The 144,179-nt window shown below is 42.8% G+C and overlaps 6 protein-coding genes across 10 annotated transcripts; 2 read left to right on the top strand and 4 right to left on the bottom strand.

Moving 5' to 3' along the window:
- Positions 1–27,865: 27,865 nt before the first annotated feature.
- On the bottom strand, positions 27,866–45,671 carry GPBAR1 (G protein-coupled bile acid receptor 1). The gene is made up of 3 exons (XM_061555654.1): positions 45,070–45,671; positions 32,273–32,683; positions 27,866–29,959 (listed from the first exon to the last, which is right to left on the bottom strand). Exons 1-3 carry the CDS (start codon positions 45,540–45,542, stop codon positions 29,581–29,583), a joined length of 1,263 nt encoding a protein of 420 aa, XP_061411638.1. The 5' UTR covers positions 45,543–45,671; the 3' UTR covers positions 27,866–29,580.
- Positions 45,672–50,080: 4,409 nt separating this feature from the next.
- KLHL18 (kelch like family member 18) lies at positions 50,081–64,839 on the top strand. 3 transcript variants are annotated; one of them, XM_061555653.1, is made up of 10 exons: positions 50,081–50,379; positions 53,716–53,846; positions 54,378–54,518; positions 54,879–55,077; positions 55,682–55,842; positions 57,453–57,589; positions 58,568–58,790; positions 60,291–60,395; positions 60,828–60,939; positions 61,756–64,839. In XM_061555653.1, the coding sequence occupies exons 2-10, from the start codon at positions 53,782–53,784 to the stop codon at positions 62,140–62,142; spliced, it is 1,530 nt and encodes a 509-aa protein (XP_061411637.1). In that variant the 5' UTR covers positions 50,081–50,379; positions 53,716–53,781; the 3' UTR covers positions 62,143–64,839. The 3 variants fall into 3 exon arrangements, with proteins under 3 accessions (XP_061411637.1, XP_061411636.1, XP_061411634.1); XM_061555652.1 differs by having other exon boundaries at positions 50,237–50,611; positions 54,445–54,518; XM_061555650.1 differs by having other exon boundaries at positions 50,237–50,611.
- Positions 64,840–64,991: 152 nt separating this feature from the next.
- LOC133345148 (protein lifeguard 2-like) lies at positions 64,992–79,029 on the bottom strand. Its single transcript, XM_061555655.1, has 12 exons — positions 78,968–79,029; positions 74,278–74,728; positions 73,856–73,944; positions 73,635–73,699; positions 72,703–72,756; positions 72,133–72,183; positions 71,575–71,614; positions 70,788–70,825; positions 70,485–70,572; positions 69,948–70,043; positions 68,983–69,036; positions 64,992–67,572 (listed from the first exon to the last, which is right to left on the bottom strand). Exons 2-12 carry the CDS (start codon positions 74,681–74,683, stop codon positions 67,426–67,428), a joined length of 1,128 nt encoding a protein of 375 aa, XP_061411639.1. The 5' UTR covers positions 74,684–74,728; positions 78,968–79,029; the 3' UTR covers positions 64,992–67,425.
- Positions 79,030–84,464: 5,435 nt separating this feature from the next.
- Positions 84,465–106,127, bottom strand: LOC133345143 (anion exchange protein 2-like). The gene is made up of 19 exons (XM_061555645.1): positions 105,990–106,127; positions 105,170–105,321; positions 97,534–97,661; positions 96,293–96,476; positions 95,827–95,962; positions 95,538–95,730; positions 94,835–94,958; positions 94,134–94,318; positions 93,531–93,753; positions 92,991–93,203; positions 92,328–92,476; positions 91,733–91,927; positions 90,775–90,999; positions 90,116–90,205; positions 89,535–89,701; positions 88,380–88,633; positions 87,711–87,880; positions 87,210–87,383; positions 84,465–86,456 (listed from the first exon to the last, which is right to left on the bottom strand). The coding sequence occupies exons 1-19, from the start codon at positions 106,049–106,051 to the stop codon at positions 86,376–86,378; spliced, it is 3,105 nt and encodes a 1,034-aa protein (XP_061411629.1). The 5' UTR covers positions 106,052–106,127; the 3' UTR covers positions 84,465–86,375.
- Positions 106,128–106,168: 41 nt separating this feature from the next.
- LOC133345145 (anion exchange protein 3-like) lies at positions 106,169–116,658 on the bottom strand. Its single transcript, XM_061555649.1, has 4 exons — positions 116,537–116,658; positions 112,163–112,329; positions 106,938–107,121; positions 106,169–106,420 (listed from the first exon to the last, which is right to left on the bottom strand). The coding sequence occupies exons 2-4, from the start codon at positions 112,199–112,201 to the stop codon at positions 106,209–106,211; spliced, it is 435 nt and encodes a 144-aa protein (XP_061411633.1). The 5' UTR covers positions 112,202–112,329; positions 116,537–116,658; the 3' UTR covers positions 106,169–106,208.
- Positions 112,196–138,365, top strand: GMPPA (GDP-mannose pyrophosphorylase A). Of its 3 annotated transcripts, XM_061555646.1 has the most exons (13): positions 122,623–122,945; positions 123,481–123,578; positions 123,766–123,869; positions 125,328–125,514; positions 127,186–127,245; positions 127,478–127,608; positions 129,030–129,044; positions 130,267–130,407; positions 131,602–131,699; positions 132,645–132,691; positions 134,894–134,986; positions 135,812–135,983; positions 136,882–138,365. In XM_061555646.1, the coding sequence occupies exons 1-13, from the start codon at positions 122,906–122,908 to the stop codon at positions 136,980–136,982; spliced, it is 1,287 nt and encodes a 428-aa protein (XP_061411630.1). In that variant the 5' UTR covers positions 122,623–122,905; the 3' UTR covers positions 136,983–138,365. The 3 variants fall into 3 exon arrangements, with proteins under 3 accessions (XP_061411632.1, XP_061411630.1, XP_061411631.1); XM_061555648.1 differs by lacking the exons at positions 122,623–122,945; positions 123,481–123,578 and adding an exon at positions 112,196–112,342 and having other exon boundaries at positions 123,633–123,869; XM_061555647.1 differs by lacking the exon at positions 129,030–129,044.
- Positions 138,366–144,179: the final 5,814 nt, after the last annotated feature.

The raw sequence follows: 144,179 nt of genomic DNA, 5'->3' as shown, positions 1-144,179 counted from the left end.
AATGTGCGTACGCATAGGAAACGGGGGGGGGGATGAAGCCTCGAAAATAATGTGTCTACATTGGCGTTACAATGAGTTATCGGCGGTGGACTATCTGTTTGCTTAAAAACGTTCATATTATTAATCCTTGATTGTCTCTGCGTGGATTAAATATCGGCCGTTCTTTAGGATTCGGGGGGTGGGGGGGAGTGCGTCAATCGTCCGTACGCAGGTGGGGGTAAAAAGTACACGTGCGTACAGGGAGGGGGAGAGGGGTCAAGTTTTGACAGATTTTTGCGTACGTACTCAACGGATGATCCCTAATAGCGTCGGTGCGTGTTGCAGTGGCTACAGCACCACGTCCAGCTGCCATTGTCACGTCTCTCTCTGATTCAACGAAAATGTACAGCGTATTCCCAATCATGCATGAATACAAATATCCCACCCGCATATCCTTAGCAGACTGTTGCGGTAAGAGCCATGAGCAAGCACCTGTGAAGGTCCACCCAGTAAGGCACACGATAGGCAGTAGTGTTGACACCAGAACCACGCACAGCCGCCTTTGTCTTCCCAATGCGGATGTTTACACTCTGCACCAGGAACGTCGCGCACACATATATACTCACGTGCGCATACACACAACGTTATAAAACCCAGAATATCCCTAGTCTGGGTTTTTAACGTTGTGTGACCTCTCGAGGCTCAACCGAGCTCGGCACTATTAGCGAGCACCTATTGAGGCCGCCACAGCGCGTAGGCTGGGTGGTGTGGCCAGTACCACGCCTGTTTGCCTTTGTCTCCTTAGTGCTGATGTTTATACAATGTACCAGGTAATTATTTGCAGTTTTGTCGACACGGGTTAGACCTGGAATCAGATTATGACGTTATCCGTGGCCCGGAATCGAGCTCAGGTCGCATGGTTCATTGCACATTGGGTGTCCCACTTAATGCACGGCAGCTCCCCCACATTCAGTATACGTGCAAGGGTGCTGCAAACCCTCACATGCACCCTTGACAGACTGTTGGGGCAAGTGCTGTGAACAACCACCTATGAAGGTCGGCAAGCCACATGAGCAGATGAGTGGTCAGCACCACGCCCCTACGTATTTGTCTCCCAAGTGGCGATGTTTACACAACGCACCAGGTACTCGTTTTTAGGCTGAGTCGACCTGGATGAAGCCCATGACCGGTTCAGATAATCGCCACTCATGTTGGTGGCTTGAGTGCGACTCGAACTCGAGTCACCCGAGTTTATAGCACAGATACACGAGTGTGCATACATACATGCATACATGCACACGGGTGTGTGCGCCGTGCAGACACCCAAGGGCACCGCACATCGACCGCATGCCTCTCTCGGACCCACCCTGAAATAAAGGCATTCTTGTAAAACCACACACATACACCCATAGGCACATGCAGCGGCATGCATTGCAGACCCTGGTACAGCAAACGTGGACTTGCAGCACCTGCACACAACGTCAATCAATGTCTTCACCATCATCATCAACCATCATCAATCAATCCACTGATGGTTGCAAGTATCCTTAAGCTGCCGCCACCCCTCACGACTCCGCGATGTAATAATCCCCCCTAGCACCGTGCACACGAGTGTATTTAATCGCTCCATCTCCTCGGTGGAACATCTCGGACGCGCCACATTCTTTGGCTGCCACTCCATTATTATTCTTGAACATCGGCCAACGCCATCGCTTCTAGCGACGCGTCGTGCCCTAGCCGCTTTTATTTGGTTTACAGTATTTTTTCTATGACGCCCTTTAACATTCGCATGATCTGATCCAAGTGCTCGTGTTTGTGTCTCCCAATGTAATGCCAAGCATGAACGCCGATGTATGGAGGATGATATAACAGCTCCACCCGTTCAGCTCGCCCACACCGGCTCATCGTCCACTGCACAAAGTCTGACGACGACGACGAATATGAAGAATTACACTATAGCAGCCGCAACGCCGAATCGTCGAGGGACTGTATCAGAAATTGAATATCTATTTACACTGGAGGAATCCGACGAGCTTTCAAGCTCTTTTTCACAGATGCCCAGTAGGGCCGGGTAAGAACATTACAACAATAAAACAGTACAAAAACATGATAGTTGTACAAAGTACAATAAAGATAAACAAATCACCCAATCACAAATACAGCTAAACTATCTCCGCCCTACCAGGCAAAGCCCACTGAGGTATTAGCTTATTATTCCAAAGCGACCTGGCCACAAATGACAGCTCAAAAAAGTATCCCATCAATTGGGCATTTATAGCACGTAAATAATCTAAAACATCTCAATGCATGTTTCTAAATGTAGAGGGGAGAACCGGAGGACCCGGAGAAAAAATCCACACGACCACGGGGAGAAGCATGCAAACTCCAAATATGCAACTAGGCGTCAGGGTCGGGATGGAACCCCCGACCTCCTGCATACCAGGCGAGGAAGATAACATCTCGCCACCGTGGGGCTGCCTTTAATAAATAGATAAAGTGTATAAGTTCAAATTGCATCGTCAAATGAGCCACGTACGACCAAGGTATGGAACGCGTCCGAGAGTCCGTATACAATACCGAGAAGATGGGGGTGGTGAGATCAGCTCATGTATAATAAGGTGCTAGAGGGAATTATTAAAGTCGCAGGATCGTGAGAGATGGCGCCAGCCTTGGGGTGACCTTCATCTAGTAGTGGAGTGATCCTGGCCGATGGTGATTCTGCGTGCTCAAAATTCGTTCGCAATTTATCGTTGACTGCATTTGCACACGGCGGCCAATAGCCACATGCACTGCACAACACCCACACGTTTAAGATATAAAACGCACACGAGAAGACACAATAACACCGGCACACCACTACAACATGTAGATGTACAGTGCAAGCCTTTTGGTCGATCCACTGCTGGATGAGAGCCTCGCCACACCGTGCAGGTCATGGAGGTACATTTGACCATACTTTATAACGCTCGTCAGTGCGGGCCGGTGAATGTGGGGAGCATAGACGTAGTGAGCATAGAAAGCACATTACTGTACAGTACAACGATTTATTTTGCTGCACTTGTCCCCTGCTGGCTACCACGTAGCAGCAGCAGACATACACAACAACCTGACGGTGACAACCCATCATCCGAGACCTCTCGAGGCTCAACCGAGCTTAGTACAACACCTCTATCCAGACATACACCACCCCTCACCTTCAGACACACTAAGTACATTTAGATTTAAAGCTTTCGTGACTGCAGGGATTCTTCTTCTTGGTTCTTTCTACGTGACTTTACCGAAAGAACCAAGAAGATGAACACTAAGTACACTTTACGACACAAAACCCGAACCCTGACACACCCAAAACCACGGAATTAATAGCCAACGCCTTTACTATCCACCAACCACAGCACATTTCAAGCGCGGCATGAAACCACATGGACAGCGCTACCCTCTTTTTCTCTCTCTCTCTCGCCACACGTCTCACGCCCATCTCTCTCCCACAAAAAGGGCCCCATTGTGAGCCCTCCTTGCCCCGAGGGTGGTGACCGTGTGGGTGCAGGAGTGACTAGGCTGTCATGCCGAGACGTCTCCAGACACGCACGGTGCGAAAATATGCCTCTGAAGACGAAGCATCATTATCACCGTCAAAAGCCTCGAAGCGACACGTTCCGAGCCCAGCTTTGTTTGGCGTGCGTGCAAGTCTGTAGGACAGTGGTTCTTAACCTTTACTGCAGCCTTTTAATCCTTTCGGTTCTCAATCGTTAAAAATGTACAATGTTAATATATACATAGGTTTGATGAAACCAAGGAGTTGTACTAATTTGTATTTTCGATTATTTACCTTCTAAACAAATCTGGCCATGTCTCGCACCCCCAGAAAGGGCATCTCGCACCCCCAGGGGTGCGTGCATCCCGGGTTAAGAACCACTTCTGTAGGAGGTGGTGGAGGAGCGGGTGAGAGACGCGAGGCACAGAGGCGTAGCTAGGAATTTTTGCGCCCGGGGACGAACTATAAAATTGGCGCCCCCCCCCCGTTTAATCAAATATTCCTATTACATCGAATAAGGAATAACAATTTTAATGAAACATTGTATTTAAAGAAGCAAATTTATATAAATTATATTACATGGCTCACTCAGTCACTGTCGTAGACTGGTTGACATAGTCTACAAAATATACATTTTTCTTGATTTCACTGTCGCAAACTGGTCAATCATGTAATCAAAATCAGTTTTTTCCAATGTTTCTCTTTCAACGCTAAGAAGAGCAAGATCGCTGAGACGATCTTGTCCCATTGAAGCACGCAAATACGACAAAATAAGTTTCAATTTGCTGAACGACCGCTCACAGCTTGCAATTGAAACTGCTATTGTTCATCAAATTTGCAGTAAAATTCGCAAATTCGGAAATATGTCGTCTCCATAAAACACAATAAAACCAAGAAGATCCAAAGGAGTTTCTGGAAGAACTTCATTCCGGTTACTGAGCAGCATTTATGCAATCTCCAATTTCTGTGAAAAGTTCGTGGCCATTGATGTCGGTGTCATAGGAATTTCCAAAATCTGTGCAATTTCGACGAATTGCATCGACATCTGTGTCGGATAGAAGAGTTTTGACGTCCAGCAGAAATCCAAATTTTGTGTTCAGGTCTTTTAGTCGTAAAAACCGTGTTGACATCTCCTGTGGAAGTCGATAAAATACGCTCTTCATAACGCGCCCAATTTCTTCTTCTGCTGAAAGTCCTGCATCTCTTGCCAGTTCTCCTGGCATCTTCCAACGTCGCCTAATTCTTTTGTCCACATCGATCCCCCAGGCTGTGCATCTTGTTTTGGCGTTTTCTACAGCAACTTGGCTCAAATAATCACGAAGCTTGACAAATTCATGCTCCAAAGATTCAAGATCAGTTGCTGCTTCCTTGAAATTCATAGTAGGATCCTGTAAGCGCTTCTGAACACGATCAATTTTTCCAAGAATGACATTCCAGAAATGTAATAAAACTATGAAGTTAAAATTTAATGCGCATGCCTGTAACTGTTCTGCATCACTTCTGGTTTCAGGCGTCATAGTTATGTCCTCCGATAATTGTCTAGCAGCCCTACTAGTTCATCCAGTCCTTCATAGATAGCTTTAACAGCTTCTGATCGTGCACTCCAGCGTGTTTCAGGCCGTCGTAGTTTCCTGCCACCAAAAAACAGGCCAGTGACTAAGGCTGAAAGACTGCGCCTGTCTGTTGTTTGGGACGTTCTTCCATGTAAGTTCTTAATAGGCGCGCGTACCAAAATGTAATTACATGACATGTAGGCTGTGTGTGGCGGGATATATAAACTTTAAGGTTGAGGTGTAGATGTGTGCACTAGTTTCAGGCTGCAGCGCCCGCCGCAATAAGTTATAATGTAACGTTGTAAGCCTCATTTTGGCGCCCCTTTACCTTGGCGCCCGGAGACATATGTACTCCCCTGCCCCCCCCTAGCTACGCCTCTGTTACGCGATCTAACCCAAAAACCCATATTATGGATGATATTGGTCGCGAAAGCCTACGTGTTGAACTAACATAACAGAAGTGAAGCATTGTTTCGCTGAAGGACTACTAAACCCAACTTTATTATAATACCTTCTCCTAGATCAAGTTGACATCATGGCCAAAGCCACTGGTGCTGCTGCCATAATTTCGTCATCGCTTTCTGCCCTTTGCAAGATCCCGCCAGCTGCAATGTTATACAAACCCATACATATATTTCTGTAGAAGACTAGTAATCAAATTCAACAATTACCATCTTATATAAACTGCAGCTCACGTGTTGATACTCGTTTGTGCAATTATAAATACACACTTTATGATACGAAAATTATCCGTGATTCAAATTTAATGGGCTGTCATTAAATCGTAACATTGATTTATGATATCAATCTTACGTCGCCCGATAGCGTATAATTAGCAGGCATATTGATGAATAAGGACGTTTGTTCTTTGCAAAGCCATCAGCTGCGATCACCCGGTGGCGATATTGCAGCTATTGCGGGGTTTGGCTCGCAATAGCCACATCCCGCAATGAGTTACGTTAAAATGTACCTCTCGACTTAAAGCTTTCGTGACTGCAGGAATTCATATTCTTTGGGTCTTTCGGTAAAGTCACGTTGATAGAAAAACTAATAACAATAAAATAATAAAAATAAAGTTAATAAAAATAATAAAAATATCACGACGTTTCGATCGCAACACAAGCAATCATCATCAGGAGAAAAAAGAGGGGGAAAGCTGCTGAGGCAGGCTGTTTTAAAGGTTTGAAATGGGTGTAGCCCAAGGGTCATAAATGAAGTGGGCGGGGTTAGTGATGTTAAAGTGAGAAATAAATCACGATGTTTCGATCGCCACACAAGCGACCGTCATTAAGTGGAACAGATACAGCAGGAGAACTGCTGACATAGGAGAAAGAGCTGCTGCAACAAGAGTCTATATAGGATTTGGTGGGCTCAACCCAAGGGTAAGTGGGCGGAGCTAGAGACGGAACTTGCACGTAAATGTAAATGTGAGACATTAGCATGTCAATGTTGGACGGTCCCAGCCACCGGAGGTGGCGGGGATCATCCTATGGCTGGGCCGCCTCACAGATATTTAACCTGGTGATGTACTCAGAGAGTCGGAAATAACAGCTGACATAGGCAGGTAGGATGGAAACATCATAGTCAGTTAAGAGTTTATCTGGTTAATAACGTCCTTCCAATGATTGCTCAGTTTGTACCCATCTTCTCTGTTGAAGTTGTGTCTGTGTTTATATATCTGGATGGCTTCATGAACAAATCTCTGCAAGTAGCCAGTAGGTTTGCAGAGTACCTCCGTCTTGGAAAAATATATTTCATGTGATATAAAACATCACACGATGACGGAAGCTTGTGTTGCGCCCGAAACGTCGTGATTTAATTTATTTTGTTTTATATCTACGTGACTTTTCCGAAAGAACCAAAGAGGATAAATAACATAAATAAGCTAACAATATCGCTCTTTCATATATCTGTCTCTCTATATGAAAAAAACAAAGAACATATTATCCACAATAGAGGTTTTTTTGGGTTAGATCGCGTAAATATAAATGTGTCATTAAACCCGCCTCTACCCGACACAGACAATTAGTAAGGTTTGTCACGTAAACAAAACATGCCAATTCGTTATGCGTACATCACACCGGTGTGTTGGAGCATAAACCCACAACATTTCAATTCGAGTATTGTACTACATTACTCAATTAATTACAACTAGTATCATCAGCCGACAGCCAGATTTGTGGAGAAATCCTCCTGTTTCGTTCTTAAATAGAGGGATAAATGTGATGTCGTCACTTGTGAGCCAATCTGGTGCGTAGGCCAGACGGGGGGCGGGGGTTAATGAATGCAAAAAAAATACAATGGATATCATTACCGGTCGGGTTATTCATAGGGTAATCAACATACATTGTGCATACACAATATGCGAAGTTTTATTTTATTTTACAAGATAGCGATGTACAAATCATTATTTTAGGCTAATATGACCAAAGTACACAATCTTCCATGGGACAGCGCCACCTCGTGGTAGCGTGTGAGTGCACAACACCAGCGCGGCAAGACATGCGCTTGCCTATAACCCATCAATTCCACCACTCATATCATTCATAATATATAATAACTAGATTAATAAAACGATGAAAATCAACGTCAGCGTATTTCAGAACCGTGAGTCGCTAAGCCGCCCATACTGGACATCTCTGAAAAGTTTCATAGTTCATCGGAGTCTTCCAGAATAAATAAAGATTCTGATTCTGAAGTTGCCCAAGTCACACTAGAGCATGTTTAGGGATGCTGCTAAATCAGTGTAAACGCTAAACGCCCCACAAGCCAAACTGTCGTAACTCATATAAGTTCCTAAGTTCTCTGGGAGCTACCCACAACTTATCTCTGTCACAAAGCTTGATAATCCACTCCCGCTGACGTCGCCGTGAGCACTCTCAAAAGTACAGCATATTTATCCAAGTACCACTGCCATGTATATACAATGCGCATAAAGTCAACATTGTAATTGAATCCATCGTCAATCCATTTGTCTTGAGTTTAAAAATACTCCTTCCAGACTAGTATATCTCTTCCTTGGAAAGATAGTATTAAATTAATCTCTTTGTACAAAACTCTTTATCCATTTCATAAACAATCATTATATGAAACTACCATTCGCGCCTCATGACCTTGCCTACCAGTCTGACACCGACTCGGTGTTTATTGAATGTGTCGGTGCTGTTCGTGTATGCACCTATGCCGGTGTATGTACTCTTACATCAATCAACTTCATGATACATACCTGCTCAAAGCTTCCAGAAAATAAAAGAAAAAGTTATTTACAAATAAAAATACCTTTCCAATAAGAATGCGATTTACTTAATTTGAGACTGTAAGATTCAGGTGAACTAAGGTTATGCAATAACTCTGTGTCATCAGCTCACTCTGCTATACCATATTGCCTGACTTAATGGCCTTGGTAATGGCCTCCAAGCCTGACGGATATTCTGTTTCAGATATTCACACACATTGTACATCTGGTCTTGCGGATCGAAAACCTGGATCGTGACAAATTCGCGGGCCGTCTCCGCACGGCTTTTTTATTTTATTTAATCACTTATGGAACCCTAAAAGTACCTGACATAGTAAAATACACGGCATGTATTCATGCAGACCAGGGTGTTTCATACTTAAGAATCTAAAAGTAAACAGTTTGTATATTGTAGATTCGTACCCAGGATATGTTCCTAGTTGCTGAACACAAATATGAAACTTTGTTATGGGAAATATATATAAGGTGACTCTAATCACTATGATTGCACTCCTGTGACTTAAATTCGAGGTAACATTGCAATGGGTGACTGTAGGCACGAAACTCGAGCTGTGACAGCACGCCTGACTGATATTAAAATCTGTGTTCTCACTAATGAAGCTTCACACTCGTGTCGGACATCCCGCGATGGCACAGCCCATGTGTGTTATCTACAAGATAATAATAACTGTTGGTTTGGGGTCTTCCTTTACAGGTTCCAGTAGGAACATGCAGTAATGCATTGTACCTGCGATATGTGGTGATGTCACGAGACATGCAGGACATGGTAGGACACACACGTGTCTTTTGTTGTCGATAATTCACTCTTGGCATGGTCACAATCTGCACGCACTCTTATGATGCATTATTGATTTTCTTTTGGGTCAGATCGCGTAAATCAAATGTGATGTTAACATTGAACTGTGTCGTATTACCTTTGAATCCCTATATCTCTTGAGGAATGCCAATGAAGACATTCGTTTCACGTTTTATTCCAATTTTCTGGCTTTGAGAAAAGTAACCTCCCCATAGAGGTTTGTAAATTCAACACGTTAATTAAATCGCGCGTGTAAATTTATACTCACGGGATTTGTGTGATCCAAATATCAATTACCATAGTAATGGTCAAGAAAGTTTGCGTGTTAAATGTAGGCTCTCTTCCGTGTGATTAATGTATTAATTCTAAAGGGTTAGAATTGGTTTATCAGCTTCATCAACCAAATTGTCATGGCTGGACGTTTACCCCGAGCGATGCAATGAATTGTCACGATTAATGTTATCAATTTCATTCAATGATATACAGTATTTTATTGATTTTGTTTTACTCATCTCATTTGTAATTGTCTCGTATGTTTTTTCTAGTGCTGTTTAGTTTAATCATGAGCATGGATTTCAGCGTATAATTATCATGAAGCTGGCGTACACTGTAAATAGTTTATTTTGGACGCATGCTTCCATGAATAAGTGGATATGGTGTGAGTGTGAAGACGTTTTCGATTGATTACAGTATTGGTAGTTAGGTGCATAGCAATGCCGACCCGGGAGTGGAGACCAGACTGAGCTGGGTGGTCACGCGTTGCAGCACCACGGATAGCGCTGACACACAATAAACACAAACTCAACACAGGAAAAACAAAACACATTACAGGAAACGTTTCGGGCAATGACCCTTCTTAATAGCACATAGATGTGTACGATGTAGAAAGGTCACTTCCCGAAAGGTCGAATGCTATTTCTTTTTATTTTTATGCAATCTTATTAACGAACGTTGAGTATTCATTTATTACTAGCCTTTTGCCCGTCCTAGAACGGAAGCTGTAATATTTACGGAAAAATTGAGCAGAGTATAATTGCATCTTGTGTAAATTTAATGGCAGTGAATCTTACACAAAATAATGTCATCAAACACTACACTGCATTTCACTGTATTAATGGCAGTGATGCTTGCGCAAAACGATATCAAACACCTCACTTCATGTAACTGTAGCACTGCATTTAACTCACCTTTAATTAGTTCGAAATCACTGCTCTGATACTTTATTTTCTTATGCTTTCGCTCGCTGAGGTTGTAATCAATTTGAATTCGATACAATGTCTGGAAATCACGGAGAAATGGAAACATTTTATAACAATTTAGAAGCAAAATTTTGATTTACCTTTTGTTTCAAGTGCTGAAGAAATTAATAAAGACACCAAATACACTTTGTTGCTGCGTATAACTATTTATTTGATTAGCTTTCAATAAAGAAACGTCAAATTTAAAGCGAATTTGCGTAAAAAATGTCTTTCCGCTTGACCTGCGGGAGTGTAAAAATACACCTGCTCATGATTATTAATGAAGGGGGGGGGGGGCTCATTTCCAGTGACGTCACGTACGAATGTAGCACTGTGCTGTGTAGATTGATTTTTAACCGTCACTTTCTGTAAAAGAAACGTTGTGTATAATAATGTATTTGATTAACTTTCAATAAAGAAACGTCAAATTTAAAGCGAATTTGCGTTTTTTTTTATTTCCGCTCGACCTTGCGGGAGTGTTAAAATCCACCCGCTCATGATTAATAATGAGGGTGGGGGGGGGGCTCTTTTGCAGTGACGTCACGTACGGATGAAGCACTGTGCTGCGTAGCTTTATTTTTGACCGTCACTTTCTGTAAAGAAACGCTCATGATTATTTTAGTATTAATGACGGGGGGGGGGGGGTGCGGCATGTGGAGTGACGTCACGCGCGTTACACACATTTCTGGGCTATTATAGTAGTAATTAATTGGACGTATGCGCCACTGCCTACGCAGTATAATGCAAAATAGCTCCGATGCAACGTAACGATTTTACGCTCACGGTATATGCATTGCACCGTTGATATGAATATATAATTTTCGATGCGTAAAAAAACGTATTTTCCCGCATATAGCCCGCATACGCATATAACCCACAGACGCATATACCCCGCACAAATTGCGTTTTCTGTAAAACAAATTGCAGATAGCCCGCACCTCCATATACCCCGCATGCATTAATATCTTTAACGTCGTTACCGCAGCTTAATTCCATCATATTAATACAAAGTTTACATTTGTAATACATTCCACTATCAATTGTTAACATTTAAATCATAACGTGCACAAAGAAAACAAACTACCGTAACCGGAAACGAGTGAACTTAAAACAGTAAATAAGTAACAAAAGTAAATATCCAATAAATAAGTAACACATAACTGGTAGATAAGTAAGTAAGTGTACTGTTAGACTTACCAGCATTCGACCTCATCATATTACAGCTACTAGACCGGTAGTTACCCCTGTACAGTTATAGCACTGCTAGATTGCGCACTGCGCAGACAATAGCGGCACTACGGTGACGCCATTGCCTCCTGGCAACAAAGCCATTGGAAGTTTGAAACAAAGCTCATGGTCGCGACTGTATAGTGCTCAGCCAAAAGCAGCGGCCTAAGGGACTCAGCAATTATGATTCCGCGTCTGGTAGACGCTTGTTAAGGCCCTTCCCATTGTGCAATCCATAGCCTCAAGTGAAACTTTCGCACCCCCCTACAGCCACTGAAAGTATTAAGGTAAACAAAGTGCGCCCACTTCAAACATTGTCGTTTCGTTGTACAAACAATTCGAATCATTTAAAACGTGATAACATGTGCAATTTGTGTGAGTGGTTTATTAAGCAGTGCTTTAGTCAAAGGTAAGTGTTGCAGAGTGGATAGTCCTACCATGAAAAAATTTAACGAGTTATGACATGTCTTGTTTTGTTTGTAAAAAGTGGTCTTACCCGTGGGTTATATGCGGGAAAATACGGTAGTTGTAATTGGTCTGCATAAACCCTAGGGCCTCTACATCGACCACAATGGTAACACAATGTTCAGCGAATCGTTCCGTGCCTGTTTACTTTGTGAATTTTTATACAGACTGATTGATTTTGACGGGTCAGATTGCCCACTAGGTGCGCAGAGGGGGGCAGAGGGGGGCAGAGCAGGAGGAGATGGGTGAGGAAAGGAAGACGGAAGAGGAAGATAATACTGGTAGGAACCCACTGGTTCCACCAGCCCACAGGGGATTATTGTGTCCGTCCGTCTGTCGTGCAGGGAGGGGCTGGTGGGGAGGGGAGGGTGGGGAGGGACTGGGTGGGGAGGGTGGGGCTGGGTGGGGAGGGGAGAGTGGGGAAGGGATGGGTGGGGAGGGTGGGGAGGAGCTGGGTGGGGAGGGTGGGGAGGGGCTTGGTGGGGGGTGGGAGGGGTGGGGCTGGGTGGGGAGGGGCTGGTCACCCCGTGGTGCCCTTATAAAACTCAACGTTTAACCTACTCACGTCGGCTTGTGCCCGCCCTCACAGTCGGGCATATTTGCGGAATACACCACGCCGCCGTTGACCCTGGCCATTGACCGAGCAACCCGACGTTCCTACCAGCTCCCTCCGTAGGAATGTGTTGTGGTGGTGGGGATGGTGGTGCAGGGGAAGCAGACAAAGGAGAAGCGAGGGTGCATGACTCACGTGGGGAAAAGCAATCCGCTCGATACTCCTCCGCATGCTGCTGTGTGGTGGCTGGTAGTGTGCGAGTTGTGGATTCGAGAGTTTCGCATATTCAAGAGTTACTAAATGTACACTAATTCCCTATTCGCGACCAGCCGGACTCCAGTATTCGCGAGTGTATGTGCCAGACCACCGACACAGGGGAGGTGCGCTCATAATTTTAATTTTGAAGCCGTTTGTGGAGATTAGGCACGTATTGTCATCAAATCATCATTGTTCTTTATGTATTTTTATTGCAGTAATTGTTATTAAACATGTACCAATTACCACCATATGTTCACTCGAAAAGGAACGTAGCCCCATTTTACCTTTTGGAACAAGGTTTCTGCAATTCGCGATTTCTGTATTCGTGAGCGGTTTAAAGAATGTAACCCTAGCGGATAGAGCGTTTAGTGTCCAGGAGACCCGTTCCTGGAAAATGCCGCGAAATCCAAAATCGCAATATTCAATACTTAAGCCTTATCTAAATAATGGGGTTAGGTACACGACAATAAAAATTATACAAATGACAATTGCAATAATTACTGTATGCGAAATAAACTAAAAACTAAACAATTGAAATAAACGTTCAAAAACCCTATACAAAACACATTCCTGGACAATAAATAGTAGCAATAATACCGTTGATAATCCAAAGCGGGTGGGGATATCTTTATCTTTGCCCGTGAGTGGAGAGCGGTAGTGTAGAGGTCAGCGCGCTGCGCTACGAACCCAGCGACCCGAGTTCGATTCCCGTTCACGGCCAACACCAGTGACTGGTCATTAGCCTCCCCTAGGTCAACTTGGCCTAAAATGAGTACCTGGTGCGAAATGTAAATGTCGCCACTAGGGAGGCAAATGCGGCCTGGCGCGGTGCTGCAAATAGCACTTGCCCCAACGGTCTGTTAAAGCTATACGGGGGGTCTTTGTCTTTGTTCGTGAGATACTTGCACGGTTGAGGTGTCACTTTTAGGGTACGTTTTACCTGCGAAAGGTCACGATAGCTAAATTGGTATACAAAGAGGTTGCCCGCGATATGTCAAACCGCGATATTGAAGGGTCTCCCGTACTGTACAGTACAATATAATCTACGAGTTTCACCAAAATGTCATAAATTTTCGATTACAACAGAATATTATGCCCCACGGTAGAGCGTTGAATCACGCGACAAGAATGCATTATGATCCTTTCCACGTGTATTTTATGTGAATAGTTTACACCTACAAGTATACATTCGTGCATTCACATTTTTTTTTATCTCTACTGTAATCGGCTCGTGACCTCGGTTCGTTATAGTTCATTGAATCTAGTAAAATAATACCGTGAACAAATAATAGGGCTTAGACAGGAGTCGGCAACCAAAATAATGCGACATTTTTTTCGGTAAAAAAACTATATTTAAAATCCGCAATGCATGTGAATACGAGATGGTCCTTAATAAATAAAGTCCTTAATGAGCCGCATTCAGCTACGGAACCACAGGTTCCCGAGCCCTACCCATGGTGAACTGGATTTCAATGGTGCAAGCATCGCGTCGTTATATGCTGTATGGTCTGTTCTGGATGAACACGGTCGCACACTGGACAGTTTTTATTTTTATTTTTCATTTGTGCATCAGGTATCCACATCTATTGCCATGGTTTGTGCGGAAGCGGTTTAGGATGGACGGTGATGATAGATCGTGAATAATCATGTTGATGGTTCTTGCACTGCGCAGCAGATTTCCACGTCAGGGTCCAGGGACGATGACAAGCAATCTTCATCCGTGGGTAATTTGTCGATGCAGTAAGTACCAGAGGTGGGACAAAGTCATTGTTATGCAAGTCCAAGTCAAGTCTGAAGTCATCAAATTCATGACTCGAGTCTGACTCGAGTCCAAGTCACATGACTCGAGTCCACACCTCAGAGGTGGGACAAAGTCATTGTTATGCAAGTCCAAGTCGAGTCTGAAGTCATCAAATTCATGACTCGAGTCTGACTCGAGTCCAAGTCACATGACTCGAGTCCACACCTCTGGTAAGTACTGTAGTGACCCATCGAGTTAGAGACTAAACCCACTATTTTCACGCTCACGTTACATGCGTCGGATCGCTCGGGTGAAAATCTATTCCAGATACTGTTAATTTGCCATTTGTATATACTCAACAGCACTGGATTATCTTCTTGGTTCTTTCGGTAAAGTCACGTAGAAGGGAAGTAATACAATAATAAAAATAAAACATAATAAAACAATTCTCACGACGTTTCGGCCACAACGCAAGCCGCCGTCCTCAGGTGAAAACCAGGTCTGTCGAGGCGACAGCGTCTGAATGAAACAGCACACGTGCTTGGAGCATATATATATAAGCTGGGTTGGAAGGGGGGAAAAGAGCACATTGACAAAAGAATATGCATATCAAGAGGCATGTTTTATTATGTTTTATTTTTATTATTTTATTACTTCCCTTCTATGTGACTTTACCGAAAGAACCAAGAAGATGTATCCCTGCAGTCACGAAAGCTTTAAATCGAAAAGCACTGGATTAATTGCTTAATATGACCCATGCAGCCACTAGAGGCGCTAGATGCCCCAAATGAACAGATAACACTGTAACACATGTTTTTGTTCCTGGGTAGTAAATGTTATTTCCGAATTGCTTATGCCTCAAAAGTACATCAAATGGCTATTATTCCCCACAAACTTTGCTTTTGTGACCAGGACAGTGATATTTTGAAATTTACCTATTTTCCAGAACATTTCAGATAGATTCAGTGCTAAGTAAACTTGGAGTAACTTCTAGAACATTCAATAACTTTCCAGTAATATAAATAGTATAAATACAGGGGCCTTAAGCCCACCAGTTCAGTTTAGTTCCAGCTGCCTCAGTGGATACATATCTGCATTTTTCTGAAATGGCATCAAGAGGCTGCAAGCATCCGGCAGACGCATTTTTCTATGTCTGCGGCCAATTTATCAAGACAAGAGCGAAAAAGTACTCTGTGGAAGCATCTGCTAAGATGTGTGAGGCCTACAAAGCATATTTCGGCATGCCTGTCGGGGGTCAATACAAACCCTGGGAACCTCATTTCACCTGCGAGCAATGCAAAAAAACTCTGGAAGATAAGATGTACAATTGTTGCTCAGAATTTTATGTTATAAAATTTGTTTCAATTTTTTAATTGTTTGATGTTTTACATTTTTTTATGTTATTGAAAAAATATATCATACGTGAAAAATGTTGCGAGAATCTCTTACACATTAGTCATGGGTGAAATACATGTATTTTTGTAGGATGGTACAGAGGGGAAAAGAGAGCCATGAAGGTTGCTATCCCAAGAATTTGGCAGGAACCCACTGACCACTCAAGCAACTGCTACTTCTGCATGGTGGACCCTTCCAAACGTCGGACTGGCAAGAATGCACCTGCTATCACGTATCTGGACCTTCTTTATTCATCGCCCCGGTGCCACACTGCCATGAGCTCCCCGTACCCACTCCTCCGGAGAGAGAGCAGCCAACGTAAGAAGAGAGTATCAAGTCCGAGCGAGGAAGATGTTGTAGATCCAGATGACAATTTCAAAGGTGGAGCTGAGGAGAGAAACCCATACTACCCCAACCAAAAAGACCTCAACGACTTGATCATAGATCTTGGTCTCACCAAGTCCAATGCCGAGCTTTTTACGTCCAGGCTCAAGCAGTGGAACTTGTTGGATTAAAGTGTGCAAGTCGCAGATCAGAGGAAGCATCTCCAACCTTTTTGCAGCTTCTTCACCCATCAAGATGGGCTCTGCTTCTGCCACAATATGACCAGTCTGTTCGAGGCAATCGGAATCGCCTGTAACCAGAATGAGTGGCGCCTCTTCATTGAAAGCTCATCCAGGAGCCTCAAAGCCGTGATGCTCCATAATGGTAACAAGTACCTGTCTCTTCCCCTGGCTCACTCGGTGCACCTCAAAGAGGATTACAACAGCATCAATACCTTGCTGGACGCCTTTAAGTATGATTAGTATGGTTGGGAGGTAATCGGAGACTTCAAAATTGTGGCATTCGTGATGGGTCTCCAAGGTGGTTTTACCAAATTTTCCTGCTATATTTGCCTTTGGGACAGCAGGGACACCAAGGCGCACTACCACAGGCAGGAATGGCCACAGCGGACAAGAAGCTCACTAGTAATGAGAAAGCGGCTTGGAACAGCTTTGTCGCAGTGGTTCGTGGCTTCCTGGGTAATCACAAGGTCGAAAACTATGTGGAGAACATGGGAGCGTACTCGGAGGAGCAAGGCGAGCGCTTCCACCAGGATATACTGGACTTTGAACGCTGCTACCAAGGACAGCATAACAATAACATGATGGGAGACTACATTTGGGTGCTGATTCGTGAAAGTGATTTACAGTATCATCGTAAATCTCGAAAAACTACTCACTTCTAATTATTTAGTAGTCATTTTGGAGTACTTTAGTATAAATACATGTTAATTTTGATTCATATGTTTTTTTCTGACTTTATGTGAACGAAAATACAAAAATTCGCCTGTTTTCTCATTTAAAATAGTTAAATTTAAAAATATCACTGTCCTGGTCGAAAAAGCAAAGTTTGTGGGGAATAATAGCCATTTTCTATGCTGTTTAGGCATAAGCAATTACGAAATAACACTACCCAGGAACAAAAATTGTCTTACATAGTGTAATCAAATGTTAGATCAAATCGGGACTCCAATCGTGTTCATTCATCGAATAAGACGGTGGAAGGATGGGATGACGATGATTCTTCATCTTGATCAAGCAGCTATGATCGAATCAACCGCTGGATGAACGCCTACTCCAGCTGCCGACATCTCTAACGATCTTGCTGTGATGCACCGATGTGTCCAGAAGGCGAAACACGGTGAATAATTTACAGACGGTACAACCCATAGACAGCCGTACCGAATGCTGTGAGCGTTCGGTATAAATAACAGCTGCCACCGATCTGAACACTCACAATATATGGAATGTGTGTAAAGCCGCTCCCACATCTGGATTTACTCGCCCAATGAATGCAATTTACGTTCAACACACGTCGGCTCTCCTCCGGTGCACAGCTCGCGTCAGCGGAGCAGCCAATGCAAGAACGTGCACACGCACAGTCATTGCGTTTCCGGTGCTGTCACACATCTGATCTCTCTCCCACACATCCGCCGCATATGCTGCAAGCCTCCGGGAAGTCGTGCCTTCTCATTGATCCGGACCTCGGTAACGTCCCTCGTCATCGCTTGAAGTCACGCAAGTCCTTCTGGACCCATGCGCGTAACCTTAAACAATGGAAATTCAACCGCGACGAAGCTTGGAGTGCTGTATGGAGTTAAAAGAACTCATAAACAAACACCTTGTGAAAGACCCAACGCATAAAATCCCTGGGTTTGAATTTTCACGAAACCGGCCCGGAGTTTGTTATTTTTTTGTTATTTTCTTTGAACCTATCTACGTGACGTTACCGAAAGACCCGAATAATATTAATTCCTGCAGTCACGAAAGCTTTAAGTCAAGATTTAAGCGCATGGTCCTTCATAAATTGCATCCACACAAACCATAGCAAATGCGGATACATGAGGCACAAATGGAAAATATAAAATTCTCCGGTGTGCGACTGTGGTCATCTAAAACAGACCGTACAACGTATAACGACGCGTTGCCCGTTCCACAAAATAAGCTGCTCCTGACACGGTTGTCTGCATTGACCACCTGAATGTGAAATTGTAGTTGCTGCTCTGCATCCACATCAGCCGTACGAAAGAGGAAGGTTAGGCGTTAGGAAACCGGCCCAGAGGTTGCTTACTGGCTTACTTGTATAAGCATATGCTGCTGGACAATATTGGTATGGAGAGCCAATAAGCAAATGGATTAAAAACAGCATTGTATACGTATGTGGAGTCAGAACGGAGGGAGGTCTGCCTGCATTTGTAAATGCATGAGGCGACTAACAGTTCACCAAACCCCATCGATCATTTGTCACGATTATGGGAATTATAAAGAATGTATGTTTTTTTTCTTGTAGACATTGCATCTATTGTATTTAGTTTGGTCTGTCTCATTTCTACTTTTATTGGCACCGTTATTACCTTTACATAACACATATAAGTGACTTAAACGAATCGTAAAATAATCAATTACACTATGTAACACAATTTTTGTTCCTGGGTAGTGTTATTTCCTAATTGCTTATGCCTAAAAATATAGAAAATGGCTATTATTCCCCACAAACTTTGCTTTTGTGACCAGGACTGCGATATTTTGAAATTTATCATATTTTCAATGAGAAAACAGGCGAATTTGTGTATTTTCTTTCACATAAAGTCAGAAAAACAACAACATATTAATGTAAATTAACATGCATTTATATTAAAGTAATACAAAAATGACTACAAAAGATTTAGAAGTGAGTAGTTTTTCGAGATTTACGATTATACTGTAAATCACTTTCACGAATCAGCCCCCAAATGTAGTCTCCCATCAAGTTCTCGTTATACTGTCCTTGGTAGCGGCGTTCAAAGTTCAGTATATCCTGGTGGAAGCGCTCGCCTTGCTCCTCCAAGTAAGCTCCCATGTTCTCCTTGAATTTATCAAGATGTTACACAGTGTAATTATTACAAGCATGGTTATAAATGCATGCATCGTGAGAGGGGGAGGTCTATTTTAATGAATACATCGTTACATGCCCACTAAGTAACACTGTGTAACTGGAAGTAGGCTGTATGTCCCAAGTAACGCATTAATTCAACGATTAAAATAGATTTTTCATGCTCACAGTGCACCAGATAATGCATACATCGGATAGTCTAACAATATTATTTCACCAGCCTATGCCAAGAATACACTGCGAGGTGAAGGCCTCCCCATGCAGTGTCAGCGTGAGGGCTATCTGATTGGTGGTCATACTTCATCACCCTTCTCGGGAATCAAACTCAGGTGGCTAGGTTTATATAGCACAGGGGGCTAACCACTGTGCTACCATTACACACTCATACAAACACACACTAAACAACTCCAAGTATTCAATAACCTGGGCGTGTTCTGAGCGCTTGTTTAATACGCTTTCATTTGCGATACATACAAAAAATGGGGTGGAGTGGTGGTGCAATGGTTTTCGCACTGCGCTACGAAAATATTATGTTGGCTCAGGGGACATCCATTTAGTACGCACGCATGGAGGGGGGAGGGGGGTTAACCCAAATGCATATGCTTGCATTTGAGGGGTCTACTGACAATGTACTTATGCATAGGAAGCGGGTGGGGGGGGTGAAACCTCGATAATAATTTGTCTACATTGGCCTTCAAATGAGTTAAGATAGTGCGGCGGTGGACTATCTGTTTGCTTAAACATGTTAATATTATTAATTCTTGATTGTTTCTGCGTGGATTAAATATCGACCGTTCTATAGGATTCGGGGGGCAGGTGCGTCAAGCATACGGACTTAGGTGGGGGGGGGGGGTGTAAAAAGTACGCGTGCGTACAGGGAGGGTGCCACGACCACGGAGCAACTCCGTAAATGCCGCGATCCCCTCCCGGCCCCCGCACTAAACACACGCCCGCACACAGCGCACCCATGTAGTGTCCTGGCGGGGAATTGCCTGGCATATCAGGTTTTAATCCGAAGGGCCCCTAGAGGGAGAGTCCCATGGTTTCCCGGTACCAGGAAATTGGCCGACCCTCACAGGACAGGTTACATTGCGGTACCCCTAAATTGGCTTAAAAATGTATGGGCACAGGAAGGTTCCCTGGGCCAACAGCAATGAGGTACAACTCGGAGGGGAAAACGGAGGACGGAACATTGAGCGGGAAAAAAGCGGGAGCCCTTCCAGATAAAGGGGCAACGGGGGGTCGTTGCCGCCCGCCGGCCGCAGCCGCCTCCGCAGCACTCGAAGGGGGACAGCGGGCTGGCACGTAGACAATGGGTCGAGGCGTAATGGCAAATAACGCTCCAGGTGAGGGCGGGGCATCAGTTTAAAATCGAAAGGTAGGCGCGTGATTGGCTGCGTGGCGTGACGTCCCCCTGGGCCTTTGAAGTTTAGAGCATAAAAAGAGGAGCCAGGGAACGATTTAGTCAGTTGGCTACAACCTCCGGGCCATCACGAGCCACTCCCTGCCATCCGGCCTCTTCAAGCCGCTCTCAGCATCCGTGGGACGCCGCGAGTCCAGCTTCGAGGTACGTGGTAGGACATTTGTGTAACTGGGTTCATAGGCAGCGTTAGGCTAGCTCTCCTCGCAAAATATTCCTCCTCCAGGTAGTGTGTATTGGCGCCATTAATAAACTTTAGTTCAGAATATCGGTGCAGTGTGATTTCTGTGTGTGTGGGTAGAACCTCGACGTGGTTTCTGCGATTTGTGTGTGGTGCGACTGCGCCGGGGAGACGGTGTGCGCGAGAGAGCGAGCGCTGGGCCCCAGCGTCGGCGCGTTGTTGATAATTTGAGAGTGTGTGTGGGGGCGCGTGTATTGCAACAAATACGGCCACCGTCGTGTTTATGCGCGCGTGTGTGTGGAAAACGCGCGCCTGCAGCGCCGCGTGAGTAATTGGGGCAGGGTGCGATCAACCCGTTCGCCAGCGGTCACGCGCGTTTACACAGCGTGTTTGCACAGCGAATTAAGGCTTAACCACGGGGGGTATGCGTGCATATTCATATCTGACGCTGCTTCTTTCTCTTTAGCGCAGGTACGCACATATTTATACTGCAGCCATTTCTTTTGTTCAGCGCCAGCCTTTGTGAAGGAAATACGTTCCTGCAGGGGCGCGCGCGTACACCCCTCCGCGTTCGTTTTTGTGGTGGTGTTATTTGAGCGCGTGTGAGATATCCTTGATGTACAGTACTTCATTTGGCCACACGTTTCGGACTGTGAGCAAAGACTTAATGAAACATTGTGTTTATCTATTTTGGGCCATGGAGGGTCATCTGGATTAATGCGCCCTCCCGTGTACATTCATCGGAGCAACACCATTAGTATAAGACAGCTGGTGGCTTAATACCACACACATTGTGGGGAAACAGGGGTGGAAGTGTTTTCTGTTAACATGCCATCCAAAAAATGTGAACTATGGTAAATTATTACTTTCCGAGAGGTGTTTTAAATTCCTTCTGCTGTAATAATTCCTGCTGTGCATCTGCAGATCGTCAAATGGTCCCCTCCTGTGTTGGTGATAGCGTGAGCAGCATTTTCAAATTTAAGCCACACAGTTACTCACATATAAGTCACTCTTTAAACTGTCAGAGCATTGGTCATTCACTCTGAACAATACAAATGCTAAATCTGGTTTAATGCAGCTCTCGGAGTTACCCCAAACGTCGGTTCGACTTTCTTTAGGTCAAATGTAAAAATTTTACTTTCTCTTTCACCCATGTAAAACGCTCTAGTGACCGCATACTCCTTGAGTTCGCAGTCCAAACACATTCGGGTGCGTTTCAGGATCTTGTTGCTAAGTAACTGGACAATGTCGCATAACTTTACATGCGAATATAAATAACCGCTCACGTCTGCTTACTCGATAGAAAATTGTGATTTTGTCCCCGGTTTAAAATATTCTGGCCACATACTCGACCCAACATTCTAGCAAAGGGTGGGGCTACCCAAGCAGTAGGCGGTGCTGGCAGATGAGTAGGCGGGTGCCTATGAGCAGTTGCGGGGCCGAATTCATCAAGAGCCAATCAACTCACTGTGAGCGGAGATAGTAGTTCAGTAGGTGTGCCGATGTTACTCACAATTACACTCATAAATATTATCATACAATAACAAATATTCTACATATAGCATTTTACAAACATTTGGGGGAAGTGCTGTTAACAAGCAGTTATTCAGCTGGCACAGTGACCGAAGTTACTGTGGTGGGTTAGCCAACACGATGCTCAACCGCCTTTGTGTCTTCCACACTGTTCTTCACACATGGCACCAGGCACCTAAGGCTGAACTGACCTAAGGGAGGCCCAGCACAGGTTCAGATACTGCTTGCTGCTGATTTTAGTAATGGCTGTCACAATCACACATGTACATGCATCAGTCACGCAAGTGTTTACATCACGGTGTCCCTTCCTTCTTCTGCCTGGAAAAATATTCACCATATCCTTCAGGCGTGGGAGAGTTTACAGAACAAAGAACGGATTGTAGAACAGATGTATTCGACCAGACTCCTATTCTCATGGCCCACAATGGCGCACTTCCACCATTAATCAATATTGTAGACATTTCAAAAGCGTTTACAGTCAAAGATGTTTTTATGGTGACCGGAAATATTTTTTTTATGTTTAGCTTCTGTCATTTTGATTGACATCCACATGCACAAATATTTTTTTCTAACAAGTTAGGCAATTACAATGTTCATTAAATAAGCACCAGAGCCAGAGGACATACAGAACATCATCACCATCCCCGAGTCTTCCGATTACCTAATGCATCCTGCTCAGACCAGTGGTGGTTCCAGTGGGGTGGGGGCGATGGGCGCAATGAGATTCCGAAAATTCGTATATTTTTTATATTCATTTATGTTCACCGATCAATATTGTTTTGATAAATCGATAATTCTCTGCGAAAACAATAATATATGACGTTATATAATATATTACCAGAGATTATAAATTGAATGTTTTATTTTCATGTTAGGTCTTTTTAAAGAGCTTGACATTTGGGAACAGCCCCTACTCCCTTTGGCAAAGTTTCTAGATCCTCTTCTGGCTCCGACACATGAACAGATTTCATAACGCCATCTCCGTAGTGGTCATTCTCTTGGAGGTGTTGTAAACACTTAACAGTCAACACTGTTTCTAATTTGCATTGATTTGCCAATGTGCTCCTCCTGTCTCTTCAAGTAATTCCAAACATGCACGCTTCAGACACGCATGGTTATATAAACTTTTGCGAAGATCATAGAGAACTGTATGATGTGCAGTGTAGGGACAAACCAACCACGTGAGAAAACTGGATTTAGAAAAAGTTTTTCCACAGTGGACCACATACCGACAATCAATTTTTCGGATAAAACACAAATGGGTGTCAAGATACCATGGAAGCAGTTATCAAAGCTCTCAGAAACCTGAATAATACAAAGACGGCCTTGGACGGGACACAACACAAGCAGGGACGAGATTACTAACGGAAGGGAAGCCAAAGGAGACAACGTGTTTGAGAGAACACCGAGAGAACGGTGACTACAGAAGGCATATTCAAGCGCTCGTAGAAATAATACATTCCCAAGCCCATTTAAATGCTGGGACATTACTCTCCAACAGGCAGGTGGTGCTGTCAAAGCAGTCGTAAATTTGGCCAAGTTTTATCCACACAACACTTTTATTTATTGCCTGTGACGGATGGGGCAGGGTTTACTACACATTTGTATGCAATATAACCAAAAATAAACTAATTACGACTCAATATTGGTTGTGAAAACCTATGCATAAATTTAGCATGACTATTTACAAAGGTGCAAGAGTTGCCCTGATATTACATAAAGTAACAAACTACAAAACATAAGTCCGTATAGAATATACAAGGGAAACATACAGTGAAGTAAGCTTTTATTTTCATCTCATATAGCGTAATGATTCAGCCTTTTCCATATCTTCTGCAGTAATCCCTCGCTAACCACGAATTTACTGACCACGAGACGCGAGCCACATCTGGGTCTCTCAGCTGCCCCCAGTCCTCTTCTCCACGTTGCTCTACCTCCGCGATCGGTCAGACTCACGCTCTGTCTCACGAAAAAAAATTATGGTTTTGATTTGCGTATTACCGTTTTGTGCTTAAATATCACATACCGTACTAATATTGCATGCCACTCAGTGATATAATTTACCCCCGTAAATATGTTGTTTTTAATAAATTAATATACATTTCAAGTATAGCCCCTAAGCGTATGAGCAAGAGTGTTGGTGATGGAAGTGCCTCATCATCATCATCAAAGGTAAATGCGATTTTATTTGCTGTACTTTTCTTAATTAAACGTGTCTTAAATGTCACTGAAATTATCTTTATTTAGTGTGCTTTGTTCATTTGTTAATTTTATTGAACGTAAAAAACATTTATACGGGATTTCATAGGTTCACTCGCGAACTCGGTCCTCCTAACCCTCTTTTCCCCCATACGGTATTTAAGCTTACCAATCATGAATTTACCAACCTGAGGGTTTGCTAGGAACCTAACCCTCGCAGTTGGCAAGGGATCACTGTACACAGCGGCTGTCAAAAAATGGAAAAACAAGAACTGCACGCGCTTGCCAACTGGTAAACAAGGCGAGTCAGATCACCGAGGAAGTGGCCATAACTCGGAGGCATTTTTTAAAATATAAATAATTTGATATCCTAAGCTGCCAAAGAAAAGGGTTGCTCACGAGGTCACATCTTAATTTCCATAGCATATTTTTAAAAATTTTAATTGTGCGAGGAAACAGCAATACACGTTGTCGAGGACATGTCGTCATGCAACTGCGCTTCGAATCTATGACGAATTAACGCTGGATGAAGGCCCCCCCACACCATTTCGGTCATGGCTGTTTTACTGTACTTCAATACACTCGTCAGTGTGTGTTGGTGAAGAGGAGGGGAGGCGTTGGGCAGGACTGATTCAGATATCACTAATTACTGACGTCAGCCATGCTCTGGGAATCTGTCCATCTTCCTGTGACATTTAAAGTCCTGGTGTTTGCCAGTTGGGTAATAATGCACCACTCAATGCAGTTTCTCAAAGCATGCAATTCTATTCTATTTCCTTTATTGTCAGATATTCTCCTTTCCATTATATGTCCCGTCGGTGTTTTTTTTACCTCACAGGTGGCAACCCAGCGACCATGGCTGGGAATGAACCTCGGATCTCTGGGTTTGGAGCACAGAGCATGAAGCATTGCACAGACCTACACCCCTTTCGATGACATGGATATATTCATTGTATGGAAAATTATAAACAATTTTTGAGGAGAAACATTAATCAAATCCTCACTTCACTCTTGATGCCTTGCTCAGTGGATATCTACGGGGCCACCATAACCCATACATGCAGACAGGGGGCTTTTGTGACAAGCTAAGTGCTCATAAATCATCCCAAAACAAACAAACCTTCCTATATCAAAAGCTGCTTCTTTTGAAGTAAGAGGGTAAACACAGCCTTGCTGAACCATCTTGCCCCAAAAGTAGTTTACGAATGTCTAGTAAACAACTGTATTTTAGAAATATACGACCTATCTTCTCTGCAGCTAAGAAAATAACAAATGATGATGCTAACGTTTTTGCCAAGGGACAAATTTTTCAAAATTAGGTCAGCTGACTGCCAAATTAATTGTGTGTCATGCTAGGCCACTTTAACAGGGACTATAATAGTGCACCTAGCCTAGCGCGATGACCACAGGCAAATGACTTCCACTTATTCGTGAATTGTGGCTATTGTTATTGTGGCTCTCCGATGTGTTTTCGGGCTGAACCACGTTGTTGTTCGCTAGGCTGTCTGACGTTTAGTGTTGCTTCCTCGTTGAACTTGATTTAAGTTATTCCTATTGTTATTTTGGTGACCCAGGTTACTCTTTCCAACTAAGACTATTCGTGTCTTTTGGGTTCTCACCACCTGGTTAAACAAACTTGAACTTTTCCTTGCTGGTAGTTTCTTCAGGAGCTAAGTTATTCAGTTTCGAACATATCAGAAAGCTATGCAGCACAAACCACGGTTCAGATGTTGTGTCGAGAGAATTGGTTAACACCAAGCACATGCCAACCATTTATCTGCAACATACTCTCATTCTTTGGCGTGTGACCCACTGTGGACATATGATCTGCAAGATATATGGATTTCCCACAATCTAAGCCACCACTCGCAACACGTTGGTTAATTAACTGTAACATACCATTTTGCTGCTGGGTTGAGCAGTAGAATGCATGGTCAGCGCATTACTCTATGAGCCCAATGAGCGAAGTTTGATATTCTGCCACACGACTAACACCAGTGTCAAGCAGAGGTGTGGACTCGAGTCATGTGACTTGGACTCGAGTCAGACTCGAGTCATGAATTTGATGACTTCAGACTCGACTTGGACTTGCATAACAATGACTTTGTCCCACCTCTGAGGTGTGGACTCGAGTCATGTGACTTGGACTCGAGTCAGACTCGAGTCATGAATTTGATGACTTCAGACTCGACTTGGACTTGCATAACAATGACTTTGTCCCACCTCTGAGGTGTGGACTCGAGTCATGTGACTTGGACTCGAGTCAGACTCGAGTCATGAATTTGATGACTTCAGACTCGACTTGGACTTGCATAACAATGACTTTGTCCCACCTCTGAGGTGTGGACTCGAGTCATGTGACTTGGACTCGAGTCAGACTCGAGTCATGAATTTGATGACTTCAGACTCGACTTGGACTTGCATAACAATGACTTTGTCCCACCTCTGAGGTGTGGACTCGAGTCATGTGACTTGGACTCGAGTCAGACTCGAGTCATGAATTTGATGACTTCAGACTCGACTTGGACTTGCATAACAATGACTTTGTCCCACCTCTGGTGTCAAGTAATATCTGAACTGGTTTAAGGCACCCCATTCACTAACTTACGCTGATCAGCATGGTGAAGTTTGCTCAAACAACCTCCAAAACCAAACATGTATGTGGGAAGGCCTTCCTCCATCTATCCAGCAGTGGATTGAATAAAGGGCTGTTTTACATTACTTTACTTGTGTTACCTCTGGGTGGAGGCAGGGAAGCAATGGTGCAAGCTATTAACATAGTCACAGCTCCCAGTCCTCATTTCTCGTTTTTTGTTTCCTGTACGATCTTTAACGCCACTCTCTCCGGATTCTGAAACGAGAATTTGAGGTTGAGAGCAGAGCGCTGGGCGCAGCTGACTGTGTTTACACGTGCTACAGGTTTGTTTAGACAGGCACTATACGAGTGCTGTCAAACGGCTAAAGCTACGCTATTCATTTTGGGTGGACATGTATTGTGGGGTCAGGCTCTTGAGCAGCACGGGTCAGTAGAATAACCGACTGCGTGAAATGGTACAACACCGCGGTTGAGCTCCCACCGTAATATGGAGAGATGCACAGACGAACAGATTAATTTGGCGCAGCAGTTTACTGTATATCAATAATACCAATAAGTACACTTTACAAATACAATGTATTGTATGCAATAAATAAAAACCGATTCATATCAAAAAGCAAAAATAAAATATTGATATATACAAAGCATATATTTCTATCTCTGATAGGTTAAAACACATACATCAAAGTCCTAATGAAAAGGAGTACAGAACAGCTCCCTTTGATATGTGTGTATGAGACATACATAGAAGTGACAGCCAACACATGAATGATGATGAGGTAGGGAATAAGCCAATACAAAACACAAACAGATGAGTGCGAGAGGGTTATTAAACATCGTAAAGATGTAAATGTTTGTAAGGAACATACAGTACTGTGCATACATAACACATCACCAGGCCGGGCGGCATTGTGCAGGTTCGTAACAAAAAGGATGCAATTGAAATCCCAGTCAGTGGCTGATTGAACAAATCCTTACTCTGTGGTCGACAGTGATTGTTTTCTGCAAATAATGGGACATTTCCATGTCTGCCTCATGGCCTTTCACTGAAGACGGGTGCTGCCAAAATGCGAAAATAAGGACATAGACACCCTGACTTTGACTTAGAATATATACAGATATACGCATACATTCACACATGGGTGGAGTAATATATAAATAATATGTACTCCAAAATAAATACATACATTCTTAAATACATTTATGGATAACAACAGCTGTCATTCACGACTAAGTGGCGGTGACGTTACCACATCGCTTGTGCCAGGTTAGGTGCTCTTTGAGGCCATGTAACGTGTCAAAGGCTTTCTGGAAGGAGGTCAGGAGACAGACCCAAGTGTTACGGGTGAAATAAGATATCTAGCATATTCACCACCTGTGCTCCACACTGCGCCAACTTGTTTAGCTTCCCAGCGCTCTGCTTGTTGTTCTGAACGTCGCACTTGCACCGTCATTTGTAACTGGAGGGCAGCTGCCTCCAATTGTCCACTAGCATCTTTATCCAGCCTCCTCCACACAGTCCGATCTTGGCATCGCTGCTACCATCAACGGCACCTATGTCAATATGTATATATGCACAAATACATACATGGGCCCAACCACACAAAATAATCCCCCATTTAGCACATCGGAGACCGGCACGGCACATCAGAAGTGGGTGAGGCCTGCACCACGCTTGGCCGGTTTTGTCCTCCCAATGTTGATGTTGACACACTGCAATAGGTACTCGGTTATCGTTGAGTCAACCTAGGGGAGGCCCAGAACCCGCTCAACTAATTTCCACTGAAGCTAGCTTTAGCCGGGAATTGAATTTAGGTTGTCGGGTTCGTAGTGTAGTGTTCTCACTACGACGTCACCACTCAAAGACAAAGATTCACCCTCTAGCCGTAACAGACTGTTGGGGCAAGTGCTGTTAAAGAGCACCTATGTATGCCAACGCAGCGCATAATGGTGTGGCCAGCACCACGCCTGGTTGCCTTTGTCTCTCCAATGTTTATATATACACACCAGGTACAGATTTAAGGAATGAATTGATCTAGGGGATGCCCAGGACCGGTTCAGATATTCATCAGCGAGGTAATCTGTGAACTTGAATTGAATTCAGGTCATCGGGTTTGTAGCGCAGTGCGCTCACCAATACACTTCTGCTCCCCACTAATACACAGAAGTGACAGTCAAATACACACACACACACGTACTCGACACAGCCACGCTAACCCTGATCTAATCACACGCACTACAGGTTTAATCTGCACCCTCCATCTCCTCCACACACTGCTGGGCACCACTGCTGTTGGTGGATGGCGTTGATCTGGCCTTCGCGCTGTCCTCAAGCTGGCCTCGACAGAAAGGGCAGCACGAACCCCACGGCATTGCAGAGGAAGAGGAGAAGGTGGTGGCAGCGGTGGCGTCCGCAACATCAGGTGGTGCAGAGGCAGTGGATGGCACCACCGGGCGGGCACAACGGCGGATGCCGCACGAGAGCAGACGAAGCAACGACCGCTTGTACCTCCGGCGGCCTGAGATGAGGATGAGTGGCACCAGTGCCGAGGCCGTGTACGCCAGGCTCATGAGGATGATGAGCACCTCGGTGTGACGCTCCACGCCCTCCTCCTTGCCAGACCTAAAAGGTCAAGTCCAGTTTATTTGTTTAACCAGGTAAGAGCTCAAGAGACCAAGATAGTCTCATTTGCAAGTGACCTGGATCACCAAAACGACAAAAGCTAAATAAATACATCCCACTACATGATTGAAACAGATAGAAATAAGTGCAAAAATAACTGTGTCACATGGGAAATATTGTACAAACAAATGTAAGTAAAATTAAAATTCCCTGTAGCGTGAGTCAATTCAAGTGAAGTCCTGCAATCGCTTGCTTAACCCACTGGTGGCAGAGGGTTTCCACAAGGGTGATTTCAAGAGAACCCCTCTAAGGGGTGATTGGCCTACTCTTCCACGAATAACTTCCTGGAAGATGTGGGAGTATCAACAGACAGTATCTCATCCCAACACTCGCAACCTGCTAATCAACTCATTGTCCTAAACCCATTTTGCTAAAATTATGCAGTTTTCAGCAACCTGTGATTAAACTAGGCATTCAAGTCTAGCGAGCTGATGACGATAGCCTGGTCATACATATGTAGGCCATTGTATTAAATATGGATCTTCACTTGCAATTGTGAACATTAAAATATTAGTTTGACTGCCATACGATGAACATATATCTTTGCTAGGGTGGCTGGAAAAATACAGCAGCTGTCGTGTTTAGTTTCCCAAGTAAAAAATACGTGGTCACATCTGGCTGTATAAAGGACATACAGTATAAGGCAAACACAACTCAACAAGAGGCTTGTATTGACGGTTGTGTATAAACATATCCTGAAAACACTAAATCACCACTGCTATTAACAGCTAAAACGTTAGACTTAAAAAAAACCACAAGATAATGTCTCTGTCACTGACCCTCCTCTATACTCTGAATAGAAGGTATTTTCCCATGATATTCAAAGTAATAATAGTTACTGCGTTATGTAGGGTTGTCTACACAAATGTACAAAGAACTGGGGTATCATTGTAAAATGAATACAGTATCTCCCAATGCCCGAAGAGGGGAGAGCTACGTGTAACAGGATTGTCATGAGTGGTGTATTATTATGTAACTGACAACATCAGACACTTTTAATGTATTAGGAAGACTTCGAAACTTTGACCTCAAACATAGACGTGACCTCATACATAGGATGAGCCTGGGAAATTCAGGAGATGGGGCAACCTTAGTTTTACATGCCAAACGAGAGTGGTGCAACACTCATTTTAAATAAGGCTTCTGAGTCAGTCGTGGGAATTCTATATTCCTATGATGAGGGCTGACATAATCCACTGGACAGCCATTGCTGACATGATACCCATTTTTTTACCACAGCGATAACTGGCTAGGCCAATCCCTAACCAATATTTAACTTTGCAATGCTCATATTGTGAGCTGAGCACTGTCAACCACAATGCAACCAAAAACTGAACCCGAAACATTCGCAAATTATGAAAGGTGAAATAATCTTATCCAGCCCTGTTATCTGCTACTCCTCGTGTCAACTCTGACATTTATTCATACATCCCCAGCTCCACCTCTGATCTCGAATCCTGATGGGGTTCAACAATGATGACGTTATCCTGCACTATTTAAGACCGGAAGCAGGTGGATGGCTTCACTATTCAGGCAAATCGCCCGAAGATGCTGGATGTAATTTCCAGCGAAACGTCGCACTACTCAAATTGTAATTGTTGTGGATCTACTCTTCGACACACCGGTGGGCTAAAGTAGTGAACTATTTGTCTTTTGTCAACGTGACACATTTTTTACTGATTGGCCATGTCGGGTGGTGGAGGGTTGCGACACATTTATAAATAACTCGATCTAACCCAAAAAACCATTATGATGAATAATACTGGTCTCGAAAGCCTACATGTTAATCTGACATTTATTGTTACGTGCGGATTGATTCCATCATCTGTACTTTTCACGGATAACAACAATCGCCTGGATATGGACTCAAGGAAGTGCAAAATTAATGCTATTATCCGTGTGTTTTGTTCTGGATAAGAGGAGAGATCTAGAAATGGCTGCAGATTTATCCCATTATCCACATTTATCTTTGTGCGAGTCTCTCTGAGTCGACCACCCAGACTAATATGTCCATAATATGTCCACGCACACCACATCCCATTATAGAGGTGTTTTGGGTTAGATCGCGTAATATAAAAGTTTCATTAAACCGGCCACCATCCGACACAGCCAATTAGTAAGGTTTGTAACATAAACAAAACATGCCAATTCGTTACTAGTTCAGCACACCGTTGTGCTTGGAGAGTTAACCCACAACATTAACAGCTCGAGGGGGAAAAAATCCCATTGTCGTTTGGTAATTTAATCTCTGACCTTGCACTCAGGCTCATGAAGAAGGAAGTCTGCACGAACACCAGGTAGGGCAGCCAGCATGCGCAGAACGCAGTCGAGGACAACACGAGGCTGCGAATCTGTCGCGCCCGCATACGCCGCGCGCCCTCGGGCAGCTGCCCCGCGTTGGCCGAGCGCTGCAGGCGGCCGATGTTGCGGACGTGGTGCCGAGCGATGCACAGGACCCGGGCCGACAGGACCGCCATGGCCAGCACGCCAGGCACGATGAGCCCGTATATCTCCAGGTAGATGTAGGCGGGCGGGAAATGAAGCTTGAAGCAGCATATGTGCTCGCTGCCATTCCCGGGTGGCCAGTTGTTCCAGCCCAGGGCCGGGAGAGAAGCGTACGTTAGTGGCACCACCCAAGCCGTGACGATCAGCAGTGGGCAGAGCCTGGCATGCCACGCACAGAGATTTGCAGTGGGTTTGAGAGGGCAGTGCGCAGCCATGGTGTCCAGTGCTTTGTGGGTCAATCTGCCGAACTTGTGTTTTTGTTAAAATGTATTGTTTACTGGACAAATAGATTATAGCATAGGGCTTGCGGGCAGTGGAGGGCAGTGCAGCAAAATTAAGTGTTGTACGATACATCTATGCTTGTACGTCTATGCCCCCCGCCTTCAACTAACACTGACCAGCGTATAGCATCCACACTTTTGACATGACGTGGGGCTGAGGGCCTCTCCATGCCGTGTTTATGTACAAGGTGATTATGTTGGAAGTTCTACAAATGAGGTAATATCAAAATAAAAATTTCCAACTCATACTAATAATGGGGTGTACTTTTTGCATCGTTTTTGTGCTGTTTTTAGAAAATGTGGCATAAGTAAATCTTTCACGCACACGGACCCGAGCGTGGCACGGCCCATTCGGTACACAGGCCTCGCTGACGCACAGGTCATTATGTGTGTGCTGATGAATGATGATTATAATAATTACTATTATAATGATGGTCACCACTATAATGACAAGGCTGATCATGGTGACAACCATGCTGACCACATGATCATCATCACGCTGATCGTCACACACCTGCGCATGCGGGAGATTCTATTGGGCATGATATGGTGATCATGATTGTCATAATGATGAAAATCTAGACCGTGTTGACTATAATGATGTGTTATGCTGACAACTCCATAGGTTACACATAAGAATGCCGTTTCGCTCATGATGATAATTAATAATCATGACGAATATTGTTAATACAGATGACAGAGAGATCAGAGCGCTTTTGGAAAGCAAAACTTGGTCATGAAAAGTAGCATATCGATACAGCAAAATAATAAATTATTAAATCAGTGCGTACTACCTGAACACGGTTCAGAAACGTGGTTATTAACAAGGGAGCAACAACTAAAAAGTGCAAAGCATGGGAAGCATGCTTGGAATCGCAGGTCGCGCTTCCAAAAGCAGCAATGTTTCATGAGTTTCAATGGATTGATTTAATCTTCCGGTTAAAAATGAACGCATGGATTAGAGAACATGTGTCGTATAATCGCATTATTCAGTCCATTCAGGAAAGTAAGTGGGCTTGGACGGGACACGCCGCGAGCAGGCAAGATAGTACATGGCTGATAGCAAGGCCGTAATTATAATATATATTGGGGGGGACACATCCCCCCCAATATTCAAATATGCTCAAAACGTTCGCCCCAATATATTGCTATAAAATAGATTTCTGTTTATATGATTGTGGTTATGGTTGTACTTTATACATCCCTAATCTCTGCCATTACATACAATGAAACAAGAATAGGTAAAAAAGAAAAAAACAGAGCAATGTAATACAATACACTCTTAGACATTATTGTAAAAAAATAAATAAAAGCCCATCCTACGTGTTATTGAATTTTTTAATATTTTAGGCAGGAAATTCGTTTTCAAATTTAGATTTTTTTTTCTGGAAGGGGACCCCAGACCCCCTGGAAGATTTTGTCCCCCCCAATGTTGACTCCATGGCTACGGCCTTGGCTGATAGTACAATAATGAAGGTAGTGGCAATGATTGGAACACATCCGAGAGTACGACCACCAGGGAAACAGCTGTGAATTAATCTCCTGTGATAGGTGGACTATTATATCGCAGGATCGTGAGAGATGGCGGCGGTTTGGATAAGCCTTCATCCAGCAGTGAATTGTCCATCGCTGATAATGATCATGATCACAAGAAGAACGATGATGATCACGCTGATGTAGCTACTACTGATAATGATGATGACAGTGATGATGCAAATCACAATGGGCATGGCAATAATGCTAAATTACCCAAAAATTGCTCAAATTAAATTTATATGCAGCAATCATTGCTCCCCACTAAGATAACGTGGCATGACCATTATCGAAAAAGTGTTATGAGATTTCGATTTAAAGCTTTCGTGACTGCAGGGATTCATCTTCTTGGTTCTTTCGGTAAAGTCACGTACAAGGGAAAATATAAAATAATAAAAATAAAACATAATAAAATAATTCTCACGACGTTTCGACCACAACGCAAGCAGCCGTCCTCAGGTGAAGACCAGGTCTGTCGGGGAGACAGCGTCTGAATGAAACACCACCACGCTTGGAGCGTATATTTAAGCTGGGTTGGAAGGGGAAAAGCGCCTTGACAAACGAATTTGCATATCAAGAGGAATTTAGCATATTTATGGGAAATGCAGATATGTGATTAGTACTACTTGTGAAATGCGTAGGAGGTGGGTTTAAAAGTCATATTATGCCCGTGTATTATGCAGGATTAGCAGCATCAAAGGGAGAGGATAGGGGTAGCATTAATAAAGGGAAGGAATGTTAATAGTATGTAGCTGCAGTAACTAAACAACCATGTAAAAAACTAAAGTATAAACTGCATAGTATCATCAGTATACTAAATATACTCTCCAATAAGCTGAGCTACTAACAGTAAGTAATACATTACAATTCTATGTCGCAAAAACTTTTTTCCCTTACATCACACGGGTCTACCCCGTACTATATACTGCCATAGACAAACCCAACATTAAATTATATACTGTATTACTATACACCACCTTATACCTTAGAATAATACATAGTGTAATATTACACTATGTATTATTCTATCCACCCTACTGTATATCACACTGCTGTATATTCACTATACAATTACAATACTATATATTACCTTATACATTGTATTAAACATTACAATTTTATACTATTTATTATTATACAATCTGCTATACACTATACCATTGACCGTCGCGTGAAAGATACTAAGAAGAACCAACAAAATATGTCAATGGGAGAGTGGTTGTAGGAGACTTGCAGCGGAGCAAAGAATCCATTCCCTGATATATATTCAATGCCAGTGAGTGGACTGCGGTCTGAAGGTCACCGTAAACGTGAACACAATCAATTAAGTTCCGAAATGGTTTATTACGTCCTTCCAATGATTGCTGAGCCAGAATCCATCTTCTCGGTTGAAATTGTCTCTGTGTTTGTATATGTGGATCGCCTCATGAACGAATCTCTCATGGTAGCCAGATGGCTTGCAGAGAACCTCTGTCTTGGAGAAGTCAATGTCATGTGAGCCCACTGAATCGTAACAGTGATCTGCCACGGCTGAGGTGTTTGTCCTAGCGTGTTTCAGGTCTGCTTTATGTTCACAGATGCGGTCCGAGACATGTCGTTTGGTTTCTCCAATGTAACTGCTACCACAGAGGCAACTTAGTTTGTAGACGCCAGGGTACTGTATGTCTGTGTAGGGGTTATTACGGGGAGAAAAGGCGGACGGGAAACACAAGGGTGTCTGCACCCACACACACGGGTGGCTACACCTACGTCCGCATCCGTTAACCACTGGGGGGCCATGGGGGCTCTGTGATCCCCCATAACCCTGCCCCTCCGAGGGGATCCCTATAAAAGGCGGGGAGCCAGAGAGCTCGTGGCCAGTTTCAAGAAGAAGCTTACCAGTTAAGTCTGAAGACCGGCAGAATATGCCCTGGGACTCCCCTGTCTCGCTGCCCTTGTCAGGGCCGAGCTGGGTAAGCCAGCGGCGCGGCCCAAGAGCTTCCGGACCTCTGCTCTTGTAAGGGCAAGGCCGGCTTAGCTGGGTGCCGGGATCCGTGCTTACCAGGGTCGGATCAGACAGCCTCCCGTAGCCCATTAGAGGAGGACTGGGAACAGGACAGGGGAATTAGTACTAGAGGTGGTTTCCCAGCTAGTACAGGTGAAGGGGCCGTTACCCCTTCAACTATTGTATCTGTCCTTGAGTTAATAAAAGAGTGTGCCTCGACCCTGTCGTCAGTCTCCCTGGAACTCACTACATCTGGAACCACATCTTTTACAGACGGGACCAGATCACGGATTTTATGTACTGTGTTGAATCGGACCTGGATCTTGTGTTTAATCAGGATTTTGGAGATATTTTTGTGACCCCAGCAATGTAGGGTAAGGTAATGGTTTTGAAAGGCTCCTCAACAGGATCCTTCTTGATGGTTGGAGTGATGGCTTTGCGGATTGTGTAGTCGGAGTGACCATTAGCCTTAAGAGCTTGGCGTACGTGTTTGAGTTCACTGGCAATGTGTTCCTGGTCGGAGATGCATTGGGCTCTATGGTATAGAGTCTTGATGAGGGAATTTTTCTGGGATGGATGGTGGTGGGAATCCGGTTTTAAGTAAGCATCCGTATGGGTGGCTTTCTTGTAGACAGAGTGGCTCATTGAGCCATCAGGTCTCCTTTTAATTAGGACATCCAAAAAGGGTAGCTTGCCATCTTTTTCGACTTCCATGGTGAATCTGATGGCTGGGTGTATGGAATTGATGTGGTCGAGGAATTGGTCTAGAGCAGGCCGGCCATGTGGCCAGATGACAAAAGTGTCATCTACGTACCTCTTCCATAAGGTCGGGCGTAGAGTGGCAGTCTGGATGGCGTCAGTCTCAAATTTCTCCATCAACACGTTGGCTACAGCCGGAGATAGGGGGGAGCCCATTGGGATGCCCTCAGTTAGTTTGTAGAAAGTTCCATTCCAGGTGAAATATGTATTGGTTAAGCAGTGTCTCACCAGGGGGGGTACCCCAGTATTCAGTTCTTGATGAACCAAGTTCCTGTACCTGACACCATCGCAAACATTGAAGACTGTATTATTCTAAGGTATAGGGTGGTGTATAGTAATACAGTATATAATTTAATGTTGGGTTTGTCTATGGCAGTATATAGTACGGTAGACCCGTCTTATGTAAGGGAAAAAAAGTTTAGCTGGAAGCATATTATATTTTTTGCGACATAGAATTGTAATGTATTACTTACTGTTCATAGCTCAGCTTATTTGAGAGTATATTTAGTATACTGATGATACTATGTAGTTTATACTTTAGTTTTTTACGTGGTTGTTTAGTTACTGCAGCTACATACTATTAACATTCCTTCCCTTTATTAATGCTACCCCTATCCCCTCCCTTTGATGCTGATAATCCTGCATAATGCACGGGCATAATATGACTTTGAAACCCCCTGCCCACCTCCTACGCATTTCACAAGTAGTACTAATCACATATCTGCATTTCCCATAAATATGCTAAATTCCTTTTGATATGCAAATTATTTTGTCAAGGCGCTCTTCCCCTTCCAACCCAGCTTATATATACGCTCCAAGCGTGGTGGTGTTTCATTCAAACGCTGTCTCCCCGACAGACCTGGTCTTCACCTGAGGACGGCTGCTTGCGTTGTGGCCGAAACGTCGTGAGAATTATTTTATTATGTTTCGATTTAAAGCTTTCGTGACTGCAGGGATTCATCTTCTTGGTTCTTTCGGTAAAGTCACGTAGAAGGGAAGTAATAAAATAATAAAAATAAAACATAATAAAACAATTCTCACGACGTTTCGGCCACAACGCAAGCAGCCGTCCTCAGGTGAAAACCAGGTCGGTCGAGGCGACAGAGTCTGAATGAAACAGCACACGAGCTTGGAGCATATATATAAGCTGGGCGCATTGACAAAGGAATTTGCATATCAAAAGGAATTTAGCATATTTATGGGAAATGCAGGAATGTGATTAGTACTGCATATGCATGTGCATTATGCAGGATTAACAGCATCAAAGGGAGCTGCAGTTACTGCTGCTGCAGCAGTTGCTGCTGCTGCTGCAGTTTCTGCTGCTGCTGCAGTTGCTGCTGCTGCAGTTGCTGCTGCTGCAGTTGCTGCTGCTGCACTTGCTGCTGCTGCTGCACTTGCTGCTGCTGCAGTTGCTGCCTTATCCATTTTAATATAACACTATGTATTATTCTACCCACCCTAATGTGTATCATACTGCTATATGTTTACTGTACAATTACGACACCATACATTACTCTGCACACTGCACCATGCCAGTGAGTGGAACGCGGTCTGAAAGTCACCGTAAACGTGAACACAATCAGTTAAGATTCGAAATGGTTTATTACGTCCTTCCAATGATTGCTAAGCCAGAATCCATCTTCTCGGTTGAAATTGTCTCTGTGTTTGTATATGTGGATCGCCTCATGAACGAATCTCTCATGATAGCCAGATGGCTTGCAGAGAACCTCTGTCTTGGAGAAGTCAATGTCATGTGAGCCCACTGAATTGTAACAGTGATCTGCCACGGCTGAGGTGTTTGTCCTACCGTGTTTCAGGTCTGCCTTATGTTCACGGATGCGGTCCGAGACATGTCGTTTGGTTTCTCCAATGTAACTGCTACCACAGAGGCAACTTAGTTTGTAGACGCCAGGGTACTGTATGTCTGGAACCACATCTTTTACAGACGGGACCAGATCACGGATTTTATGTACTGTGTTGAATCGGACCTGGATCTTGTGTTTAATCAGGATTTTGGAGATCTTTTTTGTGACCCCAGCAATGTAGGGTAAGGTGATGGTCTTGAAAGGCTCCTCAACAGGATCCTTCTTGATGGTTGGAGTGATGGCTTTGCGGATTGTGTAGTCGGAGTAACCATTAGCCTTAAGAGCTTGGCGTACGTGTTTGAGTTCACTGGAAATGTGTTCATGGTCGGAGATGCATTGGGCTCTATGATATAGAGTCTTGATGAGGGAATTCTTCTGGGATGGATGGTGGTGGGAATCCGGTTTTAGATAAGCATCCGTGTGGGTGGCTTTCCTGTAGACAGAGTGGCTCATTGAACCATCAGGTCTCCTTTTGATTAGGACATCCAAAAAGGGTAGCTTGCCATCATTTTCGACTTGGGCTCCCCCCTATCTCCGGTTGTAGCCAACATCTTCATGGAGAAATTTGAGACGGACGCCATCCAGACTGCCACTCTACGCCCGACCTTATGGAAGAGGTACGTAGACGACACTTTTGTCATCTGGCCACATGGCCGGCCTGCTCTAGACCAATTTCTCGACCACATCAATTCCATACACCCAGCCATCAGATTCACCATGGAAGTCGAAAATGATGGCAAGCTACCCTTTTTGGATGTCCTAATCAAAAGGAGACCTGATGGTTCAATGAGCCACTCTGTCTACAGGAAAGCCACCCACACGGATGCTTATCTAAAACCGGATTCCCACCACCATCCATCCCAGAAGAATTCCCTCATCAAGACTCTATATCATAGAGCCCAATGCATCTCCGACCATGAACACATTTCCAGTGAACTCAAACACGTACGCCAAGCTCTTAAGGCTAATGGTTACTCCGACTACACAATCCGCAAAGCCATCACTCCAACCATCAAGAAGGATCCTGTTGAGGAGCCTTTCAAGACCATCACCTTACCCTACATTGCTGGGGTCACAAAAAAGATCTCCAAAATCCTGATTAAACACAAGATCCAGGTCCGATTCAACACAGTACATAAAATCCGTGATCTGGTCCCGTCTGTAAAAGATGTGGTTCCAGACATACAGTACCCTGGCGTCTACAAACTAAGTTGCCTCTGTGGTAGCAGTTACATTGGAGAAACCAAACGACATGTCTCGGACCGCATCCGTGAACATAAGGCAGACCTGAAACACGGTAGGACAAACACCTCAGCCGTGGCAGATCACTGTTACAATTCAGTGGGCTCACATGACATTGACTTCTCCAAGACAGAGGTTCTCTGCAAGCCATCTGGCTATCATGAGAGATTCGTTCATGAGGCGATCCACATATACAAACACAGAGACAATTTCAACCGAGAAGATGGATTCTGGCTTAGCAATCATTGGAAGGACGAAATAAACCATTTCGGATCTTAACTGATTGTGTTCACGTTTACGGTGACTTTCAGACCGCGTTCCACTCACTGGCATGGTGCAGTGTGCAGAGTAATGTATGGTGTCGTAATTGTACAGTAAACATATAGCAGTATGATACACATTAGGGTGGGTAGAATAATACATAGTGTTATATTAAAATGGATAAGGCAGCAACTGCAGCAGCAGCAAGTGCAGCAGCAGCAGCAAGTGCAGCAGCAGCAACTGCAGCAGCAGCAACTGCAGCAGCAGCAGAAACTGCAGCAGCAGCAGCAACTGCTGCAGCAGCAGTAACTGCAGCTCCCTTTGATGCTGTTAATCCTGCATAATGCACATGCATATGCAGTACTAATCACATTCCTGCATTTCCCATAAATATGCTAAATTCCTTTTGATATGCAAATTCCTTTGTCAATGCGCCCAGCTTATATATATGCTCCAAGCTCGTGTGCTGTTTCATTCAGACTCTGTCGCCTCGACCGACCTGGTTTTCACCTGAGGACGGCTGCTTGCGTTGTGGCCGAAACGTCGTGAGAATTGTTTTATTTCGATTTAAAGCTTTCGTGACTGCAGGGATTCATCTTCTTGTTTCTTTCGGTAAAGTCACGTAGAAGGGAAGTAATAAAATAATAAAAATAAAACATAATAAAACAATTCTCACGACGTTTCGGCTACAACGCAAGCAGCCGTCTTCAGGTGAAGAATGAGACACTACCAAACTAGGAGCTTATATATAAGCTGCATTGGGGGTTGAAGAGCGCCTTAACAAAAAGAATGTGCATGTGAAGAGGGATTTAGCATATTCATGGAAAATGCGTAGGCGTTGGGCGGGGGGGTGTCAAAGTCATATTATGCCCATGCATTATGCAGGATCAGCAGCAACCAAGGGGGGTGCAAGGATTAGCAGTAACAAAGGAAAGGAATGTTAATGATATGTAGCTGCAGTTACTCAACAACCACGTAGAAAACTAAAGTATAAACTACATAAAAAACTAAAGTATAAACTGCATCGCACCATCAGTATACTTACTATACTCTATAATAAGCTGAGTTACTAACAGCAAGTAATACATTACAATTTTACCTCGTAAAAATTCTATAATATGCTTCCATCTAAACCTTATTCTCTTACATCACACGAGCATATACCGTACTATATACTGCCATAGATAAACCCAACATTAAATTATATACTGTATTGCTGTAAACCAACCTATATCTTATACATTTAATATCACACTATGTATTATTCTACACACCCTAATGTGTATCGAAATGGTTTATTACGTCCTTCCAATGATTGCTGAGCCAGAATCCATCTTCTCGGTTAAAGTTGTCTCTGTGTTTGTATATGTGGATCGCCTCATGAACGAATCTCTCATGATAGCCAGATGGCTTGCAGAGAACCTCTGTCTTGGAGAAGTCAATATCATGTGAGCCCACTGAGTTGTAACAGTGATCTGCCACGGCTGAGGTGTTAGTCCTACCGTGTTTCAGGTCAGCTTTATGTTCACGGATGCGGTCCGAGACATGTCGTTTGGTTTCCCCAATGTAACTGCTACCACAGAGGCAACTTAGTTTGTAGACGCCAGGGTACTGTATGTCTGGAACCACATCTTTTACAGACGGTACCAGATCACGGATTTTATGTACTGTGTTGAATCGGACCTGGATCTTGTGTTTAATCAGGATTTTGGAGATCTTTTTTGTGACCCCAGCAATGTAGGGTAAGGTGATGGTCTTGAAAGGCTCCTCAACAGGATCCTTCTTGATGGTTGGAGTGATGGCTTTGCGGATTGTATAGTCGGAGTAACCATTTGCCTTAAGAGCTTGGCGTACGTGTTTGAGTTCACTGGAAATGTGTTCATGGTCGGAGATGCATTGGGCTCTATGATATAGAGTCTTGATGAGGGAATTCTTCTGAGATGGATGGTGGTGGGAATCCGGTTTTAGATAAGCATCCGTGTGGGTGGCTTTCCTGTAGACAGAGTGGCTCATTGAACCATCAGGTCTCCTTTTGATTAGGACATCCAAAAAGGGTAGCTTGCCATCATTTTCGACTTCCATGGTGAATCTGATGGCTGGGTGTATGGAATTGATGTGGTCGAGAAATTGGTCTAGAGCAGGCCGGCCATGTGGCCAGATGACAAAAGTGTCGTCTACGTACCTCTTCCATAAGGTCGGGCGTAGAGTGGCAGTCTGGATGGCGAGACGGACGCCATCCAGACTGCCACTCTACGCCCGACCTTATGGAAGAGGTACGTAGACGACACTTTTGTCATCTGGCCACATGGCCGGCCTGCTCTAGACCAATTTCTCGACCACATCAATTCCATACACCCAGCCATCAGATTCACCATGGAAGTCGAAAATGATGGCAAGCTACCCTTTTTGGATGTCCTAATCAAAAGGAGACCTGATGGTTCAATGAGCCACTCTGTCTACAGGAAAGCCACCCACACGGATGCTTATCTAAAACCGGATTCCCACCACCATCCATCTCAGAAGAATTCCCTCATCAAGACTCTATATCATAGAGCCCAATGCATCTCCGACCATGAACACATTTCCAGTGAACTCAAACACGTACGCCAAGCTCTTAAGGCAAATGGTTACTCCGACTATACAATCCGCAAAGCCATCACTCCAACCATCAAGAAGGATCCTGTTGAGGAGCCTTTCAAGACCATCACCTTACCCTACATTGCTGGGGTCACAAAAAAGATCTCCAAAATCCTGATTAAACACAAGATCCAGGTCCGATTCAACACAGTACATAAAATCCGTGATCTGGTACCGTCTGTAAAAGATGTGGTTCCAGACATACAGTACCCTGGCGTCTACAAACTAAGTTGCCTCTGTGGTAGCAGTTACATTGGGGAAACCAAACGACATGTCTCGGACCGCATCCGTGAACATAAAGCTGACCTGAAACACGGTAGGACTAATACCTCAGCCGTGGCAGATCACTGTTACAACTCAGTGGGCTCACATGATATTGACTTCTCCAAGACAGAGGTTCTCTGCAAGCCATCTGGCTATCATGAGAGATTCGTTCATGAGGCGATCCACATATACAAACACAGAGACAACTTTAACCGAGAAGATGGATTCTGGCTCAGCAATCATTGGAAGGACGTAATAAACCATTTCGATACACATTAGGGTGTGTAGAATAATACATAGTGTGATATTAAATGTATAAGATATAGGTTGGTTTACAGCAATACAGTATATAATTTAATGTTGGGTTTATCTATGGCAGTATATAGTACGGTATATGCTCGTGTGATGTAAGAGAATAAGGTTTAGATGGAAGCATATTATAGAATTTTTACGAGGTAAAATTGTAATGTATTACTTGCTGTTAGTAACTCAGCTTATTATAGAGTATAGTAAGTATACTGATGGTGCGATGCAGTTTATACTTTAGTTTTTTATGTAGTTTATACTTTAGTTTTCTACGTGGTTGTTGAGTAACTGCAGCTACATATCATTAACATTCCTTTCCTTTGTTACTGCTAATCCTTGCACCCCCCTTGGTTGCTGCTGATCCTGCATAATGCATGGGCATAATATGACTTTGACACCCCCCCGCCCAACGCCTACGCATTTTCCATGAATATGCTAAATCCCTCTTCACATGCACATTCTTTTTGTTAAGGCGCTCTTCAACCCCCAATGCAGCTTATATATAAGCTCCTAGTTTGGTAGTGTCTCATTCTTCACCTGAAGACGGCTGCTTGCGTTGTAGCCGAAACGTCGTGAGAATTGTTTTATTATGTTTTATTTTTATTATTTTATTACTTCCCTTCTACGTGACTTTACCGAAAGAAACAAGAAGAAAAAAGAATTGTTTTATTATGTTTTATTTTTTATTATTTTATTACTTCCCTTCTACGTGACTTTACCGAAAGAACCAAGAAGATATTTTATTATGTTTTATTTTTTATTATTTTATTATATCCATTCTACGTGACTTTACCGAAAGAACCAAGAAGATGAGTGTTATGAGACTTAGTGAAGATTTCCTGGTTAAACAAGCATAATTTTACAATAAATGCTGCTGATGATAACTTTCATCACCTATTAAGGCTGACACTGCATTCGACGGGGTGGGTGGCCGCCACCTTTGCTTCCCCGTGACATCTGTGAAAAGGAACTTCATGGCTCATCGGATTCCCCCAGGTTCAGATAATCCTCACTGGTGTTGGCGAAACAACAAACAACTACCGTTCACCACGAAGTGACGGCGACGTCACCATAACGCTTGTGCCAGGCCAGGTGCACTTTCAGGCCACGTGAGGTGTCGAAGGCTCGCTGCTGGCAGGAGGTCACGGGACAGACCCAGGTGCCATGGGTCGACTGAGATGACTGGCAGATGGATGCACCCACACATGCCTCACTTGATGCAGCTAATCCGGCTGTGACGGTCCCACCTGATGACGGAGACTTGTGTTGCCTCCGAAACGTCGTGATTTTTTGTTTTATTTTATTTTTTATTAATTTGATGTTTTACCTACGTGACTTTACCGAAAAAACCTAAGAATGTGAATCCTTGCAGTCACGAAAGCTTCAAATCTAGAATGCCACACACCGACTGACCTGCGGATGCGCGAGTTGCCCTGGCGGAACGGCCTCGCCACGCTCAGGAACCTCTCGGCGTGCACCGCCACGAGGTTCGCGAGCAGGGACAGCGCCGCGAAGTTGGGCAGCAGCTGCTGCAGCACGCACAGCGTGCGCTCGCTGCGACCGACACCCATGCGGGGAAACGTGGACAGGGTGCCGCCAAGCATCAGATCGGCCACGGCCAGGCTCAGCAGGAGCAGGGAGCTGGGAGCCGGCGAAGAGCGTGAGCGACGGAGGGACGCGGCGATGCCGACCACCGTCACCAAGTTGCCGAGGAGGATGAGCGCGCTGAGCGGAGCGCAGAGCGCAACCGTGAGCACGAGGAGCCGTCGCGGGTCCCGCGTGCGGCATGGGCTCGTGTCGTCGGTCTCTGGCTGGTCCTCCTGCTGCTGCTGCTGTTGTGGTTGCCAAAAGAGAGATGTTGCGTTGTCTGCGAGCCAGCTGTACATGGTTCTGTGGAGTTGACGGTGGTGGCGGTGGAGGCACCGTCGGGTTCTTGTTATGATGATGGTGGTGGTTGGTTGTGATGATGAAGCCGTGGGTGGGTGGGGTGAAGTCTGCTACTTTTTTTATTATATGAACACGTGGAGAATTCGTCGGTGAGAAGTGGCTGCCGCCGCCAGATGAAAACGTTCAAATGTAACTTTTCTACACCGTGCGTTTAGATGTGTATTTGAAGGTAACCAGTGTTTAACTTGTGACGTTGTCTGTGCATCCATACTCGAGACTTTCCTCATTTCCTCCTTTGCCTATGTATGACTTGTCATGCTTCTCCGTACAGTATCGAAACATTCACATCCGCCGTTTCTGTACAGGGTGCTCACGGGGCACCTTTGGTGAAAGATGATGTCTGTCGGGGTACGAAGGGGATATCTGTGGGGATGCGAAGGGAATACCCATGGAGGCAGTCAGAGCATACCTGTGCGGTCACAAGAAGACAAATGAATCAAATTCGTTTATTTGTATTTTATTGTATGTTCGATGCGCACAAATGTATTGTGTGTGAGCGGTGTTTCTCGCTCTTCGGAATAACAAAGCTTAGTCATCTAGAGGAGGTGGGGGGGGCGCAGTGGTTAGCGCACTGCGATATGAAGCCACCCGAGGTCGATTACAGGTCACGGCGAACATCATTGGCGATTCGAACTCGTTGCGGTTGCACGTGCACACCGGGTATGGGCAGTTGCGTGTTGAGCATTTATTCCCTTTAGATTCAGTCACGCATTTCAGTGCCGAGAAGTGTGGTTTTTTTTTGTCAACTTCTGAAGATGCCCGCAGGAAGAAAGCTTGAGAGAAAAGATTCTCAAAACTCCTCCGAGCCCGGAGTGATGGCGAGTGGTCATTCTCCCACCCACACTGACCAGCGTGGTGAAGTATGGTCAAACCCCCATGATCAGGGGCTAATCTTTACACGAATATGGGGCCGTCCATAAATGACGTCACGCGATTTTGGACGAATTTTGACCCCCAACCCCCTTCGTCATACGGCGTCGCAAAATGTCAGACCCCTCCCTTAAATATGACGTCACAAAGCTCTGCCCCCCCCCCAAATAAAACATGCTTCAAATCGCTTCAAACTATTGTCATTTTAGTGCGTATTTTATGTAGCGCTACACTCTGATGTTGTAGGGAAAAAAACATTTATTAAAAAGTCTATTTAATTAAGTAGACTGTGTTGTCTATATTTATTTAAAGTTGCGCATTTTGATGTGACGTCACATTTCTCAAACCCCCCCCCCCCCCCAATCATTAAATGTCTGACCCCCCCTAAGTACGTGATGTCATTTATGGACGGCCCCTATTAACTAAATTAATACTAACTACATTATCTGATTACGACCTCCGAAGTGGTCTGAATCGGCGCTACATCAACTGCTTGATGCGATGTAGCCTAGCGGTAGCGCGCTCACCAGCTTGTTGCAAAAGTTCACGGTTCCACACCGCCCTGAATAATACTGCGTCTTTCGCATGAGCAAGCCATTGCGTTCTGGCGTCATGGTCCAAATAAATAAATAAAAAACCGACCCATGAACTACTCAATTGGGATAGCCCCACCTACTGGTTGACCAAAGAAACTTGGGTAATTGGACATGACACACTTACTTCACATTCTCATAATGTATCGCTCCATAATTCAAGGACTCATTCTAGCGCCTTCCAGCTTGTCTATAGTTTCTTGCCCAAAGGACTTAAGCGGACCGAATGGCCCCCTCTCGTAAGGAACCTTCCTGAAAATTATGATGAACATTTTATGGGTTTTATTTATTTTAAGTCATTTTGCTTAAACCTTATTTCCCCATATTTTAAATCGAGTGCCAGTGTATATGGGAGTACATCGTTGAAAAATAAATGTCAGCACATTTTAATCACTGGGATTTACAGTATAACAATTTGTCAGAAAATTCCAGAGCCAGATATTTTAGGTTCTGGGAAATGCAACTGCAAAAAGCAGTGAGGCGCAGTGGGTTTGATCCCGACCCTGATGCCTGCTGTATATTTGGTGTTTGCATGGCTCTCTCCCCGTGGCCGTGTGGATTTTCCTCCGCTCCTCCCGTTTTTCCTTCCACATTTAGAGTATTTAGCTGCTATAACTGACTACATGATACGCCACATCGTTGAACTATCATTTGTGGCCAGGTTGCTTCTGAAAAAGAGCTATATAGCTAAGTGGGCTTTACTGGTAAACTAAAAAGTTTCGTTTTAGTTCTATTGAGGTGTAATGTTGCGTACAAAATTGCATAGAACACGACAAAAGCACCACTATCGAGTGGTTCTAACATGCAATTTATAGTTTAATGTACGATATACATTTAATTACGTGTCTAAAGTGTATAATCAACCATTAATAATCCACTGCTGGATAAAGGCATCCCGAGCCACTGCCACTTCTAATGATCATGTGATGTAATGAGCCACATAGCACAGGACACACGAGCTCATTCCATTGATCCATCTCCTTGGTGAATGGATGTCGTGTGTGTAAACAAACATACTTTATTCGAAGTACTGGTATGAGATTGAACCTCTTTGAATTTTTCCTTTAGCCTTAGGGTAAAATTAAATGATTAAAAGATCCCATAACGTTATTCGAATAATAGTTATACATTTCGATTTAAAGCTTTAGTGACTGCATGGATTCATATTCTTGGTTCTTTCGGTAAAGTCGTGTAGAAGGGAAATAATAAAATAAATAAAAATAAAACATAAGATAAAATTCTCACGACGTTTCAGCCACAACGCAAGCAGTCGTCCTCAGGTGAAGAACATAGCTGTCGGAAAGACAGCGTCCTAATGAACACTGCTAAGCTTGGTAGCGTATTTTTAAGCTGGGTCGGAGGAGAGAGCCTTGACAAAGGAGTTTACATATCAACAGAGGAATTTAGCATATTGTTGACATGCAGATGTGGGATTAGTCACTACTTGTGGAATGTGTAGGTGGTGGGGGATTTCAAAGTCATATTATGTAGGATTAGCAGTAATAAAGGGAGGGAAATATGATTAGCATTAATAAAGGGAGGGAAATTTTTATAGTAAAGAGCTGCAGCAGCCAAACCACCACAAGTAGTGACTAATCCCATATTTGCATTTGTCATTAATATCAATAACGTCGTGAGAATTTTTCCTTATGTTTATTTTATTTTATTATTTCCCTTCTACGTGACTTTACCGAAAGAACCAAGAATATGAATAGTTATACAAGTGTGCTGGCGTACGGTGCAAAGGTGAACAATAAATGTACTTGCAATCTACTAAATTGGGGAAACAAAACATCAACATCGCATCCCTACTGATCAACTTAACAGAGCAACCTCATAAAATGAGTCAAGCTTCCGTGGGTTAAGCCTTGCTCCCTTACAATAACCCCCACTCCTAACCAGGGGCAATTTATTCATTAGGGCGATTGGGCGACGCACCACCAATGTCATTCAACCACAGAGTCACGCTAGCCGTCACTGTGCCTCTGGATATAGTCCAATCAGCGTCATGTCACGTTCTGTGGAGTACCGCCTCTTTTTGGGCGATTTCACTCCGGCTGAGAATCGCCCCGAGTGGTCCCATAGAATTACATTCAAAGATGTTTTTTTTCGAACGGCGGGCGCTCCAATGCATTCTCTATGGCTTCCGGGAGGGCTCGCCCTAACGTGCTTACGTCATCATACGTAAGCACGTTTCAGTCAACAATATTATTTGTCGCCACCTAGTGGAATCTTTAATAAAATAAACTTGAGTGGTTTGTTTTAATAGTGAGTATAGAAACAAACAAAATGTATTGTAAGAGTCACTTTAATTTTCATTAATATTAAAGAAGTGAAGTTGCCTTTACATGCTTAAGCTGTTAATTTATCCATTGCATGGGTGGACCTTATCCTTATCAATCATCCAGACATTTGCCCCCCCCTGAGAGATTTTGCAGGAGCCGCCACTGCTCCTAACACTTAACTAAACTCCTAACCCTGGCACTGGCTCCGTTCCTTCTAACGTTGACGCCGCAGTCAATGGAGACACTGCCCGGGCGCGCAGGCGAAACCACGTTGCGGGCAGCTCCCGAGACCGGAACCAAATCCCTGGGTGCGGAACGCGAACGCCGCGTTTCCTCCCGGAAGCCACGAAACGCGGGACCGGAAGAGTGGCGCGCGCGCGCGGGCCGCGATCAGCTGAGCGGCGCGTGGAACCGCTGCTCCGGTCAACAGCAACAACAACAACAGCAACACAACAACAACAGCAACAACAACAACAGCAGCAACAACAACAACAACAACAACAACAGCAGCAACAGCAACAACAACAACAGCAACACAACAACAACAACAACAGCAGCACAACTCCTGTCACTACCAAAGTAATAGAACCGTGGGGAAATCAGCAGCAGCTAAGGCAACATCAGCGGCTAAATAGTAACAATACGAATTATCGGCTACAGCGGCATCAGCAAACAATCACGGCGACTATAACAGCTGCTTCTATTGCAGCAGCAAGGGCAACCGATGAAATAGCCGCAGCAATAGCAACGGCGGCGGATATAGCATCAGCGCAGATAGCTGCAATAGCAGCTACACCACATACAACCGCGGTAGCGGCTGTCAGATCAACACAGCAGCATTAACATTTAAGACGTCAGAAGCTGCTGCATCAGCGGCACTGCTGTCAGCTGTTGCAGCGATTCGCAGCGTTCATTTGACGCCGCCGGGGTGTCTTGTCTCTCGACTCGAGTCGCCGTCTCGCTGCTCAGTCAACCCCTGCTGCTGCCGCTCTGCTGTCGTCGCTGCGAACGAGGCCGCGGTTAAAAAGGTGGACGAGTCGGTCGCGTGCTTGCTATTTTGTAATCGCAGAAGAGGCCGAGCTTCGTGCCCGGGACGCCCCTTTCATGCGTGGTCGGGCGAGAACGCGGGGCAGGTTCACAATGGCCGACGATTTCGAGGACGACATTGTGCACTTCAGCGTGGACGACCTCGCTGTCAAGGGCTTCGGCGTCATGGAAGAGATCCGGCGGCAGGGGAAGCTATGCGACGTCACCCTCAGGGTGAGGTGACCGGGGCGAGTGGTGCGGGTGTTTAAAGAGTGTCACACGTGGTGACGGGTGGGGGGTGTGTGTGTGTTACGCGAAATGAGGTGTGCCTGTGCCAAACGGGGTCAGGTATGTGTGTGTTTCACCTGGACCAAGGTGTGTATTTCAGATACTAATTTACATTCATTTGTAAGGCGCCTTCCACTAATGTCTCCCAAGGGGTTGAGGTATGTGTATGTGCCACGCGGGTGGGATGCGCCCGGGACGAGGTGTCTGTGGCACACGGGGTGAGGTTCGTGTCAATGTCACCCAAAGTGTGTATTAATAAGTCATAATGTCCACTGTTTATCTAGCAACCTCTCATTGGGTATTAAGACACAGGAGGGTCCTCCAATGGGATATTTGGCCCATTATATTAATTCGCGCTTTTGTTCGTGTGGGAGGAAATTATCAGTCATATGGTGCAGTGTGTGTCACTGCTACACGTGAGGGGTGTCACTGGCATAGTGGGTCAGATGTATACATCACGCTGAGTTAGGTGTGTCACATGGGGTGATATATCATTGTCACCCAGGGTGAGGTGTTTTAGTGGTTGAGGTGTGGGCATCATTCACGGTAAGGGAAATGTGCTTGTGTATTTTGTAGTGAAGGGTTTTCTCAGGCGGGTGTGTGTGCACTGGAGGGTTGAGGGGTGTTTCTTGTCAGGCCCGTGCCTGTCCATCGCAAGTGATGCCAGTGACTTACTGGTACCATGCCACTTGTGATGAGCGTGTTTAGTTGGGTCATTCCACTCAGTAGGGGACGTGAAGGGGAGGGTGGATTAGCCTTGAGAAACAACAGTGAATGGTGCACGAAGAAGGTCAAATGGAGAGGATAATGGTTGCAAATACTGCACCAGTATTTTACCCTCATCCCGCAACCCTCCTTTGTAAAACAAAAACATCGTGTGTGCAAGATATTTGCTGGATATCTTCTGGATCTAATGGGATGGATTAACTCACACATACACTTCTCACTTACAACCCACATATTTTACAGTCTAAAAACGGTAATGCCTGTTCCCTTACCAATTAGACCAAGTATTCCAGCTCCTAATTTGGGTAATTTATTGCTATCGGATAATAATTGCGGCGGATAAAGCAAACACTGATCTGTTTTTAGTGTTGATATTGATCCAAATGCTCACGTTTTTTTCCCTTTCACAACTGGTCAATCAACCACTTATACTGGATATACGACACCGCTACCTGTTTCGCGATCACCATTAGAGCTTCTCAAAATCTGCGATGGGAATGTTTAGTAGTTATGTGCTCATAGAGCCAGTTCGTGGCCAGTGTGGTTAGGTTTGGACCCGATTGAACAGCGGTCATAATAAGACAGCTCTCGCCGTAGCGAGCTGGCTGTTGAGATGGAAAAAACTTTGTGGAAAATTTTACAGCTAAGCTTCTTAACCCTGAATGGCAACCAAAAACATGCCCTGAATCATGACCCTTTGTTTACAGCAAAAACAAACTGAAGGGGTGATGTAAAGCAGATTACTTTTACGGTAGCTGACAGTGAAAATAATTATGAGATAGAGAACTAGTGCATTGATGGCCTTGTACGACGTTAGCAGGTGCTTCCACTTGCCACTTGAGTTATTTCTTTAAGCTTATAAAGTTTTGCAGGCATTGACATCAATGCCAATTAACATTTACTATAATTAAATTATAACTTACGTTTTCTCTTGCAAAATCATGTCTATATGTTCACACTTATGTAGCTTAACCATCACATGGTGGCATTTGTTTTTCTGAATTCAAGTGTTTTTTTTGTATATTAAGGAGTTCATAAATGTTTTTTTGGGTTAGATCGGGTAATTATAAATGTGTTGTAACCCTCCACCACCCGACACAGCCAGTAAGGTTTGTTATGTAAACAACTCGCCAATTAGTTACTACGTCAGCCCACCGGTGTGTTGTAAATGTGGATTTACTCTCCAACACACAGGTGGGCTGAAGTAGTAACTAATTGGCGAGTTGTTTACATAACAAACCTTACTGGCTGTGTCGGGTGGTGGAGGGTTACGACACATTTATACTTACGCGATCTAATCCAAAAACCTTTATTATGAATAATATAGGTCACGAAAGCCTACGTGTTAAACTGATATTAAAGAGTTGTTTATTTCTCTTGAAAGCGTTAGTTTTAAATCATATTGGAATTTAGAAAAAAAAGACTTGCACAGTAGACCAGATGTGATTGTTTTTGCAAAAGGTTTTATGTCAATTAAAAGCATTTAAACGTGCGTTTTAAAATAACTGCAGATGTGCTGGAGAAATTGGACTTCAAAAGAACAAATACAAATTAAACTGATACTATTTTACAAAAATAGACCTTGCAGAGCACCGATAATTATGTAGAGCCCATGTCTTCCAGTCTATCCATATATTGTATGCTTGTACATACATCTTCAGTGTAAAATACACACTTTAATCCAGCACTGCAGCAGTACGTGTGACTGGGTATTTATTCTACAATGTTTAAAACCATAGATGTTTAAATTCAACCCTTATATCAAGGCAGGGTCTGAAATAGTACTATAATTGAGATATATGTTTCCAACATAACCTGTATGTGGCATTGTCTTGGAACGTTATTAAATATTTTAAAGTTAGTCAGCTTTTATTAAGACAACGTATGTGATGCATCAAAGATATGCCAAGTGGTTCCAGTCATGGAACGAATAAACTGGCTCAGGGAAAGTTTGAATGACTCGCAGCATTCTATGCAGTTTTGTTATTATAGTGTAATTTATAATCTTCCAACCCCGCATAGATGTATCATCTGCTTCACAGGGAGAAGTTAATAAAAATGCAAATACTCTCTTTAACATTCAACCAAGTGGCTTTCAAAACAATACACAACAGTTTGTATATTCACAGGTCGTGTTTTGTGGGGCAGCGTTCGGGTACTCATCTCTATCGAGACGTCTGGCCAGTGTGGAGGAATATACTAAAACACTCTCCAGAGGAGCTCTCTAGAGCTTTCTCTAGTGGAGGCCCTTCCAACAGCAATGGTGTGAGCCATAAATTGCAGGGCTGCACCTTTATCTACTGCGTGTGCCCTGCCGCTTGCAGGTTGGGGAGCACAAGTACAGCGCTCACCGCGTGGTTCTGGCTGCCTCCATCCCCTACTTCCATGCGATGTTCACCACTGACATGGCTGAAAGCAAGCGCGAAGAGATCGTCATGCAGGGCACGGACCCCAGGTGCGGGGGCTCACGTGCCCCATCATATTACCCCACACACAGCCCATGTTCACAATCAGTATTTAACTGCAATCGTTAAGCATGTCGACATTAGGGCTGCCACGATAGAATTTTTCACGATATAATATATTTAATTTCCACAATGATTGTCATTATATCAGTATTTCATAACATTGTAACCAAATGTCACAACTGTATCATTTCGTTTTAGTGCTTTGCTCTACTGCCAGTATAAATAATGGTTCCTTAAATGCTCAACTTCAGTCAACATAAGCCTGCCATAAGTCTTTAGTAATTGCAGCCTTAAAATTTACATTGTTTATAACACAATGTCATCAGGTACACAATATGTAATTGCAGTAAATAATTAACAAAACTACTGAAGAGGCAGGCAGGAGTGAGTCCACAAAGGATCTTAAAGATGGTGAGTGCGATGAGCATATATTGCAGGAGCAGTGGTTGACACCGACTAATGGGATAAGTGCACGTCGGTGGAGCTGGGCTGAATCTGTGCCATTGTGTGGACTGCAGTGCACTCGAAGCCCTGATTAACTTCGCTTACAATGGGCGTTTGGCCATCGACCAACACAATGTGCAGGCCCTGCTGATGGCGGCCTCCTTCCTGCAACTTCATGCCGTAAAGGATGCTTGCTGTCACTTCCTAAAGGAGAGGTGAGGGGTGCTGAGGAACGGGGAAGCTATGGGGATCTGGTCCGGGACACAGTATGGGCGAGTTTGGTGTGGCACAGGTGTTCGGCAAGTGTGTGAAAGCAGTATGGTGGTAGATTGCTCTCAGTTGGTAATGATCTCCTAGCCGAGTTGTGGAGGACGTTATGACTGAGTTTAAATTGTTGTATGCATGGCCATGTGGCGAGAGCGCCACAAGTATGCAGATCCCAATACACTGAGGGAATTTAGCGGGGTCGTACAGATTGAATGTCGCTTTTAGAGGGAGTAAGGTCAACAGGGTTCTACGCTTTTTAGATACAGAGGACTGGCTGTTTATTTCGCTGCTGCCATCTCCTGCTGCAGGTTGCACCCAAAGAACGTGCTGGGCGTGCGCTCGTTCGCGGAGGCCATGATGTGTCCTGCGCTCTACGACACGGCCAACTCGTTCCTGCAGCAGCACTTTGTGGAGGCGTCCACGGGCGAGGAGTTCCTGGGCCTCCCTGGGGAGGAGCTGCTGGAGCTGGCGGCGCGAGACGAGCTGCACGTAGAGGGAGAGGAACAGGTGGGGGGTGCGCGCGCGCATGGTACCTGATGGTTCCGTGTGCAGGGGAAAAGAGGATGAGCGGGAGGTGGCGATGGTGGGGTGTGGGTCCGGCAGACCTTGCCACGGTCAAACTGTGCAATCTGACCTGTCGTAGTTTACTCAAGCTCATGTCGTGTGCATCTCGTGGGTTTGTGTTTGTGTGTAACTTATTTATACGCATCATGTTTCTCAGAAGAGCCTTTTGCCAATCCAATTTTGGATAAAGGCCTACCCATGGCATGGGAGTCATGCGGGTGTTTGACCATGCTTTTCCATATCGGTCAGTGAAGGTTGTTGAAGCCAGGGAGCATAGGTGTGGGAGAATTCAATTAAAGTGCAACAATGGTTATTGATGTACTACACTGCTGTCCACAACGCAGCCACCTATAACAACCAGGCATGTATGTTGGTCAGTTAACTGGGCTCTTGCTTATAGCTTCTGAGATTTGCCGAGTTGGGGTGCATTCCAGGTGATTTGGTCAAAGGTATTTGTACACACACACCGATGCATGATTGACTCTGTGTGTGTATGTGGTTCATGGGTGTGTGCGCCGTGCATGTTGTTTGCTGCTGGTGCGCGCAGGTGTTCGAGGCGATGCTGGCGTGGGTGCGGAGGGACCGCGAGGGCCGTGCGCCGCTACTCCCGGACCTGCTCACATGCGTGCGCCTCCCGTTGTGCCGCCCCCACTTTCTGACCGACCGTGTGCAGCAGGACGAGCTCATACGTGCCTGCCACAAGTGCAGGTACCGTGACCTTCTGCCCCCATCCCCCCGCGCTCGCTAAATCAGGCAACATTGCACTGTAGTACAGCAGTGGGTCTGGGTGTTATCGCTTTACTGGCCCTCAAATCCCTTTTTTTAAGAATAAGAATGGAGAATCAATACCTTTCAAATTAAAGCCATCCCGAGAATTATTAATATTTCTCATGAAGGGAAAACAATTATAAGCCTGGAAACATTTACACAGAGAATCGGGGGTTCTTAGGCAGGTTAAGTACAGGAACCTACAGTATATTCAGAAACATGACCAGGATAAATGGTCACTGACTGCAAAGGGTAGTGACTTGAAGGTATTAGGTGAAAAAACAGGACCCTGCGGGGTGGGCTGGTAGGAACGAATAACCAAAGAATATTAACATAATGTATTATTATACTTGTTTAGCCAGGAAAGCCCCACTGAGTCTAAAGGTGTTTCTAGGGTCCTGCCAAGTGTTTGCAGTAGGGGGCGATGTTGCTACACCAAATCGGACGATACGAAGGGAGAGTTTGAGGCCTAGTTCTAGGCTTTAGGCCTAGCTGTAGGCTTTAGGGCGCTGTGAGTTAATTTTTATATTAAATATTTTAATTATTTATGTAAAAGCTTTAAATGTAAATGTTTCTATTTAAAAACATCAGGGAATGTAACATTGTTAAACATTAACTCCCTTTCACACACGCGGGGGTATGATACGAAGGGAGAGTTTGAGGCCTAGTTCTAGGCTTTAGGCCTAGCTGTAGGCTTTAGGCCGCCGTGAGTTAATTTTTAATTTAAATGTTTTATTATTTATGTTAAAGCTTTCAATTTAAATGTTTCTATTTAAAAGCATCAGGGAATGTAACATTGTTAAACATTAACTCCCTTTCACACACGCGGGGGTACGATACGAAGGGAGAGTTTGAGGCCTAGTTCTAGGCTTTAGGCCTAGCTGTAGGCTTTAGGATGCTGTGAGTTAAATTTTAATTTAAAAGTTTTAATTAAAAGCTATCTCAGGGAATTATAAGGGAATGTTGCACTTGTTTAGCCAGGAAAGCCTCATTAATTTAAATATTTTAATTAAAAGCTATCTGAGGGAATTATAAGGGAATGTTACACTTGTTTAGCCAGGAAAGCCTCACTGAGTCTAAAGGTTCTAAAGGTAGGGTCATGCCAAGTGTTTGCAGTAGGGGGCGATGTTGCTACACGGACGGACGGACGATATAATCTATTGTAGGCTGGTCCACTTCGTTCCTACCAGTATAACACCACAGTGATTGGATGCCAAAGTGTGAATGGGTTGGAATCTGTCTTCACTTGCAAATCGCAGGAATGGACGGAGAGAAGTGGAAAGACCACTGCAAGGAGATATCGGTCAAGTTAACAGCCATGCTCCAAAGGCCACAAGACAAAGGGAATAAAATAAAAAGACTCAGGTTACAAGCCAAATGACCTTGCTGTAGCTCCAGCTTAATTTCTTACTGAATCTTTTCCGGGTCGCTGTTAGACCGGAGTAGGCATGTGACAAGTAACCACATCTATTTAACAAGAGGTGGGTCCAGAAATATCTCCTTGTTTTCTGACTCTGACTAAAATGAAGCCCTATATATACATGTTCTAGGGACCTATTGGATGAAGCGAAGGACTATCACCTGATGCCGGACCGGCGGCCAGTTCTTCCGGCGTACAAGACCCGGCCGCGCTGCTGCACCTCCCTGGCTGGCCGCGTTTACGCTGTCGGGGGCCTCAACTCTGCCGGTAGAGTTAACAGCGGGCGGAGGAATGGGCAGGGAGGCTGAGATAGCTGACAAAATGCAAAGAACCTTGTTTATTCTTGGGTGAGAGTCAGCGATTGGCATCCACTATCCCAGCAGTGTCACCAGCTGCCTGCTTTTAACATTTTATAACATTTTATAATATGTTGCACTTTGACCGATTTACACGGAAAGTGCACAATATTGTCAGACCTCGGAGGCTAAGAATCGAGCATGGATATGGCGTGGGTGGGTGACCATCATGCACACTCAGGTTGGGCAGCATATAGTGCAGAAAAATCCATTGTTGTACTGCACTTCTATGCTGTAAGCTTCCACATCCATCCCTCCCACCTTAATTAATCCAAGCGGATCATTGTAGTGAACCATAGTCAAATAACATCCATGATCCACATGGTGTGGAGAGGCCCTCATCCAGCAGTGGATTAACAAAATAGCTGTACATGTATACGTCTCGTATCACTGTGAATCTTACAGATGGGGTCTACATACGATCCCATCTCAAGACGAGAGAAATATGACTGCACCTCAACTCTAAAAGAACATTCTGTATGCACCGGCAGTGAGATGTTCATATATAAATGTTTTTGACCTTGTATAAACGTGTACTGTATGAGTTGTATATTTTATAATGTGTGTTTACGTTTTTGGTATACACGTGTCACTTGACACCCTGGACACTCTTGCAAATGAGATGTTCCATCGCAAGGGATTTTCCTGGAAAAATATTGCAATTAATAAAGCATTGCTGCAACTCACATCACATTGAATCCGACATCACGCTTACGCACGTTGCAGTGCATCGCACTCCGCTGCTCCTTGCGCGGTTATCTGACTTGACCACCTGAATGAAAAATTGTAGATGTTGCTCTGCATCTACATCAGCCGTGCGACAGAAGAAGACTTCATAACAGTCGCTATAATTTATCCCTTGAAGTCCCCCTCTCGTGTATTTGCTCAGGGGATGCGGTGACCATGGTGGAGGTTTACGACCCGCTGACCAACCGCTGGGAGGCATGCTGCCCAATGGGGTCACCGCGTAGCCGTGTGGGGGTGGCTGTGCTGGGCGGACGGCTGTACGCGGTGGGGGGCTCGGATGGGCAGGAGCGGCTGTCCAGCGTGGAGGTGTACGATCCCGACACAAATACCTGGACCAAGGTCGCCAGTATGAATAGCAAGCGCAGGTGACCATGGTTTTTGTGGGAAGCGGTAATCGGTGGCGAATATCAGAATTGGTCCCGAACCTCCCCTTGGTCGACTGGGTCTCAAACGAGTAGAGTATCTGGTGTTTTGTGTAAACATGGGCACAGGGGAGACAAAGGCGGCTGGGCATGATGCTGGACACACAAACCCCCTTCATGCACTGTGCTGACCTTCATAGGTGCTCGCTAACAGCACTCGCTCTAACGGCCAGTTTAAAGATCACTCGGGATCACTGTTTTTTTGTGGCAGACTATTCACAGCCAATGCATGAACATTTTCCGTTTGCAGCAGTGTCTACTATGGCCTTTCTAATGTTACATATACTAGTTATGAGATGACTATTAATATAGCTGTTAGCAGCAACATTGATTACATTATGCAACAGTACAGTTGAAACTGCATATAAGTACACCCTTGGGAGTAAGTACTTATATCCAAAGTAGTATGCTTGGATCAGACATTACCTATCGCCTTCCCCCCCATCAGTATAATAAAAGGATCTGTTTCTTTATCAGAATTGTGATTATATAAGGTGTGTTTACATCCAGTTTCTACTGTATTGACAAGGTAATTGAGGTATACAAGAGACCCTTGAATATTGCGAGGGGTTACATTCTTGGAAAGTGCTGCGAAGGCCAAAACCGCGAAATTCAATACTTACCTAAATAATGGGGTTAGGTACACGGCAACCAAAAATAGACACATGACAATTGAAATAAGTACTGTACTGTATGCCAAATAAACTAAAAACAAAAAAATTCAAATAACCATTTAAATACCCTATACAAAGCACATTCCTGGACAATAAGTTGTATAAATACTGAATAATTTACTGTACTTACTGATGATGATCCAAAGCGGGTGTGTGTGTGTTTGTCTACGAGAAGGGAGCGGTAGTGCTGCGGTAGTGCTACGGTTAGCACGCTGTGTTACGAACCCGGAGACCCAAGTTAAATTCTTGCTCACGCTAAATGCCATTGACGATCTGAATTGATCCTGGGCCTCCCCTAGGACTCAGCCCTAAATGAATACATGTTGTGGTGTGTAAACATCGCCACTGGAGAGACAAAGGCAGCCAGGCATGGTGCTGATTATCCACCCTCTTGTATGCCGTGCCAGCCTTCATAGGCGCTTGCTAACGGCACTTGCCCCAACAGTCTTTTAATAGGCTCTACGGGGGTGGGTCTTTGTCCGCGAGATGCGAGCATGGCAAAGGATGAGGTGACTGCCTCACGTCCAGCCCGCACTGCACCACTTCCATTATAGCATACCCGCAAAAGGCCAAAACTAACCCCTGCGATAGCTAAATTGGTATCCAAAGATGTTGCCCGCGATAGGTTAAAACCCCGAATGATAAACCCGCAATATTCAAGAGTCTCCTGTATTTACAAGAACAGCCTTTAGCGTTACAGAACATTACTTTTAAACAATAGTGAAAGCTGCCCCAACGATCGTCATGCTTCCCCCATTTGTCTTCCCAGCGCGATGGGAGTGGCCGTGCTGGACGGGCAGATCTATGTGTGCGGGGGCTACGATGGGGTGTCGTCGCTCAGCTCCGTGGAGTGCTACTCCTCCGAGGCTGACAAGTGCGTGATGAGCACACACACACACATCCATGTATTCAGAGCGGGAGAAAAGCAAGTACTGGCGCGTTGTTTGCGCTTCTTAGTGCGATGGCTGGCCCATGAACATGCATCGAGGCCAGAGCGGGCATGTCAATAGAGATACGAGTAGTGTCTGAATAACATGTAATTGAAATAGGTAATTTCATTACTTTTATGTTTTATTGGTATCTCATTTGCACAGATAAAAGTAATTGGTAATTAGAAACAATTTCACAAGACCGTTAATTGGTCACTTCCATCCATCTACATTACTCCATTAATTTGTAAATTTATTGTAATTTGCCCTTCTCTGTGGCACGTGTCTCAAAGCCAGACATTCATCCCATGTGAGTGAGGATGAGCATGCCCTCCCGCACAGCTCAGATGTTAATGCCTGTGTGCTCGCACATTCAGGTGGACCATGGTGACGGCCATGAACTCGCCACGGAGTGCGACGGGCGTGGCATTCTTTGAGGGCCGGGTGTACGTCACGGGTGGGCACGACGGCCTGCAGATATTCAGCACGGTTTGTGACGCACGCACGTACGCACGTACGCAGAAAGCAGATAGCACACACTCGGTTCGTCTTAATTAAATCGTTTTTTTTTAAATATATAACCATTAATTCAGAATCTAACATCTGCATGTGCTGAGGGCTTACTCAAAAGAAGTGGATAATTAAGGACTTTTTCAGAGTGAAACGGTTTTGCATTTACATGTATGTCGTTGGTGTGTAGGCCTGTGTGAATGGTTCATGTGTGTGGGTTTGTGTATATAGGCCCATGTCTATGGATTCATGTGCATGGGTTGGTGTGCAGGGATGGGTTTGTATGTAAAATGTATGCGAGTCCATAATAATTTATTGAAATAGCCCTCTATATTCTGGGGTCTCAGATTGCTGCACATCTCATCTCTAACATTTGAAAGGGCACGTCCAGTAGCAGCTATTCCTGTAGGCTCAAGTTGACTCTGTGGGCATTAGTCTGCCACTGGGCATTAGTCTGTCAGTAGGGGACAAAGATTGGTATGTATAATGTCAATCGAGTAATTTCTGGGTAATTTTCTAAATCGGCAAATTCGAACCTGGACGCCAGCACACAATGACCTACTTTTGTGAATTACATCAGGGGATCTTTAAATTCTTCGCTGTGAAACAGACAATGCAAATTATTATATGTGGAAACATTGTTTATATATCCATGTACACGTCTGGATTCCTGCATATTGATTTACGACTATGGGGTTGATATGTGTTCTCATATGAGCAGATGAGGGATCCTACCTACTGCCACACTAACATTACGGTTGTGCTTGCGTGGGTGTGTGCGGTGGCGCCATGCAGGTGGAGTACTACAACCCACACACTGGCAGCTGGCACAAAGCGGCGCCCATGCAGCAGAGGCGTTGCCGACATGGCGCGGCCGCCCTCTCGGGCCGCCTGTACGCCGTGGGCGGCTACACGGGCTCGGCGTTCCTCTCGTCGGTCGAGACCTATGACACGGCGTCTGACCAGTGGTCTGCACTCACGCCAATGCTGGCACGCCGCAGCCGCGTGGCCCTTGCAGCCTGCTCGGGGCGGCTCTATGCACTGGGCGGCTACGACGGCTACGCCAACCTCGGCACGGTTGAGTGCTTCACGCCTGAGAGCAACACATGGCGGCAGGCTGCCCAAATGAGCTGGCACACGGGCGGCGTTGGGGCAGGCTGCCTTCCCTTTCTCACTATGTGACCTGCAGGCCTGCTCTCTCCCTCATCGATGTCTACTCCCTATCTGTGTGTGTGGGGAGAGGTGGTGCATTAGTGGTGCCACGACACCTTGGTCATGGATAAAATTTGTGGCAATTGGTGTCTGACCTGCCCTGGGCCCTCCCCCCCCACCCTGGTTGATTTAGCCTTATATGCGAGTACTTGGTGAAGTGTACGAACATCACCATTGGCCATACCACCCCTTATGCTGTGCTGGCTGTAGTTTGTACTTGCTAACAGCAATTACCCCATCAGTATAAGGCTATATTGAACATTTTTTTGAGTGTGCACATATGCGGAAACATACATGCGTTGTAAAACTTTGCTGAGAGCAATACTGCACCTGACTTAAGATGGTGCGCGTATAGTTGTCTTGCAGCATATAGTGTACATGTGGATGTTTACAATCGTTGAAACTCATTCCAAACACTTTCAACTGCATTACATATTTAATGCTTGCATGAGTGTGCGTTGTGCATGGTCCAGTGTGATAGATTAAAACCAAAAACTGCTTGAATAGGTGAAGGCTCTACAAACCATCTGAAAATATATATATCCTGTTTCTGTTCGTGCTTAACTGCAATGTAAAAGAAAACCAGATGTTCTGTTGTGTGCTGCTTTGGCAGCAGTCTCAAAAGTTGCCAACGATGTGTTCTAGGATTTATAAGAAACAGTACAATTGATTAGGTCCCAGCTAGTACATTGCATCTATGACAAATGAGTGTCCATTCGAAATTATTCAATTGGACATGACAATTTACAAGTACACAGCAAAATACACCAATTTTGATTAATTACCCCAAGTAAATGCGTTCGTATCTAAAAGCCTCTTTGGAAAACTATAGCCACTAAAATGTGAAAGTAAACTTCTGGCACATACACCTGTTGGAGACCACACAGTTGGTAACTATGACTTGAACTGACCACTGATTTATATTGTTTTGCCAAACTAAATTTGCCAGTCCATCTGACAGGTGTAACACCTGACAGATTACAAGGAGGCAAGGCATTTTTGTGTAGTCTCCATGTAATCATTGTATTTGGACTCGAGAGTATAACTGCATCGTAAATAATTTCCAATGAAACTCGTTACCGACAATGGTTCTGTTTGTTAGTTAATTATGTTTTCTACAGGCTTTTGGAAGAAAAATAATCAAACATGAATAAATCGGTGTCGAATTGACTGTTAAAACTGCCAAACAATAATAGAGCCAATATTTGAATTGTTTATATAGTCTGCCTACAGAGTCGCTGAAACACAATAGTCAACCCTGTTGGCTTACTGTTATCGAAGGCAATACCATATTGTGAAATAGATCTTTAGTTTTTGCATGACACTTCACCATAGTTCAGTGTAATTATTTAATTGCGATGTATACGCGTGTGATTAACACTTTACTTATAATTGAACTGCAATGCATGATACTTATCTGCTGAAGCAGATACAGGTACGAGCAAGCAGTCAGAGCACATGTGTGCCTTAGCACACATGAGAGGTTCAGATGGACGTAACCATTGCAAACTATAGAGATAGATAAGTCCAAGTGATGGATCATCTTTCTGGGAGATGCTGAGGAGGGCAGGTTCCTCGAAATTGACCATTACTAATGTTTAAAACAAAAGTCCAGAGTTGATGAGCACTTGTCAATGTGTATCTGTGGGAAACTACACTGCTGCCTGTAACTACTCTACATTAATTGGAGGTTCTCTATGCATAATGTACATTTGGGAAGTTTGATGTCATCAAACACCTTCACATAGAGGGACCAGCAACATGGTGGGCATGTAGAAATTAGTTGTATTCGACATTGTCTGAATTGCCAACTGTGCACAATACCTGGCTACCTGACACATGCACCATGGCAAATGCCCAAAGGATGACACCGTGAAATGCTAACGGCAGTAGTGGAAGATGATTTTATGTTGCCGTTCCTTTTTACAGTTCCGAAAAAGAAGTTTGAAGCAGTTTCACATGACTCCGGTTTTTCCGCATCTATGATTAGTATTGTTGGCTATGTACGGTGCAAAAGAAGTTCAACATATGTGACTCGTGTCTATAAACATGAATTCCTGGCAGCTTGTCAGTGGTTCAGACCGAGCAATTATCAGGTTATATTAACAATGGACAAATAAAGTATTTTCTTCCAAGCTATTTCAATATTACAGCAGAAAACGGTGCAAAGCAACAGGCTTGCAGCACTGCCAGCTGTGCATATATTTCACATGCAGCTACATGTAAAATGTTCAAGTAGGTACAGCTATTGTTAAAAATAAGTCAATAAAATTGTTCATCATAAAGCTGCATAACTTGCATGACAATATTTGCGTTTTGTACAAATACTTGTATTATTTTACTTGACAGGAGTGCTGCTCAAAGATATAAGATTTGCTCAGCACAAGTGCAATGTGACAGCATCCTGTTTTTGCAATGGATTCTTAAGTTCTTGCTTGTCATGTTAGTTGAGATTGTATACCGTATGTACGAATTATGCATTGAATGTTGAAAAGTCCACATGGTTGTAGGTTAAATGGACCAAACTTTGTGTAAAATTCAAGAAAGTGTAAAGTGCAAGGTACAAGTCGTGTGTAATGATTCATACTTGGATGTATTGAACTTAAGAGGCTCTGTTCAAGTATAATTTAGCAATAGGAAAAAATATAGGCTTTAAAAATTAAAATATTGATCAAACCGTGTTTCTATATTTGAATAACCCTTTAGTTGAATTATTGTAACGGGTTATAATTCCATATAATGGGTTTCATTTCAGCTTCTTAATATATGCCGTGAACACACATTCTTTGGAAGTAAAAACATCTCAGAATCAAAATTGAGTCAAATGACAAGTTATTCGCGATGAAGTCATCCAACAGTTTAATACACAGCATCAGTTTTGAAATAACAGTGACTATTTACATTGACTCATTATTTTCATATGAGCACAGCCAATGTAAATGCAACAAGCTGCATCATTCAGTCTCAATATAGACCCCACAACATGTATAATGGTGTGACGACTACAACAGATAACAGTTGGGCAGATCTGTCGATTGATATTCTTGAAGCCAAGTGACTGATTAAAAAATGCAGCTGCTACATTTAATTTCTACCACCAAGAATAATTTACCTTTAAAGTCATACTATACGGCAAGAAAAAAATCTCAAGTAAAATTTCACATCTGTAACAGGGCTCTGTTATATTAAATTGGCAAAAGCAACCCCATGCCTACTGATCCACACATCACTTCACATTCAACCACCTATTCATTGGGTCTTTTTGGTAAAGTCACGTAGATGGTTTATAGAAAATAACAAAAAACTATGACATCAGGAGGATGACGATCATTTGTGTTTGGATCGAAACTTAGTTTTTTGTTATACTCTTTGAACCATCTACGTGACTTTACCGAAAGACCCAATGAATATGAATTCCTGCAGTCACGAAAGCTTTATGCCATTATTCAACCACCTGTTCATTGATGTTAAAAGTGGGACTGTGGCTCATAAGGGCCTGGAGTTGCTCATCACTGAACCTATGCCATATCTACACCAGGAACACTTTCATAATGCATTGCACAGTTTACATAGCTTATCTCGGTCTTGAGACTGGCTTTTCTGTATCAGCATGCAGTACCTGTAGAAGTGTAAATCTATCCTCTACTGACAAAAAAAGTGCATCACGATATAAGGAAGTTATGCATGTCTAATATCGGGTTGTGCACCCCAAACACTGGCGCGTGTGGGTGACGATCTAAGCTGAGAAGCATAATAGCATTAAGTGGTCTGTTCAAACGTGTTTGTTGTCTACTGCACACGCATGCTATACCTAAACTTGCGAAGCCATTCACAGCAGGAAACGCTCTGCCTTAAATGCGATGGCAAAATGCCATCTCAAAAGAAATGATGCCTTTGGGTTGACTAGACTGCTTCTTCTGGGTGTTTAAATTACTTCTCATCATGCTAGAGACTGGGGAGGAATGGGCAAGGGGATTTAAGATAGGTATCGGCCATGACAAGTGTACAAGATTTGTACCATAAAGTTAGAAGCGTGTATTTCATCTGGCTGCAAAACAGATTGAGTCACACAACACTCTTGCTTTCTACGAGTCACGTGATAAAAGCTTGTCCCACCCCAGCATCTTGTTAACATCCACCCACCACCAGCACATACTAGTTAACCCGTTGTGCTCATTCGTCAATTAAAACCTCCGAAAAAAATCACTGGGACTTTGGATGAGCAGAGAACCCCAATATACATAAGATTCATTATTACACTGCACAGCTGCTTATCTGCAGAAGTCCATGCCAAAATTACATTTGACTAGGAAAAAGTGACAGGGTATGGATCTGACGGGGTTGTCCCGAGATCACAGATGCTAAATGAATCTTGCACAAACTTAAACAAACGTCACCTGCTTCATTGCAGTGGTCTTTCGATATGGGGCGAATGAGCATATTTCTCTAAATTGACTATAAACACCACAGGAGCAACATCAGTGATCGGAAAGATTTCTGAATTTGTTCCAAGCAACCAAAATGTTTGATCAGGCTAAGATTTGTTTTTTTATTTTGTGAGCACACTTCAAAGCTCAAGGGTATACTTCAGTTTGCATGTGTATATATGAATTTTAAGTAAACTTAATCAATGGCACTACTACCCTCTCGACATATACGTTCTTCAGTAAGTCAAACAAATAAATTAATATAAACTAAATGTAACCAAGTGGACAACTGCATAAAACACAAAGCCTACAGTACCAATTCATGTCTTAAGCTACTACAAGTAGGATTTTTGAAATTATAAACATCGATAAACACACTGCATGTTTTACAAATGCTGTAATGACAATGCTGGTATGTTGGAGATATATATACTTGCTTATTCCAGTTGCACGAATGATAAGCATTGCATCAATTCGCTGAACAATAATATCTCTAGAGTATAAACACTGAGACTTAAACATTAGCACTACATCCTTCAAACTACACATGTGGCTCACCACAACTCCCATCGGACAATCCCATATACTAACAGATACATTTTACTACCACATCCGAATGAGGACAATTTTATACACAAGCTCCCCTCTGGTGGTCGAAAGTACTGGCCAGGAACAACTGGAGTGGGTGAATGAGGGGTAGTAAGTACCGGAAATTGCTACTTATGCTTGCACATGACAACACCTGATCAACTGATGGACTGACCAGCAGGCATGCACCTTGCACGCAGGTAGCAGGGCATGGCAAGTGGAGGAGTTAAGATGACGGTCAATCGCGGGTACCGAAGAGCTGCAGCATGAAGGTGAAGATGTACACAATGTCCATGTAGAGGCTGAGCGCGCCATAAACATGCTCCTCGGGGCTGATCGAGTGTCGCCGGTTGCCCAGCAACAGCTGTGTGTCGAAGGCCAGGAACTGCAAAGGCGTGTGGAAGAAAAGTAAGGAAGAGGTGACCAGCAAGAACATTTGCTGTGAATTCAATTAAGAGCTTACTGCAAAAAAAAAAGTTGGGAGTAAAGAATTATTGATGAATGTGTGCCATAGCTTGTTAGAGGGAGCAACGGAAAGGAGACGGCTCATTAAGATGCATAGCAGTTGATTGGTTGGCTGCAAATGTAGGTGCGGAACAGACGCCAGGCAGACCGGAGATTGAGACGATGAGGAGGGGGTTATATACGGGAGCGCGAGAGAAAGTGGAGTTGGTCGCAGTGAAGAGAAGAGGAAAGATAGAGAAGCTAGCAGAGCGTATAGTTACCAGTAGAGAAGCTAGCAAAGTAGTATATAGTGGAAGGTTAGCAGTAGAGAAGCTAGCAGAAGATATAGTGAGATGCTCGCAGTGGAGAAGCTATCCGAGTGTATAGTAATAGGCTAGCAGTGGAGAGGCTAGCGGAGTGTACGGTGGGAAGTTATCAGTGTGTAGTGGTAGGCCAGCAGCAGAGAGAGCAAAGTGAGCAGAGCGTGACAGGCAGGCTAGCAGTGGAGAGGCTAGGAGAGTGAGAGAGAGAACAGGCTAGCAGTGGAGAGACTAGGAAAGTGAGAGAGAGAACAGGCTAGCAGTGGAGAGGCTAGGAGAGTGAGAGAGAGAACAGGCTAGCAGTGGAGAGACTAGGAGAGAGAGAGGAAGCAAGCCGTGGAGAGTCTGAGAGAGAGAGGAAGCGGAGCGAAGCAGGTGAGCAGCGCAAGCGGGAAAAACACGACGGAGTTACGGGGTGTCGAACACGAAGAGATCTGTTAAATAAAAGTGACACAGGAGAAAAAGAACAAGTGGTCTGCATGAAATAAAAACACTGCACTTGTAATCGGTAACCTTCAACATCAATGGCTCGCATGAAATGGCACAACATGCAGTCCATGTAGCAGGTGTAAATATGCTCTCAAAACTAAAAAAGTGCACCCCGATGCCATGAAGTTACAACGTTACACAACGTTCTACTCCAGCCCAAAGGTATGCACGTCTATTATCACATTCTATTCCCCAACACTTGTACGTGTAAGTGGCTCTCATGAAATTTTATTTTTAGTTTTCATGCGGCACAACAATAACCAATATCAATACAAAAAATAAAAGCAATGCAACGTAATATAATTGATGACCGAACACTTTTTTGAGAACCTCTCCATCTCTGGAGATATTTAATGGGCACATTCACAACGCAATCACCGTGCAAAATCTGCAGATTAGTAATTTTGCATATCAAGTTCGACAAGAAAGTATTATGAGAAGATAGGTCTTTGCATATTTGGCGAAGCTGGAACAGATTATAAACATAATATTTTATTTTCTGCCTCTAGGGATATGGTAGGACATGAGGATCAAAAGCTCACCAAAGTGAAAACCACAGCGCCCAGGCCTGCATATACCGTCTGTATCCAGGGGATCTGCGGACACACGTGGCTCATCCCTTACAACAACTCCTGGTTTACGATATATAACACATTCAGCAGTTACGGCATATGCTGGTTCTGGCTGTGTGATGGGCTCTGTGTCTCACTGGCGCGACCACCATTGCGATGGTTCTCGTGTGTGCACGCGCTTGCCTCACAGCGCAGTTGGCAGCGTCGCAGCTTGTGTTACACATAGACATAACATTAACTTAATAAGCCCCCATTAACATAATGTTAATCTTCAATGTACTCTGCTGTTGTGCGCATATGCGGGGATGATACTCTTATGTGGCTACGGAAGCTCATTTCATGCTAAACTCTCTCCCTAATCTCTCTCCGTAATCTCCCCCATTAACGCAACTGACATGCTTGCGTCTGGGGATGGAATACCTTTCCAGCTCAGACCCCGCTTGCTTGCCCAACGCCACATAAATAACCTCTTGTTGTAACAGCTCTCTCGCTAGTTCAGCAGTTCCACTGCTGGATAATTTTTTCCGCCTGAGGACGACTGCTTCTGTTGCAATCGAAACGTCGTGATATATTAATTGTAATTTTTATTTTATTTTTTTACCTACGAGACTTTACCGAAAGAACCTAAGAGTATGTAATTACCTGCATAGTTTTGCTACACTTTTAAATGTTATTCATAATAAAAGTGATATTTAATATCAACTATTGTTTGAGTTAGGAATAATGTCAATATTTCTATGAAAACAGCATTTTTATTATATGAATGACACTAAGACAGGCTAACCTTGAAATGGAATGACAAGCCTACCATTAGAGATAACTTCTTGTTTGACATTGTTCTCGAAACTAGACTACGTGTAGATGTGTAAGAGGACAATATTGGCCACATCAGTCAGTCCCTATGGTATAGAATGCATGCTATGTGTTGGACTCACGTATCCAAATGGCACAGTGAAGACAGCCACCAGCCCAGTCAGGAGGAGAGCCATGGACAATACGAACATGAGGCCGTGGCATGATGTGAAGTCAAACTGTGGAAACGCATGCACACACGCACAATCTCAAACCAATGTGCTGCGATGCAGTGACAAGATTTCAGATGCGTATCAACATCTAATAAACTGTATATCAATCTTAACCTACAACTTGGAGATATCTAGAATTAAAATATTCTCAGAATTGAATGCTGTGGACTTAATTTTCAGCCCTTTGCCAAGGCAATGCTGGATGCAGACCTCCCCATGTCATGGGTGTTGTTTGACTATATTTCACCTACGTTGGTCAGTGCAGGGTTGGTAAAGGGGGCACCTCGAGACTGGTTCAGATATCACTTTCCACTGATGACAGCCACGGTCGGGAATAGAAATTCAAGTTGCCAGGTTCATAGCACATTGTGTGAACCACCGTGCAACTGTTCAATCCCAGTTGCGAACTTATGGGAACAGGAATTTTAGAAAAAGGCCAAACTGTACCTTGGTCTGGAAGCAGAAGAGGGTGACTGCTGCACACACCATTGCCGTGATGCCCAGACACATGAGAACCGACTTGGTACTGTAGTAACTGCTCACACCCAGCATGACAGATTTACAACATCAGTACCTTTGTCTTCAAAAATAGGGCTTGTGATAAAAGCTAAGCGTCTGTAGTACATCATACAATGTTGACAATAATTGATATTTAGTCTTTTTTTTTTATGAGAATAACGCTGCAAGAGTGTGAGGATACAGCAATGCAATTTAATTGTGGGCATGCATGAGTGTTCAGATTCTGAGCACCTGGCTAGCATCCCCGTCATGTAAGCCATGGCCAGCGTCTGTCAAGGGGTAGGGGGAGGTACATTGATACAGGCCTCTTTAATACGTTCAACAAAAGCCTTGGTCTCTCAGGGCCCACTGTGGTCATCTGGATATGCATCCAGTCATCACAGTGTGCTATTCAGCAGACATAAACAGTATATGTAATACATTTTCAATACACAAATTTGATTATTACGCTTATTTACCCAGGAAAACCTCACCGAGTCTCAAAATATTTTTCAGGAGGGTCCTACTAAGTAGGAGGTGATATTACAATTTAATTAGTAAAAAGTATCATCTTTATAAACCATGAAGATTGCTTGTGTTGCGATCGAAACGTCGTGATTTGTTTTATATTATTTCTTTACCGAAAGAACCGAAGAGTATGGATTCCTGGAGTCACGAAAGCTTCAAATCAAGATTTATAAACCAAATTTTTTTCCCAAATGAATAAAGCAGCATATAAACAAATGCAAAGTCAACTATTAACGTTATGTAAACACTTTCTCAAATACTTATTAAATATTCACAACACATTCAGGCCAATTTGTATAACAAACAATATTTTCACACGAAATTTGTAATCTTGGTTTATAAATTAACTAGATCATATAACTGACATTTTTGCAACCATTTTTCATGACCTGGTGTTTGATATAACAGATGTTTAAATAAAATAATACACTTAATTAATTAACTGTCTTGATAAATAATCTCAAAGTATCCCGAATATCGTGAATTAAAATAATAAAACCAAAGTACTTACAAACACAGACAGCAAGATGTAGTTGAGAGGAAACATTCTCCTGTCAAAATATAAAACGATCATATATTTTAATGCTTTATAAATATAGTTTTTGTATATTTTCTCCATACTTTATTCCAACTGTGCTTTTAGAATTATGTAATGAGACAAAGACTGCATGCAGAGCAGAACATAGTGTGCGTCAGAGTACACGTGTGGAAAACGTTAACAGGACTTTGCCAGAAATGCCTTTAATTGGCCATATCAGAAGGGGTTACACTTTCCCATACAACCTGAGGTTACTTGTCACTTGTCAGTCAATCTCATATTGTTCTCACAGCCAGAATAACCAAAATTTATTTTTCTCAAGAGCTGCGATTTCACCAAATTAAGGGCAAAACATTTTACATGGCATTTTTGTGCAGTCATTGGTGACGATGCTGAGCCTACACTTGAGAACCCAGTTTAACCACTGGTGGCTGCCTATAATTCAAACCCAGAACCTCAGCAGCATCCAGCATATTTTTACACGTTCAAATTATGAAACGCTCCCAGAATATGCAAAATCTAAATTCTAACCTTGCCTTGGTACAGCAAATGAGCACCAGGTACGTGACGAAGAACACGCCACTAGGGAGAAGACACGGGGAACAGTCATTGACACACGCTGATCGCGCGAACATAAATTAACCTCCCAGACTGCTTGATAGCGAGTGCTAGTGACATGAGGCAATGACAAAAGATGATCTCACCGACACTTTGTTAACCTTTTTTACTTAGCTATGTTCAAATTTGTATTCATATATTAAATTTAGTCTACATTTGTTCTTATAATTTTATTTAGTTATATTCGACATCACCTGATGTAATCCAGGTCTCCTTTGCTAAAAGAGGAAATTTATCACGTCTCAACAGACCGAAATTTCATCCGATTAAATAAAGGAAATGCATGATACAATACATGATGGTAAATTGCAGACACAATAATTATGATTATTAAAAGTATCCTCTCAATATTCACACCGTTTCTCAGCTAAATTTTCATAGCATCAGTGTTCACTCTCTTACTTAAACATAATAACATTTTAAAACATACCTGTGTATAAAATGTCAGTGTATGTTATTAGCTCACTGAAAATAGCAACTTACTATGAGGTCCAGTAAATGGCTGGTGTCCGTCTCACAAACCTCTCCACTGATTCACTGGAGAAAAGCACAGTAGATTCTATCAGGTTAATGTCTCAGACAATGTAAATATATTTTTTATCACACAACAACGCAAAGTGTGCTTTGTTCGCAATTGTTTCAATGTCAACTGGAATGTGTATATTGTCTACGCTTATGAGCAGTGATTTCAACTAAATACATTTGTTTACGTAATGTTTATGTTAATTGCAGGTACATTATAGTAGTTGCAACATGTGTTCCTCAACATTATTTGATATGTATTAACAAGGCATGAAATTAGTTTGAAATTTTCATAATGTTCAATGCTTTTGTCAAGCCACTGGTGGAACTTCACTCCACACTCTGTACCAGTCCTGGGGGGTTGTTTGACCCCACTTTACAGATAATTTTATAAAACTGCAAATGCAATGTTTTGCTATTAAATTAACTTTACGAGTAACATTAATGTTGGAACCGATATATAAACCACACATATGAGATCAAAGAGTATTTAAGTGACATTTTAAGCATATGAACAAGGGACGATAACATATTTGAATATTAACTTATATCACCATAATAGTGAATGGCATATGATACGTGAAAAAATGTTGGTTAGATCATGTGAATAAAATGTAAATCAGAGCTCTAACTCGACCAACTAACATAGCCAAACAAATCAAGTTGTCACGTGCACAAATGTGCCATATGAATTAGTTTTTTTAACAAAAAAACACGATGTTAAAATAAAGTTTGACAATGGCATATACTGATCACTTGGGAAACGATGCATCAGTCTAGACCTAATGGGGGCAAGCAACTGTCAGCGGCTGCTTAAGACAAAACTGTCAAACAAAGGAAGCACCTCCTGCCACCAGGGCAGAGATACAGGTGATTGCTATGCAAAGGCTCACTTGAAAGTGAACACAGCCACGATGCCAAAAGTGACCAGCAGCTGTAGCATCAGGATGGTGTACACCTGCACACATGCACACAAATGTTTTTTTTTACGACTTAAGCACAATACGAAAATGTAAACATAAATCCTGCCAGCATGAATACACGCGAGTACTTAGCGACACATTTGTGGGAAGTGTGTTGCGTTATACAAGTGTACACACGCAAACATACATACCTTACGGACGAACACACGGCGCACATTACGATCATCCCAGGTGCCCATATCCCCATCCTCCTCACCCTCAATGGTAACCCCACCATACCCTAATGGGGTGTTTTTGAATAAGGGATGTAGGGTTGGGGTAAGGTAGACATATAACAGAGAATTGTAGATATAATTCGATATTAAGAGAGGACTCATTGAGGACTAACTTACATTTCTCTCACAATCCAATCTTTAAAGTACATTAGAGCATGGGCACTTATGCCACTATTATAACATATATACACTATACCAAATTAAAAGTGATAAAGCATATGATAAAAAATAAGAACATGTCATAAACACATATTTTTCCACTTTTTTCCAAATACAAGCAGTGTAAAAAAAAAAAATGACAGTTTGGCTGGTTCAACTAACAGGGGCTCCACACTCACCAGGACTCTGCATGCCTCCAAAGGACGGGTGCAGTGGTATGGTGGGGGGTACGAACGGTGGCTGCGGCTGTCCAGGATACCCTCCCTGCTGCTGTGGTGATGGCAGGAAGAACCCAGGGTAGACCCCCTGCTGGGGTGGTGGATAACCTCCTCCCTGGGGGGACGACAACCCTTCAGGCTGCGATTGATGGTATCCCCCAGACTGTGGTGGTGGGTATCCCCCCGGCTGGGGGGAAGGATATCCCCCGGGCTGTGGGACCGGGTACACCCATGGCTGGCCTGCTGGTGGCTGAAAGTTTCCAGGCTGGACGCCAGGGTTGGAGTACGCGCCCGGCTGATAAGGAGGAGGGTATCCCGGCTGGTTGTTGCCGTAATATTCGGGTGGAGGTGCACTGGGTGTGGCCATTGCTAGGTAACAATGGTTTGAATGTGCAGAAACCAGCAACACTATCTGCAGAGACCAACACACAAACAAAAACACATTAATAGGTCGCACGGTGGTGGTAAGAATGTACATTTCATGGTGGTCAAAGTGGCCCTCACCTCCTTACTCCCTGTAAAAGTCAATACAATGGGAGTTGAGTAGTACCCTCTCCATATACAAAGATAGTGTCATGCTATATTCTCAAACAAAAATTCTGGCTGGCATGCGGCTGATGTCACCGAGGACATCTCTGAGATTGAGATGTTACCCACATCCTACAGCGTTGAGCCTCCCCCTCCTAACATAAAAACCAAGAGAGACTTATAAACACATAGAACTTTTAGAGGAACACTATCATTCACTGCCAGTCAATTAAATAAAAAATCAAGGGTCTTATGTGTTAAGTTGAGGAGCAAATAAACTCAATTTCTGAGGGTATGTGTGATGAATATATTTCTGAGGGCATGCCTGATGGATATCCAACTTGATGATAAAAGCTTGCCCTCTAATGGACTGATACATGCACCATGGGACAAACTATGACATCAGCCATCATGCAGCATTGCTCTCTTCCAGTTCAATAACTTTCATGGGTTAGCAAGTGCAATAATACAATAACCAGCAGAGCGTGTGATTCACTTTCCCTGGCACTCCTCTGCATGCTAGGTCAGCCAATGGAAACATTTTTAATCGGTTAATTGCTAAACCTCCTCCTGAAGAGCAGGCGCACATTGCGGGATACCTAAACAGGCAGCTGGAGGTACCACTAAGTCCGAAGCTCAAACTGTTTTCATGACTCATCATCAGTAGGGCATGTGTGTAATGAGCTTCATGCCCTCGTATCACGGTAAGAGACTTTACTGGAACTTACAAACACGTAAAGGCCTTGGATAGATAAATGCCACGTATACAACTCGTGAGATTAGTCTCTATCTAGATATTAAGTTTTCGTGACTGCAGGAATCCATACTCTGACGAGGCGCAAGTAAAAAAATATTTGCCTACATGCTAACATTAAACTAACAATGTCACCAAGCCAATAAATGTAGGTATTTATGAGTGCAACAGCAAATGAGATTTTAAAAATAAAAATCATATGTAGTACCCCACATCTCGTCGATTCACACGTGTTTGCTTACACTGAGTTCTGTCAATTTACATTCGAGGCATATCCTGGAAAAACCAGATACCCATATTTAGAACATGGTGTACATCATATTTATTTTCAGTAACCCATGCTTGTTTCACATTGATACAATTGGTAACGCACTTTTGATAGTGGTTTCTGTATCATCTGCACAGATGGCCACTCACAATCATACATAATTCCAACATTATCCTCATAATCCCCCAGACTCGTGACAAAAACGAACATTCTGGACAATGGAGCTTTTGTGTCTTATCACGTTTACCACTGACCCAACCCCAAGACATTCCTCATTTGTAACACAGAAATATAGCAAGTATTCCACGTAATTAGATGGGTTGTACACAACGTTCCCAGCAGATATTTGCTGGCATACACATGTTGTAGTAAATTAAATGATGTCCCCATGGTGACATTTCACTTCAGCGTATTACATTAAACGAGTGCCCACTGAGACACGTTGTGGTCTCTGAAATGGCGATACAGTACAGTACTCTATAAATATTACATTACGAACGACTATAACCAACAAGTAAATAACAATTATGCACTAAACTAATGAAATAGAATGCTCAAACATACAAATGCAGTACACCTATTAAAAATAGTACTTATACTAAGTTTATTATGAATCATTATAAATCATGAACATTATAAACAATGCCAATTCAGCTCTTACATTACAATACCAGCGGATACAATGCAAGTGAATACGACAATCAACCCACGTCAATAATATGGCCGATTTCCCTGCCAGAAAACATATTGGGACCAAACTGCAATGAATCCTGATTCGGACGAAACTGGTCCAAAGTTGTCAATAACTGCATCACTGCTGCTGTAAATTAGTCACATTCGCCAAATTTATTTTTATAATGCAAAACAAGAGGAAGACAATGCACTTCTGCACGAAATGCTAATGTTTTGCATAAGCACATTGGCTACTGGGTAGCTTTTGACAAATATTGTCTTGTTTTAAACAAAACACATTGTAACTGAGGTTATATTAAACAAATAGTTCACCCTTTAACGTGCCTTGCTTCACAAGTCATTCTTGACGAGGATTCCCTGGTAATACAGATGTCCTCCTCAGGCGCTATTATCTAGTTTAAATGACTCGCATTAACTACTGAAATCAACGTATGCTGCATGTTTCGGGGCTACGTGGTGAGCAGTGAGTATGCATTGTGAACAAGAACACATTCCTGCGGAGGGAGCTGGTAGGAACGTTGGGTTGCTCGGTCAATGGCCAGGGTCAACGTCGGCGTGGTGTATTCCGCAGATATGGCCCCACCTTCCCTCCTCACCCTCCCTCCCCACCCTCCCAGCCCACCCTCCCTCCCCACCCTACCAGCCCCACCCTCCCATCCCCACCCTCCCTCCCCACCCAGCCCCACCCTCCCTCCACCACCCAGCCCCACCCTCCCTCCCCACCCAGCCCCACCCTTCCTCCCCACCCAGCCCCACCCTACCTCTCCACCCAGCCCCACTCTCTCCCCCTACCCAACCCCACCTCCCCACCCAGCCCCACCCTCCCTCCCCACCCAGCCCCACCCTCCCTCCCCACCCAGCCCCACCCTCCCTCCCCACCCAGCCCCACCCTCCCTCCCCACCCAGCCCCACCCTCCCTCCCCACCCAGCCCCACCCTCCCTCCCCACCCAGCCCCACCCTCCCTCCCCACCCAGCCCCACCCTTCCTCCCCACCCAGCCCCACCCTACCTCTCCACCCAGCCCCACTCTCCCTCCCTACCCAACCCCACCTCCCCACCCAGCCCCACCCTCCCTCCCCACCCAGCCCCACCCTCCCTCCCCACCCAGCCCCACCCTCCCTCCCTCCCCACCCAGCCCCACCCTCCCTCCCCACCCAGCCCCATCCTCCCTCTCCACCCAGCCCCACTCTCCCTCCCTACCCAACCCCACCTCCCCACCCAGCCCTACCCAGCCCCTCCCTCCCCACCCAGCCCCTCCCTGCACGACGGACGGACACAATAATCCCCTGTGGGCTGGTGTAACCAGGAGGTTCCTACCAGTATAATGCGTTTAGTATGTATCTGACTGGGTACAATGTTCATTGCATAAACGCATACAATCCATGGATTTTAAATGTTTGTGTCATGGCGTATGTATGTTGAACTTCTTTCTCACCGCACGTAGCCAAACGTGCTAATGGCTGTGTGTAAAATTGACACCCTGGACACCCTTGCAAATTAGAACCATCTCAAGGTATTATCCAGGTGAAATTTTGAATACAAACAAAAAAAATGCGGATTGACCAACGTGGCAAGTCAAACCAGGTGACCGATACGGTGCGGAGAGGCCCTCACCCGCCAACAGTGGCTTTACAAAAAAGGGCTGGACGTGTACTTCTCATTAACCCACTGAATTACATCACACGAATGCATGGTAGAGAGATGGCTTCTCTGCTACATGACGGTCAATGCGTGTCACATTTGCAAATTTGATTTGTAACGTTGATAATTACCTGCGTATCGATAGTTACATTTTAATGTGCCGTTTTATTGAGGTACTGTGTGTCGTCTTGGTGTGGTCTGGGACGGGTTTGCTGCTGTTTTTACTGCCTTGCCCAATCTTGCTCAATCAGGCTCAGCTCATAACTTAATTGTATTTAGTGACTTGCTTACCATTCTCTAAATTGTGCACTCCTATCGTTGTTTCTCTATCCTTAGCTGTTGTAACCTGCTCACCCGTCCATACTGGACATGAGAGCGTCATGCCTCATCGGATTCCTCCTCCAGCCGCAGCGTTGCTCTATGAGCCCCGTGCAGTTTCGTGTCGAACCCTACTAATCCTCGCGAGCACTAATCAAATCAAAACAACCCACGGAATAGTTAGAAATGTCTTTTAAAATAATACCGGAGGCATATTCAACCCCAACGCCGACCTTCCACAACATTCCGCAACGCGCCAGTAACGCCGCTCCCCATTGGTCCGCGGGATAAACAACACAACATTCACGCGTCCGGTGAACTACTAAAAAAAACCGCGCAACGACATCAGCTCAGTATGTATTTAACGTGTCTTTAAAATGTGAGGTTATGTATGTATATTTTGTTTTTATCGAGTTTGAAGGGGGGAGGAGGGGGGGAGTTAATCTTACCGCGCGCGTGCGGGCTCGAGTCTGCAGTGACGGGACACCGCGCGGTGGGCGCGTACAGCGCGCGCGTCACTTCCGGAAGACTTCCGGCTCCGCCCCCCCCCCACGTGTTTTTTTCTCTTTCGACACGTGGAGTGGTGCTCGGGGGAGCGGTGGCGTAGCGGTTAGCGCGATGTGCGACGAGCCCTATAACACATTCCTGCGGAGGGAGCTGGTAGGAACGTTGGGTTGCTCGGTCAATGGCCAGGGTCAACGGCGGCGTGGTGTATTCCGCAAATATGCCCGACTGTGAGGGTGGGCACAAGCCGGCGTGAGTAGTTTAAACGTTGAGGTTTATAAGGGCACCACGGGGTGACCAGCCCCTCCCCACCCCTCCCACCCAGCCCCTCCCCACCCCTCCCACCCAGCCCCTCCCCACCCTCCCCACCCAGCCCCTCCCCACCCTCCCCACCCAGCCCCTCCCCATCCTCCCCTCCCCACCCAGCCCTTCCCGGCACGACGGACGGACACAATAATCCCCTGTGGGTGTAACCAGGAGGTTCCTACCAGTATTATGGGCTAGCTTTACTAACCGGCTTCGCCTGGGACTTGGATTCATCACGCCCGGCCGCCTTTGTCTCCCCAGTGGCGATGTTCACACACCAGTTACTCGTTTGAGGCTGAGTCGATCTAGGGGAGGCTCAGGACCGGTTCGAATAATCGTCACCGGTGGTGGCCGTGAGCAGGAATCAAACTCTGGTCGCCGGGTTCGTATCGTAGCGCGCTAAGCACGACACTACCGCTCCCCACACGCAAACGCACGCGCGTCCATAGGTACACATACACGCGCTTGCTGCTGACACAACTTTCAGGGTGCGTACGGCAGTAAACGACTGAAATAATAAACCAATGCTGAACGCCTTAGACCTGCAACACATTTGTATTTCACTTTAGCCGCGGACGGTTGGGGGGGGGTGACAGCAGGCATATGGGTCACATGACAGATGTGACGTCACAACTCACTTGCCGTGCAAAATCAATGCATAATTGCACACCCCCCCCCCCCCAAATATATATACAAAAGTCTATTTTTATAATTTTTGCATGGTGTACAGTCTGGAAAGTACCCACATGACAAATTTCAAGTTTGTTGCATGACGGGAAGTACGCTAAACATTTTGAACAGACACATTAACAAATTTCACTTTTATATAGATTAACGGTACTGTTATTGTGCGTTGTTTTTGTCGTGAGATCACACTTTGCCCAACAGGTTCAACCGCCGAACGGCAAGCAACAAAACGGCACCATTAAACGTGTTCAAGTTAAAAGTTGATGTTTCTTTAATTTTGCAAGGTTATGCCAAAATAAGCTTGGGGAAATAGAACGTGGGAGGGACATTCCATCGTGATTTATTGATTCCGACTCCGTTGCTTCCTGCTTGTACCTTTTTTTTGCACACTACATATGTAATTCACGTAAATCTGAGGTGCTACATTCACCACAATGGGAAATTGAGTTGGTGAAATCAATTGCATTACTGTATAACAATTCACAGAATCGCTACATGATTACTATTGTACAATACGCTGTAATGTAGACAAGCTATTCGTAAAGCGATTCAACATTCCCATACATCTAAAAGGGCATGATATTTTATGATTTATTCAAATTGTATGCAGATATCAACTTAAGGTGGTCAGTGGAACGAAGACGACTGCAAAAGGACAATACGAAAGAAACGGTAAAAGACAAAGTAGATTCAAGAATCGAATGACAACAATTACGTTCTGCAGTTTTTATTTAAAAGAAGCAATGCATGTGTGGTGCCACGGCTGCGGAACAACTCCGCAAGTGCCGCGATTCCCCCCTGGCCCCCACCCTGAGCACGCACCCTGGCGGGGGATCGCCTGGCGCAACGGGTTTTCATCCGAAGGGTCCCTAGCAGGAAAGTCCCACGGTTTCCCGGTGCCAAGAAATTGGCCGACCCTCGTAGGACAAGTCACATTGCGGTGCCCCTAAATTGGCTTAAAATTGTATGGGCGCAGAAAGAAAAGGTTCACTGGGCTAACCGCAATAAGTTATTCACGACATTGGGGGGGGGGGGACTGAGGGTGGAATATTAAGCAAGAAGAGCATGAGGTCAGGAGAATCACAGCGTCACTGCCGCCCCCCATACCGAATACACACTCGCAGGGTGTGTGTTCACCAGCCGGGCGCCCTTCCAGACAGAGCAACGAGGGACAATGAATGGCCTGCACCGCCACCGTGGCACTCGACGGAGGACACGGTAACAGGGGGGCGGTAACCACAGGTAGGTGCACGATTTATCGCGCAGTACAAACGCCATCCCGACCATTTGAAGTGAGGGGATTAGGCCATGGAAGAGAGGGTCAAAAGGAGCGACGGCGCAGGTAAGCGCACGATTGGCTTCGCGATTTTCGCTCTTTCCTTCGCCCTCAACGTCTTGGCCGCCAAGACCCACTCCTTGCTCTCTCGAGCCGCTCGCAGCATCCGTGTGACGCCAGCGAGTGCAGCTTCGAGGCACGTGGTAGGACGTGTGAGCAACTGGGTACGTAGGCAGAGTTCGGCTAGGCTCTTCCCGCGAAATATTCCCCCAGGTAGCGTTTATTTGCGCCGCAAATAAACGCTAGTTCAGAACATCGGTGTGGTGTCTGCGATTTGCGTGTGGTGCGACTGCGAGGGGAGACGGTGTGCGCGGAAGAGCGACCGCAGAACCGCAACGTGTGTGCGCGTGCTGAGAGGAGATCGCCACAGGCGTGGGTGCGGTCATGCCGCGGAGCGCCACATTAGTGTGACGGTATACGCGGGAGAGCGAGCGCAGAGCTGCAGTGTGTCCGCGCGTGCCGGGGGATAATGAATCTGCAACTTTAGAATAGACATAAGCAGACAAGTGTTCTCAAAGGATATTGCATATCGTTCAAGATATCAAATCTGTAAATGACAAAATAGAATACTAATGCAGGCTGAAAACCCATAACTTTCAAACAGGACACGTGTAAAAAACACAGCAATGTGTGCGTATGCACATAACCATCCTTATTTCTTGAAGTGCATTGTGGCCAGGGCTCGGCTTCGATCACCGTCAAACTAAATTTGAGCAAATGTGACAAACTGACAGCAGTAATTATGCGATGATAGATTACTTTGGATGAGCCTGCACTATTATGAAAGGTTCACGTCATTTACAGATTTCATTTTTGTTAGCATGAGCACCCATGGTGCTGATGTGGCCACTTCACATATTTACACTGAACTTCTTTCGCACCGTACTTAGCCAACCGTACTATTCGGAGGAGCGGTTCCCAGAGCAGACTGTAAGAGTGAGCATTGGAGACTACTATGGTAATGAGTCCTAATTAGGATAAAACCTTCCAGGAGTATATCACTACATCACTGATACTGTCAGTTTGCCACATTTGCTCATTTAATTTGGTGTTCTTGAAAAGAAGACCAGAATGCCCTTCAGCAGGAAATGACTATTTTTAGCATATACACGTCTTAAAACTCATGTTGAAAGTATTTTAACGATATATTTAGGTGTCGATACATAAATGTACTCATTCGTGGCTTTCATGTCATTCAAGTCACTACAGACATGCTGTCATAAGCACCTATAAATCACGTTTTGTTTAAATTATTTAATGACAGAAATACCAGTTTACGTCGGGGATGCGTTCCTGAAAGTTGCAACGAATATCTGTTGCATTTTCCTCCCCCTGCATCTCTGATGAGCACGTTTGGTTATGTACGGTGGCAAGGCAGTTCAACATACCGTGCATAAAAAAACACGCGGATTATGGAAACTCGATTGTAAAAATCGTTGCACGTTAACCAGTCAGTTGCACTTGTGCTGGATGACATTTGAAGCTGTCGGGTCTGCGTTTCCTATTCGCATCCAAAGTTTCTGTGACTATTGTGACGTTTTATGTGTACCGAGTATTAAATTAATCATCTGTTGTGAAAGAATCACAAATACTGTATAAAGAAAATGCTTCGTAGCCATCACTGTGCCGAAAAGCTCTGGCAGCATGACTTGCGTCGGTCTGTTGAATAAATAAAAGCTGATGAACGTAAATTTGCTTTTCACTACCGTAAATGTAAAAGTATGCCACCCATAATTTCTTCACACAGATATCCTGAATCAAAAACATTGAAAGGCCTAATTTATTGGACGAGTCACATGCCAGTAGTGTGCTTCACTTGAACATTAAACAAACACAAGAAATGTATTACAAGCGCAGCTTCTGTGCATATGACAAAAGAAAACCAGCGTTTCCTTAAGTACATTCGGTCACCATCAAAATAAATTTGGGTAAATGTGACCGACTGACAGACCTGATGCAGTGGACAATTGTGGACAAGTTCTTGCTCAAATGTATTTTGATTGTGACCTAAGAGGACCAGTATACTTGAAAATATGCTGATGCAAAGGTTCTTTTTTGCGTGGTTTGAAACGCATGGTTTTCCAGCCTGCACTATTTCTGATGGGAAGTTATTATTTAAATGTCATGGTTTGTACTGCTCTTGTTTGCCTTTACGCTCAAATAAATTGAAATGGAAACAAATGATTGCGTGTACAAATGTATGCATGTTCGTCAGGACGATGGAAACACGAGTTTGTCAGTGGTGTAACAGGTTATGTAATTATTGTCGTCTTCTGGGCAATTGATACACTACTAAAATTAACCTTTGACCCTTGTTTCTCAAAGTTAAACTCAAGGGGATACCCACTACAGCTATGAGTGAATATTCAATATAAGTATCCTACTGCAGAGCTACATAATGTGCGCATATGGCAACATAGTAAATACGAGGTAAAGAGAGACAATGGAGTGATGACGCAGGACAAGAGGCAGAAAGAGATGATCATTAGATAAATATTTAAATTTCGTTCTATTAATACATTTGAAGACCGACATTGCTCCAAATACATCACTCAAATGAGGAAGCAGTACTCAATTAAGGTGAACCAATGAACTGCTGTTTTCAAAGCTGCTTACGAAAAGTGTGCACATCACGAGCGTGATTCCAATGTTTTGTTTATGAACGTTAAATACCTCGTTTGTGCTATATTGTTTAAAGACCCAGAACTTGTTCACTGCAAGTGATGCTTGTCTTCATTTTGTTATTTCTGTGCTCATCAGACGGATCTCCCTTGTAAAATATCAAGGAAACTGTATAAACTGGATCATCCATCTAACAAATAAAATGAATCTTGATTTGAAGATTTCGTGACTGCAGGAATCCATATTGTTTGGTTGTTTCGGTAAAGTCACGTAGGTATAAAATAAAATAAATCACGACGTTTCGATCGTAACACAAGCGGTTATCCTCAGGTGGAAAAAATATAACCTTGTTGTAGCTGCTCTCGCTAGTTCAGCAGTTCCACTGACGGATTATATTTTCTCCGCCTAAGGACGACCGCTTGTGTTGCGATCGAAACGTCGTGATATATTATTTTAATTTATTTGTATTTTTCCATCTACGTGACTTTACCGAAATAACCAAGAGTAAATAAAATGAACGTTTACTATGAAAATGGTCCTTTACAATACTGCATTACAATTGTGCATTTGTGTAATTTTGTAAAAGTGTAAAAAATGAATCTCCACAATGTTATAATTTTTTTTAAATGTACTTTTAGCCACCACCAAATATTCCATGTTAACAGTTTCCAATATGTAATGTACAGCATTTCACGCTTACACGTTGTTCCATCGCTTGGACAGGCTTAGAATACAAATCAAAATGCACCCCACCCAAATTAACCAAATACACTACACACACAGCATAAATCATGTTGATGCGCACGTCACCGTAATGTATACATTTCTACTTTCAGTGTTGCACATCTAGTATTCCATTTTACTCGATGAAAATAGAACATGAAACCTTATACTGATTCAGTGGCATTCAAGTATCTATTCTAAAGCGTTTGGTATCGTTTCCAGTTCATAATAAAAAGCTTTAACGCAAATTAGATTAACTGTTAAACGAGGGAAACTTATTTGATGACAAAGGACAGTATTAAGAACCACTGTAAATTAATGTCAAATGGTAATTGGAAAAATACACAAGTCTACATAATTACTCTTTTAAAGCAAATCTGTTACAAGGTTGTTCATTACCAAAACGACCAGTAAAGAGAAAACAGTAGAAAGGACACAATGTTCAAAATGCTCATATTTAACAGTTTGGCCTCACTTTTGGAATACCACATAATGAAATACCATATAGTATGGCTTTCAATGTAAACGAGATCAATATCCATTAAATAGCTGACAAATGCTTATCCAGGGCAACCAAGCAGGGATAACTTATTTTTTTTTGTTATAAGGACCCCTGGAGCAGTATTGAAGCTGCAACTACTGTAACAATGCAGGAGTTATTATTGTATGCAAAGGAGGCATTATAAGTGGGTAGACTGGTATAGAATGGAGCCATCATCACGTGGAGTTTCAGCTGAAAGGGGGGGACTGAATCACCAAATAAAGTATTAAACAGGAAATATAATTCCCAAGGTACCATAACTTAAACAAGATTTCTTTCAAATTAAGCAATACTGTTGTTCTAGGAGTTTGGCTGTTGATGGGTGCCCGATGACAATAAATCAAACCCAGCAACCCACACATCTCGCAAAAAGCTGTGATAGGTCGAAAACAATGGGACATTTTTTTTATCTATTTCGTTACTAAAATCCATCACGGAAAGAGTAGGTAAAAATAGAATGTATCTTACTTCAACTCCACGATGAATATTGCTACAAGGCCACATTTAATTAAGCAATAATAAATCTCCAATACACAAGTTAAGCAATGTACTCCAATTAAATGAATGGCACGGTTGTTGATGCTTGAAGACGAGAGCCACAATTAACAATTTCCATTTTAGTGAAATGCTTTATCTTGAAATGTACATGTGGATGTATTTTGCATCACTTTAGCGATTCTAACATCTATAAGGTAAATGAACCGTCACCTTACGAAAAGCTAAGATGTCTTAAGAGGCACCTATGCAATGTAAAAAGATTCCCAAAGGTATTTAAATGAACGTAAGCAAGAAAATACCCTAAATAAAACACTTAAAATCTAATCCCACATAATAAACATTACATATTCACGTCAAGTGCAACTATTAAAACAGTGCCATGATTGTTTACATCCCCTTGGCTATCGGTAACCTTGTCTTTGTTTCCTTCATCACGAATGACAGGTTGTTCCACTGCAGCTTCCTGCAAAAACGTCTTGAGGCAAGACCATAACATAACCCATTATCTTTCACCAATGTCCACACAAATGTGTGGGTAATGTTGAGACATTATTGGCCCCAGTTTGCTGACGTGTTTGGTTTGTGAGTTCAAGTGGTGTGCAGATTTAGGGCTAGATTTCAGGGCCACAGGCTCTTGGGCCTACACAGGCATGAGCACCTCACCATACACATCTTGCCCATCAGCCTCATCAAATGTAGGCTCTGCGTCCTTGGCATCCAGCTACAGCCGTCACACATGACAAAAGCATGCAATACACATACAAATCAGGACAATTAAACAACACACGTAATCCTGGCAATACATGTGCATTGAATCTCATTGGAGTTTCCTTAACTACATTCAAAACACTTGTCACATAAGAATATTATGGGATACAAATGAGCCATTACTTATAGTGCACCAAAAAGGCTTATGAATAAAATACAAAAAATGTTAACACTTTGTTCAACCACAAATATCCACAGAAATAATGTACTCTACCTGCCTTCACAATGCATATATCATCAAGGCTTAATTTCAGTTTCCATACCAAAGTTTATCGTTTCAAGTTTAATTTATTTAACCAGGTGGGAACTCAAGAGACCAGGATAGTCTAATTTGCAAAACTGACCCAGGGCATTAGTCTGCCACGAGGGGATGATAACTGCTACATGATCTCAATTGAGTAATTTGAGTGTCATTTTAAAATTTAGTCAATTTTAACCCTTGCAAATGAGGGATTTTAACGTCCACTGTGAAGCAGAGGGTATTTTTTACAGTTATTACACGCAGTAATAATCAGATTTTAATTGTTAACCTCCGCAACAACCATGTCACCACCCTGGATTTGATTGTGCAACAAGCACACACCATAGTATACAACTCAATATTCAAGTCTACCATCGAAACTGAAACATCGAGAAATTAAGCACTGAAAATAATTACTCGCTGGCAGTGCACCTATGTGTTTTGGTGTCTGCAAAAGAAACTTACACATTTGAGTTCTCGGTCAGTGAAGATGCGGGAGAGCAAGAAGCGTCGCAGTGGCACAGTGAGGATGAGCACGAAAGGGAAGGCGAGAGAAGCGGCTGTTGACATGACAGCCCAAAGCCCCCCGAGGCACACGAATTGGATCCCTGTATACAGGTTCATGCGCAGCGTGCGCACCTGCAGGACACGTAAAGCACACAAGTGTCATTTAGATAAGCAATGCAAACAATGAACTGCATATATAACTTTGGACTGGAATCACACCAAAAGATGACTTGCAGTCTGATATTATTCAAAATACAGATGCATGTGCCGATAACATGAACTGCCCTTATTTAATCCACTGCTGGGTAAGGGCCTCCCCCCAAACCGGGCAAGCATATACAATCTACAAAATAGAATTTTAATTAATGTCAAGGTAATAACAGGACCATTCATTAATGGTGAGAGCATGCTTATGATATACATCTATAATGGTTGGGTATAAACCTGAGCTGTTCCTACCTTAGTGGCATAAGCAGTGTCCGGATGGTATTTGGCAGGCATGAACACCAACATGAGACGATCGTAAAACTGGATTCCATTGAGGGACGTGACACCCATGTAAAGGAAGATGCCAAACAGCACAGCGATGGGAATCTGTCGCAACACCTGACCCAACACCATGGAGAGGCCTGGTGGGTTTGAGTATTTGGGAAGAAGGCAAGCATTTTTTAGAGAGAAGTGCAAAGACAAACTGTAAAATATACATGTAAAATATTTATTTTAATGTTCTGTAATTTCTGGGTAAAGTAGTATTACCAATCACTTGTTATGTCAAGCAACAAAAAGGGTGGTTTTGGACTGAATGCAAAACCAATATTGTTTCTCCTGCACTGGTGCTGACATTCCTATTGTGCACTCATTGTGAACAGTTGTCTTATTTGAAGACTTACTCATTCCAAACACAACTGCTATGAATCCATTCAAAATAGTAAGACTGCAGTGATGTGGAGCTCATCTCATCATACTTTAATGCTATGCATGGACCTAATCACTGCAGCATATAAACATTTACACCACAAAGTAATAAACGCAATTATCTAGACAAGAGCATGAACACATTTTAGTTGGTGATGAGGCGGGCGTAATGTCTTGCACACGCATACACCCAATAGCAGATGAAGCACGCACCGACGATGACGGCCACAAGCAGCCCTGTGATGCGCTGCTCTTTCACGCATTCAATGCGAGGCTTATCGCCAGGCGCTGTCGCCTTGCTCATAACGGTGAGAGCGTTGACGTGTGTGACGGAGCGCACAGTCGCGGCCGTGAGCCACGGCAGGCCGAAGATGGTGCAGATGGCGCCCATCACCACGATAAGCAGCAGGTCCAAGTGGAAGCCCGACCCCTTCAACAGCATGCGCTCCTTCTTGCTCACAATAAGTCTGATAGCCACAAAGCAGGCACAAAATACAGTGAGGGAAATAAGTATTTGATCCCCTGCTGATTTTGTACATTTGCCCACTGACAAAGAAATTATCAGTCTATAATTTTTTTATACAGGTAACAAGCTGAGATTAGGAGCACTCCCTTTAAGAATGTGCTCCTAATCTCAGCTCGTTACCTGTATAAAAGACACCTGGCAGCCAGAAATCTTTCTGATTGAGAGGGGGTCAAATACTTATTTCCCTCATCAAATGCAAATCAATTTATAACATTTTTGACATGCGTTTTTCTGGATTTTGTTGTTGTTATTGTGTCTCTCACTGTTCAAATAAACCTCCCATTAGAATTATAGACAGATCATTTCTTTGTCAGTGGGCAAACGTACGAAATCAGCAGGGGATCAAATACTTTTTTCCCTCACTGTATGGGTGCACACAGATTACATAGATGCCATGTAGACATGAACCCAAACTGATTCGCATGCCTCAACTCTTTTGAAGTATTAGTAATGTGTTACTTTCACTAGAAATATATATTTCACAAAAAACTAGACGAAGAATATGAAAACGTTGCCATCTGCTGGAGAAGACAGATGCTGATTTAAACCAAATTTCTTAGATTGACATCTAATATTCAACCCATATTAAAAAATTTCCAATCACTTGTTAATCAGCAAGATGATCACCTGAGGTATGCAATCCCATCCTATACATGCGAAACAAGTATTGCATGTTCATTAACATTTACAAATGAGTTATATCACCGTTATACTTTCAGCAGGGTTTAATGTTTTGTTGTGCATTAAAAATCAAACCAGTACATCTCCTCATTTTAGTTGTGATATGTGGAACGTTTATGTTGCAATGATTTAAAAATGCAAAGATTGGCTTTGTCACTCACGTGGTGATCTGGGACTCCATGAAGATGAGGATAAAGACAAGCATGCCGGGAACGACACATGCAAACATCATCCACACAGGAAAGGTTCCTTCTGCTCCTAGGGGATTTATCACCCATCCGCGCTTGCTTGGAGAAGTCACCGAAAACCCATCCGGCACATTAAGTTTCTGTCAGATAAACATGAGGGTAGAAAAAAATCATTTCAATATTAACAAGGGGATGGAAAAGTACCGTAGATTTGACTTGCACAATATAATTCATTACCATTTTGAAAAATTCCCACCTCCCACCTCCCTCAAAGTCACCACTGCTGTTTTCATTGATGCAATTGTTTCGGAAGCACCTTATAAGTACAACTTTCATAAATCTCTATATAACATTTATTTGTTATCAGCAAAGCAGTGCAGTAAAATACACGGTTGTATTTTGCTATGCTTCAAAGCAAAAGCCCCCCACCAACAACCTGGAATGATGAAGTATGGTCAAATAACCGCAACAACTCGGATGGCGTGTACTGTGCATAAAACCAATGTTTATTCACTGAGAATGGTGGCATTTTCAGTGTGGTGTGACCAGCTGACCTGCGTGTAGGTGTTCGGCACGCCAAAGTCAACAAGCACCATCACCAGGATTGCAATGGGGACTCCGAAGTCCCCGATCACACGCCGTACCTGCTCACAAGGACAAACAAACCAAACAGTTCACACTCCTGCTTGACATTTTATGTACAAAGCATGCTCCCAGTGCATACATGAGTGTCAACTCGCATTCATCTTTCTCTTATCAGATTATACATGTGCTGCTAAATACCATATCCACAATCCCAAGACTCACGAAAATGAATTTACAAATTAGAGCATTTTATTAACATGTTCAGAAAACAAAAGTGTATAATACATGGTACCTCTGTATATACTTAATTCTCAAGTATCAGCCTTTTAATTTATTTTTATAGGAAGTCATATAATTGATATCTGAAATTTTACACCCAGACTACAACTTATCACAGCTAAACAATTAATAGATAATTTAATAATTATACCAACTCGATGTTATGTAAGCTGTAACTCCAATCTATAAATTAAATACTAGATTTTTGGTGATGTACATTTTAAATGCATTATATACTTGAATATCTCAATGAATGGTTAAACACAAAAAAAATCTTAAGAACTATATTTTACCTGCTATACCAAAAAAGGTAGTGACATTCAAATGCATTCCAAGATGCCAAACCCACCTTGCCACCGAGGAAACGGCCGTTCTTAAACTTGCGCAGGAAGAAGGCTATGAAGAAGGTGCCGGACATTAGCAGAAGGGAAAGCAGAGCTGTGTTGGGTTGGTTCAGCACTTTTGTTGTCGCTGCTGTTGTGCCATTTACAATGCTACTGTTACTGGTTTCTGAATTAGTTGTCATGTTACTTCTCACAGGATAGGTAGCAAGCAGGGGGTGATCTTGGAACACCTACATAAACGAACGCATGAAAACACACAATCATTTTGTTCTAGACATGTTTCCAACAATTGTGTTATTTTTATATATTAGCAGGCAATACCGGGCGATGCCCGAGTACTTGCAGCTATAGTTTGTGATTATTGAGTGGCTGAATCACTGTATTCAGAAGGGGGTCACCGGCGTTACAGCAACTGTTAAGATTTTGCTGTTCCATGGGGCTGGAAAAAATGTAGTGTAACGTGTCACAATGGGGTACGAAATTATATAGGCAAGTTTTTTTTTTTTTAAGCGTGAATGCCGTTTGTCTCGCACAGAAAAAATATAAGGTGGTGGTACAGTTCTGATACAATATTGGATTAGCCCCCCTCAACCATTCTTCCCCTCCCGCATAAATACTGCTTCCGATCGCTACCTCTATCCACGGTAGGGCAAGCGAGCCCAGACGCCCCCAGTCGGTCCCTATTTTTGAGGGTGTATCGCTCCGGGTTTTTTACACGCTGTTTTTCCACCTCTTCGGAATCTACTTTGTATTCTGGGTTCTTGAATGATAATATATATTTGAAAAATTAATTACTGACCATATGTTCTGCATACCATATTCACAATTATAGGGTCATATCTGCCATCTCTGTTGACTTCTAAAATAGCGGGTATCTATTACGAGGTTAAGCCTTACTGTATAGCGATGGTGGTAACGTTATGGTAATAAAGAAACAAATTCATTGAAAAAGTAAATTGGCACCTTATAAAGCTTGGAGAAGGTCTCGTAGATGAAGATGAGGGAAATTAGTATGGAGAAGATCTCCTGTGTAAAGCGCGAGATGAAGCGCACCATGAAACTGCCTTCAAATGCTACAAGGAGGAGCACGATGATGACCATCCAGAACCCAATCCACACCCGGCCGGTCAGATATTCCACACCCTGGGATGTGCAGAACTGAACAGAAGAAATGCAAATCCACATGGAAACACACAACACATTAAACATCCCCTGATATTTCAGACAATTACCGAGTACTGATAATGGAATGGTGCAGAAGATGCCAGCCAGCACAACAGTCCGTTTTTGGTTACAGGTCCTCATATGCAAAATTAGAAAATTTCCAATCATTTAGATGTACCCATTGCCACTAACAGTGGGACAGAAGCTGTGTCAAGTGGATTGTATAGAAGTATGCTGTTTATCAGACCATCACCTTCACTTGCCCGATCCCAAACACACTTCCCTTCATATATGGAGATACACGATGTGAAAGCCAAAGCAAAAGAAAATCGATAAAAAAATTATAAACACAAACACCATCTCTTCAACATGAACTTCATACAAGAGTACTTACAGTAAAAAATGCTTCTTCAAAGACAAGTAGGGGCCCTGAGAAGCCAATAATGAGAAGCGGTTGGGCGCCTAGCAATGCGAAGAGGATTCCTTGCAGACAAGTGGAGATAATGAGCTCCGACACTCCCATCAGGCCTTGGGACTTTTCACCTGTTGAGAAGACCACACGGAATGCAGATGAGCAAAAGAAAAAAACACCAAAATAATTCTAAACAAATAATGTCTACAAGCACACAGGGGCACCCCACCACACTGAACCCTACAAACCTGAACAACAAATGCACGATACAAAAATAACAATTTCAGTGATTTTGAGTGACGAGGAGAGTCAGGAATGTAAGCACGAGGTTGCCGACATCCATTGTGGAAGGTGAGGTATGGGAAATATGCTGTCACACTCGTGGGATATCAAGGGTTTCGTTGAGCTATGCGTTTGATGGGTTTAGTTAAACCACAAATAATTGTACAAAAAAGCCACACTTAAACCACAATTTGATTACGCTGCATCCATCTCTTGGGGTATACATTTAGGAGACACCAAAACAATTGCTTCAACATTAACAAGCAGTATTTTTCAAAACAAAGAGTCTCCTTTTACCAAGAGGCTGGGAAAGGTCTCACTGTATCTTCAACCATTAACCTTAGCTCCAAACCACATACTCACTCAACAAGCCCCCAAAGGTGATAGCCGGAGACAGTGCGGCAAAGTAGATGAAGATGACAGCGGCAAGGCATTGTGGGTTGAGGGCATCGCGGAGGTCACTCAGGTAGAGTGGGTAGCGGCGGCGCGCATCCCGTACCAGCCCTCCAAACAAGCGACCCGACCTCCTCAGGGGGTCGTCTGGATCGTCATCTTTCCGCTGGCTGGGCACAGCCGCTGATGGAAAGAACACAGTAAAGTATTGCATTTCAGGAAATAAGAGCTCACGACTTTAATGGAGGACTTAGGAGGGAGCTCGGGTGGACCCCTGAAGGTATAATTTCAGTTTACTCTCTGCATTAGCATGGCCAGAAATATTGCACTTCCAATGGCTGTAAAACAAAGTCCTAGCCCATTTCCTTAGGGACCCTGTGCTCATTCTTTGTTTTGCCGTTGCTGTGCTCACGCACCATGGACGTATCTTGTAAAATAGCCAGGTAACTGGCTAAATGGATCATCCGTGGAACAAATAATATAAACTTAAAAACAAACGCAAGCACGCACTTTGTTTTAGCTCAGCTGAGGTGGGAACGATGTTCAGCTTCTTGCTCTCATCCTCTTGTCGCCGCTTTTGCAGCATGTCGCGCTGGAATGCGGCTACCGAGCGCAGTAGGCCATCGTCCGTGAGCTCCGAGGGAGGCAGCACGATGCTGACGTCCAGGAACTCGGTCATGGCATTCAGCAGGTCTTGGCGCTCGTCTGCCACATAAGCAGCCTCATGGAAATCCTGCCCAGAAAGAGAGGTGGGGAAAGTTGGATTTAAGAAGCACCTCGAAATGATGCGAGACATATATAGGCAGACAGCAAGGGGAATGCAAACAGATGCGATTGTAAAACACATACAAGTTTGTTTAGATATATAAAGTGGTTGCACAGTGAAAATGTGAAGAACTTAAAAGGTAATGTGCATCTTGTCAGGTGCATCTTGACACTCAACAGTTATAAGATTAATAAAATGCACATGGGTACTACAAAATAAGAGTTAAATATGACAAACTTCAATCTCTTTCATAAACCACGTTTGGAAACTCAAAATGAAATGAGCTCAGAGGCTGCATTAACCACTGATCGATTAGGTAAACAGTGCATGTGTGGGGACATACGCACCTTGTCGGACATGAGTGTGGAGATGGAGCGTCCAATTTCATGGTAGTCCATGTGAGCCTCGCTGGGGCCCAGCAATACAAAGAGGAACCGTACGGGCACTGGCACCTCCAGCACAGACTCGAGTAGCACGCCCTCACTGAGTCGAACAAATGCCATCGCCGGCTGCTCCAGAAAATCCACGCAACCTTTTAAAAGCACACAAATGAGTATAGTCACACATAAAGCTTCTTCAATAAATGAACGTATGCAAAAATATGGATGTTTTCCAGTCTTTAGCAAAACATAGGCCTTCAGGTTTACACCAACATAAATTAGTGTACGCTATATTTTGGATGACAATAGTTCAAAAGTTGCTTCAATCTAAGAACATTATGTTTGAGGAAAGAAAATTATTGGGAAATCAAAACATTAATTGGTGAAGCTACAATCGGCCGTGGTACACACACATAAATAAAAGAACCAATACATGCACCAAAAACACTGCCTTAAAATAAATATATACAGGGAAATCTATCTGCATGTAATTAACCAAAGCTATAATCAGCAATTTAGAATCTACAAAACTAAGCATGGCAATCCTTTAACAGATAAGCCTCCAATAACTAATTAAAATAAAAGCAATTCTTTCAATATCCATCATCATAATTATTAGCAATGAGTGAATATCAACCACATTAGACTTCCACAAGAAGGTTTTATACCGACAAGCACCACGGTGGCCTCTGCTCCCTGTGGGATCTTCCCAAGTAGCTTGCCCTCCTTCTTAGGCTTGATGCGATGGGAGTCACCAGTCAGAGAGTTGTCTCTTGTCAGAGAATGGGCATGCTGGAGAGAAGTGGGTGAGGAGGGTAAATAATGGGCTCCATAATTGCATTCTCATTGTGTGAGCAGTATATGCCAATGTTTTTGTGTATACAGGCATGAAGGCATATTAAGTGTAAATTCTGACATTTTCCGGAATTAAACAAAAAACATTTAAACAAAGAAGCACCTATGTCTCTTGCATTTTTGAAAGCTTAAGCACTTTGACCAGAGATCCATGCCTGCCATTGCCAAATAAGCTTGTCAAGTCAATGAGTTCTTACCTGGTTTAACAAAATGGTATTAATTTACCATCTACATAAAAAACTATTAGCATATTGTGTGATGTCGTGAGTGAGAACGGTTTATTAATAGTACGTTCCCCTACAATCTTGGCGAACCAAAAGGTACAAAAACATTGCATATTGTAGGAATCTAGCTCAACAATAACCAACTCGAGTATTTTGTATCAAATTCTAAGATGGGCTTTCGTTTGTAAAGTTGCTTCAGTTTATTTTTGTAATAAAGATTTGACCATTAAAGTTATCGCAGCCTCCACATCTAGTCCTTGAATAAATAGCCTGGATGTTTACATACTCTCACCTCTGGTGTTTCGTGGTCACCCGCTTCCCCCATCTCGATTAGCACATTATCCACGAGAGGCTGGCTGGAGGCTGGATCCCCTGCTGCCCCTCCATTTCCTCCACTTCCAGCCAGCAGGGAGCCCAAGCTTGTCGCAGAGATGTTGCGTGGTAAAAAGGAACCCACTGGCACCTCCTTCATGTCATTTGGATGCCTGTGCAAATTCAGAAAAAACAATCTCGCTTCAGGCAAAACAAAACAACAAAAACGTTCCTGGCCACAGATTTATAGTACCATCTTTATCACATACCTGTGCCGCAACAGTAGGGCTCGAAGTACGTTCGCACGGTCCTCCTCACGGATCTGATCCGAGATGATCAGCTGTTCCACCACCTGGTGCGCTATGGTGGGTAGCGTCTTTTGCTCCAGGTCAAGAAGTACGGTGCCTGTAAAAGGTCATGTAAATACGTGAGAGTGTTTGATCATTCTTATATGATATGGGCGTGTGTTCATGAGCATTCCCACAGGTTAACTGGTCAGAGAATAGTTGGAATGGTGGGGGCTACATACATTTGAAAAGTGGTGATTGAGGAAACAGAAGAGAGGGCACCGATTGTGTGTTTGTAAACAATGGTCAAGTCGCTGATTAAGCCATAAATTATCTGCAGTACACATTACATAGAGTATAAAAAAACATGAAATATGGTTGTTGAAGGTAGGCTGATTTTCAGTGATTAGCAATGCATTATAAAATATGCTTTTAGTGGATCTTTTACCTTGTGAAATGGCCTTGCGTAGTTCAAGCAGCGAACGGAACGTCAGCGAAGCGACATGTGGCTTGCCCCATCGGTCTGTCTCAGCTTCCACGTCCTCTTCAAACTTTATCCACCGTGCGGTCTCCTTCCACTGTCGCTCTTGACGTGCCGGGTCCATTACCAGCTCATTCAGCTCCACAAACACCTGCATGAATGCAAAAGACCATATTCAGCACACACATGCAAAATGTGCAAAAATTCTATATTTGAACACAATCAACTCCACCTAAACCAGTCATAATACTGAATCCATGAGAAAACATTTCAAAACGAACAATATTCTTTGATATAAGTAATAAATTAACAATATTTTACCAGCTTTAAAATGTAACATTTCTCACAAAAAAGTGATGCCATAATTTATCTCAAAGCACATCATACCATAAAAATCATGCTGTAAGGTTAGCATATCTTGAGGGATCGATTGGGAAGGATGCATTTTCAAGCAACAGAAAAAGAAGGACTTACAGGAATGTGACGAACAGGGAGCGTCAGGAAGAAGGGAGGAGAGCCACTGAGAGGGTAGCAGAACTGGGAGCGAGGAAACCTTCGGCAGGAGAAACCTCTCGCTTTACAGCGAGTGGAAAGCTTTTTGGCAAGGAATTGAGGTAGCAAGCCGCAAATAAGAACACAAAAACATCATGAAAAATAAACAAGAAAATAATAGATGGAAGCAGAAAACTTCAAAATTGTCAATGTAAAATGTTTTTTATCCTAAATTATTTTTATGAAACACCTTTTTTCTTCATATTAAAGTAATTGGATAAGAGCACAATTATTTATAATATAGTAATATGTATACTGTATATTAGATCTATGTATATACCAGCTGAAGGACAAGTTTGGTATTGAAGATAGTATCTGTCCTCCAAATTGTTGATACCTACTACATTAGTGGCATACCGTTCTAATGTAAGAGGGCACCGCCCAGCTTGCTCCCTGCTGTTTAGTAAGCATCTCCAAATGATGGGTGTGTTTGGATACAAAATACCTATCGAATCCTGAAAAATAGTTCGTACATTGTGAATGAAAATAGTCGAAAGGTTGTAGTTTGATAACTTGATCGAATAATCTATGAAGGGGAAACAATGTGAAGACAACTAATAAGCATGCCCTGAACATAGTAAAAGCAGTAAGTCAGAGAGAAAATATTCTAGACGTTAACTTCAGGAGTCAAAAGGGACATTTATCGCAAAAGTTACCTCGTGGGGACGGCGGTCGTGCAGCTTTTTACGTCCTGACAGCTTATGAACTCCCTTCCCACGCGAAGAGTGAACAGACTTCCTGACGAGGTGGCGTCGCACGCCTGGAACGTCTTCCAAACGATGGCCTGCAGGACAGGGGGAAGATCATTAACACTAGATTTGAAGCTTTCGTGACTGCAAGGATTCATACTCTTTGGTTTTTTTGGTAAAGTCACGTAGGTAAAAAATAAATGAAAACAAATAAATTAAATCACGACGTTTCGGGTGCAACAAGTGTCCTTCAGGTGGGGACAACGTAGCGAAAGCACACACGCTTAAGTGTGTCTGACACAAGTAGCGCTTAAGTGTGTCTGACACACTTGTGTCTGACACACTTAAGTGGTTGTGCTTTCGCTACGTTGTCCCCACCTGAAGGACGCTTGTGTTGCGCCTGAAACGTCGTGATTAAATTAATTTGTTTTGATTTATTTAATAAAAAATTTTTACCTACGTGACTTCACCAAAAAAAAACAAAGATTAAGATCATTAACACTACATATTTCACACGTCAGTCAATGTCAAATGCCATAATCCAGTCCTTTGTAATTGTGTAAACAATGTATACAAATGAAATTCATACTGTAGTAAATTTCAGAATTACCAAAACCTTCATGCTATTTAAATTAGATTTTCAGGAATTAATGGTCAGCATTCCACATGATCATTCAATGATTCAGACAATAAGCTCCTGACACAAAACTGCACTGGACTATTTCAGTGCAGAGCATTTGAGATTTTGTTGTTCATATTAAATTAATGCAATACGCAAACTTTTAAATGACACAAATGATTTTTCTATTAAAAAGGATAACCAAAGTTATTTAAAGAATTACACTCATTACTTTTTCCACACACGTACAAATTGTCCAAGACAATAGATGAAGGAATAACAGACAATTTGAAGCTCAACCAGGTGAGAAAGCTATGTTCAGGAAAGTGTATTTTTTTACCTACCATTCACCACAAACCAACCATCAACTAGGTTTGAGAATACAATTAAGGTAGTCATCCAAACTTAAACACTTAAAAAAATAACTACGTAAAGAATCACCCAAAATGGATTCGCTACATTGAAATTGTATGATGTACAAATACAGAAGAATCCAGCAATGATATACACACGGAGAAAAACGATTCCAATTAAAGATATGTTGCTTACATTGTGAAAGTAAAACCATATCAGGATTTGAAGACAGTTATTATCACAATGGAAATTACTTATTATAAATTATTGAAAAAACAAAGATGGCTGTGCATTGTTGTACTTAATAAAAAAATGAAATAAATTCATGCACAAGTTCAATCAACAAAACATAATTTAAGCGAACTGGAAACCACAAGAAGATATTCAAGGTGGACTGGAAATACATTAATGAAATAAAAAGGTGAGAGCAGGTTAATTTTTTCTAAACTTTGAATTTTATCATTAAAATAACATAACAGTGTCTGTAATGAAATTTGTCAATGATGATATGTGTTACCTGATATGATATATGGAACTGAAATATGGACACTGACATAGAAAGTGGAACAAATGCTGAAAAGTGTGCTTTAAATAGTAACAAATGGAGCAGAAAACAAACCCAAAATAAAGACATATTGACTGTTAATGATTAAGCTTTGGCAGAACACATCCCTGAAAGGGATGATGGCTGACCAATGAGATTAGTGATGGACCATCGCAGGTAAAACGTCCCCCATACGACTATCACCAGGAGATGGAGCAATGAGATTATCTCATTTATAGTAGAAAAGTGGATTATGGAACATGGGACCATAAGGGACAGCGATGAAGTGGGGAGATGTTCATCCAGCAGTGGACAGAACATGGTGAATGATATATAAAATGCATTTTTTTTTATTTGTTCATGCAATAAAACAGGACGTGAATACTGATGGAGAGAGCAGAGGAGCTAATTTGCAAAAATACAGTGTAATTACTACAGAATAGCAATATAAAAAAACAATGCAGATGCAATTTTTCACACTGAAACATTGTACATACCGTTGACTGATTGTCATATACACACAGGCCACAGACATTTCAGTTACCTGCTACAGCTCCTGCTTGAGGTTCTACCAATTTGGATAGCGCATCTCTCTTTTATAGAGCTCTAAAACACATACACACAGCCAACCCTATCCTGCTTTATCCTGTAGACATCTATTTTGAATACATTGTTCGTAAAACTGCTACGTTTACTAGCAAACTTATTTGAGCGTACAAAACATGCCTGTAAACATCACAAGTTTACAGTAAATTAGACTCTAAATGAAGGGAGTTCAGTCTAAGTCTAACAAATATAACTACTGATATTGTTGTTTTTACAACTAGTTATGCATATTTCATGTTAGCTTATCTAATGTATAGTATAATGTATAGATAAAACATTGATGTGTAAATCAAAAGAAAATGGTTGCTATCTAACAATGACAGGATGTTTTTATGAATAATATGCAATTTGCCCATCAGTGTCATGGCTATTGATATCCACAACTCGTACACATACAATGTAGCCCTCAAGTAAATGTAACCATAACTGTTGTGTCTGGCATGTCTCACCTGAATTTTAGATGCAATGTGAAAAAACAATTGCTTACTAACATACACCTTTCCATCTCTGGCCTCTAAAATAATTGTAAACACTGCTATTTAGACACCTTTCCATGGTCTCTATTGGCAAAACCCAGCTGTTTTTATGAATAAAGCCTACTTAAAATAATGACATTGCAGGTTTTAAATTGTACTTATTATTAACATGTAACATTCTGAACAATAAAATCCACTTCTTATAGTGGAGGGAGCAGCGGTCCAGTGGTTCGTACAAGCAATGTGCTACGAACCCACCGATGTCAGTTTCATTCCTTGCTAATAGGCTAACATAAGGCGAGGGACATCTCAACCAAACCGACAATGACCAACCCCTATGATTGACACAGATGGGGGAGATCTTCATTTAGCAATGGATTAACAAAGGGCTATACATTATTTCGAAAAAAACAAATCCTCCATCATAACAAAATAATGTCTTAATGAATAGTTCACTAGTTTATATCACTATTTGGACCCACAATTCTGAGGAACAGCAGCATACAAGTAAAAGACGTAACATTACACACTCTACACAATTTTTAGGCTAATGAGTTTAATCAATAATCAAATAGAAACAAATGTATTTAAAATGTTAATTACTCAAAATCACAAGTAATCACTCACATGATGGATTGGGCCCCAGATACTCCTTGAAAACTTCCCAGAGATCATTGACCTCAAAGTCCATGACAATCTCGTCAAAGTCTTCATTCATGGCTCCAAACACGCTGTCTGAATCTCCATCTTCGACGACCTGGCGCGTAAATGTTCTTCCTTCTGCCCTTGTACCGTCACCCTCTGGCACCATTGTAACCAGGTTGCTTTCCTCTGTCCCTCTCACAGCTTTTTCAAGTTTACACCCTTCATTTTCCTTGTACCCATGTCGTTCTTTTCGTTTAACCTTGCCGCTGTTTTTACTTGTCCCTATGCATCCGCCTATGTTCTTGTATCGGTCTTTATCCTGGCCTGTGTCTAAATGTGTGTTTGAGTTTGTATCTGTGTCAATGCCGGCATTAGTTTGTCCGTACTCCATGACCTCTAGCTCATCAGCAGTCTCCTCTCCCTCTGCTATCACTCCCATGTCTGACGGCACCGAAAGCCGGTGACGCAAAGACATGTCCTGAGGGACCACTCACTACCCGGGTGCCACCCGAACAATGAACGAAATTGCAATGTTGCTTTTTCTTTCCCAAAAGAAAACTGCTGTCTTCTACTCAACTTTTATCTCCTTAAATGAATGATGAAATTTAAATGATCCTGATAATCAAAATAGATTGTATTTTTAAAGCCCCACAGCAGAGTTTGTAGTAATCTCTTTATTGGTAATATATAATTGTATTACTTATCTATTTTTCTAGCATTTCCCAATAGCTTTTTCATTTGTTTAATGAATAATCTTATATTCATGTCCACAGCTGCCACTCCGCATCAGAAAAACATGAATGTAGCTCAATCACCAAATCTAACTGTCCTTTGCCTGAAATTGTATCTCTGCAAGCCTCTGAGTTGGAATGTGTTTTTCCAACTCCCATGCTCCAAATGCTGAAAAATCTTGTCAATTTTCATCCAAAACAACCCTACAACCTCTTGCTGCAAAATACTCCATGTGTCTAAACTGCACTCACAGCGACCTATACGAACTACCAAGCCATCCTAACTCCCTGGACCACCCGTCTGGACATTGGGCATCGCTTTTATTGATCAAACCCATTTTCCATGACGTGTACCTCATGACCACTAGGGTTTGCAATGCTTCCATCGCCCCTAGCTTACTATCGTTACAGACTGATCAAGCCGCACATGCATTAAAATAAGAATGGAACCATATTAATACATGCAAGTGAATGCAGTCATATGGTGCTGCTGCACATCTGTAATCCATCAGCATTTGCGGAGCCAAGGTTTGGTGGATTACACAAATGTTGTGAAAATTCTTTCCTGTGGGTGTCGAGTTCCCATAACCTGGCTCACCAGGAAAAGACTAATCGCCATGTATTTCCATCTGTACAGTGTTGCCACCCTACGGGTGTAGGTTTTCTCCAGGCGATGCAGTTTCTTGCCACACGTATGAACACTCATTTATTGGCCGAATACATCTGAAAATAAAAGCCCAATGCAGAACCCTCCCAAAAAAGCAATATGACCCAGTCTGGCTTTCCTGGATAATTAAGTAACTAATTACTATTATATATAAGTTGACATCTTGATTGGAGGGGATGGTAGATGAGCAGTGTAGGGAAAACATGCAGACATGTATCAAGCTTTTATTCATGGCACACTCACCTTGGCAACAGGCAAAGTTCAGGATTTGAGCAAGATAAAACAAGTAGACAGAAAAGTATTTTCAAAATGCGCTATTCCTTTGCAAATATTACCAATCAGCTGGAAGCCTTATTTTAAGTGCATTATCAAATTCGATTATCCAGTTTTCTAAATGTATATTGGAATGCATATTCTTGGTTCTTTCGGTAAAGTCACGTAAATGTCAAAAAATTTTTTTTAAATAAAAGCAAAAAACCCACAACGTTTTGATCGCAACACAAGCGGTGTTCATCAGGCGGAGAGAAGACTGCTTGTGTTGTGATCGAAACGTCATGGGTTTTATTAGATTTTTTGTTTTCCATTTATGTGACTTTACCGAAAGAACCAAGAATATGAATTCCTGTAGTCGCGAAAGTTTTAAGTCTAAATATATTGAAATGGCAGCATCCAAATGCAATGGATTGCCAAACTATATAACAGGACTTAAAGCTTTCGTGACTGCAGGAATTCATATTCTTTGGGTCTTTCGGTAAAGCCACGTAGATAGAAAAAAATAATACAAATATCAGGACGTTTCAATCCCAACGCAAGCAATCGTCATCAGGTGGCTTTACCGAAAGACCCGAAAAAATATATAACAGGACTAAATGTTGCTATTTGTCGACAGACGTGTGCACATAGTCTGCTGTGCATTCACTTTACTGTTAACCTTCATTAGGGATGTGAAGGGCTTCCCCCTGAGGGCCAACAAACCCCTACCCACCATTCTGTGAATATCTGCCATCAATACCAGAAATCCATGTATGCCTATCCATGCATCAAAGCTTAATGAGGACACTCCTATGAAAAGCCAAGTTACTGGAAGAATGTAAATTACTGTATTTTAGAATTCAGAAATTGGCTTCCACACACAAATAGGTCCACTGGGGAAAATGTTAAAGTTACAAGGGATTACATGTATCATTAAAATTGCCAGTGATATCACTGTCAATTATTTTGTTCAGAATCCAGATAGTCTACTAAACTCTTTCAAGTGTTTAAATTGGTGTCTGCACACACTTCAAAATAGACTCAATCACCCTTGATAACCATTATTTCAAGCTGCAGCGTGTAAAGAATTATTTGGCACGTGTCGTGATGGGTACTGCAAGATTCGACCATCTCTGTCCAGTGTTCGCCAAGCTGCATTAGCTTCCGGTTGCCGAATTAATACATTATCAGGTTGCATTCATTACGCACAAAGTTCTTGCCGCAAATGAACAATACCTTGCTGATTTCTTAAAGAAGCATAAACCATCACGTGAACTCTGGTCATCCTCGCAGCAACTTCTAGCTAGCCATCGAACAAAGATGGTCACTGCATCGCGCGCTTTCAGATGCGCTTCTGTGGCCATCTGGAACGTTCATCCTTCCGATATTGGGATGCAACTGGAGCTATGCTCTTTTAAATCTAACTCATTAAATTATAACTGCTTTTTGTTTTTAGTTGTCCTTTCCCACACCTGATTAGCATGGTTGGCTACGTATGGTGCGAAAGAAGTTTAACATACATAACGGTACAGCTAAAAGGGAATCATTAAAGAAGGCATGGTAGTCAATTGTGACTCGTGCATTATAAAGATGACTGACAATGATGGTGTTGGAATTTAGTAACACACAATCACAAAGCATAAAGATAGAATTTATATTAAAAAACTAGATATTCTATGAGCTACCTACATAACAAAAACAGCTTGGCTTATAGGGGGTGAATTTTTGTTGCATTAAAACAAAAATTCCCTTGCATGTGGGGTCAGCTCATGGTGATGGCAATGAAATTCTAGTTCTCATCAATACTTAACCACATCAAACACCTAATATAACCAATACTGGCAATTAGTTCATGCTTTAATGAAATGTATTGTTGCAAGAGCAGCACCAACATCTGCTTTCCTGCAGCAAATCCCATGTTTGATTTATAATGCAGCTGTAATTGTTGAACATACAACCAAATAATCAAGACAGACATCAATTCATCGGCATTCCAACTACAGGAATATTATATTATACGTTGAAATTAAAGTCAAAGTGTTCTCCAACTCAATGGACAAGGAGAGGTGTTTTCCTCTTCCTGGCAGCCCTTAACCAGTGCTGGAATTTCCACATCTCTGGTCGGGCAGCATTAAAACATGAAATTACAAATATTACAATTCGCATCAAATTCATGTTCCTGTACTAGCATATTAACATCTGCATTTGTGCATATTTCAATGTTGCTTATGGTAAAACGTTATCATTTACAGCTATGTAAATTGTATTGACAGTAACACAACTTATGGGGATTTTTATACAAGTGGATTTTTTTTATCCAAGTGAGCAAACATTTTCTTTGCATTATTATTTCTGTACAGCCTCATTCATCCAAAAATGTGTTCCCTACTCAGAGACCAATGACCTGCATTTATTCGAAAACCTACGACTGCAAGTTAACCAGGATATCCTATTCAATCAAGTCATTCTATACAATAAAGTATTCGTACTAAATAATGGCATCTTGAATTACAACGGCACAATAGCGCCGTTGACTCAACGGGTTAGCTCTTAAAACATGGGCTTAAAAAGCGAGTGTTAGAGGCTCACTATGTGCTATACCTAGATTGAGTGCCAGAGACTAGGATCAATAACTCGTGAAAACAAGTTTTCATTCAGGGTTTTTACACCTTGGGACAAAGAACTGAGCTCTGGGCTAGGGTGACTTACTCTTCATGTCGTCCAGGTCGTAGTTGCCAAGTGTGCTCGCCTCGACTTCATCCGTGGGGACATGTGCATAGCGATCGTCCTTTCCAGTTGTCATGCTACCGATGCGTCGCCGCTCCCTCAAGTCATAACTGCAGCTCGGTGTACCATATGTGCTAATGGGATTCCAAGCATCAAACACACACACAAAATACAACAACAACAACCGCCATTCGCCACTAAGTGGCGGTGACATCACCACGACGTTTGTGCCAGGCCAAGTGCACCTTGAGGCCACGTGAAGTGTCGAACGCCCGCTGGCAGGTCACGGGGCAGACCCACACAAAATACAAAGATAAAGATCCCTCGTATAGCCTTAACAGACTGTAGGGGCAAGTGCTGTTAGCGAGCACCTATGAAGGCCAGAACAGTACACGAGGGGGTGGGTGGCCAGCACCACGCCCCACCGCCTTTGTCTCCCCAGTGGCTATGTTTACACACCGCACCAGGTACTCATTTAAAGCTGAGTCGACCTAGGGGAGGCCCAGAACCGGTTCAGATAATCGTCACTGGTGTTAGCCGTGAGCGGGAATCGAACCCGGGTCGCCAGGTTCATAGCGCAGTGCGCTAACCGCTACACCACCGCTTAATACAAGCACATATACACACACCAAGAAAGCTCAAAAGATTAAGATACAAATAACGGATGAAAGTTTAGACTGCTTGATTTTTATTTGAAATGTTAATAAATGCTTAAATGATTGGGCAAAGATGTTAGTATGGTGATGTTTGTACTGTATAGTAAAGCATAGCAAAGTTGAGGTTAAGTTGTAATGGTGCTCACTCATTGGCACTTTCCACCGAAGTCCCAGTTGTTGCAGGTGGAGGGTCACCATCGCCAGCCATCGGGGAGCTATGCACGGCATCCTCGAACGCATCTTCCTCGCCAATGCTAAACTACACAACAACTGCAAGTCACTGGGTTGCATGCATAAACAAGGATCGATCCTCTAATCACTAAAATTCAAATAAACCCATGGTGCACACAATATGCATAATATAGTCACACGTCTTCAAAATAAGTAAGCATGCAGAGTGCACAAAACCCACCATAGTTCTGTAAGTTCTTTGCACTATTCGGGACCAAAGGTTTGCCCTCAGGCAATTCAGAGCTGGTCGATGTGCGGGCCGAGGAGCGCTTGCGGCGTTGCGATGAGCGGTTGGAATGCAGCGAGGACAGCGGATGGTGAATGTGGTGTGAAGAGTGGCGACGAACTGCAGGAAAAACACAACGTTTTGAACTGACGAACATCATTTCATTCATGACATGACTAACATGTGTGAATAGGCACCTAAGTCAACTATTATGCACATAAATGTTCAACAACAGGGGCAAGACATTAAAATATACCAAGAACGTAGGCTGTGAGAGCAAGTTAAATGTCCTATCAAAAAGGCTGAAAATGCAAAAAAGCATAAGGTGATTAAGCCTGCACATTTAAGCCAAAACAACTCCGTAAACATTTCTGACATTTATATGCTGTGTGCAAATACTGAAAGAATGTATTAATAATTTTGTGTACAGTCAAGGTCAGTGTCTCCCTGAGAATTGCTGACTTATACTTACAGCCCTGAACAGAGACAAATATTCTACATGTGTTTTATACTTTAAAGCATTAAACTAGCATTACAACTCATGTGAATGCATATATGGAATGCACATGAGCTGCAAGTGTAATATGGGGTTTTTTTCCCTTCCCTAACATATCTAAATGTGGGAGGGGTGACATACACTCAAAGTCTGCCTCATCATATGTGCCAAGCCGTTCCGAGACGGGGCACTCATGCGCCGTGCGCACTATCGTGTCGAAGGAGCGGTCCCGGGACAGCACCCGACCAAGGTCCTCCTCATCCACAGCCCTCATGGTGTTGCTGGCGGCCCGTGGAGAAAGCTGAGACACCATGCCCTCCACCGTCTGAAAGTGCATGCTTCAATTACTTGATTGCGAAAATACATGAAAGGTAGTGTAAGCAAACTTTGATGAAACGGTTAACATTTTTTATGAATTATTTATGTTAAAATTAAAATCTCATCACCTCCAATGAGTGCATGGCAAACTTAAAAACTTGGTCTTCATTCTAAAAGAATTCAAAAAATTCCATGACGCAATAAGAGTAAAACATTAAACAGTCTGCACAATCCAGAAAAGATGGTATGTCAGCATGTTGAGTCAACATTACACTCCCGTTGACACCGAAAACACCAGTCCTTGTATCCCACATACTTGATGACCTCGCAACATAATAGTTTATATATATCCAGCCAATATTTGCATTTTAGAACAATTTCAAAGGTAACCTTTTAAAGAGCTGACAAAACTATATTACAAGCTGAAATATCTGGATTAAATGCATGTTTATGTTACGCATCTCAATCAACCACAACACACCATTTACAGCAGAGATAGTCAGCTACGGCCTACAATTAACCAAAATGAGTTAAGATCTGTGTTATCAGAGTACAAGTGTAAAAAAAACCTGATAAAAGATTAATTCAGCAGTTGACAATGCACAAATCACTGATAAACACAGGAAGTTAGAAAGTGTGTGCAGTCACTACAGGTGCAACTGTTCACACGTATGTTACAAACAGAAGACATTTTATTGCAATGTGGGTCTAAAAAACGCGAATTTATTGAATTACCAGGCAAGTGTGATGGGGGCTTTAAAACATTTCACCACTGTAAATTAGAAGACATATGTAACTAATTAGTTTAAGATAAAGCAAATATTGACCTTGCACATTGACCTTGCACAAAGCATTAACATTGAGTGCACAAGGGCTGAAATTAACCCAATAGTTTAAATAATAACCTGGTGTCAAGATTATCCTATGCAGCAAGTGTACAACATCACAGCAGCAAATGGCCATTGTATTCCAACTACACAAGTTTGACCGCATATGATACTTAACGTTCTATTATTTTGGCTTTCAACGTCAAAATAAGCTATGAAGGCCAATGATGAAGGCCTCGCATTAACAAAAAGCAGATGTTTTGTTTCACAGCAACAGAATCTCTAGAAAAGCATGAATCCTGCCAAGCTGCATATTCCTCACAGTAATCGTATGGTGCCAGGATATTGCACAATCCAATACAACACTGCATTTAAGTTCCACAATGGCAGTTCCACCACAAATAATAGACCAGTTGCTCAACTAGATGTGGTCTTACATGTTATTTTGCAGTTGCAGTATTTTTATAATAGGAAAAAAGAGACAGTATGCATTTCCCACCCATATATAACAACACATTTTACCATGAATTCCCAGTTTCTGCAGCAAGTATTTTGTTACGTTCTTTAAGAGTAATAATTTTTAACAATGAGTTTGTATTTATAGTTCAAAAAGAAGCCCAAGTAACTCTTGAATATTTAAAGTGTGATCATTATCTAATTTATTTGGGGCTTCACTGACAAATACAGTTTTATTTTTAATTCCCAATTGCACATCTCATGAATGGCTGAATGGCATGTATGCTACACTCCTGCCCTCTAGCTGCTGAATTTTTTTTTACTCCTGCAATGTAATAATTTATAATTTCATGGAGACTGTTCTTGATTATTTAAAATGTAACAAGGGATAATGTGAAATTAGCAGTGGTAGTTAAGAGTGAAAAGTGTAATATAAAGAGAAGGATTGGTGGGCACAAGACTTGTGGATGTGTAGTGAGCGACTTCAGACACCACGTCTAGTAGAAGGTTTCTTATTTATTAAGAGCACACAGGGCGATACACTTCGTAACGTGGCTACACCCGGGCTGTCCAAACACGCAGCCCATCTCCGTCCTGCTCTACGCTGGCTGGTCGCCAAGCGTAGCGGGGGGGCGAGGGAGCTGGTCTTGCAGAATAACAGCCACATAGTCGAAGAGGAAGAGATGATAAGCAGGGACGCAATCAGGACCAAGACCCCACACTAACAGCCCCGAAACAGGTTTGGTCCCCCTTATATCTGCCCGGCGTGTCCAAGCTCCACCTCTGGCCATGCCCATGCCCCCTTTCCAGAACCATCGGGTTGGTTCCCGGAGCTTCTCGACTGACTCCGCCCTTGACCTTTACCCCAGATACTCCCCTTCATAAGGCATTAATGTAAAGCAGTTATAACCGTAATTACCCCTACAGGCCGGCAGGTGTCACCCCTGTCATTACAGATGCATGCCCACCGAGTGTGTTAAAATATTTCATTTGCAGATGGAAGGCTTCCAAATATGTTCAAAATATTGTTATTCTTATTCATGGAAAACATCCTTAGATGCTTAAATTCACAACTGCGAGATGGTACACTGACTATTCATGCCACTTTCCCAATCTTCCTGTCGAGGGATTTTAGAAGACTCATGATCAATTATCCTCTACCTACTTCTGAGTGAATATGTCCACAAGCTGTTGCCACTGCTACAGAATGCTTTATTTCATTGAGCTTCTCCACACAAGCAAATCTCATCGCTCCATCTCCGTGGTAGACGTCCTCTTGGGCATATTCCTGCATTTGGCTATCTCTTTATTAACCACAATAAGTGGCCATCATCCCCTTTAGTGCTATGTTTTGTCCAATCACACTTTCTTTCCTTAACAGACTTGTGTATGTTATCTGATTCATGTGTTCCTCTATCGCTCATTGTAATCATGGATATGCACCTGTCCATGCTTCTTAGTGCACTTAAGCTTGCATTACATTTCCTGTCAAGTGTTCTTGTTTCTGATTCATGTCATTAAACGTAATAGAGACTGATTAAACAATTTCATTGGAAAGATTGGAATGTTATTTGCATGACAATTTACTTATTTTTACTAAAATACTCCCACCTGCTCTTGTGCAACTCATTTAACAATATTTTGACTTAAAACTTTCGTGACTGCAGGAATTCATATTCTTTGGTTCTTTCGGTAAAGTCACGTGACTTTACCGAAAGAACCAAAGAATATAATTTTGATATGTTGTCCCTCCAGCAGTCTATCTACAATTATTATTGGACCTGCACATGACTTTTATAGCATTAAATAATTTTAAATATTTAAGAGGATACATGCTGTATGTAGAAGACTTATTTTTTTATATTAATGTGCATGATGCCTAGTAATCATGATTCAAATCGACTTAGTTTCCAGTTGTGGTTTCAATGGAATGACCTCAGAATCCCCAAGAGAAAATGCAGCACTTTATTAATGGTCCACACTTGAATACAATAAGTTGACCATTATTAAACATGTGCAGCTCCTACAAAAATGTTAACTCTTTTTAATATTTAAAATATACCTGTAATCTGATACTACAGCAATGAGCAGCAGACAAAAAAGGAACATTCTTGGTGCCCCTTAAAATCTGCACCTGTGCAAAGAAACATTCCTACTGTGTGCAATAATAAGACTCAAGGTTGAATTAGAGGATGATGACCTCCTTGAACCTAAATTATATAGGATAACCCTTTGGAATATTCCCTAATCCATTGGGTGAATAATACGCTTAATAGATATCAGGTTTATATGTCAAAGTGATGTTGATGTATATAAGTCCGTGCTGAAAAAAATAATTTATAATTTACTCATACTTGCTCAAGAAAATTGTATGCCACACGAGTACAATACTACACTAAATTTGTGTATATCCTATTTTCTACTGGTCACTAATCCACAATCATGCTTAGCCAATTATTAAGAGAAAATATTTTAGCCAAACTCAGTCCAACATGACAACATTTTAAATGTTTTTTGCCAGAAGCAAGTGCAGTACACTTGCAGTTATCTTCCACAAATTAAATATTATTGAACAGCTGGATGGAGTTTAAAATGACAGTACAGATCCCAAGGGCCAAGTGCATTATAAAACAATGGATCATGTGACATATTTTACTTGTTCTATTAAAAGTTCACCTTTCAAAGTTCACCCTTCACAAGTTCACAGGCATCAATGTACATGCCTTTCTACAGCCTAGCAGCATGTTCGACCGAGCGAGTATATTAGATTCTGAAATTCAGAATGCATAAGCTCCAACAGCCTAAATGTTTTCAAACTTGATTTGAAGCTTTCGTGGCTGCAGGAATTACTCTTTGGTTCTTTCGGTAAAGTCACGTAGAAAGAGTAAATGTTTTCAATTAACATTTTTATTAGGCTTGTTTACCCAGGAAAGCCTCAGAGTCTCAAGACCTTTCAGGAGGTTCCTGCCAAGTAGGAGGTGATGTTGTTACATGTAATCTCAACTGAGTAATTATCAGGTAACTTTTCAGTATTGGGACATTCAACCAAAACCAGTTAGATTGTAATGTTTTGTTTAGCAGTGAAACAGAAGAACCCGAAGAACCCGGGGGAGAACATACAAAATCCACACAAAGGTGCTAAGTCAGGAATCAAACCCAGTAATTGTTTGTGAAGCACAAGTGTTACCACTGTATCACCTTGCCACCCGATGACAAAAAAGAATTGTTGTACTTCACGACAAAAAGTGTGTGCTTAATTACAAAATTTCGAGTTACACAAGATGGAAAAATTAAAGCCACTGAAAAAAATATCGCACGTAACTTTGGTCTATCTTGCAACACCAAGTTGAGCAAGTAAACAGGAAATGTGTGTTTCTTAAGAGCTGTTGAGACCCTTTTAGATACCATAAATGCATAATTTATTGTCAATGCAAGTTCATTGTGCATGTATGAGTATATAAAAGCTGAGTTACGAATCGATTATTGCAATTAAAAAACATGTTTTCTTCATTCACTCAACTGCTCAAATACTTTTTCATGAAGAACATGTGCAAGCCAATAAATACTACTGCATTTTTAACTGTATTGCACACCTTTCATGCAGTCCAAGTCCTCTAATAACCAATAACCAAGCTCAGAATAATATCAAAAGATCACACTGCAATAAATAAGCCCACACAAGTGACATTTGAACACGAGAATGCATCCAGTCACAAAGAACCTCCAATTTAACGAGTACATGTGAAAGTACACTGAGCTCTTTACCTGGAGGTAGGGAGGACTGGTATTTGATCCGGAGTCCATGTCTGTGTCGCCTTATAGCAGCGTTCCAGCTGAAATGTCGTCGTGATGCTCTCCTCTTGCTGAAGAATGAACGCTTAGCCCTTCTCTTTCTCTGTGGGGCACCCAGCGTCACAGTACAGCTGCATAACCTGTCTCAGAGACATACACGCAGAATAAAATCACACCAAGAGATTAGACAAAATCATTATCAAATCTCTATTATTTGCATTTCACTTAAAGAGCCTCAAAATGCTACACAAATATATTAGCACCTTTTTAAAGGTACAATGGGTGTTGCATGCCAAACTCAAGACAGCATCTCAACCAATGTGCTTTATGAGGAGTGATCCAACTCCAAGCCACCCACGTGTAATATATTTCTCAGTAATATGTCATCCAGTACTACTCGACATGTTTATACAACAAAGGCATACTTCCATGCTTCAGAAATAATAGCCTGGAAAACAACAGGATTAAATAGTAATGTCGATGTGACTAGCCAACATTTTTGGACAAAATGTGAATTACTTCGGTTTTCAAGCAATGTAAAATTTTCTTTCACAATGATGAGAGCATCTATATAAATGCCAAGACTCAGAATACATGAGCTTTATTTAGACAACGGCCCACTTTATGTGATGGTGAATGTTGCTTTTGGTCTAATTTATGGTGAAAACATAACTATGTTTCCACTTCCTACCATGAGTCAAATCTCCAAGGCAATTTATTTAGCTATATTGTCAAAATCGGAATATGTTTCGATATTCATATTTACAGTATATCCATGTCAATATATCATTGTGAAAAATACCTTTATTCATTAAGTTATGCTCCAACCCACATATCGAATTATGTTCGCACAAACCCAAATCATGTTCTCACTCCACACGAGAATTGATATACTTAGGCATAGATGTAATTCTCCAAGATTGCTAGGTCAATGAGGCAATAAGCCAAACAGATCTCCATTAGCAACGCTTTAAACATGCTTTTGTGCCAACGCCATTAGAACAGAGACATTACAAAAGGTTGTTACGTACCAACTATCACACAATAGCAGAGTTCTTACGTAATATTAAGATGGGCGTAATAAAACACAAATATCACTTTCTAAAATACTGTTAACTCTTATATAACCCAAAATGAAAATTCCAGTGCAGTGTGTTCGTGCCTCTAAATAATGACTCAAATAAAAAACCAGATCTATTGCTATCGCAATCATCACTGGATTAGAAAACATAACCGTCAACATGCAGTAAGCAGTTTTAATGCCCTACTCCACAATAGCACAACACTTTATAAAAGGACGTTAAATATGAAAATCATATTTAACGTAAAGTACATAAATAGTTCTGTACAGGGTAGTAAAAACATGGCGACACTTTATGGTATCTATGAATTTCATTAATTATAAGACTAAACACCCAAAGCAAATTACAATGGCCCATCTTTTTGTTTATATTACTGGAATAATTATTCAGCAATTATGGTAGTTTCATGTATGTCTCCAACAGAAACTGTAACCAAGATTTGATAGCTTGTACAGTATTAAGATCAACAAAATGAATTTAATGACTTTTTACATGACAGGAGCATTACCCCCGTACAAAACACAATAGTTGATGCAAATGAAAAGTAAATAGTTTTAAAATTGTACAGTTCTTCCAGTTTACAGTTAAGTATCAATGTGTTTCAACCTACAATTAGCCACCCATTCTCTGTCCACCCCAACATTCACGCTCTGTGACTTTGGGAGAGGTATGTTAATGGCTCGCAGCCAGGGCTTATGGGAAGGGCCACAGAACAAGGGTTGAGGGTGGGGTGGGAAGAAGCTTACAAGTAAAATGCCATGAGTAAATTTCTAGTGTTAATGGTGGGAACCAAAAATTGTGTGAAAATACAAATATATAACTGAAATCTTGAGATTTTAATGCGAGTTAACACTAAAACAATAAAAAAAGTAGTGTATTTTCTTCATTTACCTCTTGCTAGTAAATGGGCGCAATGTTGGTAACGGTCCAAAAAGGTGTAGAGCCAATTGTCTGGTTGCAAAAAACAAAAAAATTAAATCAATGTAAGCATTTTGCCTGAGGGATTTGTCGCTTTAAACCATCCATCAATTTATTTCATGCAGTTGACCACAGCTCTTCAAACGAGTACACAAAATCCAAGGTCGCTTAAAGACCAGATGCTGTTGATGACAATGATCCACCAAGTGTTAGGTTGTGGATCACATCACGATGTGAACTTTGTAATGAGGCACTCACCTACTGAGCAACTAGGCAGCAACGCTATCAGGTTTCTGACAGATTTCCTACTACATGGGAAATGGTGCATATTCTACTAAAGTGACCAGTTCTCGATGCACTTGCTTAGACGGAGGTTGTTCATTTTCATCGGCTGCCTCGAACGTCAGGAACTCCCTAGTGGTCTCCACACTGCCGACTACAGCCCCTTTTCAGATCTAAGCTCAAGAGCTCCCTATTCTCCTCTGCCTGTCTTCCACATTTCATCATCTATTTAGCCACTAAATTGTATCCCTCTGCTCCTGTCTTCTACATACGCCTCATGCACATAGTTTGCTTCAAACTCTTTCCATTGTACATGTCTTTTCCACCAAAGCTGTCGACACAAAGTGGGGTCCAGCAGATAGAAGGTGACCCCCTAGATAAACAGTCAAAGCCAAGGAGACAGACTGACATTCCTACCGAAACACAAAGACAGAGACAGATACACAAAGAGATTGACTAAAAGATGAATACAGTCGCAGAGACGGACAGACATTAATTGAAACAGACACAAACAAAATCAGTGACAAACACGGAGAGAAACCCATAGCAAATTATTTTGCACCGTACGTAGCCAACCTTGCTAATCAGAGGTGCGGGAGCCCTTAACATTACAAACCATTGTTGTACAATGTGAAATATGTCACTGACCCCCACGCATGTAGTGTATTGTAATGTGGCCGTATTAACATGTTGCATAAATCAAAACTGCAATGGCCAGCACAATGTTGGGATAATACCGTACGAACATCTCACTATAGATCACATTGTATTTCCCTTTGTACTCTTGAGTAGAATCGTTGGAGGTGTTTTAACCAGACACTGACGAATAGTGTCCAGGATGATCTCATACACCTATCTCCAGGTACATGCCTCATTCAAATAACAATATTTAATATTAAACAATGCGTCAACGGGAGCCACAAGAATTCCATTGAAAACAAAGCATGTCTGGATATGCTATTGCATACCTGGGCATAATTACTGCTACAATATTGTGCAAGCATGTTGCGTGTCGAAATCATTCCTATTAAATGTGCGCATTTTTACTTGAGGCGAAGTCTTTCTAAAAGCCAAAATAGGTCTGTACAGGCCGTAAGACGAGAAAAGCACATTCTAGAAGGTTAAAAACCACACAGTACAAATGTGCGAGCATAGAAGATGCACTAGACATTAGAAACCACGTAGTGCATACGAGGCAGTACAAATAGCAGCAATTAAACAGTACACACGAGACAATCACGGTATTTCTTGTTCTTGTCGGCATTTACAGATTTGATAGAAACAAACAGTACTGTTGTACAAGCGAGCCGAAGACGATGATGCACAAGTGGCAAGCAATGTTGACAGTACAGGCGAGACAATACACAGTACAAACCGAACCGTATCGATTTGTAAATCGACCTGCGGGGCGGGTCTCTGGGTGGATAGTTCCACGCCTATTCCTCTTCTGGGTTTACTTTGAACAGTAACTCTGCCCGCAATGACAGCAACAGGCATGTTAAGGCCTCGCCCTTTCGCGAATCGATTGTTCCGAATGAGGATCGAAAATAAATGCAATAGGTATTGTTATTTTAAATGTTGCGTACAGCCTTCAAAAGCGGCGCTGCATTGTTTACCCGAACATATTGCACACACAGCTTATACGAACCCAAAACAACGATATCGAACCCCACTGATTACGAGAAGTGAAGTGTAGACATTGCGCGAGCATGAGAACAGATTTGGAATCGATGCAATGGACACACAACCCGGTACTGACGTGCCAAGACGACGCATTCGAAACACAACACTGCAATTCCAGTACAAGTGCGTGGAACTATTGGTAAAAATCAATTAAACGCCGACTTCGTACTAATTTTGACTCTTACACCCACACCCAGTCACATAATACAGATTTTTTTTTAAACCTGCCGTCTGACGCTCCCGTGCGCCCTGCCGCCGGCTTTAATTTTTGTTGTATCCCCTTCAAACACAGTAATGTTCAACTTGAACAAGTATATTACGGCACCTTTGTTTTGCCCCCCCCCCCCCCTTCCCTCGGTAATATAATCTATAATCGCCGTACCTTTAGCGAAATATAAACTCCGAAACTTTCTCAAACTTTCCCGCGTTCTCGGGGTGCCGCACGATGCCTCCTCACCACGACACCGCCATGACGGCCACACGAGCGGCGGTCACGTGGTGCCGCGGCCGGGGAGGGGCGGGGTCAATGCTGTTGAGGGGGCGGGGTCAATGCTGTTGAGGGGGCGGGAGTTTGGACGAAAGCCACGCCCACAAAATTGAGAGCCATTCAATTTTGATTTAAAGCTTTCGTGACTGCAGGGATTCATATTCTTGGTTCTTTCGGTAAAGTCACGTAGAAGGGAAATAATAAAATAATATAAGTATAAAACAATAAAAAATATAAAACAATAGAAGGGAAATTATAAATAATATAAGTATAAAACAAAAAATATATAAAACAATAAAAAATATTGTTTTATATTTATATTATTTTATTATTTCCTTCTACGTGACTTTACCGAAAGAACCAAGAATACAGGACCCATTACTTTAAACACTAAAGTAAAGTATAAACTAAGTAATTAGCGTAATAAAGTGAATAAAAATAATTAAAAACTTTAAAAAACACTAATGTAGACTGTAGCCTGGTTTTTAATCGGAGTGAGTTTACTGAGAGTCTATAATGTAGACTGTAGCCTGGTTATTAAGTTTGGTGAGTGTAATGGCAATCTAAATAGACTAGAGGAATGGTTATTAAGCTGGATGAGTGTACTGGAAGTCTACAATGTAGACTGTAGCCTGGTTCTTAACCTCGGTGAGTGTACTGGCAGTCTATAATGTAGACTGTAGCCTGGTTATTAGGCTGGGTGAGTGTACTGGCAGTCTATGATGTAGACTGTAGCCTGGTTATTAACCTCGGTGAGTGTACTGGCAGTCTATAATGTCGACTTATTCTGGTTCTTTCAGTAATACAAATAAAATAATAATATTTCGTTTTTATTAGTGTTACTGAAATGAACCAGAATAAGTCTACATTATAGACTGCCAGTATACTCACCGAGTTTAATAACCAGGCTACAGTCTACATTATAGACTGCCAGTACACTCACTCTGATTAAGAACCAGGCGACAGTCTACATCAGTGGTTAATTTTTCATTTTATTTTTTTATTCACTTCATTTTATTATTTTTCTATCTAAAAAACAAAGAATATTAATTCCTGCAGTCACAAAAGTTTTAAGTCAATATGTAGTGTAATAAAGTTGTTTTGTTGTTGTTGGGTTCAATCTCGTAAACGTAAATGTGAAATGTACGCACCATCACCCGACACAGCTAATTAGTAAGGTTTAGCACGTGCTGGAAAGCAAACCCTACAACATTTTACAATTTGAGTACGGCGTTTCGCTGGTGATTACATCCAGCTTCATCCGGGAATTAGATTTTTTTTTTTTATTCGGTAAGAAATAAACCCTCAATATTTCAAGTGCCGCAATACAGTCCTTGAAGAGCCACATGCGGCTCCGCAGTTTGCCAACCCCTGGTATAAACCAGATGAAAACTCAAGAGACCATCATGAGTCTCAAGTGCAAGAATGACCAGGATCATCAAAATTACAAAATCAAAACCAGTAATATAAATACACGGACAGCAATGCAACAAGTTAGAAACAAGGAAAAAACAACTGTTGTCACATGAGATATATCACGATGAAATAATACATTCCCCGTAGCGTTAAGTTGACTGGGACAGAGTATTTGTTGAATGATTGCCGTATAAATACTATTTAAGTAAAAAAAACATTAATCAGAAAAAGTCTTACTTTTTGAATTAATATGTATTAAGTATGGAAAAGTCCACCTCTTCCAAGATGTCTTAAAATAAAAATAAAATACGAATATTTCTTTTAGAGACTTGCTTACCGTTTCCTTCATTTTACTCTAATACCATTTTTTAAAAACATATTTGTTGATGTAAATCGCTGACCCACCGCTACTGGACATCTGTGAAAAGGAGCTTCATAGCCCATCAGATTCCTCCAGGATAAATATAGATTCTGATTCTGAGTAGGCCAAATACGCTCTGGAGCTCCCTGTGGCGGAGACCCTTCCCCCAGCAGTGGCGTGAGCAAGCAATTGCAGGGTTTCACCTTTTCCAGGGTTTATACTTTTTAAGTGATAACCGTGCGCCAATATAGCGCTCGGTGATGGAGATGGCTGTGTCGTTTGTGCGATACCGAGTGCCAATCAGGGCATGAATTGCGAACATTCCACTGGCAACGATCACTAGTTCAGAATCGGTGATCGAAAACGGCACCTGCTGATTGAATTGCTTAATTCCAGCTATTCACTTATTCTCAGTCGCGTTCTTTCTCGTGTCTACCACTTCGACATTAGGTCTTTACCACCAGCTATCAGCATTGATTTGAGCAATTCTATATATTCTTAACGTCACAATACGTGCATGGAATCGTTAATGTGTGATCAATTGCAGACTGTATGTATAAAGAAAACAAATCGGGTAATACAATTGAGACGATAAAAACTGGACAAAAAAAGTTAACCCAATCAAAAAGTGACATGAATCGTGACAATAGGCATTACATAACGAGAATGCGTGAATCAAACCCTTCACTCTCATTTGTATATGCCAATTGGGAGACAGGATCGTCAATTGGTAGGAATTGTTAAGTTGGTTAGATACTTCTAGATTTGAAGCTTTCGTGACTGCAAGGATTCATATTCTTAGGTTTTTTCGGTAAAGTCACGTAGGTAAAAAATTAATTAAAGTAAAATTAAAATAAAATAAAAAATCACGACGTTTCGGAGGCAACACAAGCTTCCGTCTTCAGGCGGAACCGTCTGGTTGACTGAGCCTATTATTATGTAGGGGTGGTGCGGCTGAAATCGCTGTCAGGAATGCTCCAAATATGTGTAGTTAAATCTTTTTTGCATGATTAATAACATCTTTCCAATGATTACTAAGTTTGTACCCATCATCATGGTAGAAATTATGTCTGTGTTTGTATATTTGGATGGCCTCGTGTACAAACCTTTGATTGTAGCCAGGAGGCTTGCAGAACAGCTTAGTCTCGGAAAAGACAATTTCATGAAAGCCCACCGAGTTGTAGCAATGATCGGCAACGGCGGAAGAATCAGTTCTGCCCTGTTTCAGATCTGAATTGTGCTCGCGGACACGATCAGAGACATGACGTTTCGTTTCTCCAATGTAGCAATCACCACAACTGCAACTCAGTTTGTAGACTCCAGGGTATTGTAAGTCAGGAATGACATCTTTCACAGATGGAATTAGGTCACGGATTTTATGTACTGTACTGAATCGGACTTGAATCTTATGTTTGTTTAGAGTTTTGGAGATCTTTTTGGTCACGCCTGCTATGTATGGTAACGTGATAGTTTTGATCGGAGTTTCATGTGGCTGTTTCTGTATGGGGGGAGAAACAGCTTGGTGGATGGTGCGGTCAGAGTATCCGTTCATGGTTAGATACGTTTTTTGTTATGGAGACCTGGGATAAAGTACTGCACTTGCAATCATTTTAAAGGGTAGCTAGCTAACTAATTTTATACGATTTTACTTCAGTTATTGCCATTGTTAAATCAATTTAGATTGTACTGTAGTTCGCTGAGTAGAAGAAGAAGATATACTGTTATTAATCAGGGGTCATGATATAATGAACCACATTTTATTTATATTACTTTCTCATTAACCTGTTAGGTTTTTGAAGATGTGTTGCTTTTCACGTGGATGTGCTTGACCGTTTCTCCGAGACCAATTTCCATTTGCAAACAAGGTCTCTTGCAAAGAGACGACATTCGAATTTCACATTGGCCAGTGCGGTGAAGTCAAATTCAAGTATAATCGAGACATGGGGATGCGTTGACAAAAGAGCTGTTTGTACACGTACATACACGCTTGTCTCGCCACCATCTTTATTCTTGAAGGCTTTATTAACTATTTAGCAAATAAATACCGAGCAACTATAGCAAAAAGGGGATGATAGAGGGAGGATAGTCAACCTTATAATTGTTTTAAAATTATGTTTAAAACCTACGTAAATAAATGCAAACCCTTTCGTAGTTCAAATGGGAATTAAATGGAATCACGTGCGTAATCTATGTCATTCAGATTGTATTTTGTGGTGGGTATTAAGGACTACTAAATAAAGGTATATTACTGGTAAGAACCTCCTGGTTACACCAGCCCACGGGGGATTATTGTGTCCGTCCGTCCGTTGTGCACCCAAAAATGGGAGGGGTGGGGCTGGGTAGAGAGGGGTGTGGGGAGGGGGTGGGGAGGGGCTGGGTGGGGAGGGTTGGGAGGGTGGGACTGGGTGGGGGTGGGAGGGGTGGGGCTAGGGTGGGGAGGGGCTGGTCACCCCGTGGTGCCCTTATAAAACTCAACGTTTAACCTACTCACGCCGGCTTGTGCCCGCCCTCACAGTCGGGCATATTTGCGGAATACACCACGCCGCCGTTGACCCTGGCCATTGACCGAGCAACCCAACGTTCCTACCAGCTCCCTCCGCAGGAATGTGTTTTTAACCAGTTTGCTTAGTTTGTGCTTACGCATAGAATTGACAGTTTAGTTTTACCTATCTTCACCAACCCGCAGTGACAAACGTGGTCAAATAACTCCACGCCACCCGGACGTGGGGAAGCCCTCATCCAATAGTGGATTTGAAATGTTCACTCACACATTTAAACCCAGGATTCCGTTGAAAAGGAAACTCCTAGTGTTAGTTTTTGTTTTCTTAAAAAATATGTTGAAACTTACCAATTCTACTTTTTTAAACCTCTAATTGTTCACGGAAACATGTCATACAGGAGTCACAGCATGTCGTGACTCACCATTCATTCTGTACATTCTTGCGAGATTTCTGTGGAGGGAACAAAAACACGTTCTTTATTGCATTAATTTTCGACTAATTTGGCTACCCTAATTAGTTTGAAGAACTGCACTCAAATAAACGGCCTAATTGGTCGGACAGATACATTACAATACTTGTGGAAGTTTATTCAGGCCCCTCCTCCTTCAAGCATGCACGTGAACACCTTTAAATCTACTGGAAATCTGCGGAAAAGAGCTGTAGAGGTCATCGGATTCCTCCAGCCTAAATAAATATTCTGATTATGAAAAAATAAGAATAGGTTTTACCCTTTCTGGCAATAAAAAATATGTTAAGATGTTCAAATAGCAAACAGAAACCTTTTGCAAGGAATCATGTCTGCATTAACCACACATACTTGTGGTGAACATGAAAACAAACATGGCATTATCTTTAAAACTGATTGGCCTACACCAGAGACAGCCTTATTCAGGGACTAGTCTCACTACCAGTGTCAGACCAGAGGACGCCAAAAGGCGAACAACAAAGGCAACCCACAAATCAGGACATTTATAGCTCGGGGTGAGCAGCTACAACATATTCTGATTGTGAAACCATTCTATATATAAATACTAGCAAGAAGTACCCGGCTTTGCCCAGGGAAAATATATTTCAAAATGTGTCTTCTCTTAAAAGCATAACATATACATACACAAATACTAAGCTATTGTGAAAGCCTAACGTTCCGTTTGTCTGTCCATTTGTCCGTCAACAAAATTATAAGAGGCTTGCAGAAGGCACGAATCAAAAAGTAATCGAAAGTGGGGGGGTAAACATTTGATTTCAAACGTTTCCAAAAATTATCGACCCCCCCCCTCTCCAAAAATCTTTCGCCCCCCCCCCCAGCCAATTTTTATTTTGTAGGCATAAAATAGCTACACACCCTACATACAATAGAGTCAGTAGTATTTAGTGACTCTATAGCAGTACCTACTGACTCTAAAGTAGCATGTAGTGATTCTAGTGACTCTGTAGTAGTATAAATATGTACTCTTAGGTTTTTATAATAATAAAATTCTAATAAATGTTTTTAATATTATAATATTATTTAATAAATGAAATAAAAATCTTTTTTTTTTATTATAATTTTTTACCTACGTGACTTTACCGAAAAAACCTAAGAGTATGAATCCTTGCAGTCACGAAAGCTTCAAATCTCGTATAAATATGAACAACCACTGCGTCACTACCATTAGACCAATCACGGCGCAGCACGCGCCCCGTGGCGCGTGACGTCACTCGTGTTGTCCCGGAAGTGGCCACGTTGACGGAGCGCGGGGACAATTCGGCAGAGTTTTGAAACGTCGACAATTAAGAGAACCAATTACCATCAGAATTAGCATAAACAGTTGCCATTGTCGTCGTCGATTAATATCGATAGCATCACCCTCTATTGTTCAACACGTTGGTAACGTAAACGCCACCGACGTAATCGTCCATTGAAACCGTCACAGTGTTCATTGACGGTATTGACGCGATATCAACATTACCAGTTTACTCATTGAAAATATTGACAGCACCGTAGACATGATCAAGGCTGTCATCTTAATCGGAGGCCCTCAAAAAGGTAAGAGGAGGCCGTCGCACAACCCTTTTGTATAACACAGAACGCGATAATACAATTTAATTCTGTGTTGCCATGTACAACTTCATGGTGCCAGTCTATCGTCTTGCAATCGATAATATATTCCGATGAGCTCTCGCCTCGTGAAATACATTACTTAATTATTCACGCATTCAATACTTCACGTCGCGATTAGCGCACATCGTCTTCTAATTATTTTAAAACGTTATACAGTTAGGTATTTTGTTTTACTGTCAGTCACATTAACAGGAAAGAAAATTAACGCAGCATCATATGATGTGCGTTGTCTTTCTCCGCTTTACAGCAACAATAGTCGCACCGCCCCTGCCGTCAAACGCAAACTCCTCTCCCAACCTCACGATCACCTTCTGTGATCACTGCCATCGGCGAATACCATAACTTTTCCAACACCTAATCACCACCCAAACGAACAACCCTTGCGATATCTCCCATTTCTACCATGAATGTCCCACTATCCTTTATGGTTACCACCACCACCCCGGCTGCGTTCTGACAGGCACGCGGTTTCGTCCCCTGTCACTCGATGTGCCCAAGCCGCTCTTTCCTGTGGCTGGATTCCCTATCATCCAACACCACATCGAGGCCTGCAGTCAGGTGAGACAATCTTTCGAGAAAGTAAACAAAGGCAAACACCATTCAAATACTTACTATTGCTGAAGAGTGTCTTGTAAGGAGTTTTATGTATACCCATTTACTGCCATGCAATAGCTGGCGTGCTGATGGTAATGATAATAATTGTTTTTTTTTACTTTTGCCTCATCTCCTTTTTTGGGCAAGTAAGGTGCCGAACCTAAAGGAGGTACTGCTCATCGGATTTTACCAGCCGAGTGAGGTGCTCAGCCGCTTTATTGTGCAGGCGCAGCAGGAGTTCAAAGTCTCGATAAGGTATTTCCTGCAGCAAGTGGGCTCATAGCCACATTCTCCAACACCCCCGACATTCTCCACACTCCCCACACTCTCCACACTCCCCACACTCGCCCTTACATTCCCGTGTTAATCTCATAGGTTGGTCACACAAGTGCGGTAAGTGCGTTCAGCACTTGCGTGACGCACACGAGGGTGATGCCATTTTTGTCCTGATGCTGACGCTCATGCACACATCATCAGATTCCATGATCTATCACCTGAATTAATGGCTTCCCAAGTCTTCGCCATCTGTCATAGTCTTGCGGTGCAAACAACAGCACTTCCTACACACAACGTGATTTAATTTCTCAATTTGCGTGGTGGATGTCTTCTAGAGAGTGTCCACCCGCCTTTGGCACCCACCACGCCAAGTTTTTTTTTAAAGCTAAGCTGACTCACATTCGGCTAAACTAGGGTTCAGACACTAATTTCCACTGATTGCATGACCAGAAATAAAACTTACATCTACACCCTCAAATCTATAAATACATAGTTACACACTTATACTGTACTGTGTTTTGTTACAATTGTTAAGGCTTATAAACAAACATCCCCCTACAATAAAGACAACTACAGTAAGGATAGTACTGGTAGGAACCACCTGGTTCCTCCAGCCCACAGGGGATTATTGTGTCCGTTCGTCGTGCATCAAAAAATGGATGGAGTGGGGCTGGGTGGGGAGGGGCTGGGTTGGGAGGGGAGGGTGGGGAGGGGTTGGGTGGGGAGGCGGTGGGAGGGGTGGGGCTGGTGGGGAGGGGGTGGTCACCCCGTGGTGCCCTTATAAAACTCAACGTTTAACCTACTCACGCCGGCTTGTGCCCGCCCTCACAGTCGGGCATATTTTTGGAATACACCACGCCGCCGCTGACCCTGGTCAGCTCCCTCCGCAGGAATGTGTTAAATTGAGCATTAACAATCTTTTTATATGTGTTTGGTTAGCACAGGGTTGTGAAGCTAGATACTTGAGTTCAATTCCCAGCCAAGTTATAATCACTGATGAGTGATATGTAAAGTGGTTCAGGCATCCCTCCTTCACCAGCCTGCACTGACCGGCATGGTGACGTATGGTCAAACAACCCCCATTATGAATATTGAAGTAACACAAATCACTAGAATGTGTAATGATGAAGCGTGTGTGCATATCTTACTCTACTAGAGGAAGAGTAGTACGTGATTAGTTGCCTTCATTCAACAGTTAATTGAGAAAGGGATGACAATTATTATTTATTTTATGTGGTTAAAAATGCAGTAGTCTCAAATCTGAACTGTGGGACGAAAAAAAGAGGAAGATAACTGTTGAGGCAGCTAGACATGGCACAGATGAGAGGAATCAGACAAGTCTAGCTGACATCCTATTAATTCATGACTTCCTCTTGCAAACACTTTTTACACCTGTGCCTATGGCCATGTACCTCCCCCATTATCACGCGTGTGCAGATACCTGCAAGAGTACACAGGACTGGGCACAGCTGGCGGACTGTATCACTTCCGTGACCAGATCCTGGCGGGGGGTCCGCGGGCATTCTTTGTCCTGAACGGGGATGTGTGCGCCGACTTCCCGCTCGTTGCCATGCTGGGAGCGCGGGACGCGGCCATGCACAACTTCACTGTCATGTGCACGAACGTACGTGTGTGCACGGACAGTGGCGTAACTATCGAGTGTACAGGTGGTGCAACTGCACCGTCGCCCATGGGCCAGGGGGGAAGAAGTGCCGGCCTATGAAGAGGTGGAAAATAGACAGGTGGGGGGTGAGTGGGGGAGAGGCATTTCATTCCTTACCCAAGTGCTCGTGCCAACCACGCTACAACGTGTAGATGTCCTTTTCTGCCACGGGAGTGTTGTATGCGTCTTATCATTTATAGCGCTTTATCAGTGCACTGCTGAATGAAGTCCTTACCTCGTAAAAGTTGTTTTAGTGTATTGCATCACGTTGGTAAATGTGTGGGTTGGATTTTTTGGAATATGACTGGCTACTCAAGTTAGCAATTGTTCATAGCACAGTGCACTAGCTTTTCCATTACTATTGCTAATAAATATGTATATTAATGGGATGAATAATAAATGCGTGTTCTCTCATAATGTTAAGTAAACAAGAGGGTAGTAGTGAATTAACATCAAATACTTTCACAACTTGTGGTTCTGAGCCAGCTAGTTTGCTTATCTTGTCTCATAGGTCTGTGGTGCTAGTTGACAAATAACACAAACTAGCCTTTTGCCCGTCCAAGGACGGGTGTATTGTAGTAAATATGAAACTTGCAAGCGACAAGCAGACCGCGACGTGATATTCATTGCATCCATTCATGTGCAATTTGTAAGCGCGCGGTGACACAGACCTATTTCATTTTAAGGTTATAATCCCTTTTTCATCATGACGCCCTTTTACTTCTATGTCTCAATACCGTTACGGAGATCGCGTGACGTGAGGGATCTGCCTTTGTAGTGAGGGTTGTGAATTGACGCCGAGGAGGGGGGAGGAGGTGCCTCGCCCCCCCCCCATGTGGAGTGACGTCAGCTGCTAATTATTATGAATGAAGGGGGGTCCATTTGGAGGACGTCACCTTATAATTATTATGAATGAGGGGGGGCTATTCAATGTAAAGTTACGTGACTTGCTCATGATTATTAATGAGGGCAGGGTGCTCCATGTGGAGTGACCTCACGAGCGATGTACACAGGCATTCTTGGCTCATAGTAGCTAATAATAATGGGGGGGGGGGGGGGGGGTGTCCATTTGGAGGATGTCACCTGCTCATGATTATTAATGAAGAGGGGTGGGGTGTCCATTTGGAGGACGTCACCTGCTCATGAATATTAATGAGGGGGGCTGGTCGATGTGGAATGACATTACGAGCGTTAAGGACATTCCTGGGTAATAATTATAGTAGGTATGCATCCTTAGTTTCCTTTCAAAGTAAATAAATGCTTAAATTTCGATTTAAAACTTTCGTGACTGCAGGGATTCATCTTCTTGGTTCTTTCGGTAAAGTCACGTAGAAGGGAAGTAATAAAATAATAAAAATAAAACATAATAAAATAGTTCTCACGACGTTTCGGCTACAACGCAAGCAGCCGTCCTCAGGTGAAGACCAGGTCTGTCGGGGAGACAGCGTCAGACGAAACGTCGTGAGAATTATTTTACTATGTTTTATTTTATTATTTTATTACTTCCCTTCTACGTGACTTTACCGAAAGAACCAAGAAGATAAATTAATGCTGTTGTAATTTGTAATTGATTTTATGAGATTGCCTGTTAATTTGTTCAGTTTATCTGTTTGTGAAAAAATGTATTTGCAGGCAAATCGCAAGCAGTCGCTGAATTATGGCTGCATAGTGGAAAACACAGAGACCCATGAGGTGAGAGTGCATTGCTTCTTGGCCACAGCCAGGTGGTGATTTAGTGCTTGTGGTCAGGGCATAATCTTAAGCTTATGAACCTTTGGAACAAACAAAGAGTTATTTTGCATAATCAGCTAATCACAATAACATTAGGCATGCATTTTCAGAACAGCAGGGTTCGCTATTGTATTGGCTTTTATTTTGCCCCTTTTGCAAGATGATAGAATGCATATTCCTCTCTCATGTGTAGGTATTGCACTACGTTGAGAAGCCAAGCACCTTCGTAAGCGAGCTCATCAATTGTGGAGTATACCTGTTCTGTCCAAAAATCTTCCAGCACATCGCTACCGTCTTTCAGCAAAATCAGCAGGAGCTACTCAGGTGAGCCCTGTTTCTCGATAATGGCGTCAGAGGCACCACGCCTTATACATCACTGTGTGTTTAAATCCCACTTTTGCTTATAAAGCCGGCTACAAAGGTACTTTTGTTAGGTGGCTAGCTAACCTTATGGCTTATGGTTAGCTAACTTCCTGCTCGTCCAGTTTTCATGGGGAGAACATTTTGTTTTCTTAAAGCCGCTTGGTAATTCTAGTTTACTTTACAGTTAATGCTATACAAAGTGCACACAAAGTGAGGGCCCTTCATAACACCTGCGTGAGTCTTGTGTTTGTGAAAATAGAGCTTTATTTTAATTTCCTGTCGCATGGTCAATACACTACATGGGCAAGTAAACAACGTCAGTTTAGAGCACCTCCAATTAGCAAGGTTGGCTGCGTACGGTGCAAAAGAAGTTCAACGCACGAAAGACAAACATTGTTTTTGCCCGAGTTGACCAGGGCGAGTGCTTTTAAGAAGCACCTATTCAGGTCCCAACGAATCATCAGGAGGCAGAGGAGACAGCATCACAGCCAACCAGTGCTGGCGTTGAGAAACCTTACAACATATCCATTTTCTATTTATTTCGATTTAAAGCTTTTGTGACTGCAGGGATTCATCTTCTTGGTTCTTTCGGTAAAGTCACGTAGAAGGGTAATAATAAAATAATAAAAATAAAACATAATAAAATAATTCTCACGACGTTTCGGCCACAACACAAGCAGCCGTCCTCAGGTGAAGAACAGGTCGCTGTCTTTCCGACAGACCTGTTCTTCACCTGAGGACGGCTGCTTGCGTTGTGGCCGAAACGTCGTGAGAATTATTTTATTATGTTTTATTTCTATTATTTTATTATTACCCTTCTACGTGACTTTACCGAAAGAACCAAGAAGATATATCCATTTTCAGTGAATAATGTCCTTCATAATGTGTCCTTAAACAATCCTTCATAAGGATCTGTAGAAATTCACACCACCCACTGCCTCCGAACCCATTAATGATATGATGAATTGTTACAATTCAGGGTTGTGATATAATTCAATCAATACTTATTTGTAAAAAAATATCATTTGTATAGATTCCCATGTAATTTACGTACATAATTGATTCATGGATGCATTATTCGGTGCATGCTTTGTTAGATAATAATCCATTTGAATTGAACTGGGAACTCACATCGCTGGGATTGTAGCCGAGCACACGAATCACGGGCTTCTCTTTCTCTGGTAGAGTAAGATATGCACACACACTTCATTACACATTCTAGTGATTTGTGTTATTTCACTATTTATCTCATTAAATTATTTTGCACCACTTCCAAACAGCTTATGTTCTCCCCACATCCTTTTTGTATGCCCCATTGTCTTTGTTATATTCATCTCTCTGTCCCTTCCTCACTTTCCCTTGTTCCCAACTTTACGGCACAGGTGTGGGCTCGCCAGGTAAGTTGTTTTGGCACGGGGGAGGGTTACTTAATCTGTACATTTCTTCTGTGCAAAGCTCCGTACCTCACTGTGTCGCTCAAACAAGGGGTGGCGGTCAGTGAATATTGAGAACTGGAGATTGAAGTACACTCAGACCTGCATATATTGATTATTTTTTATTTACCCTTGACCTCAAAACAATGGCTCTTGACATATGAATAATGCATATCCAAATATAAGAATTATACTTAACATTTGGTCAGGGTGACTTTTGTAAACAAAGCTCTCAGATGTCATTGACTGCTGCTGAATTTTCAATATACGCTTACTTTGTTTTTTTATGAAAGAGTTGACTAAGTGAAGACCTTAAAAAACATACTGACTAGCATGACTAACAAACTAACATATTCACTTTTAGGTAAATAGATTTTTAAAAGCCCATTGGACTAACAACACTTTTTTGTCTAGTGTCCTCTGGCTGAAGTGGCACAGATAGGGTTTTTAACAAAAATAAACGAAAACCCGAGTGTAAATGTTGTGTGATTATTGTTGTCGTGGGGTTTTCTGTGGATGCATAGTTTTGGAGTGTTCCATTATCATGTGGTTCAAGCACATCTATGTTAGTAGCTAACTTGGGGATCAAGAGGCCTTGGCTTAGGTCACCGTGAGTGCAAATTCAGAGAATAACTCGATTCCCATCTTAGTAACATAGTTTTATTCCCCTGCCCCATCAGAATTCAGATGCATTTAAATAATTTTTCTACCTTGAATTTTGTTACATAGAAAATAAACTACCTATTTTCTGAGTGTTGTAAATAAACCTTTGCAAACATTACACACTGACAAACATCGTTTGCGCACACGATGTGATTCATGTACCGTGAGCATAAAAACATAAACATTTTAATTGAGGAAGTGTTACGTACCTGGTGGATACATTTGTTGGAGGTAAGTGTGAATAGTTTTTAAGGAGCTGTGTGTGTGTGCGCTAACACTTATAGAACGGAATTAGTGCAGGCTGCACCACGTGTGTTTTGAGAGCGAGGAATGGCAGTGGGTAATACTCATGCTGCTCGTCTGGCTGTTATGGGTGCTCACCATAAGTCTGGCTTGCACAACAAATATATAATCAGCAGGTACGTAAAATAAAGTGTTAATTTCATACATACTCATTGTCCTGGATCTCCACAGTAGTGCACATAGGGTCGTTTTGCCCGTGTGTGTGTTGTGCATGCTCCAGCGAGGAAGCGGCTAACGGCACCAGCTGGGCGCGTGCGGAGGTAGTGCGGCTGGAGCAGGACGTCTTCACAGCGCTGGCAGGACAGCGCTCGCTCTACACCTTCCACACCGACGGATTCTGGAGCCAGATAAAATCTGCAGGGTATGTGTGTGTGGGCTAAGAGCAGGTAAACGCATTTTCCCTGGATGAGTTTCAAGTTACTTTTGTTGAACCAGGTGAGAACGTAAGAGACCAGGATAGTATTGTATGCAAGAGTGACCTAGGTTACGAAAATGGCAAAAGTTAAAACAACAGTACTGAAGCAAATAGAAATCAGTAGGGAAACAATTCACATGAGAAATCAAAAATATTTCACACACATAAATCATTGTAAAATAATACATTCTTTTGAGCGTAAGTTTGCTCCGGAAAATAAAAAACAGTGTAATAATTATAATCTTTAGAGCATGTATCTAAGCAAAATTATGGTGTGATAGAGAGTCGTTTACTGATATATATTATTCCACATTGTACATATTTAAGTATTTATTTATGTTTTACCAGTTTTACAAGGTTTGATTAACCAGATAGACAGATAGAGCTTGCAAAGAAGCATGAGATTTCATTGAGACAGAGAAACATGTGGGCTAGATAAAACATACAGGTTAAAGACATTAACAGTCAAGAATATATCAAGTGGGCTTGGGCAGGGATAATGGCCTATAGCATGTCACTCGTTGGGATCATGGACGATGGATGAAACTAATGATGGATTGGTAGCCAAGGGAGGGGACATGCCCAAAGGGCATCTGCCATCCATGTGGAGGAATAAAATAAGATCGTGTGCAAGTGCTGGATGGATTATTGCATCATGGGACCATGTAAGATGGAGACAGCTTGGGAAGCTTTCATCCAGCAGCCCATTGATCTTGGCTAAATATTTATTTAACTGACCAGATCATGCAGTGGTTGCCTCAGCCCTTCATCCGTCCAAGGCTGTTATAATGAGTACCACTTTGTGGTTGAGTCAACTGTGGTTGTTCTTTGGGAGAAAAAAATGCCCCTATTTTCGGAATATGGAATTTTCACCACTGGTTCAGCACTGTAAAGAGGAGATGAGTGTTTTTCCATTCCCATTGGAACAGGAAACCACTTTAATTTTTTTTTTACCACAGTCCATGTCTTAAATGCTGTCTCTTCTGCCCTCACTCACCACTGTGTGTCATCATTCACCTTCCTCAAACAAATTTCACATATGTGCATGACGTTTAAAACTGTGAGATTCACTTGAAGCAAAAGTCTCTTCCACCTAACCCACCCTTCCCATTTCTTTCTTCCTCTCTATGATATGTGCAGCTCAGCAATATATGCCAATCGTCTGTACCTGGGCAGCTACCACAACACCCACCCAGAGAGACTTTCGGAAAATGGGTCTGGCAAACCTAAGGTCATCGGTAAGTGATGGCACACACCAAGGTGGCCATAAAACCATTGATGTGGACCCGCATGCATGCAAATGTTTACTTGTGTATATGAATATAAAGTGCTGTGTAGTTTTGAATATAAATTATAATTACTTTGGAGCACTTCAGAAGGGGAATATGCATGCCTCAGGCTTGCTTAACATGATTAGTATCAGATTAGTATCATTCCTGCCTACTCGATCAATTGTGAAGACACACCCAGCTGCTCCAGCTGGCTAGTATCCAAAAAACAGTGTCTTTTATATTATTTTATGAGTTACTAAACTTTTTTTTACTAAACTTTTTATTTTTACGAGGTAAGGCCCACTGAGCTTGAGAGCATTTTTTTAGAAGTGACCTGGCCACAAATGATAGCTCAATGGAGTGGCTTACCAGGTGGAATTTATAACAGCCAAATACTCTAAATGCATGCTTCTTAATGTGGAGGGAAAAACTGGAGAACCCGGAGAAAAATCAAGACGACCACATCTCGCGGTGGTGAGATGTTAATGTTAATCGAGTTATAACGTGAATATCGCAGGTCTTTCCCAAAAATATATTTATACTCAGCACAATTTCAAACAAATAATTTTGGCCAGCCTGAGAATGGAAATCATTTGGGAGATTTTGAATTCTTGCTTGAATTGGCAGTATAAGCACATGGGAACTCTGTTTGGGGGAGGCCGGGAGGGGGGCAGGTCAGGAGGAGGGCAGGTAGTAACTCAAGTACGTACTCATGCTCTGGGGTTTTATGGAAAATGTAGAATTTGTGTAGTAGCCAATCGTAATGCACTGGCATTATTACATATGTAGTTTACAGTTTGAAGAAATCAGTGTAAGACACGTCAGGGGGTAAACCCCTATCCAGGAAGCAGTTGTCATCACTTAGACACGATTTGTGTTTTTTACTGAAGGTTTTCTTTTCTATTCTTCCAGGAGATGTTTACATCCATCCCACAGCGAACGTGGACCCCACTGCTGTGGTGAGTAATGGTCTCATTTCAAAATACATGGATGAAAATGAAATGGAAAAGGTTTCGTAAATAACCATCACAAGTCCAATTATAACCTTCCACAGCTCCACCATGTGCTCATTTGGTCAATGAGCCTTTAGCACTGTCTCACCCCCACAGCCGTGTGTACAGGAAGGCTGCTGTGCCCACAGAGCCTCGATCTTGTACTAAGTTTGGTTTCCGGTTCATAATCTGATTTACAATTTTTTTTTCAATCAAAACAACGGTATTGAATTAACACTGAAGAATGAACTGTATAAAAATCTGGTTGCGCAGTACCCAAATATGTGCTTGACCTGTGTGTTTATGTATGCATGTTAGAAGAAAAAGAATCAGATGCCACCCTTCATTTGATATGGCTCATATAGTGATACAGCTTAGCAGTATGTTTTTGAAATATGGGAACTGATTGGATAAAAGTACCATATTCTTTTCTGTTCTTAGATTCTTGGCTTTGACTTTTTTGCTAAGATCCAAGTCATATTACACTATTTTACATATTTAGAATGGCAAAAAATCCTGATCTTCTGATATAACACTAAAATAGTTGCTCTGACAATAATGCACCTATATTTTTTGTACAGTGAAAAACGCAATTGTTTGGAAAGTATACCTCCAAAAGTGTGTAAAATATCATGCAAAGCAATAACATAATTGTTGATTGAATATGATGACAAAGACATCTCTTTCAGAGATCACACAGAGTTGGGCTTTTGATACACAACACAGTAGTGCATTTATCCTACCCTTCCCAATCTTTCTTAAGATCGGCTTTTATGCGGATCTCATTACTTCTGTGATAACTTTCCACTCCAGGATTAACCATTTTAGACAGCAGCTATCAATAAAGCTTCCCAACAGCCAATCAGATCTGAGTCATCGACAGTGGAATGTCACCCCCTTGACAGGTATCCGATAGGTAATGCAGCCAGGTACATTCTTGTCTGTACGTTTACTTTTCTTACCAACACCAGTATTTAATGTGTTAATACTAATGCACATGTGCAGCCCTTTCTCAGTCAAATGTTGGGTGAAGGCTTCTGCATGCCATGCATGTCGTGAGGGTTATTTGACCATACTTAAAACCTTGCTTATCCACGGTTGGCTACATACGTGGCGAGTTCGACATACATATATACATTCTGATTCTAAAAGGCAGGGAGCATAGACATGAGAGCCTGTGCTGCCCTCTGCTGCCCACCACATAGCATTACCTTAATGGGAGTATGATGGCATATTAACATTAACGCAGAGCTACTATCAGTATGTTTCCCTCCTGCCATACGAAGGAGAGAATATCAGTACTTAATCTGGTTATGATAATTGGTTCTTTACCCATCTATCTGGCAACAAAACTGACACCTTTTTGCAAGGAGTCATGTTTGCATAGACCGCAATACCTGCAGTCATAATACAAACAAAAGAACATAACTCTGATAATGTGCACTGTCCTTATGTTCTGTTATGTTCTTTTGTTTGTATTATGACTGCAGGTATTGCGGTCTATGCAAACATGACTCCTTGCAAAAAGGTGTCAGTTTTGTTGCCAGATAGAAGGGTAAAGAACCAATTATCATATTTTTACTGGCAAATGAGGTCCCCATAGTGTTAATCTGGTTAGTTTATATTTCATTTCACTGACAACATGGGAATGGATATTTCCTGTAACATGCCAAAAGGCCACCAGGGAAAAGTTTTTTGGAAATATTCCGAACTATGCAGCTGTAACTGTGAAAAGTAAAGCATCAAAAATAGACTGGATTTCACGGATTAAATGCTTCAGACTTTGTATATGCACCTTTCTGTACACAATGAATGGACAATAATTTTCAATTCAGATTCGCAATTTATGATATACAATAAGATCGCATCATATGTCTTCTGCGACTCGATCTTCTGGAAACTATAAATGTAACAACAAAGATTTGGTGAACAGAAATGCTGCTGAATACATTGTATTGAATATAATGCCACTCTTAGCTCAAAATATAGTAAAATCTGGTAATATGACATGAGAGTTAGTTATCGAATGCAAGCGCCGTGCTATGAAGAGTAAATAAGACAGAGGGCACCATTCCATTTCTTCCATCAGGGTCCATGACAACCACGCTATGCCACTGGAAGCTGACCAGTGAATAATTTTGTCCTGCCTTGTGTCGGCACGTGCTGTAGCTGGGGCCGAACGTGACGGTGGGCATGGATGTTGCTATCGGACCGGGTGTGCGGGTGCGTGAATCCATCATTCTGCAGGGCTCCACGCTGCAGGTTTGTCAGCCATGTCTTTGTCCAATGACAGCATTTTGTCTCTTTGTGTGCGTTTGTGCTTGTACATGTGGAAGTCCTGCAACATACTACAAATCATTGATGGGTAAGGCAGCCTATTGTGAAGGGTGGTGTATCTGCTGGTGAGTGATGCTGTAGGGACAATGTGAATACATCATACTTTCTCACTTTGTTGATCTCTGCAGCCACAACAGGCACAGAGGTCAAAATTAAAAATAATTTTCATGGGAAAAAAAAGTATAATTTATTCCACACCAACCAAGTTTGCCAGCCTGGATCCAGACTGCATTAATTCGAGGCTGACGTACCCCACCCTGCGTTTTCCGCTGAACTGACGAGCCACTTGTGGCGCATGAGTGTGAAATGAGTTGCAGCTGTTACAGCATGAGAGTGGGCCATTCACAAGAGGAGGACATCGTGTGCCACTGAAATACTCAAAAGGGCCACATTTTATATATTCCTACTATGATTGGGTTGCAATTAAATAATAACCTTATCATACTTGCACACCTACATCCCTTTGTCAATCGACTGCTGGATGAGGGGCTCTCCACGGCATGTGGGTCGTGTGATTTGATAACAGCATAGAAGTACAGTACAACCATGGATTTTTCCCTGCACTGCCCTCTGTTCTCATAGTAACCCATTACCCCTTTGGGACGGCGCATTTCTAAACTCATAAACTTGTGTCCTATTGTACTGTACCTCATTAACACAAAACCTCGTTTGCGTTCGCCGCTCAAGCGCAACTGTACATTTTTGTGGTGAACACGCACTGTGCTTTTGTGTGGACGTGCTCCTGCACAGGACCACTGCTGTGTGCTCAACAGCATTGTGGGCTGGGACAGTGTGGTCGGGCGCTGGGCGCGGGTGGAGGGGACCCCAAGTGACCCCAATCCCAACGACCCTCTCGCCAAGATGGACTCGGAGAGCCTCTTCAACACGGACGGCCGCCTCAACCCCTCCATCACCATCCTCGGTGTGCAACTAATGTTTCCGCTCACTGATAATCATCAACGATAATTGTTATGAAATCAGTGGAGATGCACCAAAAACAAACAATCGATCACTTGGTAAAAACTCGTGCCTGCTATATTCATTCTCAGGACCGGGTAGAATATATTTGCTGTCTCATGAAATCATGAACTGGATTTCTGCACAGAATTCATCTGTATGAAATAAGACTAATAAGTCAGTCAAAGTATTGCCCCCAGTCCATACCTCATGCTCATTGGTGTTTATGACCCTGGTGGAAATTCCATAATTTCTGTGGCAGGAGCTATATAGTATCACAAAGTGGTACTCTATTTTTCTTCTTGGTTCTTTCGGTAAAGTCACGTAGAATGGAAATAATAAAATAATAAAAATACAACATAATAAAATTATTCTCACGACGTTTTGGCCACAACGCAAGCAGCCGTCCTCAGATGGAGAGCAGGTCTGTCGAGTAGACAGAGTCATTCTGCAGGGCTGCACAGAGATAACACGCTGAGTCGATCTCAATTAGGATTTTAACTTGCATTTTCCAATCACAAGTCATGAGCTCTCACCATAGTACTACCTATCCCTTTGCAAATGTATTCTCATTGATATGTGTGTTGCATGTAAGTATGTGGTGGCATAGTGTGCACTACACTATAAACCCAGTAACCTGACCTTCCACAGCTAACATTAATGGGTTTATCTGAACTGGTTCTGGGCCTCCCCTAGGTCGACTGAACCTTAAATGGGTACTTGATGTGGTCTGTAAACGTCAGTGCTAGGACGGCATCCGAGCATGATGCTCGCCACACCACCCCTTTGTACGGTTTCCCTGCCTTAATATATGCTCGCTAATAGGCTACATATGAAATCTCTGTCTTTGTGTGTGTTTACAGGCTGCAATGTCTCCATCCCAGCAGAAGTTGTGATCCTCAATTCCATTGTTCTGCCACACAAAGAGTTGCAGCACAGCTTCAAGAACCAGATCATCCTCTAAGAGTAGAAAAAACAACCAGTCCAGAAGATTAAACCAAAGGAACCAAGCAGATCATCTTATGTTGCAATATATAGAAATAGGCCAGCATATCTGTATGTTTATCCCAAGAGAACCACCAAAATGTTCAACAGCCTTGGTTGTGATTATATACTCTGCCTGTTCGTGGTTGTTACTGGTAAACAGCAGCAGTATAAGCCAATGTTTAGATAACAGTTATAACTAATTTACATTGTTGAGAAACTATGTTAATCTATACAGTAGTTGAAAGCTCTAATCCCTCTTTGCAATATTTATTCTATCCACAAAATATGTTTATTCAATTAAATTGCTTTTAATTTATAGCTACATGTTATAGCCATGAGTATAATTTGTTTTGCTCAATTACATGATAAATATGCATTCACTTTAATGTCAAATGTTTAACCGTCTGCTTCCATCCGTTGTTACAAACGTGCATTTGTGCAATACTGTACAATGGCACAGCAAACCATGGCAGTATTCACTTATTTTTCTTTGCATTATTGTGCTTTGCCAAAAATCGTGCAGGAACCTGACTTGTGCATTTCATGAACATCTTCCAACACGTACATCCTCACCTGCAGGCAGTGGCACTCATAAATCTCCTGCTCGGCCAGCTCTACGGGCTAACGGCAGAATTGGAAGTCAAGCCTCCATGCCTCACCTCGTCTCGCCTCGCCTCGTCTATTAGGCAAGGTTGCCTTTTGCATGCGTCGAGATATATTGCATTCTCTACACTGCAGTGGTTGTTCAAGCTCAAGAGCTTTGGGGCACGTTTGACTCGAAATGGCAGGGAGCATTTCCCTTTAGAAAGAGTGGTCAGTGCCCCATGTGGTTTACGCGCCGCTATGCAGAGTGGGTATCGATAACCGTCACAGTCTGCAGTGGCATGGAACCTGACAAGTGACCTACCCATTGATCAGAATGCATTTAAGCCATGTTACAAATGTAAAGACGTCACATCGACGTAAAGAAGAGTAAATGGGCGTTTGCTAACGATGGACTGGCAGCCACAGGAGGGAACATGCCCGAAAGGACGTTCACTGTGAAGATGGTGATGCAATTAGCTCATATACAGGTGCTATGTGGATATCATTAGAGGGTGAGATGGTTATTGCTTGGGGAGGCCTTTATCCAGGTGTGGATCATGGCTGATGACTTTAATTCGTGTGCTGTCAAAAATTCACCAATGCAGGTTTAAGTGTGCACTTCTGAAGTGAATGAGAGCCCTTCGTAAATGGTTGCTAGCAATGGACCCTAACATCACTGCTGCCTCCGTATACCTGCACACAGATCGTAGCGGTATATTTATACGGTGTAGGTATTTTGCATGTAACGATTTATTGATAAAAACATTTTCTTATGCTCAACTGTATATATCGAACCGTATACAGTATATGTAAGAAGCAAATATATATGCAAGTTGTATGCAGATTTGACCATTGAACTAATGCAGTAAACTAGACTACACAAGTGAAAATATAGGCAGTAAAACATGTATCTTGAATATAAACCATGAATTGGACATGTGAAACTACTGGACATCTGGGAAAAAGAGCTTCATAGCTCATCGGATTCTTCCAGTCTATATCAAGATGATTCTGAATTTCTACTATTCATATAATTACAAGAGGGGCATGATAAAACACAACGTTGTATGCATTGTAGATTGCTTATATTAATGGTTTATTACTGAACAAGTTACTGAGTAGCACAGTCTACTGGGTTGTGGAAGTGCTGGTTTTGTCGGCCATGGGCGAACCCCCCATGCATTTGGACCTGGCCAAATACAAAAATGCACTGGTTGCTCCATCTGCTGTGACCACTTGACAATTGGACCCATGTGCTGATATTTTTTTCGATATATGGATCGCTCCCAAATGAAACATCTTGACAGCAGGCGATGTATAAGCTTTTTTGTATATTTACCTTTGTTGAAAATGCAGGGTGTTCCATGTATAGGCACCCCACTCATTTATAATGATCCTCTTAACAGATTTGAGTATTGTGAAAGAAATGGCTCCATATCTTACCGAGGGAGAACGTTAAAGAGATATCGCAAGTTTATTGAGACTGGTGGGAGACATGGAGTAGCTTTCGCATGAAATGCTTTCTCAAGTTTTCTCTATTTTTATGTGAGGGTCCTCCAAATTAATTGCCCTATATTTATCTTTGGGTGCGTAACTGAACATTAAGATAAGGTCGGTAGTGTCTTATGTTCTGTGCATTGTAAAGCTGCAGATGCAATGTAAATACAATACACTGCCTGCTGCCTTGGTTTATATATAGGTGTAAAAAGGTAAAGGGTAAGATTCACAGTGACGAAATTGCTGAACCACATCGCCCTTAGCAATTTGTCCTACTGCTGCTGGAGATACCGCCACGTTTTGACCCAAAATGTTATGAAAAGGAACATTCGACGACATTTGAATCAGGTACAACATTGCACAACATATCGTGGAACTGTTGTGCGGAATTTATAATGAAAATCCCCGTGATGTTTAAACAAATAAACTAAGCTTAACCCGTTGATAACGTTGGGATTGTATCACACATCAGCATGTTCGTGCGTATGTTCTATATTCAGCCTATACGGGGGATCTTTGTCTTTTTTATTGTATTATGTGGGAGCTGTAGTGTAGCGGTTATCGCTGTGCTGTGAACCTGGCGACCCGGGTTCGGTTCCCGCTCACGGCCACCACCAGTGACGATTATCTGAACCGGTTCTGAGCCTTCCCTAGGTCGACTCAGCCTCAAATGAGTACCTGGTGCGGTGTGTAAACATCGTCACTAGAGAGACAAAGGCGGCCGGGCGTGGTGTTGGCCACCCACCCCCTCGTGTGCCGTGCCGGCCTTCATAGGTACTCGCTAACAGCACTTGCCCCAATAGTCTGTTAAGCCTATACGGGAGATCTTTGTCTTTTTTATTGTATTATATGGCTGACCATATGGAGTCCTTGATAACCAAGTAAGCGCTGTTTGTTTATTTTGATTAGTTTCACGGATGATCCCGTTTAGCCAGTTTCCCGGCTATTTTACAAGGAAGATCCGTGGTGCTGCATGAGTCACAGCAACACCAAAACTTAATTTAAAGACGGCAATGTTCCAGAAAACCCAGTCCTGAAAGAATATCGCACGCGTTTGAAATGCAGGTTCAGCTATGTAGATTATTACATATATTTGACCACTGATAACTTGTGGAAATGCAAACTATGTTTGGGCAAAATTTTTATTGATGAGACTCCGCGTGAATAAAATAGCTTGTTTAGACATAACAGCAGCCTTTTACTCCTGTAGCGGGTACAGATGGAGACTCAGTCTTCTCTGGAGGCAACACGTTTATTTAATAACAGTAACACAAGGGGGTAACGGCCCCCTTCACCCGATACCCTGGGGAGGTATAGCCTCTGGGCTAGCGTGCCCTACTCACTGGGACCACTCTCTGCATCACAGCCCTCCGGCTAGGTGAGACCTAGGGGAGGCTAGCCTGACCCGACCCAGCCAAGGTCCTCGGGTCCCGACCACTGGCCCACTCGGTCTCGGCCCTGGCAAGGACTTCGGGTCCGGGGGTTCCCAGGGTCTTATTCTGGGCTGGCTCTTCTGCCTTCTGCTTGACGACGACTGGCAAACCCGTTCAGATGTCCGACTTATACAGGGTCACTCCGCCCTTGGCCACGCCTACTCTCTAGAACCTTCTGGAGGGACCTGGATTATTGCGTAGTCCCCCAGCCCCCACTGGGGGCCTGGGATGTGTACATCTGGTTCCCAACCACCCTCTGGGTTCCCTGGCCTGAACGGCGTGACTTGTAAGAGGCCGGACTCGCTGTTGCCCCCTGTTGACCCATGTCTGGCGCTACACCAGGTCAGTCGTGGTGACGGCGTTTAACGCTCACAATACCCACAACACTCCCATTGGCCGCCAGGCGGCTCCACTCCATTGGACGGTGTGTCTCGCCACCCACCATGGCACGTGTCTTTCCAAGTACCAATGTTTACCGCCGTTCAAATACAGGTTAAGTGCCAACAGATATAATTAGTCTCTGATGTTATTCGTCGTCAGGAATTAAACTTGATCGTCGGTTCCATAGGGCGTTGCGCTAATCACTGCGCCACTGTTCCACCCAATTTTATTAGCTTACAAATACAATGTAAACAACTGCTCACGTTTCCTAGCGTAAAGTGTGTATATATGTCGGGACTAAATTAACGTGCGCTATTACGCTTGAGAGACCAACTTTTTAATTTACTTGTCAGATCTCAGAAGCTAAGCAGATTTAAGCCTGGTTTGACCTATAATGGGTGACTGTCTAATGATACATAGGCTAAGGCTGCATGGTAGCAATGAGATGCTGTCAAGCAGTGGAATCGTGAATCTACCTGTGTGGACCTTTGAGTGTTAAACCCTCATGTGCAGGGCATTTTTTTAAGCGTCCTCTGGTTTTCTCTCACATTAAGCCAAACACTCATGAAAGTAATTGGCCAAACATCTCAATGCAGGACCTTCTTCCTGGAAAAAAAAGTTATTGAAATTTCACTGGGTAATTAAATGGCATTATTATTGTGAATGAACTAGCTGCTGTGAGAGATGGTGGCTTGCTTGGGAGAAGTAATTAATCCAGCAGTGGATTAAGCATAGCTGTTGCACACTACATATGGCGATTGCAAGTCAAGTTTACATTCGAGCAATACTATCTCCGCTGACCTTATACATTACACATTACATCAGTCATTGAGTGAGAAAGGAATAGGTCCTGTGGATCTAGTTCATATACATGCAATGTCTCCGCATTCACTGGAAACTAAAGGCACCTTCGCCCAATCGATTCTCTGGAAATTTACTGTCCAGATATTTATTGCCCGAGTACATGAAGCGAATGCCCCAGTAAATTGCATGCTTAGTTGAGCGTGGCGCTCAATGTGCGTATGAATCTTGCTTGTGTAGCTGTATCATTAACACTACGGTTTAAACGTACTTGTGTTTTACTATATGTGTCTGTGTGGGTATACATATGTAGAGGAGTAATATGGGGACGTGACGTCATGCGCACTGTCCAGTGCGATGACGTCATGGGACGTGATGTCATGCGTGCTGGGTGGGGCGATGACGTCATGTCTCCTCAAGGTACTTAAGGGGGACCCCGTTACGAAAGCGGGTTCACTGTGGGAGCCCGCGATAGAGAACGGTTTAAGTGCCAGCCAGGGGTAGAGATCAAGGAGTCTAGAGAGAAGCCGGTGGTAGTCATAGGAGGTGCTGCTCTCCCCGATCGGTCGGTGTTGGCTGAACCCCCGATCCGACTCGAGGGAGAGCCCTGAAGCTAGCCGAGCTAGATACAGAGTGCAGGGTCGTGTGAAGGACCCAGTATGGGACCCCTACCCCTGGGGAAGTATCTAAACCCTTAATAATAACCGGCGCAAGCCCTTACCTGAAGAGCTGCCTCCGCGTCGTCATTTTCACCTCAACACATATATATACACACACACACCGCAAGCGTATGTGTATGAGTTTGTGTGCAAAGGGAGAACTGTTCTCCCAGAGGATTTCATAATGGCCTTGTAGTTTCAGCGTCTCAGTACTGTAGACTGCTGTAACACAATTAGCCGAGGCATTCCGTTACATTCCCTAAGCGCCATTTGGCCAATTGCCTCATGCTGTAAGGAGCATCTGCAGTCGCCGTCATAACAATGATGTGTCTAACGTGCGCGCCTATGCATCAGAATGCACTGTTAATGATCAATAATAGCACTGCTGTCACTTATTTCTATTTTCGTATCCCCAGGGCTTCATTTCAGCCAGAGCTGTCCACGGGACTGAGCTCCAGAAAATAAATTCCCCCCTATCTGTCGGGTATGGGGGTGGGGTGACAGGGAGGCCATGGGGTGCCCGTCCCTCCCGAGTTTCGCGATGTATATGTAGTGAATACAACTGCGTCACAGGTGTTATTCTTTAGAGGCAACACATTTATTTAACATCAACACGTTAACACAAAGGGTTAACTGCCCCTTTACCAGATACAGCCTAGGGTGGTGACCACCCAGCTAACTACATTATACATAGGAGTTACAGCTACAAAGGGTCGGACCCTCACTCCGGTCCCCAACCACGTGTTGATGCCTCGTAGGACGTAGAGCTTCCAGCTTGTCGAATGCAGCGACCCCGGTCCCTCTCAGGGACCCACCTTATATCCTCCCGGGTCGGGGCCGCTCCGCCTTCGGCCCCACCCGCCTTCTCGAGCGTTCTAGCTCCCTCTCGATCCCCCTGGAGAACTCTCCCTGCACACGTGATCACCCCCTAGCCCCCCCCCGCCTGGGGCCTTCTCTGTGGGCACTTCAGATCACGTGTCTACAGAGTTAACCAGAGTGTCATGGCCTGGGGCAACCCTGCCCCTGGGCTGACACTCTCCCACTCCCCCTTGTGGGAGCCCGCACTACATGCTATGCGTGGTACCTGCGCTATTCCAGCGCTCACCAAGCCCCGCGAGGACTGGTACTACATCCGTCTACGGGGTGTACACGATGATGGTGCATCGCACGCCGTGCTATGCGAAAGCCGGCATCACTAAATATAATTAATCTGATATGATTTTTTTTTTTATCTTTGATCAGACACTAACAATTATTCAAAAAAAAATCTACAAAAAAACACTACAATTATTGACGACTTGATTCAACTTATTATATTTAAAGACGTACCCATCGGGAACCGCTCAATTTAAAGATTCCATTTCTTTTCTATTAGAAAGAACAACAACGAATGAACTTAATACTCTCCTGAGGGGAATTTCCTATCTTTTACCATTTTCGAATTATTCAGATTTGAACCTCATAAAATTCGGATTTTTTTTGTTCAAAACCAATTGAATCCGAAAAATCTAAAAAATTAAATGTAGAACAATGGTTCTCGCGTTAATTGTAGTCGCTGTTTAACGCTTTACCTAAACGCAAAAACCGAAATCTTATATTTTGAAAGGTTTCTGAATGACACACACAAACATGTTTATGGGGCAATTAACATCGAGATTTGGGGCCCTTAAAATGAAACATCTCGGATTTTCAGATTTTTTCTGTTATTTGTGACCTAAACGCTACCTATCTACCAAATGTTATCTTTCTATCATGTCAGGAAGTACCATACAGGTTTTTGAGATATACAGATGAAGGTATTTATTCATATAGATACCC

This window comes from Lethenteron reissneri, chromosome 21, assembly GCF_015708825.2.
Source record: "Lethenteron reissneri isolate LAM-NWPU_2019-01 chromosome 21, ASM1570882v1, whole genome shotgun sequence".
Lineage (NCBI taxonomy): Eukaryota > Metazoa > Chordata > Hyperoartia > Petromyzontiformes > Petromyzontidae > Lethenteron > Lethenteron reissneri.
Note: the sequence above shows the minus strand (reverse complement) of the source record. Positions and strands in the feature narration are given on the sequence as shown.

What these genes read in the sequence shown, in the direction of transcription:
- LOC133345145 (XM_061555649.1), bottom strand. Translation starts at nt 112,201, where the DNA reads ATGGACTCCGGATCAAATACCAGTCCTCCCTACCTCCAG. An exon ending in CCAGTCCTCCCTACCTCCAG is followed by an intron (nt 107,122 to 112,162) that starts GTAAAGAGCTCA and finishes ATGCACTTTCAG; the next exon opens with ACGGTGGAGGGCATGGTGTC. An exon ending in TGATGAGGCAGACTTTGAGT is followed by an intron (nt 106,421 to 106,937) that starts GTATGTCACCCC and finishes TTTTTCCTGCAG; the next exon opens with TTCGTCGCCACTCTTCACAC.
- GMPPA (XM_061555646.1), top strand. Translation starts at nt 122,906, where the DNA reads ATGATCAAGGCTGTCATCTTAATCGGAGGCCCTCAAAAAG. An exon ending in AGCCAGATAAAATCTGCAGG is followed by an intron (nt 130,408 to 131,601) that starts GTATGTGTGTGT and finishes TGATATGTGCAG; the next exon opens with CTCAGCAATATATGCCAATC. An exon ending in ACGTGGACCCCACTGCTGTG is followed by an intron (nt 132,692 to 134,893) that starts GTGAGTAATGGT and finishes CACGTGCTGTAG; the next exon opens with CTGGGGCCGAACGTGACGGT.
- KLHL18 (XM_061555650.1), top strand. Translation starts at nt 50,456, where the DNA reads ATGCGTGGTCGGGCGAGAACGCGGGGCAGGTTCACAATGGCCGACGAT. An exon ending in CGGGGGCCTCAACTCTGCCG is followed by an intron (nt 57,590 to 58,567) that starts GTAGAGTTAACA and finishes GTATTTGCTCAG; the next exon opens with GGGATGCGGTGACCATGGTG. An exon ending in AGTATGAATAGCAAGCGCAG is followed by an intron (nt 58,791 to 60,290) that starts GTGACCATGGTT and finishes TTGTCTTCCCAG; the next exon opens with CGCGATGGGAGTGGCCGTGC.
- LOC133345148 (XM_061555655.1), bottom strand. Translation starts at nt 74,683, where the DNA reads ATGGCCACACCCAGTGCACCTCCACCCGAATATTACGGCAACAACCAG. An exon ending in ATGACGGGGATGCTAGCCAG is followed by an intron (nt 70,573 to 70,787) that starts GTGCTCAGAATC and finishes GGGTGTGAGCAG; the next exon opens with TTACTACAGTACCAAGTCGG. An exon ending in TCACTGTGCCATTTGGATAC is followed by an intron (nt 69,037 to 69,947) that starts GTGAGTCCAACA and finishes GTGTGTCCGCAG; the next exon opens with ATCCCCTGGATACAGACGGT.
- GPBAR1 (XM_061555654.1), bottom strand. Translation starts at nt 45,542, where the DNA reads ATGTACAGCTGGCTCGCAGACAACGCAACATCTCTCTTTTGGCAACCA. An exon ending in GGCAACTCGCGCATCCGCAG is followed by an intron (nt 32,684 to 45,069) that starts GTCAGTCGGTGT and finishes GTGGCATGCCAG; the next exon opens with GCTCTGCCCACTGCTGATCG. An exon ending in TTCATGAGCCTGAGTGCAAG is followed by an intron (nt 29,960 to 32,272) that starts GTCAGAGATTAA and finishes TTGACCTTTTAG; the next exon opens with GTCTGGCAAGGAGGAGGGCG.
- LOC133345143 (XM_061555645.1), bottom strand. Translation starts at nt 106,051, where the DNA reads ATGGCTGGCGATGGTGACCCTCCACCTGCAACAACTGGGACTTCGGTG. An exon ending in CGACCTGGACGACATGAAGA is followed by an intron (nt 97,662 to 105,169) that starts GTAAGTCACCCT and finishes CCTGTCCTGCAG; the next exon opens with GCCATCGTTTGGAAGACGTT. An exon ending in ATGGAGTCCCAGATCACCAC is followed by an intron (nt 88,634 to 89,534) that starts GTGAGTGACAAA and finishes TGTGGCTATCAG; the next exon opens with ACTTATTGTGAGCAAGAAGG.